At 47.3% G+C, this 118,486-nt stretch overlaps 2 protein-coding genes and 1 long non-coding RNA gene across 15 annotated transcripts; 2 read left to right on the top strand and 1 right to left on the bottom strand.

The window, feature by feature from the left end:
* Positions 1-13,959: 13,959 nt before the first annotated feature.
* LOC128405136 (uncharacterized) lies at positions 13,960-19,379 on the bottom strand. Of its 4 annotated transcripts, none has more exons than XR_008328235.1 (3): positions 19,283-19,379; positions 18,981-19,081; positions 13,960-15,821 (listed from the first exon to the last, which is right to left on the bottom strand). It is a non-coding gene; the product is annotated as an uncharacterized LOC128405136 (long non-coding RNA). The 4 variants fall into 4 exon arrangements; XR_008328233.1 differs by lacking the exon at positions 19,283-19,379 and having other exon boundaries at positions 13,960-14,314; positions 14,460-15,821; positions 18,981-19,275; XR_008328234.1 differs by lacking the exon at positions 19,283-19,379 and having other exon boundaries at positions 18,981-19,275.
* Positions 19,380-19,440: 61 nt separating this feature from the next.
* On the top strand, positions 19,441-78,729 carry CDK16 (cyclin dependent kinase 16). Of its 9 annotated transcripts, none has more exons than XM_053371379.1 (18): positions 19,442-19,595; positions 56,850-56,992; positions 60,246-60,386; positions 62,012-62,145; positions 63,635-63,760; positions 64,800-64,856; positions 65,842-65,956; positions 67,582-67,676; positions 68,469-68,531; positions 68,906-69,029; positions 69,126-69,246; positions 71,420-71,517; positions 72,513-72,618; positions 73,354-73,396; positions 73,878-73,968; positions 77,122-77,199; positions 77,732-77,781; positions 78,377-78,448. In XM_053371379.1, the coding sequence occupies exons 2-17, from the start codon at positions 56,872-56,874 to the stop codon at positions 77,767-77,769; spliced, it is 1,551 nt and encodes a 516-aa protein (XP_053227354.1). In that variant the 5' UTR covers positions 19,442-19,595; positions 56,850-56,871; the 3' UTR covers positions 77,770-77,781; positions 78,377-78,448. The 9 variants fall into 9 exon arrangements, with proteins under 9 accessions (XP_053227358.1, XP_053227359.1, XP_053227354.1 ...); XM_053371380.1 differs by having other exon boundaries at positions 77,732-77,776; positions 78,377-78,447; XM_053371378.1 differs by lacking the exon at positions 77,732-77,781 and having other exon boundaries at positions 19,443-19,595; positions 78,377-78,729.
* A 10,155-nt stretch (positions 78,730-88,884) lies between these two features.
* Positions 88,885-118,205, top strand: USP11 (ubiquitin specific peptidase 11). Of its 2 annotated transcripts, none has more exons than XM_053371373.1 (21): positions 88,885-89,282; positions 94,497-94,606; positions 95,016-95,146; positions 97,039-97,156; positions 97,694-97,839; positions 98,878-98,939; positions 100,159-100,258; positions 101,147-101,320; positions 101,410-101,568; positions 102,574-102,798; positions 103,273-103,356; positions 103,533-103,627; positions 104,735-104,941; positions 109,381-109,478; positions 109,577-109,906; positions 110,808-110,878; positions 111,102-111,214; positions 112,016-112,165; positions 113,507-113,622; positions 115,766-115,854; positions 116,716-118,205. In XM_053371373.1, exons 1-21 carry the CDS (start codon positions 88,900-88,902, stop codon positions 116,893-116,895), a joined length of 3,141 nt encoding a protein of 1,046 aa, XP_053227348.1. In that variant the 5' UTR covers positions 88,885-88,899; the 3' UTR covers positions 116,896-118,205. The 2 variants fall into 2 exon arrangements, with proteins under 2 accessions (XP_053227348.1, XP_053227346.1); XM_053371371.1 differs by having other exon boundaries at positions 94,968-95,146.
* The last annotated feature ends 281 nt before the right edge of the window (positions 118,206-118,486 follow it).

The following is a 118,486-nucleotide window of genomic DNA, read 5'->3' as shown; positions in this document are numbered from 1 at the left end:
CCTCTCACTTTCAATTCCTTTTATCGCCTATTGACAGAACTGTTGCTTTTCAAAGCTTTCACTTTTGGCTGCAAACAGACAGATAATTTTGCCTAGAAGGCATTTTAGTTTAAACATTTTAGTTTTTAAACATTTTAGTTTAAAGTCTGGCATGATGCGCTATGCAAGTCTCATCAGCTGCTTTTTATTTCCTACGCCCATGCTTTTGGTGAGCAGAATTTCAACAGATGCATTTCACTTTTATTTAACCAACAAATTTATATACTGCTTGATTGTACTAATATTTCTACAAGAAATATTAAAATTACCAATGAAGAAACATGGCATAAAGAGGTTCACCTGTAGTGGGTAAAGGCCAAGGGTCTCTGTCGGTACAGAGAGTGGTAATCTCCTCCTCCTTGTTTCTTATGAACATTGCCAGAAGGAAGGATAATTTCTAGTGCTTGGAGGTGGGGGTCTGCTCAAACCCACACTGAAGGTCGGTTGTGATTTGCTCAGGGCCAGTCAAGTCTGCAAAAGTCTCTTCCTGTTACCTGCCTTCTTAAGACTGAAAATACACAGCAGCCAAGGGCTTTAGCTCAGAAACATTTTTTGTGCAAGCTTATATGCCGTTTGTAGATACTGATTTGTCCCAGTGAAGGTATCATTGTACTGACCTTGTGGGTTACATTTGAGAGTTACAGGACTCACAGTATAGCCATCTCATAACTTGCTGAAGATGTTCAGTCATTACTTCTGAGAAAGAGCGGGAGGGACTGAATGCTGCCTCCACCCAGACTATTTGGTTCAAGAGGCTGACTTTATTTTCCTGCCTCCTGGTGGCTGATTGAGGCTCTACTCACAACTGCCTTTGGGGAGAGAGAGGTCTGTGTGCCAACAAAGACAGGAAGAAATTCACTGGTGACTACCACAAGTTGTGATCAAAGGCTTGGATGGCATGTTGGCCTTGTTGTTTTCACCTCCTGTTAAATATTCTGTGGGCTAAATAAGTCAAAGCCAGCCAAGCTGGGCAGCAAGCACACAGCGGAAGCATTCTGCCAGCAGTTAATTGGGGTTAAAAAACTAGCTTTTGCTACACATTCATTTTTATTTTTTTTAATATAGATATTTATTGAAGTTTTCAAAAAATAGAGAAAAAACAAAAAAAAAACAATTAAAAACACATAAAATTTACATTCCTTACTTTCAATAACATATTTCCTTGACTTCCCCACACCTCCCCTTCTTGTATTCCAGTTCCAATTTTTAGCTCAGCAAGTTCTTGTCCTCAAATTTTACCTTATTATATTTAATTCATTTTAGTTAACCAATTTTAACTTATAAACCTCAGTCTTTATACATCAGTACTTATTCTTAAAAATCTTTTTCTAAGGTCGACCCCAATTCCCTTCCACGAATTCCCCATTTTTATATTAGTAGCAAAACAGAATAAAAAGAAACAGAGTATAATTGTACACCCTTTGGATTCCCAAAGCCCCACCCCCCCTTTCCCGGTTCCGAACCCCAACAAATGTCCATCAGTCTATCTGCTGTCAGCCTGGCGACCTCACGTCCGAGGCTCTTAATTCTCTCTCAATTCCTCTCTGCCGGTTTTTTTGATAGTCCTTTGTATTAGACACCAAATCTCGAAGAAGCTCTGTCCCAATAAGGTCCATGTTTCTTCCAGCCAGACCTCCATATTTAAAAGTGGAGCCGAAATTTTGTTTCTTGCTTCTCTTAAGTCCAAATGTCCCAAAAGCTCCAGTTTCCACTTTAGCCAGGTTTGTAATCCATAGGTCTTCAGATCTCCACATGAGGAGATCTCTCCATTCTCCATTCTTCAATTCAAACCAAATTTTCATCATCCTGTTCTTATTTTCCTTTGTATCCATCTTAACAGGCCTCTGGCTCTCCTTAATCATCTGTGACATTATAGCTCCTCCTTCCTTTTCCTTCAAATCATCATATATCTCTTTCCTCACATTCTCAAATTTCTCAGATTTCTTTTCTTGTTCAGCTGCAGAGATTTTTAATTCAGCTGCAAAAACTTTTTGTTCAGCTGCAAAGACTTGAGTCAAGTCCCTTCCAGGCTCAGTAGTTTTATTTACTGTTTCATTCAATATTGTAACATTTGTAGCCAAAACATCACTTTGTTCTTGTAACTTTCCCAAGAGAAAAAAAGTCCTCTCCAGTTCAGCCAGTATTTTTCCACTTACAGCCATTCTTGTAATGTCCCTGAACCCCCTCTAGAGGAGTTCTGGTTTCTTAGTATGTTCCAGTTCCAACCCAAAAGTCAAATTAGCCTTTTCTTCTTTATTTTTAACAATTTATTACCAAATTGTAACAAATATAACCAGCAAAGACAACAGAAACAAAGTTCTCCTTTTTTCCCAACTTTGACAGCTAGTTTGACAGCTGTCAAAGTCTTCTATATCTCTTCAGCAGGCTCTCTCACCGATCGCTCCCGGGTCCTGGGGGAGGGGTGACAATTCCGCTCTCAATATTAGCTCTTATCCTCCAGCAAAATCACTTATATTGCCAAAACGTGGAGTTACTTGCTTTTATCCACTAAAGAGAAAGGTGTTCTCTCAACCTTAGTTATCAAATCCTTGCTTTAAGATGTTTACAAGGCGGGTAGACGGACTTCCTCTTTGCGCCTTCCCCAGTCGTACCTAATTCCCAAGAAAAATTTTCCCTTTTTAAGTCCAATTTCCGTATTACTCACGGGTTGTTACTTTTAGTCCAAATGTTCAGAGAAAGAAGTCAGCGCTCTCCGTCCATGGCATGCGGCTTCACTCAGTAGGGGAAGCAGTCGACTCTCAGCACCGCACCGCTCTCCGTCCCCCGTTCCGGAGCCTTTAAAAAGGCTCCTTCGCGGGTCGGGGGGCGCAAATGGTGCCTGCCGAGTCACCAGGTCCACAGGCTTCAGCGCCTGTGGTTTCTGAGGGTCCCCGCGTCGCCGCCGCGGCAGGACCCGACCCCTACTAAGCCGATTCCCTCCGGAGCTCGGAGGGAATCCGCCATTAGACGATGGCGCTAACCCGGAAGTCTCGCTTTTGCTACACATTCAAAGGGACAAAAGGCAAAGGAAGCATTTCTGCTGCACCATTCAGACCACTGTCTTCACAGCATCTTTATGTTGAGATGCAGATAACACTGGGTGTCTGTGGAGTCACCGCAGTGCTCATGGCATGTTGGGTTAGGCTTCTCATTTAGAGATCAACCACTAAGTCCAGCTTGCAAAATGAGACCCATCTTCAGCCTACTTTCTATTTCAGAGGTTGCCAACTAACCAAGAAAAACATTTTTCTTGCTCCTGTGCTAAAGGCAGCTTGGGCTACAGAAAATGGCAGAATTCATGGCACTTTCCATGCATGCGGATAAACATGGTCACTTGCTAATATCTTTGGGTCAAACTGACACAGTAGCAGTGTCAAATAAAGATGTGGCAACCCTGCTATCTCTGTTTGCATGTTTTCTAGCTATATTTTTTCCTGCCTCATGTCAGCAAATGCCTGTCTCAAGGGACAAGGGAAGAGTGCACCTTCACAGGTGTAGTCAAACCGCTGAAGGGTTACTGCTGTGACTGTAGAAACAGTTTAAGGGAAACGACTGTCTTGAGGCAAGGCGCAACCCCATTAAGGGTCCTCATTACCCCCCATTTGGAAGCATTAGTACAGGTGGAGATGGAGAGCCATGGTTCCAAGGCTGCAATCTTTGTACACACTTGCTTACTTCTTATTGTATTTGCTGGTCACTTTTCTCACAGACGAACCAAAAAGTGACAACCAGCTAAGAACATTCATCCAATAAAAATCTAAAAACATAGCAGAACAGATAAAACACATGAGGACTTACTGATCCCACAGAAAGAGGCCTCAATGCTACCCTTCAAATTAAAGTATAAACTGGGTAAAGATACAAGTCTTTGCCCGGTGCCTAAAAACAGGTAAAGGCTTGCCTCCCTCCCTGGGAAAGCATTCCGCAAGTGGGGAGCCACCACTCAAAAGGCCAGATCTTGGGAATATAGATGCCTAGGTTTGGACTGCAAGAGGTCTATGTTTGCTTGGGAACATCCCATTTAATGGGACTTATTTTTGAGTAAACTCAGACTTCATGTTTCTGCTCTACTGTTGCCAGCTTTTATTATTTTTGATGTCCTTTGCCTTTAACAACAACTAGCAACAAATGTTAGCAGGTGTAATCTAAGGCTTATTTCCATACTATGAAAAGCACCACCTGTGGATGTCTACACCACATGCTGCTGTTAAAGACACAAGCCAGTTATTTTTCTGGTGAGTTGGCAACTCCACTTTGCTCCCATCGGTCTGTGAGCCACTCCTTGCCCGCCCCTGACAGCACACACCTCTCCTCCCAGGTCCCAGGAAGCTGGCGGTTTCTTTGTGCACAAGTTTTATTCCAGCTCTAATGCTTGTTTGGCTGTGTGCAGAACCCGAACAACCCCACACTTGAATTAAACTAACAAAATCTGACAAGGCAATGTCTGGCCTGACAGCAGGAGAGGAAGACACTTTCCTGTGCTTCAGGCAGGAAATCCACCAAGACAGTCAGATGGATGTTTAGTTGGAATGAAGAGGGGAGGATGCATGTGCATGCAAGGTCTTTTTCCTCTTAACAGTCTTTCTAGCCAGGAACAGTCTGATGTGGGAGTATAGACTGAAATGGGATTTACAGCCTTTTTGGCTTCAGAAATCAGCAAGTAAGATAGAAGTGCTTAAGTAACCTGAAGGAGGTGGTGTCTAAGAACACTGAGATACATGATCCTCCAATTCATCTGCCCAGCTGCCTGTCCTCCTTCACCTGCTTAACCATCTCGGGAAACTCAGGTAACTGGTCATCAAGGGCTTCTTCTGTTTTGTTCTGCATGGCCAACACTGCCCCAAATCTCTGCTTCACAGACTTCAGGATATTCATTCTTCTTTTCTTTAAAATGTGCCATGCATTCAATTTGCTGGAGATAAAACACACAACAAACCTCATCTGAGCACCTAACTACAGATGTGTGTAAGAGAGTCCTAAAGCCATTTTTTTTAAAGAGAAGCTCCTCTGGAGAGGGAAATTTAGACTAGACGGTTTGCAAGGGGGAGTGAATACTTAGCCATTTACTTACCTTTCCCAGCAGACTTCTAAGCACAGTGGAAACATATAACTGGAATCCTGTGAAGAGGGAGATTTTGCAGTACAGACAGGGCAACATCCTCCCCGCCTTCTTGTGAAGCAGTTTGCATTTTTGGGAGGGTATCAAAATACTTTTACATGCATTTGGATGTAGCATGTAATTAGGCTCTGGGACTCACCACAGGAAGTTCAGTACATGTTGGACCAAGACTCCTCAAATAATTTAAGGCAATTATATTAATAAATCTTGAGTGGAGTCATTGTACAAGAACTAGAGACTTGCCTTCTTTTCTTTTTTAATGAAGCATGGAGTCCAAGTGGGGGGCAACAATTGCAAGGGGAAAAAACACTTTTAGAATTAACCAGGAAGTCCCCTCTACAAAAATGGATACATGTGTGACTTTAGATTTTTCTCTATAGCACAGAAGACTGTCATAAAAATCAATTATATTTGTGACCTCAGTCATTGGTTAAAACACTAAAAGGCAGTAGTGGGATCCTTTTTCACAAAGCCATTGGTTGGAATGGCACCTGCATATTTCCCTGTGTATCTCTTGTTCTGCAAGAGACTTTTGCTTGCTTACTTTTTTTTTAAAAAAAGGAAGCAGTAGGGGGGTGACCCTGAAGCTGGGGGCACTTGCTTCAAGATCAATACAGCAGATTCACTTACACCTCCTCCTGGGGAGGGTCTGAGTGGTGCACACATTTCTGTTGTGTGTGTGTGTGTGCTGCTAGACTGTCTCCACTTTGGTTGCATGGGAAAGGGGCAAATGGCAGGTGCTGAAATTGCCTCTGCTGCCCAACTCTTAAGGGTGCAGCAGCCCTGTCCTTTCTCTTCCATTCTTCTCTTCCCCCTAAACCCTAGAAATTAATAAATGGTAGAATTTTGATTATCTGAAGGATTGAAGGGAAGATTGGAGACCAATGGAAAAGTGCTGGCAAAGCTTACTTTCCAAGTTAGGGTCTCACCCAGGATAGATGCATTAACATGACTGAAATATACTCAGAGTCGCGAAGTGATTTCATGCTCTTTATTCAGCTCATAGTGGTGAGGAGGAATGAATGAAAGTCCCCTCAAAGTATCTGCTTTATATACATTATTTACACAATGGGCTGCACATGATTGGCTAATTCCGGAATTCTACTGTAAGCCAATCAGGTTGTGGATTCACTTCTATCTGGAGCATGATTGGGTAGTTCCTGCCAACCAATCATGCTGCTGCATTGTTCTAGGACCAATCAGACTGCTGCATTCTGAATCCTATTGTTCTAGGACCAATCAGACTGCTGCCTTTTGGATCCTATTGTTCTAGGACCAATCAGACTGCTGCAGTTTGGATCCTATTCAACTCAGTACATAACACCCCTCCCCTCTAAGTTCCAGTCCTGCCCGGGAGGTCGCATTCATAGTCCTCGAGGTACGCTGGCGGCCTACGTGTGCGTTGCGGCCTGGGGTGTTCCCTGGTCCGGGGTCCAGGTTCTGGCTCGTGTTCCAAGGATGCTGGCTGTGATGGGGCTATTTGGTCTGGCGCAACCGGCTCGCTCAGTCGTGGTTCTGGTTCCGGTGTCCTTTCGGCCTCGCAGGTCCTCTCTGTATTTACTGATTCTGCCTCTCCTGCTGGCCCCTCGTGCTCTATGGGCCTCACTGCCCCTCTGTTCCCTTGGGACTCCTCTGACCTTTCCTCCTCCTGGTTTTCTCCCGGGAATCGTCGCCGTATCTGGTCGCAGTGGCGGCGCCAGCATTGCCCCCCATCTGTTAGCACCTCATACGACACGGGGCCAGTGACCCTGGTGACTGTGGCGGGTACCCATGCTGGGCCTGCCCCAAAATTCTTTGCGTACACTGGGTCCTGGGCCTCGAAGGTCCGGGGGTTCCTGCCTTCCCCCACCACTACCTCATCCTGAGCTCTATCGGGGTGAATGCGGTCCAATCTGATTGCAAGGCGCCGACCCATTAGTAGTTCAGCGGGGCTCCGGCCAGTCGTTGAGCTGGGGGTGCTGTGCTGTGCTAGAAGGAATGTGGCAAGGCGGTACTCCCAATCCCCTTGCGTCATGCGGCGAAGGGTGTCCTTGGTGGTCCGCACCATGCGTTCTGCTTGGCCATTGGTGGCAGGATGGAATGGCGCCGAACGGATGTGGCGGATGGCGTTCTGCGCTGTGAAGGTTTGGAATTCTCCTGACGTAAATGCAGTCCCGTTGTCTGAGACGAGAGTGTCAGGGAGCCCGTGGGTTGCAAACAGCCTGCGTAGTACCCGGATGGCTGCGGACGTAGAAGTGGACGGTACCAGTGCGACTTCCAGCCATTTGGTGTAGGAGTCCACCACTATGAAGAATGTTTTCCCCTGAAAGGGGCCAGCGAAGTCCACATGCAGGCGTGACCATGGTGCTCGGGCGGACTCCCAGGACTGGACTGGGGCCCTTGGGGGATCTGGGCGGGATTCTTGGCAGGCCTGGCAGTGTTTGACCCAGGCCTCTATCTCTCCGTCGATCCCCGGCCACCACACATAACTCCTGGCAAGGGCCTTCATTCTTACTACCCCTGGGTGTGTCTCGTGTAGGGCTGTGAGGACCCTTTTGCGGAGGGGCTGGGGAACAATGACCCTGCTTCCCCATAACAGGCACCCCTTGTGGGCCGACAGTTCATGTTTGCGGGTTGTGTAGCCGGCGAATTCTGGCCCGGGGCTGCTGCTGGGCCATCCCCTCCACACCCAGTCCAGGACCCGGGAGATGACCCTATCTTTCTTGGAATGGTGTGCAACTTCTTGTGCCTGAATGGGGCGGTCGGGAAGCAGCTCCAGGCTCATAACCTCTTGTGCAGGTGCTGGGTCGGGGCCTGTTTCCGGTAGTGGTAGCCTGCTGAGGGCATCCGCATGGCCCATCGCCTTCCCCGGACGGTGAATCAGTGCATACTGGTAGCTGGCAAGGAAAATTGACCACCTGAGGACGCGAGGAGACAGCACTTGGGGGGTCTGCTTTTCAGGGGCAAATAAGCCAAGCAACGGCTTGTGGTCAGTCACCACGGTGAAGGGCCGCCCGTACAAGAAATCATGGAATTTTTTTACTCCCTTCACGATTGCCAGACCCTCCTTGTCGATTTGCGAGTAGTTCCGCTCGGTTGCGTTGAGTGTCTGGGAAAAGTATGCCACCGGTACCTCTCTTCCATCTGGGAGTTGGTGTCCCAGGACAGCGCCAATTCCATAGGGCGAGGCATCGCATGCTAGCACCACCGGCAGCCTCTCGTCGAAGTGTGCCAAGACCGAGTTTGAGACAAGCAAGTCCTTGACTGCCTGGAATGCGGCCTCCTGGCGCTGGCCCCACACCCAAGGGGCCCGCTTGTCCAGGAGTCTGTGTAGGGGCTCTGCTACCGCCGCCTTGTGGGGAAGGAAGGAATGGTAAAAGTTCAATAGTCCCAAGAAGGCCTGAAGTTCAGTCTTGTTCTTGGGCGCTGGGGCATCACAAATGGCCCGTACCTTGTCCCCAGTCGGGTGGACCCCTTCTGCGTCCACCATAAATCCCAGAAAGTCCACCTGAGGCACTCCTAGTAGACATTTTTCCCGCTTCACCTTGAGACCCGCCGTCTGGAAACGGTGCAGAACGGTGCGGAGGCGGTCCTCAAACTCCTCTGGTGTGGGCCCGGCAATCAACACATCATCGAAGAAGGGGGTGACGCCAGGAATCCCTTTAAGTAGAGAGTCCATTAGATTCTGGAATATGCCTGGTGCCACGCTGACACCGAATTGCAGCCGCTTTACCCTGAATGCTCCTCTGTGCGTCACAATCGTCTGTGCCTCTGCTGTGGCCTCATCTACTGGCAGCTGTTGATATGCTTGGGCCAAGTCCAGCTTGCCAAAAATTTTCGACCCAGCCAGGGTGGCAAGAACATGGCTGACCACTGGCACTGGGTATGCATGGGCCGTGAGGGCCTTGTTTATGGTACATTTGTAGTCTGCGCAGATGCGGACTGAACCATTAGGCTTGACGGGCGTGACGATTGGGGTTTCCCAGGGGGCATTAGGCACCGGCTCCAGCACTCCTTGCTCCACGAGCCGGTCCAATTCCTCGTCTATACGGGGTTTCAGGGCGAACGGGACCCGGCGGGCCTTGAGCCTGACCGGTCGTACTGCGGGGTCAAGCTGTAGAGCAATGGGGGGGCCCGTATACTGTCCCAATTTCCCATCGAAAACCCCCGGAAATTCCTTGCATACTGCGTCCACGTCCACTTGTAAGCTAGTGTGGTTCACCCCGGTGACGGCTAGCCCCAGTGGTCCAAACCATGCCAATCCCAGTAAGCTAATGTAGGGGCCCTTGACCACAAGCAAGTCCAGTTGCCGCGTCCGCCCTCGGTATTGCACCCTGAAGGTCCCCACCCCCATTGTGGGGACCTTACGTTTTTGGAAGTCCCGGAGGGTGAATGGGGCCGGCCTGAGTTTGGGACCCCCAGTAGGACACAGTTTCCTTAAGGTCCTTGCCGAGATTATGGATAGAGTTGAACCCGTGTCAAGCTCCATGCGGCATGGGGCCCCCTCTATCTGTACGTCAACATAAATTTTCTCTACGTTGGGGTGGGGCAACTGGTATACCTGGAATTCCGTGAGCTCTGTCGAGTTGCCTTGGTGCGTTGGGCCCCGGGACCTGGGGCTCTTGGATTGGTCATCTGATGCCTGGCGTCGGGTGGGCCGAGCCCGACACACCCGGGCGATGTGTCCCAATTTTCTGCACTGCCTGCACTCTGCGTTGCGGAAACGGCAGGTCCTCCTCTCGTGACTTTCTCCACAGCTTGCGCAGCTCCCTCCTTCTCGTCGAGGCAGCTGTGGTATGTGGGCTGCTTGAGTGCGCTGCTGTACTCGGTGCACCTCCTCCCTGTCGGATCCTGAGTCGTCGGTGAGGTCTTCGTGGTGGACCCTCGGTTGGGACAGCTGGCTCGGCCGTGCCTCTTGCGTCGACCTCTCGGCAGCTTCCGTTGCCAGGGCCTCCTCCAGAGCGACCTGGAACGTTAGGTCCTTCTTAGCGTAGAGGCGTCGTTGCAGCTTCTCATCCTTCAGGCCACCGACGAGGCGGTCACGAAGCATGTTCTCCAGCTCTGAGAAGTTGCAGAACCGGGCGGCTTGGCGGAGAGACGTCACAAACCCAGTTATGGTTTCCCCAGGGGCTTGCCGCTTTGCGTAGAAGGCATTTCGACGAGCCACCACTGAGGGCTGCGGCGAAAAGTGCCCCTTCAGCTGTTCCATTATTGTTTTGTATGGAACAGTAGCGACGTCTTCAGGCGCAAGGAGGGCCCGGGCGATTTCAAACGTCTCCTCTCCGCAGACGCTGAAGAATATTGCCCTCTTCTTGGCGTCTTCTTCATCGGTGACCCCTTTGGCTTCTAGGAGGAAGGTGAAACGGGAGGCGTACGCTTCCCAGTCTCCAGATGCTGGGTTGAATGGCGAGAAGCTGTTGTCGGTTGCCATTCTGAGTTCCTTGTGTCCCGGAGCTGAAGCCTGGATACACGGTGCGAGGCAGCGGTGCGGCAGGTGGCGGTGCTGCGGTGCTGTGTGTGGCAGTCAGCTCAGCGGGATCCCACCTTCGTCGCCAGTGAAATATACTCAGAGTCGCGAAGTGATTTCATGCTCTTTATTCAGCTCATAGTGGTGAGGAGGAATGAATGAAAGTCCCCTCAAAGTATCTGCTTTATATACATTATTTACACAATGGGCTGCACATGATTGGCTAATTCCGGAATTCTACTGTAAGCCAATCAGGTTGTGGATTCACTTCTATCTGGAGCATGATTGGGTAGTTCCTGCCAACCAATCATGCTGCTGCATTGTTCTAGGACCAATCAGACTGCTGCATTCTGAATCCTATTCAACTCAGTACATAACAATGACAAAAGCTGTTGATGGCCCATCTAAGAGGAATCTTGGGCCTGGGCAAACTGAGGTTGCCATGGGATTGGTGTGTGTGTTTGAGGTGACACAAAAAGAGAGTCTTTTGAGCAAGGTGTGCTGGGAAGAAGGGAGAGGTCAGAGACTGAGATCCATCTTGGGCAGGCTGGCTGAGTTGCCTTGGACTCCAGAGCTGCACTGCTGTGGGGGACAAGCACCTCTCAAAATGACCAAGCTGTAAGATCTGGACTCTCTATAGGCAGACTGAATGTATAAAGAGGTGAATAAACCATAGTTCTTAAAGCTACAACAGTCTCCAATGTGTCTCAATTCCCCAAAGGATCACAGACCCTGGGTGAGCACCTGGAACCCCCTGGAATCTTGCTACCAACCAGCAGAGAGAATGGGTGGCACCCAACTTTTGTAACATTATTGTTTTTACCTAGTCACCTTAGTGGTATGGAGAACTAGACACCCTCAGAAGGCATAAATTCATAAACTTGTGGTGCCTGCCATATATTGTTGAACTCCAACTCCCATTGTCTCCAGCCAGCCCAGCCAACCATCAGGGACAATGGGAGTTGTGGTCAGCAACATCTGAAGGCCATCACGTTGGCTACCTTGCTTTAGGGCTTTATAATCCCAAACCATCAACTTTAATTATTCCTGGAAGGCAACAGAAGATGGGCTGTCTCACTCTATTGAATCATTGCTAGTGACGGCCACACAAAGACTGTGTTGTAGTAGTTTAGCCAAAAGGTTACAAAAGCATGAATGGCATGAAGAGGGACTCAATTAAACAAACAAACAGGTTAAAATAATTATAACAGGTACAATGAAGCTCAGTGGCCCGCATTCCAGCCACCATCATATTTTTGGACCTTATTGCAGGAACTCCTGAAGGCTGTGAGCCAGATTGACCAAGGGAAGTCGTCTATGCTGGGTAATGTCCACAGAATGTAAGATGGCAGGATCCCAAAGGATGTGCTTTTTGGGGCGCTGGCTTCAGGCACCAGGCCTACTGGCAGACCAACTCTGTGTTATAAAGATGTCTGCAAATGTGACATGAAGGCTGGAAACATTAAACCTGCCATATGGGAATTCTTTGCAGATGACCAGAGTGTCTGGAAACAGTCAGGTTGTGCATCCACAGCAGTGACCAGAGGAAAAATGACCACTGGGGGTGAGAGCTGAGAGATGAAATGCCATGGTGCATCTGTAACAGCGAAACCAGGCACCTTCATCTGCCCCAGCTGCAACAAAACATGTCGCTCCCGTATCGGTCTCTGCAGTCACAGCAGGTGCTGTAACTATCCAATAGTTTGAATTTATCTCTGATGACACACTCTTCTATTGTCTCTCTAGACAGACAAATGCCAACAACATGGTCAACAGAGTACTTACCTGTTATCAGTGTGTTACCAATGCTTCCTGTGGCCATTTTGGGGTTTGTTTAATTCTGTTATTATGGTACTTACAACCTATTTATATATGATGCAAGTACCATATGTACATATATACAGTGGTACCTCAGGTTAAGTACTTAATTCGTTCCGGAGGTCCGTTCTTAACCTGGAGCTGTTCTTAACCTGAAGCACCACTTTAGCTAATGGGGCCTCCTGCTGCTGCACTGCCAGAGCACAATTTCTGTTCTTATCCTGAAGCAAAGTTCTTAACCTGGGGTACTATTTCTGGGTTAGTGGAGTCTGTAACCTGAAGCATATGTAACCTGAAGCGCATGTAACCCGAGGTACCACTGTATATGGGTGTGAGTGTGTTTTAAATATGTTGTAAGTCATCTGGAGACCTTTGGGTAACAAAGGATTAAGAATAATAGTACCTTCTACTCTTCTGGCTTGCCCCCTGCTTTAGTAAGTGGCCCTTTTACATAAGCATGACCCCAGCCTGACTCTGATACAGAAAGAGATGGAGAAAAGCAGAGATGTTTGTTTGTATAAAAGTATTTAATTAAACCTACATTATTATTATTTATCACATTCAGATAGAAGTTCATGGTCAGCCTGGCTCCCTTGCCCCTAAACCTCACCCCCACCCATAGCATGCGCAAAGACTTGAGACTGTTGGAACAGGGAACTTATTTACTAGTTTTGGCTTATAAATCGCCACTCACCTACGACCTGTGGCAAGTAAGAACTGGCAACCTTGCTCAGAACTCAATACTGCATGAATGGAGACTGCCCTCCCCGGGACTCTGATGTCATTCAGATAACATCAAGCTAATGGTTTCCTTTGAAATATGTAATCTGGTATAATTTCTTCAGTGCACAGTCTATAGAAAATAACAGGACCATTTAAATTTGGTTTGTGATGTGTAACTGAGTGTTTGCCTTGATTAATTTTTTCTTGGGTGAAGTCTAGAGTGATTTTGGGTGACTCATTGCATGCGTGGCTTTGCAAGAGCCTTTGTCCCTTGATACAATTGCTGTGTAGTTTGAGGCTGGATGGCTGGATGAAAATACAGTCCCAGGGCCTGTCAGAATCTAATACTAAGCCATTTCCCTTGTGTTTGGCTATAAAAAGCGAGAGAAAGAGAGAGATTATTCACTATGCCCTCTGGCCTGACCTCCAAAGTGAGAACCCACAGGACTTTATGAACGTGTGTGTTAGTCACAGAGCGGACTCATGATGCCACCAGAAGCCTTTTTATAATTCACTATCACTGAACTATTTACAGCTTACAATCTTGGCAGAGGAGTCGTAACAGCAAGCTTGCTACTAGGAAGTAAAAAACCCCACATCAAATATAAAACAAAATACTTTCTCCATCTGTTCCCTGTTCGCCTCTCATTTAATTTGCTTGTTGTTGCAAAGATCCTGAGTGTATTAGGACAATTTCACAAGGGCTTACTGAGAAGGCAGACATATTTTGACAGGTCAAAATAAGAACATCCCCATTCAGCTTATGGGTTAAAATTCTAAAGGTTTCATTCCCTAGCAGAAAAATAAAGAACAGTAAGGATTCTGCTATTTATTTATTTATGTACTGTATTTAAAACATTTATACCCCACCTTTCCTCAATGAGCCCATGGCAGCTAACAAGGTACGTTGAAATAATAAGCACAATTTTTAAAAAGAATTTTCCAACAATAAATACAATAGTTGGCCACAGTAGATACCTAAATATCCAAGTTCAGCGAAATCCCCATGCTACAAATCTGCATTTGCAAGGGAAGTGTTATTCCCACCCAATACTGGTTGAACCTCTGTTCCAAGGTTAGCTCTACTAACATTTGTCTTGTCTGAATTAATATTCAGTTTGTTTACCCGCATCCAGTCCATTACTGTCTTCAGGACTTCTATAGCCTCACTGCAATGAGATGGAAAAGAGAAAAGTGGGTATAATTCAATATCTCTATTAAATTGTGACTATAAGTTATTTGCTGACATATTGGCAGAAAGACTCAAACATATATTGAAAGATATAATTCATGAAAATCAGGCCAGCTACTTACCAGGAAAACAAATACAGAATAACATCAGGAACATTATTAACATATTAGAATATCTTGAATTTAGAATTGTTAAATAGCGGCTCTGATGTTCGTAGACGCAGAAAAAGCTTTTGATAATGCATCCTGGTATTTCCTAAAGAAACAGATTAATTTAATGGGTATGGGAGAAAAAATTGAAAAATGTATTGAAGCAATATATCATAAACAAAGGGCTAGACTGATAATAAATGGTATGATCTCAGGAAATATTGAAATTTCAAAAGGAACAAGATAGGGATGCCCTCTGTCCCCATTATTATTTATTTTGGCATTGGAAATTTTAATGAATAAGATCAGAAAAGAGGAAATAATAAAAGGGATTGTAGTGGGGGAAATTATAAAGTAAGAGCTTTTGCAGTTCATGTCTCCGCTCTTCCACCTGCAGCTGCTGGGTAACCTTGGGCCAGTCACACTTCTCTGAAGTCTCTCAGCCCCACTCACCTCACAGAGTGTTTGTTGTGGGGGAGGAAGGGAAAGGAGAATGTCAGCTGCTTTGAGACTCCTTCAGGTAGTGATAAAGCGGGATATCAAATCCAAACTTTCTTTCTTCTTCTTGCAGGTGATTTACTAATAACAGAAAACCCTAAGGATTGTATCCCAAAAGCAATAGAATCTATTAACGAATTTGGACAATTAGCTGGCTTTAAAATCAATTATAAGGAAACAAACTTGTTAGTCAAGAACATGGGAATAGATGAACAAAACGAATTACAGGAAACTAGGGGATTGGAAATAAAGAAAAAAGTGAAATACCTAGGCATCTGATTAACATCAAAACACATTAATCTGTTTCAGGACAATTATGTCAAAATGTGGAATGACGTGAAAATAAATTTAGAAATCTGGAGCAAGCTTCATCTCTCCTTCTGGGGCAAAATATTGGTAGTAAAAATGAACATCTTACCTAGAATGATTTTTCTATTCCAAATGATACCTATTCTGGGAGGTATGGATTGTTTTAAAAATTGGAGGAAAGACATAGCAAAATTCATATGGAAAGGGAAAAAGCCCAGAATAAAGCATAAAATTATTATAGACAGAAATGAAGGGGGGGCTTGGCTTTGCCTGATTTGGAGTTGTATCATGCAGCGGCAGCTGTAACTTGGATCAGAGAATGGATGATCTTAAAAGATAAAGATCTGTTGGATCTAGAAGGTGTATGTACGTGTTTTGGTTGGCATGCCTATCTGGTATATGATGAGGTAAAGGTGCACAGGGGATTCTTAGACCATATAATTCCAAATTTTTGTACAAAATATGGCTTAAATATAGACTTGTTAGAACCAAAAACTCCCTGGTGGACCTCACTGGTAGAAGGCATGACTGTGAAGAAAAAAGAAAAATGTTTGGGCAACATACAAAAGGGGAAGATGATAAATTAAAATTGAAAAAAATTGAAGACATCTGAATGCACTTAAATGATTGGCTCCAATATTTTCAAATTACTGAACGATTGGGTAAGGATAGACAAAAAGGATTCTCCAAAGAAATATCAAAATTGGAAGAGAAGTTAATACTAGCAAAAGGAAAAATTATATCCAGCATGTACGACCTCCTTCTTGATTGGGAAGCAAAAGAACCCGTGCATGTGGGCGCCTGGAGAGATAAACTGCATTTAAGATATCCTCTCCTACCTATTAAGACCCATCCCACAGCATTGCCTCTTTTCAACAGGGTGGCACTCCCTTATAGAATCATAGAGTTGGAAGAGACCACAAGGGCCATCGAGTCCAACCCCCTGCCAAGCAGGAAACACCATCAGAGCACTCCTGACATATGGTTGTCAAGCCTCTGCTTAAAGACCTCCAAAGAAGAAGACTCCACCACACTCCTTGGCAGCAAATTCCACTGTCGAACAGCTCTTACTGTCAGGAAGTTCTTCCTAATGTTTAGGTGGAATCTTCTTTCTTGTAGTTTGGATCCATTGCTCCGTGTCCGCTTCTCTGGAGCAGCAGAAAACAACCTTTCTCCCTCCTCTATGTGACATCCTTTTATATATTTGAACATGGCTATCATATCACCCCTTAGCCTCCTCTTCTCCAGGCTAAACATGCCCAGCTCCCTTAGCCGTTCCTCATAAGGCATCGTTTCCAGGCCTTTGACCATTTTGGTTGCCCTCCTCTGGACACGTTCCAGTTTGTCAGTGTCCTTCTTGAACTGTGGTGCCCAGAACTGGACACAGTACTCCAGGTGAGGTCTGACCAGAGCAGAATACAGTGGCACTATTACTTCCCTTGATCTAGATGCTATACTCCTATTGATGCAGCCCAGAATTGCATTGGCTTTTTTAGCTGCCGTGTCACACTGTTGGCTCATGTCAAGTTTGTGGTCAACCAAGACTCCTAGATCCTTTTCACATGTACTGCTCTCAAGCCAGGTGTCACCCATCTTGTATTTGTGCCTCTCATTTTTTTTGCCCAAGTGCAATACTTTACATTTCTCCCTGTTAAAATTCATCGTTTGTTTTGGCCCAGTTCTCTAATCTGTCAAGGTCGTTTTGAAGTGTGATCCAGTTCTCTAATCTGTCAAGGTCGTTTTGAAGTGTAATCCTGTCCTCTGGGGTGTTACCCACCCCTCCCAGTTTGGTGTCATCTGCAAATTTGATCAGGATGCCCTTGAGTCCATCATCCAAGTCCTTGGAAGGAGGTCTGCAGCTTCTGGGTACTCCCAAATACATCTCTGTCACTAGATGCCTAAGTGTCCTCTGTGGCAGAGTCTGTCTGGTTCACCTGCTACACTGTTCCTGGACAGGAATACAGTCCATGCACTGAGACCGGATTACTGCAATTCATTCTCCTTGAAGCTAGTCTAGAAGCTCTAGTTGACGTAGAATGTGGTGGCTAGACTGCTGATGGGAACACATAGCTAAACTGTTGCTAAAACATCTGCACTGGCTGTCTATCGCCTATACAGCCAGCTGCAAAGACCTTGTTCTTAATTTACAAAGCCCTTCGGGAGCACCTGAACCCTTATGTCCCAGCTCAATCCCTGAGATCATCTTCAGAAAAGTTATTGGTCTTCCCTCAAGTTGGCGACAAGAAACTGAGCCTTAGTGCCCTCATCCCAGTCCTGTGGGAACGCCCATCGCTCGGCCAGCAGAGATTGGGCAGGTGCCTCCTGTTTATACCTGTGAATGTCTGCTGAAAACCTGTCTGTGCCACCAAGCTTATGCAAGCAGTTCAAAAATCATCTTTCTGTAATAACCGGTGTTCTCTGATTTTAAAGTTTAGTGTAGTGTTTTAGTACATATTGATATTGTTGTAAAGCATTATGATTTTTAATATGGTGGTATATAAATATTTTTAAATAAATAAGTAGAAGCCATCATTTGCCTCTTGCCTTTTAAAGGGTCCCCTTTGGGCAGAACACTTCCAAGGGACCAGGATATTATCCTCATTTGCCTGCGTCCTATTGTTCTTTAGTCTGCTTTTGTGTTGCTTTCCTTTTTTAAAAAAATCACATCGTTTTGTTTGCATTTCTCCCTTCTCTTGTCAGATCCTGCTCTAGCTTTTTCTTCTTTTTTATATAGAAAAAGTAGCATTTCTCTCTAAAAGCTATTATAAACCGTATCACCTCCAAAACGTGGATGAAAAACATCTCAGACTTTCATGTTGTAAAATTCTAATTCGATAAAACAAAAGCAAAGCCCACCGCCACTTGGCTCCAGCTTGGAGCTGGAATAAGAAATAGCGGGCAAGGACAAGTTTACCTGAGCCAGGTATCATCGCCACCTATCAGGTACCTATTGCTGAAGAGGCCAAGGCCGCAGTCTGAGCCTCCCCCTATTTTGAGAGGTAGTAGTAGCCAACGGCCCCAGGACTGTCAAAGCTATACCATTGTCAACCAAAAGGGAGGGGGGTAATATCTTAGAGCGTCTCGTTCTTCCTCCCCTCCCCCGTTCACTGACAAGATTTTAGGGAGGATTTGGTATTTAAACATGATTTGTGCGCGTTATAAATTATTTGTTCGCGGAGTCCTTTTTCCAACAATCTCCCCAGCACGTGCTCTGTGGTTCGTGCCCAACGGCTCGTGGCTTGAAGGCAGAGCAAACCATTTGAATCGCTGGAGGGGGGGCAGAAATGAAGGCTTTCTTCTCGCCCGCCATCGAAATCAAGCTTTTATTTGCTTTAACTGGATTTATTGTATTCCAAACACTCTTAGTGCTGCTACTAAAATGGTACCGGCCCACCATTCTGCAGTGCTAAAGCGGCTTGGGCGAGCTTATTATTTAGGGAAGGAGGAGTGAGCCGAGATTCAGCTGGATCAGCTGCGGGCCCAGAAAAGCCACAGTCTCATATCCAAGGACTCTAGAGAGGCGCGTTGACGGGGATTTTCTTTCTCCGTTGACTAACAGGCTGCTGGAACGAGATAAACCAAATCGCTGATCTATCCGTCTCCCCCCTCGAAAAGTAAAAAAAATATCGCCTCGTCAGGGACGGGGGGGGGGCGAGCAGCTGAGCGAAAAGGCGGCGCGGACTGTACCTTTGCAAGCGGCGAGGAGCCTGGATTACTACAACTTTAAATTCGCCCCTGAGCGCCTCTTCAGGTCTGAAGAGATTCCAGTTAACTCCAGTCTCGTGTGCCTAGGAATAATCAGAACTCGGTGAAATGTGGGGGAGACAGAGCGAGTTATTGTCGGGGCAGAGTTCCCCCCTCACACATGTCAGAAATGGTCAGGCTGGGATTCTACCACATCAAATACAGAGGGGGGACGCTCTTAACGGCTCTCTCCCAGACCAATAAACCTCCGTTTTTCCCGGGGACGGGTGTATTCTTTCTCCCACCTTCTTTGGTCGTGAATTATGGGGAGGCGCTGGCGAGGACGCAGCTGCTCGCCGCCCTCGGCCGGGAAATGGTACGCCCCGAGGGGCGGCGCGAGCGAAGCCCTGCCCGGGGTTGGCGCGGGCCAGTCGCAGGGCGGGAGGCGGCCGGGCCGGGGGTGGTTCTGCGCAGCTGGGAGGGCGGAGCCGCGCGATCCCGGGCTCGGGGAGGGGGGCGGCCATGGGCGGCTGAGGGGTGCCCAGTCCAGAAGCGGCCCGGGCCGGCGGCCATGGCCGAGGACTACTGGGACTCGCCACCGCAGTAGCCGCCGCCAAGGTAAGAAACGCGGGTCGGACGGGGGGGGGGGCACCAGCGTGACCTTTGACCCCTTGTTAGGAATCTGTCTCCCGAGGGACCAGCTCTGCTGCCTTGGGATAGGAGCGCTCGCTTTCAAGCAATTCGGCCCTTTCTGGTCACGCAGGAGATCTGCTCTGACCTCTCGTGTAATTTTCCTCTGGCATTAGTTCCGCCCCGCACCCCCAATAGATCTGTTCGGCTTCTTTAATCCCTGATGCCGATCTCTGCCATCAGACTTCACATTGATCTCCTTGAATTCTCTCCTTACACCCCCCAGCGAGTACTGCGCCCAGTATTTCTTAGCCCCTCCTCAGTAGGGTTGGAGCAGATCCTTTCCCCGTCGGACTTCAGGGAGATGCATGAATTAGGGGCGCCTTCTTAATCTTCCCCCAGAGATCCATACTCTTCAGCTGGGAGGTTCGCCCCTTCTGCCACTGGGCTAAACTCCTTGCTGCTTAAATCAGGGAGTGGAGGGGGATTGTTCTGAAGTTCTGAGCATCTGCACCTTCCTTCCCCGTTGGTGTTGCAGTCTTTTCCTCTACTGAATCCTACCACTCCTCGTGCCCTGGAGGCTCCCCACCCCGGTCTGGTCTTCCTTCTGGCCCAAGGCTTCTGCCTGGCTCTGACCTCGCAAGGACCTTTGGAGGGACTCTGAGGAGGCGCTTCTCGTTTGCCTCATGGCTCATTATTCAGGGACGAGTGGTTTCTTTCTGTTTGGACTTGCTGGGTGATCTTTGCTTTCACGTTGACTCTTGTCACTAGATTCCCTTGGCTTGCAATTGCTTCCCTCACTCTGACTGTGGACCTGGAAATGTAAGGAGGCGTATCTCTTGTAGGATTTGTTGCTTCTCTGCTACTTGGCTTGAGCCATTTCTTTGTGCAAGTGACCAAGTTTTCCTCTTCTCCTTCCCACACCCCCTCACGTCCAAATTGGAGGGCAGGTGGTGTTCCCCTCCTGGCCTTTAAGAGGTGGATGGGGGATGCTCCCGGATTCAGCATGTTCTCAGGGCACCACGGCTAGGAAATGGGGTGCAGAAGAGAGACTGCAGGAGGAGAAACCACAGGGAGTCTCCGTAGGGGATTCTTAGCTCTCTGTTCAGGAATTCCAGCTGCTCCTGGTGGGAGGAAGTTCCTTTGCTCACCTTCTTCTTGAAGACCGACCTCTTCGTGAGCCTGATGATGTCATGGGGGGCGCTTCCATCTCCTCCCCACTTCACGCTACGCTGCGTCTGTGTGCGACTAATGATGCACTGGTAGGCAAATGGGTCCTGTGATGAAGCTGTGAGGTTGGCAGGGATCAGGCTTATCTGGAAGGGATTGGCTTTGGGGGCAGCTGCTGGCAGTATTAGCCCTGGAGATGTTTGGTGCAGAGGCCCCTGGGAGGGGGGCTGGTTTTCTCGTTTCCCCCCCTTTCCGTTTGCCTCCATGCTTGTAACCAGGAGTTCCCCAGAAGGCTGCCATTCCCTTCCTGACCCTCTGCTGTGCTCGGCTGGAGCTGACAGCTTAGCAGCTACTGTGCTTGGTGGCTTGTGCGGATTTGCTTGCCAACCTTTTGCCTGCTCTCTTCTGAGGAAGGTGTGTGTCAGGCATACTTATTGGGAACACCCACCTTCCCCCAAACACATGGGTGCTTGCATCCATGCTAAGGTGCTCCTTTCTACTGCTCCTTTTTTATTTCCCTGCCAACTTGGGCCTGGTGACCAGCTTTTGGCACTCCGTGGAGTTGGCACTGGTGCCAGGTCTCGCGCAGGGTTCTGCAGTGAGAGCTGCAATGACAACATCTTAGCTGCTGAGCTGGTTTGGAGAAGGAAGAAAAGCAGAGTGGCTGCAACTGGTGAAAGGATGCTAGTTTTTTTCTCCCTCCCTCTGAGTTTTTACATTTTTTGGATGTCTTCTTAGATCCTAACCCACTGGAAAAAAGATTCTCCATTCTTTAGATGGCTCTTATCTGGTCTTTCAGGTATAGTTGCTGTTTAGCTTGGTTTGCCTCACTGCTGAACCCACTGAAAATAGAATCAGCCATTTAGTCCCTCCCCTTGCCCCCAGTCAGGACAAACCTACTTCCAACCCCAACTGAACCCATACAAGACAGATCACAATACAGCACAGGCAGAGATCAGGTGAAGTGCCCAAAATGTGCCCCCAAAAGCAGAGAGGCAAGGCAACTTGTATATTTCAGAGGAAGAGACAAACAAGAAAGCCACAGAGAAAAGAAATTGTTACTTCTGTAGCTCTGTGCACCAGAGTATTTTATTATTCTCTTCTGATTTGTTCATAAGATGAGTCTTCTCCAATGTGAATATTTGTTGCCCTCCAGATATTTTGGATTTCAACTCCCATCTGCCTTTGCCAGCAAGGACAATGGTCTGGGCTCTGCTGAATGCAAGGCAACTTGGTGAACTTCACAGTTGAGTGTGGGTTTTGTCCTGGCTCTTGCATTCCCATATCCAATATTTAATATCCTGGCTCATCATGTTATGCTATTTCTGTAGCTCTAAAATTATTATTATTATTATTATTATTATTATTAGAATTATATACTGCCCTACACCCGGGGGGTCTCAGTGTGTGATGATGTTTCTCATTCACCTCTGCAGTGATCTTTTGAGAATTTCCCCACTGTGTGGATGGTGAATAAATAAGTCTCTTTCCCAAGGCTACCTAGTGAGTGGATTTTGAACTTTTAAACTTGTATTGCCTATCAGATTGTACTCTGTGTTAACAAACCTGGAGTAATCTTTCCACCCCCTGGCCTGGTAGCACGCCCTCAGTTGCTAACCTAGATTAGAACCCCTGCCGTTCATAAGAATTAGAACCCCCTTGCTATTCTTCGACTGCATTGTGAGTGTCATGTGGTGGTCACGGTCACTAAACTGCAGTCCTATACACATTTACTTGGGAGCATGTCCTACTGAAGTTAATGTTGCTTACATCTGAGTAGATGTGTATAGGATTGCACTGTAAGGCTGCAGTCCTTGTATGCACATACTTGACAGTAAGCAGTATTAAACTAATTGGGACTTACATCTGAGTAAACTTGGTTAGGATTGTGCTGTAGTCTGTACAGTTGTGAAGCACATTCTGGGCTGTTTTGGCTCTTGATCTTCCTGGCTTCCCTTTCTGTGTCCAGGAAGGGGCCCTGGGTATCCCACAAGCTCACACAAACACTAAGCTTAGGATCCTGGTAGTTTCAGCTTTCATTAGTCTGCCCCCATTTTGGGTCCCACTGTCTGAAAAAAAAAGGCTTGAACAATGTAATAATAAATAAAATCTCCAAATAGGGAAGATGGGCCTGGGAAGGAGGAGTTTCAGTGTCCTTATGTAGCTTCTTGACCCACCCCCTGGCTAGGAGAATAAATTATGTTAAATTATAAACTATAGGCAAAGTGGCTTAATTTCCATACCACATGCTGGTTTTTCTTGGCACAGAATTGTGATGAATAATCTTACCTTTCTTTTGAGCCCAAACAGTCCTGATTTTAAGAAAATCTTTGTTGCATATACTGACTTTTGTTTCCCCATGACTGCTCTTTGCTCTTCAAAGCCACATGATCCTTTTGCCATTGCAGTGTTTATTTTGGAGTAATAGGGGATTTGGGGCCCTACATGGCACAAAATGAATATGGCCCCAGCTTGGAAGCCATCTGATGCATTATTGAGAGCAGGGGCTCCCTATATTCTCTGGACATAGGTCGTCAGATGCTGCAGTATGCTTGACATCACTTCCCAGACACAGGGGTGACATTATTAGTTTCTTTTTATTTATTTGGTTTCTGACCCACCCTTCACTATTTGATCCCAGGGTGGGTTGCAGTAACTTAAAAATAATATTCAAAAGAGTTTAAAACAAATAATAATCATAGGAGGGTGAGTCCTGAAAATCTATATCACACACGTCCAAGGAGAGGGTAAAGAGGCGCTTCTTCAGCATAGGATGCAAACTATACAGTGAAGGCACCCAGTGGACCTCTGTGGGGAGGGAATGCCATACCTTAGGGGCTGCCACAGAGAAAGGGTGGTAGAACTGCCAGCTCTGCTGAGCTTGACACCCAGGAAGGTTTGTCAGGAAGGAGGGAGCCTTTCAGGTATGTCCTTGATTTTTGACTGGGGATGGAGGAAGAGAAACTGTGGAATGAATATGCATCTTGCATGATCCCTTCAAGAAACTTATCCTGTCCTCTGTTGCCATCCCAGAATGAGCATGAGCTGGCAATGTAATAGTGAAATAAATATAATACAGGTGGGGACTCTTTCTTGCTTTTTGTTAGAAGTGGAGCGGTTAACAGACTTAAAAAGCAAGACCAAGGATTAAAATTGGGTCTCTGGAGACCAGATCTGGCTTGTGTGCATGAGTAGTTTGCGTTCTCTGATCTGTCCTTTGACCAGAAAGCAGATAGGAGGAGAAGACTCAATAAATTTTATCTTGGTGCAGCTTCCACCTTACTTTGTCCATGTGCTCGGGGTGCATTAAAACTGTTAAATCACACATGCTTGATATGAGCAATGCCCTGTTGTTTTTAAAGATGCCATCGCTTTATGCCGACTACTAAACATCTGCTATGAGAAGAGCTCTGCACTTCTTGCAGAAACTAGACAGGCTTGGGCTTCAGTCACATCGAAAGGCAGGTATCCAGTTGAAGAGCCATCACCAAGATCACTTGTCTGTATGCCACTGCTGGTCACACAGTACAGAGTTCAGCCCAAAAGGCTCTCTTTCCTGACTCGCTGTCTTTGCTGCTGTGGCTCTTGGGAAAATGAAGGGGAGAAACCAAGGCAGCTGGTGAGCGGACCTCCAGTCCAAGGGCAGGGATATCCAGATCCACTGGTTCTTCAGGGTTACTGGTAAGGTGCAGATCTGCTGGTAGTTCCTGTTCCTCTTGCTCTCCTCTGAGGGGATCTCAGGTTGGAAGTCTGAGCAGGGTTGAATGCCTCTTAACAGCTTAACAACAACAACAACAACAACAACAACAACAACATAACCCCACTGCAAAAAAGGGCACATAGACATTCCATTGTGGCGACCATAACCCATGTTCAAGGTGCCTTTTGGAAATTAGCTTATATTTCTGTGTTTCTAACACAGCTCCTTGGAGACATAAAATGAATGACATCTTACAACAGGGGTCAGCAAAGCTTTTCAGCAGGGGGCCGGTCCACTGTCCCTCAGACCTTGTGGGGGGCCGGATTATTTTTTTGGGGGGAGGGGGAATGGATGAATTCCTGTGCCCCACAAATAACCCGGAGATGCATTTTAAATAAAAGCACACATTCTACTCATTTAAAAACATGCTGATACCCGGACCGTCTGCGGGCCAGATTTAGAAGGCGACTGGGCCGCATCCGGCCCCCGGGCCTTAGTGTTCCTACCCATGTCCTACAGGCATGGGGACCTGGTGGCCTTCCAGGTATTGCTGGAGTGGACTGTAACTCCCATCATTGCCCATTGCCCACTCTGCTTGGGGCTGATGGGAATCCATCAACATTTGAAAGGCCACATGTCCTGTCCCCCCCGCCCCCGTCTTAATTGATAATACATCAGTGAAAATGCTGGCCATTGTCTTGCATAGGATCTAGGAATACAGACTCAAGATACAGTGATAGAGCGGTCTATTTTTTGTCAGAGTGAAATAGAGTCCTTGGGGCAAGTGATTGCTCCATCCATACTGAACATGAGCAGACATCTTCATGTCCCTGAGAGGGTCTAGTTACCAAAGGCACCAGGGCTACCTAAAAACCAAAGTTTATCTTCTGAGACTCTTCCAGTGCCATGCTGCAAGTTCTGACAGTGATGTTACTACTTAGATTGTTATTTACCCTGGCTGAGTTATTCAGAAGCTTTCTAGATTTAGAGATGGGTGACCAATTGCTCAAACTACCAGATATTTCAACAGTGCTGATTCATTTCATGGTTGTTTCTTTAAACAAAAGTCTTGACAACTGGAAGGCGTGCTTAGAGCCATCTGAGTCTTGACAAGGATAGACCAATAGCCCCACATTGCCAAAGCAGCCAAGAGAACCAAAATAAAAAAGGAGAGCTATTTCACAGGCCAATTCTTTGTGCCATGTCTCTTCATGGGCTTGGGATGCAGATGTATTGAAGCTTAACTAAGACCTGTGCAGCCCAGGCAGCTGACCCCAAGGATGAGTGGCCCATCCATGGTGGAGCCTTTCTAATTCAAGTCCTCATTGAGTCATCTGCTGAGCCTTGATAGGAGAATATCCTAACAGATGCCTTCCTCCTGGCTTCAGCTGCGTAAAAGCCTCCATCCCCATGAAGTTCTATCCTGTCCCTCTGTTAGGGCTGAGGGACCCTGAGATGCCTTCATATGCTGTCTTGCCTCCATCTTGCCCAGATATGAGAAGACCCTTCCCCAGAGTTGACTGGGGATCTGGTGCTGAGCTGTAGGCACACATGCTCCAACACAGGCTCCACAGGATGAGACGTGCATTCAGCAATGAGGGCTAAGAGGGTTGGGGTGTCTTTAAAGTTTGGCACTGTTGAAGAGGCAAGCTCCTGCTCTAAAACGGAATATGAAAAGTGGATTGCTTCTTCAGCACCCGAGGGCAACATCAAAGAAACCTCTGACTCTTAATCCTTTCCCTCTCTCTGTGGGCTGGAGGACAGGAAGGGGTGGGAGTGATCCAGAGATCACTGCCAATCTCCAGAGCACAAGCTGGTCTCTGGAGCCCAATCTCACTACCAGTATTTAGAGGTGCTTATCTCAAGCTGAGACAGCAGCTGCTGCCTGCAAGAGCCAAGCATTCCAGGATGTACATGGGGTGCTTTGTACATGGCTCTTCCGTAAGCAAATCAGTCACAAGTGCTGGGTTCTGGCTGTCATCTTGCTATTTGGGTACAGCAGAGGCTAATGGATACTTTAGTTTTCTTTCTGCAGCTTCCCTTTTGGGGCCTGGGAAAGGGACCATTTGGAGTGCCCCCCCTCCAGTTTACCTTCCTTGTGTCACTTGCAAGTTGCTCTCTTTCTTTCTGTGGTCATGGAAAGCAACGTGGCTCCTCTCTTGCTAACTCTGAGGCAGAAAGGCTGGGAGTGGGGAAGAAGGAGTGCTGGGTGGGGATTAGACCTGCTATTCCACTTCAGGGGGATTTGGGGGGTCCTGACCTTCAGCCTTAGTCTCTCCTTGGAAAGTGTCCCTGAAGCTGAGTGGCAGAACATCTGCTTGGCATGCAGAAGATCCTGGGTTCAGTCTCTGGCATCTCCAGGTGGGCTGGAAGAGACCTCTGCCTGAAATCCTGGAGAGGAGCTGCCAGTCTGTGTAGAAACAACGGAGCTGGATAGACCAGCAGTCTGGCTCAGTAGAAGCTGAGTTCTTCCTACGCTTGTAAGTGGAACAACGTCTTCCCTCTATGGCATCGTGAGCCCTACCTTCCAGAGAGAATCTAGCAATTGTGCATATGATCCCTTAATCCAGGGTGAGGCGAATGAGGATTCCTCATGCCGGCAAGGGGTGGCAATCTTTGACTCACTCCCTGAATCACCATCTGGTCAGTAACATGGGTTCACCCAGTGCAGGCATATGGGGAAGCAGAAATAAAGGGGAGGAGAGGAAGCCTCAGCTGGTGACAAGGGGCCACCACTGCTAGAAAAATACTGGTTGGGAGTGAAAATCCCCACCAACTTTTCACTTCCCCCACCCCATAAAAATACTGGATATTCCTTTTATGTGCCCTGGGGAATGCTAGGATACGTCAGGGGCTGCCTGCTCCATCACTGAGGCCGTACGGTTAGTGGCCCCCATGGCTTGGATGAATGACTCAGATCCACAAGGAGCCATGCATGCAGTATTCTGCACCCAGTTTTGCGGGGCTCCCTCCACTGGAGGTCACACAAGCCCCCTCCCTGTTGAACGAATACTTTTTTTTATTGCAGTAGGCTTTTTCATTGAATTCTGATTTTGTAGCTTTACCTCCTTTTCCATCTTACTGTATTGCATTTCCTGTACGCTGCTTAGAGGCAATTGGGATTAAGTGGCACACAGATTGTAGGAATTAATAAACAAGAAACCCAAGTTCAAATCTAGGCTCCTCCATTTACAGTTTGGATGCTGCCTCTCGGTCTGGCTTCTACTTTTTAAAAATATTTTTATTATTTTCTAAATAAACATGAAAGGCAAAACATGCAGTTTGGAGAGTAGCTGGTTACATAAAAGCTCACCCTCACTACTTCAACAAAATATATGGCCACAGGTTTGAAGGAGACATATGAATTCTGGGTGACCCCTGGTAGTCTTCGTCCTACTTTTTTTTGTAGATTGGGAAATATAATGCAAAACCTTGCTGGTTTTTTTGTGTGAGGATGAAATAAATACCATGCTTTTCACACTAAAGAATACTATAGAAGTTGTCAGTAACCCACAATCTTGAATTAATTGGTATTCTATCTGGTGAATGAAAAGCTCTCTTTGTGTGTGAGTGTGTGTGTGTGTGTGTGTGTGTGAGAGAGAGAGAGAGAGAGAGAGAGAGAGAGAGAGAGGGAGAGAGAGAGAGAGAAAGAGGTGTGTGTACGCATATTATTATAGATGGAGACAGCCAGACAGCCAGGTTTATTTTCCCCCCACGAATACAACTTTAGCTTTAAGTCAACGCTCCCCTCATAGGAGAAAAACCAGCCCTGTTTTGTGTGTGTGTGCTGGTGAATATGCCTTGAGGAGGGGCACTTCTCACCCCTGTGTTCAGTGGTGGAGCTTCATGCTCTGGCAGGGGGCGGGGAGCAGGCAGGGCTGGCGTCCCGGGGTTGTGGCACACCGCCTATGGGGGCATGGTGCCCAGTGCGGGTGGGGGCACAGCCGTGATGGCACGCCACTGGGATTGCGCTGCCGGGGGGCGGTGTGCTCCCCCCCGCACTCCTCTTCCTCCGCCAGTGCCTGTGAGATCTCTGTATCTGCACACCCCCCCCCAATGTTAAGTCTCCAAGTGCTGTCCTTTCATTTTTCTTATACAAGGAAGTGGAAGTCTTTCACTTAAGTGGAGGGGGGTTGTATGTTCTCTTGGGGGTGGAGGCTAAACTGTCCCCTGGTGCCCTTGGTATCTGGAGTGAGAAGAATGCTTGCTTTATCCCATAGAAAAGGAAGCTGTGAAGTGAGCCCCAATTTGTGCAACTTTTCCATGGGTTCTGGTTTTTTTTGCTCAAGATAGATTGCAAAAGAGTATTTGGGAGAAGAGGATGGGTCATCAGGAGCTGGTTTTGAATAATAAATATTGAATATAAAAAGTGCCGCTAGATGACTTTGTTTCCTTCTTTTGCATATTTTAAGACGTAAAAGAGAAATTCCTAGGCATCCGTATCTCATTTCCAGGATGTTCCTGGATTATTAGGTGCCTGAAATTTTTCCAGTTCTACCAGAATGTTGAGCCATTTCTCTTAGGCTGTGCAGATCACCAGAAGGGCTGTTTCTGTGGGTTGGCATCTTCTGCCATCTGTCAAGCCCTGAACACAGCTGCACCTCCGTTTGCTGCCCCCTCTGGCTGGAAGAGGCTGCACTCTTAGTGCCCACAGCCAGGGGCAGTCAGGGACTGCTCCACAAGCCAGGATGTCCCTCGTATCCCTTTGCTTGGATGCTAACTGAACCATTTTGGAAACCCAACTTGGCTGAAAGGTGGAATAGACATGTCTTAAAATAATAATCATTGTAGGGGGGCTGCGGAAAGCTCAGTGTTGTATCACATGTTTCACATTCAGAAGGTTCTCTGTTCCGTCCTAAAAGAGCACCTTCCCCAGTCTTGGTCTTCTTGGACCCCACAACTGGCAAGTGAGGCCTTGTTGCTGGTGCTACCACTAGCAGCTGCCGGGTCAGTGATGACCTGTGACAGGGCCTTCCTGGTGGTGACTCCATTTGTGGAATGCCCTCTCTGGTGAGGTGTCTGTCTCTTTCATTACTGACCTTCAAGAGAATTTTTTTTTAACATTCCTGTTTACCTAGGTTTTTGATGCCTGAAAGAGGCTGTTCCTGGCAATCCTGAGATAACTATTTTAGAGTTTTAAAAATGATTTTATTATTGATATGTTTGCTTCCCTGGGCTCCTTCAGGAGGAAGGATGGGACGTGAATGGAATAAATAATAATAAACCCTGGTATCTCATGGCAGGATTGGGAGAAAAAACCCCGGCTGAAACCCTGGAGAGCTGCAGCCAATCAGAATAGATAATACTGCACCATATGGACCAATAGTCTGATGCAGCAGTGCTATTTTTCTAGAAAAAGAGGTTCTGGAGCCCACCATGAGCTCCTCCCTCGTTCTCCTAGAACGGCCATGGTGCCCACCTGACAGGTGCTAGGCCTGAGCTTCGGTAAGCTCCAGCTGAAAAAAAGCCCTTTGCATAGTATTGGGCAGCTGCATATGTGTATCTGCCCCAATGTTTTCAGTTCTGTGGTCCATCCAAAAAGCACATTTCCCAAGCAGATTAAAATCAGTGTTGCCTAGAAACCTGAACTCTTTTTTGCTGAGCCTGTACATGGTCCCAGGATAAATCTCAAAGGGTCCTTGGTGCTCCCTAAAATGAGAGGGAAGCCATGCCTAGTGATGTGAGGTGAGAAAATTCTCCGGAGAATATTCTCCACAAACTGTAAATTCTAATGTAAGAACCAGTTTTATAACCCACATTAAAAAAATCTAGTAAATAATAAGTCAAACTGTGATATTGCCAGTGTAAGTAATGAATCATGATTTTTTTTGATCCAGTTACATTACTGGACATTGTGTCATTCACCATTGGCAGTTCTGAAATGTGAGCTACAGAAAACACTTTTTTTTTAGTTTTAAAAATGCTATTCATTTACTTTGATGAACATATGAATTTGTATGTATTTCAATTATATGTAATAGCCTTTTGTTTCTATTTTGGTGTGCCCTTATTCTTACCAATTCTGTACCCTTTGGCCATACAGTGTGATTTCCCCCCCAGAAAGTAGTTTTAATGCTTTATACGCTTAAAGTACCTATTATGCGAAAGAGCATTTGAGGCGCCCTTGATTTAAACAGTTGACATTTCCATATTTTTATTTACTGCCAGTAACTGGTTTTTGCAGTGCCATTCAATGGTACAAGGTGCCATTTACCAGAGATTGACATTCTGAAATATATTATCATATAATGATAATATATTTAATGTTAATGGCTTCTTTTTTATATGTATGCATATGGTTTTGTTTATCAAGCTGTGTTTTAGTCACCAAAACAGTTATTAATTGTTAGAGCTATTAGAAGCACAAGATAGCGTATTACTGAATTTACTTGTATCAAACCTTAACATGCCAATTGTATTTTTTGACTTGTCCTATAACATGTACATGTTCTGTTGGAAGAATAAAATATGATTTAACTTTAGAGTTTCCTTTTACCAAACCTTAACATGATAATTACTGGTGCCATCACCTTAGAATGGTTTAACTTTAACTATAACATTTATTATCGGGCAAATGATAGATTTTGCAAGCTTGACTGGTGTCATGTACCACCTGTATATCATTTTCATAATATTCTCTCTTAGGGCATTACATGCCGTGAATTTCATACATGGAATACAAAAAAGGGAGGTGTGAGGAGGTCAGGGAAACAAGTAAATGAAAGGCAAGACATTGAAAGATGGATCTATTTTTAATTGTTTCCTTTTTTCTATTCTGTATTTTGTATTTTTTGTTTTCTTTTTTCTATTTTCTTATCACCTTTGTAACTTCTTTTGAAACTTTAATAAAATATCATTTAAAAATAATAATAGAGAATTTAACATCACTAGCCGTGCCCTAACAGAACCACAGGGCCTTTAAATGGGTGGAGAGGCTAGGGCTCCTCGCCTTCTCTTCCGCACACAGCCGTTCACCCCAGTGTCCAGCCAATGTTGGGCTGTGTGCCCGGGACTCTGCAGGGCTGCATCTCTGCCTCTTAGTTGGCCAAGTTATTCCCACGCATATTCATAGAAGGATGAGTACCGTCCTTTGCGTGCCGCATGGAACCTCTCATTGCAGCAGGATTCTTTTCCTCCTTGCGACTGCTCCTTTAAGGCAAGGGTGGGGGCTGGAGGGGGGCCCTTTACTGGCAGCCAGGGAATTCCTGGGGATTCACCCTTGCTTGTCCATCAGCCCTGCCAGTAAGTGCATTTACTACCTCTGCCCTCTCAGCCGTCCTAGCTTTTAGTTAGAAGGCTATGAGAAGACCTGGCTTGCTGCTTGGGGTGCTGTGGTTTCTGTGCTTCAGCTGAGGGGTTTTGCCTGAGCTGGAGGTCCCTGGGCTGGGAGGTGACAGCAGTGACAAATCCATGTATGCCTGAATATGAAAGGATGGAACCTTGACTAATGGGAACCTGGGTCCTATACATAAAAAGTACAGAAAAGGCGTTTGTGGCTCCAGCAACCAAGTGAATTTGGTTCTTGGCTGGCTCGACTTTCTTTCGTGGTTCAAAGGAATGGGTGTGAAGGAAGCAAATGCCTCTCAGCGCTTGCATTGCGCACTGGGGTTGGGGGAAAGGACTCTGGCTCAGACCTGCTTGCAGAGCCATCATGGTTCAATCCCCATACACCATTTGAAGTAATAAATAGAGTGTCAAACCAAGCGTGTGCAGAGTGCCACAGCAACATAGCCATGCTCCCAAGTCCGAGGGCATCATCTTCAGGCTGCTTTGAGGCCCAGCACCTCTTTTCAGTAGCTAACCTTTGGGGTGGCTGTGGGAAGTTCTGAGAGTTCTTCCTCCTCCTATGTCCAGGCTTCACACTCTGAGTCTTTGTCCAGGCTTGGTCTGTAGCAGCTTTATCAAAACCAGGGTGAAATTGCTGTACCCACAGCAGTGCAGCAAAATCACATGATGCAACAGCAACACATTTGCATCAGTCTGAAGACTCCAATATTTTAAGAAAAATGTTACTGTGATTTTACAATATGATTTTTAAGTCTTGGTTTTTGTAGTGGGATATATGCTTTTTTTGATCAAAATAAACTCAAAAGGGGCTTGAGAATTGTGTGCCCTAATAAGCCAGATCATGACTGCATGGTTCTCATGATTAAAGGCTTGCATTCAGATCAGAATGTGGCAAGAAGGCCTATGGGAGAATAGTAGCTGTTGATGAGTTTTTGCTTCTGATGAGGACTAGTCAATTATTTGGCTATGTATTTCAAATCAATATTTGAACTCTGGTCCTGTGCATGTCTGCATAGCCTGGCTGGGGGCACAGCTCTTCTCTGCCCTCCCTTTCCTACTTTTCCTTTTCTAGGCCTTACTGCCTGATCTACCTCTCTCTAGGATTTGAGAAACTCAGAAGATGGCAGCCAGAGACACTTGGAAATGTCAGCCCAGTCTGCAGCAGCTGTGAAAAAGGCAAATTCCATGCTAGAGATGATTAGTAAAGGGGCAGAAAATAAAACTCCCACTTCGGTAATGTCCCCATGCAAATCCATGTTGCAGCCACTCTTGGAATCCTGTATACAGTTCTGTTTCCCAGCTTGTAGCATTCTAAAGGATATTGCACACCTGGAAGAGATGCAGAAAACAAAATGAGTGTGCTAAACCATTTGGGGCTTTTTAGATAAGAAAAAGGGTGAGTAAGGAAGTACTTGTGGAGGTTTATAACATTGTGTATTGTATGGAAAAAGACATTTTCTCCATCTCTCCAAATACTAGCACTTGGGGTCCTCCAGTGAAATTGGGCAAGAGATTCAAGAGAGACAAAGTAAAATCTGTTTTTACTCAGTACAATACATAATTAAGATGTGGAATTTGCTGCCACATGATGTAGTGATGGCTTTAAAAGGGGATTAGGTGAATTCAAGGGGACGCCTTATCCTACCCCCAGGTTCTGGGGCAGAATAGCACAACGCCAGTTCCGAAGGAACAGCCGTGGTATTTTGACTTCATGCTGTCTTGCAGGCTTCCCGGAGGAGTTGGGTTGGCCACTGGGGTAAATCAGATGCTGCCGACCTTTGGTCTGATACGGCAGGGGCGCCTATTTGTCTGAGATATTAGGGCACCTCAGCCAATCGCCGTAAGCGTCCTTTATCCTTGTCACAAAATTCCTTATCATGTTGGAATTACAATAATTCCAAGAATACAGAATTACAAGCCTGGTAGATGAAGGGAACACAGTGGATGTAGCCTACCTTGATTTCAGCAAGGCATTTGACAAGGTGCCCCATGATATTCTTGTAAAGAAGCTGGTAAAATGCGGTCTTGACTTTGCTACCACTCAGTGGATTTGTAACTGGCTGACTGACCGAACCCAAAGGGTGCTCATCAATGGTTCCTCTTCATCCTGGAGAAGAGTGACTAGTGGGGTGCCACAGGGTTCTGTCTTGGGCCCGGTCTTATTCAACATCTTATTCAACTTGGATGATGGACTCAAGGGCATCCTGATCAAATTTGCAGATGACACCAAACTGGGAGGGGTGGCTAACACCCCAGAGGACAGGATCACACTTCAAAACGACATTGACAGATTGGAGAACTGGGCCAAAACAAACAAGATGAATTTTAACAGGGAAAAATGTAAAGTATTGCACTTGGGCAAAAAAATTGAGAGGCACAAATACAAGATGGGTGACACTTGGCTTGAGAGCAGTACATGTGAAAAGGATCTAGGAGTCTTGGTTGACCACAAACTTGACATGAGCCAACAGTGTGACGCGGCAGCTAAAAAAGCCAATGCAATTCTGGGCTGCATCAATAGGAGTATAGCATCTAGATCAAGGGAAGTAATAGTGCCACTGTATTCTGCTCTGGTCAGACCTCACCTGGAGTACTGTGTCCAGTTCTGGGCACCACAGTTCAAGAAGGACAAACTGGAACGTGTCCAGAGGAGGGCAACCAAAATGGTCAAAGGCCTGGAAACGATGCCTTATGAGGAACGGCTAAGGGAGCTGGGCATGTTTAGCCTGGAGAAAAGGAGGTTAAGGGGTGGTATGATAGCCATGTTCAAATATATAAAAGGACGTCACATAGAGGAGGGAGAAAGGTTGTTTTCTGCTGCTCCAGAGAAGCGGACACGGAGCAATGGATCCAAACTGCAGGAAAGAAGATTCCACCTAAACATTAGGAAGAACTTCCTGACAGTAAGAGCTGTTCGACAGTGGAATTTGCTGCCAAGGAGTGTGGTGGAGTCTCCTTCTTTGGAGGTCTTTAAGCAGAGGCTTGACAACCATATGTCAGGAGTGCTCTGATGGTGTTTCCTGCTTGGCAGGGGGTTGGACTCGATGGCCCTTGTGGTCTCTTCCAACTCTATGATTCTATGATTCTATACTGTTTCCATTTGCAACAACTGAGCTTTTTCTGGGGAGGAAGTTTTCTTATTCCACACACTACCTCGGTCTTATGGACCCCTTGCTTCCAGGCTGGACTGATTCAATGAAGTCACCCAATACAGGTATCTGCTAGGTTACCAACACCACCTTTGCTCCTACTGACTCAGGATCTGGCAATTCATCATGAATGCCGAGATCCAGGAAATGTCACCCACGGTAAATAAACACAGTGCATGACTTACTGTGTCACTAAAAATGCTTAGGCTCAGATGTTTTTCCTCATGCTTTATTATTTTTTACTTTCATATAATTATAGAGCTGGAAGGGACCCTGAAAGTCATCGAGTCCAACCGCCTGCAATGCAGGAATCTCAGCTAAAGCCTCCATGACAGATGGCCATCCCACCTCTGCTTAAGAACCTCCAGGGAAGGAGAGTCCACCACCTCTCATGGGAATCCACTGTCAAACGACTCTTACTCTTCTTCCTAATGTTTAGTCTGAACCGCCTTATAACTTGAAGCCATTGGCTCAAGTCCTACCCGCCAGAACAGGAGAAAAGAAGCATGCCCTTGAGATATTGGAATATGGCTGTCTTCAGTCTCCTCTTTTCTGGGCTAAACATACCCAGCTCCTTCAAGCACTCCTCATAAGGCTTAGTTTTTAGATCCTTGAACATCTTGGTCGCCCTCCTCTGCACATGTTCCAGCCTGTCCTTCTTAAACTGTGGTGCCCAGAACTGGACACTTGGCTCCATATGTGATCTGACCAATGCAGAAGGAATTACTTCCCTTGATCTGTACACTAGACTTATGTTGATGCAGCTAAGAATAGCATTACCTTTTTTTGTTGCTGTATCACACAGCTGACTCGTGTTAAGCTTGTGGTCCGCCAAGACCCCTAGATCCTTTTCACATGTATGCTAGTAAGCCAGATGTCCCCTATCCTATATTTGTGCATCTGGTTCTTCCTGCCTAAGTGCAGAACCTGACATTGGTCCCTTTTGACATTCATTGTGTTAGTTTGAGCCCAGTGGCATTAGCTACCCCTCTCCATGTATCGTGGGAACACAGTGTCTTTGATGGATGATTACAATCCAGCTGTAAAAAACTGTAGGTGTAGACTTTAACATGTTTGTGTTCAGATTTCATTTTAAAACCAGGCTATTTTTAAAAAGTAATGCATACCACAGCTTTTTTTAAATGGAAGAATTGGCGACGAATGGCGGATTCCCTCTGAGCTCCGGAGGGAATCGGCTCCACAGGACAGGGTCTTGCCGCTCCGGCAAAGCGGGGACCCGAAGAAATCGCAGGCAGTGAAGCCTGGGAACTTGGAGGCTCGGTGGGCTCCATTTGCGGCCCCCCCCCCACTGCGAAGGAGCCTTTTTAAAGGCTGCGGAGCGGAACAGGGGTGAGCGGCGTGGAGCTGAGAGCCGTCTACCGCTTCCGTGGAGTGAAGCCGCATGGCCATCGTCGGAGAGCGCTGATTTCTTCCTGGCAATTGGACTCTAAAGCAACTACTCGTGAGTAGGATTAAGTCAATTAATTCAAGGAAAAACTTTTTTAAAAAATTTGGCACCGAAACGGGAAAGGTAAAAACAGGAAGTCTACCTTTCCGGCTTGTAAGCAGATCAAAGCAAAGAGACTCTAAAGCTGTAACTTTGAAAGACATCTTTTTAAAGGTCTAAAATCCAACACCAAAAAAGCGATCCCCCCCTGCCTGCAGGAGCAGAGGGGAGAAATTTGAGAGGTATTTACCTGCAAGGAAGGAGGGAAGTAAAGTTACATCTGCTGCCTCTGAAATCTGTGAACGGAGTGCCTATGATAGGGAAAGCCTAATTGGGAAGAATTGCCAGCACGTTAAAGGTAAAGATTTTTGATACAACTCTGTGAAAGATACAGTGTTTCTGGAACTGCTTTTGACTAAAAAGTAACTTTTAAGGACACTGAATTTGTGGCTTTTAAGGGTACTGGGGACCTATAAGGACCATATTTGTTTTAAAAGTTGCAAAGTGAAGTTGGAAGTGTGTCCCCCTAGAGGAGACTATGTTGCAACAACAACTAAGCCACTAAGTAACAAGCTTGGAAAATTCCTCTTCAAAACAAATCTACCAGGCGTGAGACTGACCTTGGTTTTTGCATGAGAGTGTTATGGCAAATGAGAAAGGGAAGATAGAGCTGGCACAGGAAAAAACTACCAGGTCCGGTAGACAATACAAGACTGATATTACACATCAGAGAAGGGCTTCAACATCCGGAGCAGCAGGCACAGTAGGAACTGCTGCTTCGCAAGCAAAACCAAAAGCTATGTCATCTGAAGATTTATTGGCTCAGGCACTCGGCAAAATTAATGCATCTTTGGAAAACTTAGCCAAACAGGTTGCAGAGACAAATAAACAAGTAGCTGAGGCCTCAGCAAAAATTGACTTGAACACTACAAGTATTAATGAACTGGGAAAGAAGGTGAATTCTAACACACAGTCCATTGAAAAACTATTGGAGGAATCGGCCTCGACTCGAAAGATAGCAGAGGAAGCTAAGGAAATTGCAACCGCTGCTCAAGAGAAGATGCCACCGGTATATAAGAAACTAGAGGATCATGACCTAACACTGTCTATGATTGAATTACAAGGAAAGGAGAGAAATTTAAGAATCAGAGCAGTACCTGAAAGCGAGAAAGACAACCTGGCGGACTTCCTTACAAAGGAATTTACAGATTTTTGGCAACAGGACCTGGGGAAGGAAGAATTCAAGATAGTGAGTGCATTTAGGCTTGGTAAAAGACAAAGAAAGAACAAAGCAAGAGACTGTTTGATTACCTTAAGAACAAAAGAAGAAAGAGACAAAATCTTGAATCTGCACTATCAAAGAACTCTGGAAATTGAAGATTCATTCATGGAGATCTTTAAGGATATACCCAAATATATTTTGGATGTAAGGGCCTACTACAGAGATCTTGTTGTTCTATTGAGAAGAAACAGAATACTCTTCAGGTGGGAATCCCCCCAAGGTCTATCCTTCAAATACAAAGGAAGAAAAATAAGAATAAGGACAGTGAATGATAAAGACAAGTTCTTGAAAGACCACGAGGAGGATCTACAGAAGGAAGTGGAATCTGGTGAGGAGCCAATCGCATCAGGAAAAGGAATTTTAGACATAGCAAACTTATCATTTGGACTCCTTGGCCCAGGGAAAGACACACCACCGACAGAAGAAGAACAACAACTCGGTGCAGTTGGAGGGAAAACTAAGTAACTCACCATGGCTCTGCAACTTCTAAGTTGGAATTGTAATGGACTTAACTCCCCTCGAAAGAGAAAAGGTGTTTTTCATATATTAAGAAAAGAACAATTGGACTTGATTTGTTTACAGGAAACACATGTAATGAGGCTACACAGGAAAATACTTATTAATAAGAGATTGGGACAAGAATTTATTTCGTCTGATAAGGTCAAAAAGAGAGAAATGGTGATATATGCAAAGGAGAAATTTTCACCGAAATTAATTTTTAAAGATGAACAAGGAAGATATTTGGCAATCGAAATTCAATTTCAAGGAGAGAAATTTTTGATTGTAGGGGTGTATGCACCGAACGAGGGGAAATCTGAATTTTTTAAGAAGTTGCATGAGACTCTTTTGGACTATATGGACTATAATATAATATTGATGGGGGATATGAATGGAGTTGTATCTACAAACATGGACAAGGCACAAAAACAGGTAGTCATCAAAGATGGTAGACTACCAAAAACTTTCTTTGAATTGACTGACAATATGGACTTGATTGACATTTGGAGAACTAAGAACCCCCTGGGGAGAGAGGAAACTTTCTTCTCTGAAGCTAAGATGACATGGACTAGAATTGACCAAATTTGGATTACTAGAGGAATGGCACCAAAGATAAAGAAAGTGGAAATCTGCCCTAAAACTTGCTCAGACCATAACGCTGTAAAGATGGAGATGAAGCAAACAACACCCGGCTCCTTTAGATGGAGGATGAATGACACCATATTTAGAGATGAAGAAGTATACAAAAAGGCCCAAAAAATTTTGAGAGACTATTTTGAAATAAATATGACTACTAATGTTGAAAAAAGAGTAATCTGGGATGCAAGTAAAGCTGTGATGAGAGGGTTCTTGATACAACAGAACGCAATAAAAAAGAGAAGTCGAAATGAGAAAAAAGATAAAATTTTGGAGAAAATAAAAGAAGGGGAGAAAAAACTGAGAGTAAAGCCAAAGTCGCAGGAGATTTTGAGAGAAATAAAATTATATCAAGTACAATATATGGAATTGATGAATCAGGAAATAGAATGGAAAATTAAACAAATGAGACAGAAGACATTTGAATCAGCGAATAAATGTGGGAAACTACTGGCTTGGCAATTGAAAAAAAGACAAAAACTAAATACCATCACAAATTTGGAAGTAGAAGGAAAAGATATACACAATCCAACTGAGATTAGAAATTGCTTCCAGAAATACTTCAAACAATTATATGCACAAGGGCCACAGAATGAAATGGACATTGAACGCTTTTTGAAAACAAATGGATTACAAAAAATTTCACAAGAAAGCAAACTAATGTTGAATTGCAAAATATCTGACCAGGAGATAGAAGGTGCCATTCAAAATATGCAATTAGGCAAGTCTCCAGGACCGGATGGGCTGACTTCCAGATATTACAGATCTTTGAAAGAGTGGTTATTACAACCTTTGAAGGAAGTCTGTAAAGAAATTTTGGAAGGGAAAAGAGCACCAAAATCGTGGAAAGAGGCGTATATTACACTTATACCGAAAACGGAAACTGAAAAGACACAACTTAAGAACTACCGTCCCATATCCTTATTAAATGTGGATTACAAAATTTTTGCTGATATTTTGGCTAAGAGACTGAAAAAAGTATTGATTGAGGAGATTCATAAGGACCAAGCAGGCTTTCTACCGGGAAGACATCTATCTGATAATTTGAGGAACATAATTGACATTTTGGAAAAGCTAGAAGTGAATATAAACACTAAAGCAGTTCTGATATTTGTGGATGCGGAGAAAGCTTTTGACAATATCTCTTGGAGTTTTATGAAAAAGAACTTACAGGGTATGGGGGTAGGCCAAGGCTTTGAGAATGGTATAGGTGCAATATACTCTGAACAAAATGCTAAATTAATTGTAAATAATGTGGTTACGGAACAATTTAAGATAGAAAAAGGGACACGACAAGGGTGCCCAATTTCCCCATTGCTTTTTATATCGGTCCTGGAGGTCCTGCTGAACATGTTTAGAAGGGACCGGTTGGTTAAAGGTATACAGGTCGGAGCTAAACAGTATAAACTGAGAGCATTTGCAGATGACCTAGTTTTGACGTTACAAGAGCCAGAATCTAGTACTAAAAGAGTTTTAGAACTAATTCAAGAATTTGGTCAGGTGGCAGGATTCAAATTGAACAAGTCAAAAACTAAGGTTTTTGAGAAAAACTTAACATTGACTGAAAGAGAGAAGTTTCAGAGTGAAACAGGTTTAACTGTGGTTAAGAAAGTGAAATACCTGGGGATTAACATGACAGCTAAAAATGGGAATTTGTTTAAAGAGAACTATGAAAAATGTTGGATGGAAGTTGAGATGGGATGATGAGCTGCTTGTGCATAAAGTCCTAGTCCCTCAGAGTTTGGCTAAGTCCACAAACCTCTGTCTGTGACGGAGCTCCTTAAGCATGGCTCCGTCAGTCGCTTGTAGAATCAGACAGTGGCCGTTTACGGAACTTCTTCCAGCATAAAAGTTCCTTAACGGAAATGCGTCTTCTGGACTCTCGGCGTGACAGTTTCCGGCGAGGAGTGGGTGTCCCTATGGGAGGTCCTGAAACCTCCCCACTATTTTCGCTGGAAGTGTCTCTGAGCCCTCCCTCCGACTCACTTTCCCTTGGAGCTCCTCCTCTCCCCCTGCTGGTTCCCTCCTCAGCTGATAAGTCTCTCTCAGCCTCTGTGAGCCCTTTCACCTCCTGTTTCTCCGATGGCAGTTCCCTGACAGAAGTGAAAAAAGATTTAGAAATTTGGTCAAATTTGAAGCTTTCCTTGTTGGGTCGAATTGCAGCTATAAAGATGAATGTATTGCCTAGAATGTTGTTTTTGTTTCAAACATTGCAAATTGTGGACAAGATGGACTGTTTCAAGAAGTGGCAGAAAGACATTTCTAAATTTGTCTGGCAGGGCAAGAAGCCCAGAATAAAATTTAAGATATTAACTGATGCAAAGGAAAGGGGTGGATTTGCCCTGCCAGACTTTAAACTTTACTATGAATCAGCAGCGTTCTGCTGGTTGAAAGACTGGCTGCTTCTTGAGAACACAGACATTTTGGATTTAGAAGGTTTCAACAATGTTTTTGGGTGGCATGCATATTTGTGGTATGACAAGGTTAAAGCACATAAAGCATTTAAAAACCATATTGTTAGGAAAGCATTGTTTAATGTTTGGATTAGATATAAAGATTTATTGGAAAATAAAACCCCAAGGTGGTTGTCACCAATGGAAGCGAAAGCTCAGAAAAAGCTCAATATGGAGGCCAGATGGCCAAAGTATTGGGAAATTTTGGAACAAGAAGGAGATAGACTGAAACTGCAGAGTTTTGAGAAACTAAAAAACAAAGTGCAAGACTGGCTTCATTATTATCAGATAATGGAGGCTTACAATTTGGATAAGAAAGTTGGCTTCCAGGTGGAAAAATCTAAATTGGAAACAGAACTGTTAGAACCCAAAACTAAGATTTTGTCAAAAATGTATAACTTGCTGCTGAAATGGAACACTCAGGATAAGACTGTCAAATCAGCTATGATTAAATGGGCACAAGATGTTGGACATAACATTATGTTTGCTGACTGGGAACAGTTGTGGACCACTGGGATGAAATTTACGGCATGTAATGCCTTAAGAGAAAATATTATGAAAATGATATATAGGTAGTACATGACCCCAGTCAAGCTTGCAAAAATTTACCATTTGCCCGATAATAAATGTTGGAAATGTAAAGAAAATGAAGGTACATTTTTTCACCTTTGGTGTACGTGCCCTAAGATTAAGGCTTTCTGGGAAATGATCTATAACGAATTGAAAAAGGTATTTAAATATACCTTCTTGAAGAAACCAGAGGCCTTTCTCTTGGGCATGGTCGGCCAGTTGGTGTCAAAAAAGGATAGAACTTTCTTTATGTATGCTACAACAGCAGCAAGAATACTTATTGCAAAGTACTGGAAGATGCAAGATTTACCCACTCTGGAAGAATGGCAGATGAAGATGATTGACTGCATGGGATTGGCAGAAATGACTGGCAGAATCCGTGACCAGGGAGAAGAGTCGGCGGAAGAAGATTGGAAGAAATTCAAGGACTATTTACAGAAATATTGTAAAATTAATGAATGTTGAATGATGTCGGATAGAAATTAAGGGTTTTTTTTTAGCTGTAATGCTTTGAGATAAGGATTTGCTGAATAAATAATTTGAATTGGACTACAAGAAGGGGAGGTATGAGGAGGTCAGGGAAATATGTCATTGAAAACTAAGTATTGTGAACTATATGTGTTTTTAAACTTTTTTGCTTTATGTTTGTATAAAAATTGGAAATTTTAATAAATATCTTAAAAAAAAAAAAGAATTGGTTTTAATTTACCCTGCTCACTCCCACACTCCAAAGGTCCGCTTCACGCATTGCAGAAGAAGTGGGTGCTCTGGTAAAAGGCTTTCCATGTGCCAGTAGGTCCCCTGAGGTGATTTTCACTGCATCTGAATCACAGAAGTGTGCGGCAGGGAGCTGGGACTAATGGAACTTCCCCCCTGTGCACATAGCGGGAGGAAAAAGTGGCGTAGCCATTGGCGGTGTCTGCTGTAAGGTGCAATGCAGCTCCTGTTGCCTATCGATATCTTTTACCTTTATTTCACCTCTAGGTTTCTGAGCCTTTAAATATTATTATTATTATTCCAAGAATGAAATGGTTTCTGTAGTGATAAATTACTGAAATATAGTACTATGCTAAGACTGTGCTGATCCTGCTTAATTTGTCCCAATCACAGTGTTCTATCTGATGGAAAAAATGGGGAAGTAGGTAGGGAGTGCATAATTCAAATTCTACATCAGACTGTTCTCCCCATGGCCCCACCAAGCTGCCAAAGACTGGTTTGGGGTTTCTGAAACTGATGATTGCAGTCAGGGCACCCAGAGACAAGCATTTCCTCTGCCAAACAATGCCTAAGGCTGCCAGTTGGTGCTCATTTTCCCTGCTGGTGGAAGATGGACCTTGATGTCCAACTGTGCCTCTGAAGCCTTGTTTCAGGCTCCTGGGGAAAAGAGAAATCAACCTGCTTTCTCTTGTCAGGTTGTTCTCTGTTTAAAGCAACCCTGGCAGAAGCTTGTCCAACCTTCTCCTGAATAACTCCAAGCGGGGCAGTTCTAGAACCTTCCTTGGCAGCTCTGTCCACTAAGGAGCTCCCCCAGTTTTCAGTCTAGGGATGCAGCCTTGCAGTTTGTGAAGTGTAAACTCTTTTTTCTGTCCTTTTGTCAGCGACAGGACAGGAATGACCTGTCCTCCTTTTTGACACCAGAAGTGCCATTTAGGGAGGGGTGGCAGAGGACAGTTCCCTCCACCTTGTGTTTCAAACCTTGTGTGATGGTTCATCAGGAGTATTTAAGTCTGTGACCGTATCACTCATTCTACACACTGAGTGGTGGTGCTCTAAAGAATTAAATAGGTGTGTGCATGGCATTCTATATTCTATATTTACTCATGCAAAAGATACAAATCCCATTCATAAGGAAACTTAGGACTGACCTCTTTTGAAAACACTGTTGAAGTTATGCTGTGTAAAAAGACCACGCTCATACAATGCACTGCTGGAGCTTCTTTTTCTGTTTAATCTTGAATATATCTAAGCATGAGCCTTTCTGCCTTGCTCTGAATCTCATACTTCACCCCCAGAAAAACAAAACAAAACTTACCTTTTAAATACATAAGAAATGCCACCGTGTTTTCCCCCACTGGGCATTTGAGCTGAACATCCCCAGTTCCTTTGCCTGGCCGTAGAATTTGCCTTCTGCCCCCTCTCTGTACAGCACTTATTTATACATTTCTGTGCCACTCTTCCCCATCCAGCTGCAGGGCAGTGTCCAACAGGTGTAGCCAATATATGGCGGCCTCCGTGTGTGGTGTCCTACTGCCCTGTCATCCCTGATTCTTGGTGCTGATGGGAGTTGCCAACCAGCAGCAACAGCGAAAGAGCACCAAGTTGGGGGAGGCTAACTTGCACTCTGCAAACTCTTTCAGGGCAGCATCTCTCAGCTCTTCTGGAACTTATTGAAAGCAGAGCAAGCTGCAAAAGGGAGATAGAACCAGTGGCCGCCTGTTGCAGCTGATTCACTCTTGGGTTTTTGATTTTCTCCTTGCCTGCCCCTCTGCTCTACTGTGTATCATATGGAGGTCATATGTACAAAGTAGTCAGCGTCAGGTGAGACAAATGTGCTCAAAGGTAAGTTAGGAACTTGCTGTTCAGGACAATAAGTTGGCTCTCCTAGTAACTTGACGTCTACAACAGGAAAGTGAGCTTGGGTGGAATTCAACGTCCTGCTCTTCCTACCATTCTGTCTGTTTAGGCATTTCTGCTTGCCCTTGTGCCCTGTTCTGAGCGGTCTCCCAGCCCCAGGAACCCCATGTTGAAGGGGGGAGGAGGGAGGCCGGCTGCGCAAGTGGAAGTCCTGCCCTTGATGAGGAACTAACTTTCCATTAACAAAACCTGGAAGGGGATTTCTAATTAGGGAGACCATATGGGGATTGTGTGTGTGGACCATATGTAGAGCAAGCATGAGCCTTCTTACCCTTGATGATAACATGAGGATGTAGAGCCTCAAGCTCAAGGCAGCCTTCTCTTCTGTTTGCCTCCTTAATGAGTCAGTCCTTTTGACTGATGGTGCTGCCCAGATTTGCGTCAACAACCTTCTTCTGTGTGCTTTATTTGGAAGCTGCTATTTTAGAAAGATTTTGAGGAACATTTGGTAAGCAGCGGTTCTCTGACAGGCAGGGAGAAATGCATGGGAAGTCCTGTGTAGATGTTGCAGTTTCTCAGAGAGCAGAGAAGGTCATGCACAGTAAAGGCAGAAGGTTTGGCTCCCTGCAAATGTCAGCTTTCATTTTTTTAAAAAACCCTCAGGTTTCTAGCCGCAGTCCTGCTCCAAAATGTGTGGTCAGTTCCTGCTGAAATCTCAGAAGCCAGAAAGGAAGCCAAACAATATTTTCAGGGGTTTGGAACTTCAGTGACCTGGATTGTTGCTTGTTGCTCGTGGCAAGTGAAAAAAACAAAATGAATTTTACAGAGTGGAGCAGGACTTTCTACTAGCTACTCAGTGCTGGTAGTCAAAAACCTTCTACATGTCTAATCCGAGGCAGCAGACCTGCTCAAAACACAATGGGGACAAACTAGCAATTTAAAAAAATCTCTGCCATTGCTCATCCCCCACCATTCAGCAGCACAGAATTGGTTCCGTGGGATATAAACATAAGGAGAAAATGAAATGAATATATCTCTCAGCAGAAAGAAACTGAGCAGTCTTTTCCATGCACCCCCCTTAATGGTCTTCCACAGGCCCAGCAATGCTGAGCAAAGCCCCCCCCCCAAGGATTTCACAGATACTGTACTGCAAACTTTTAACACTTGCTTGCATGCAGCTTCCTCCTGAGAAGCAGCCCAGGGTGGCATCAGGACTAAACTGCAAGACCGTGAAGTGATGACTTAAAAAAAATATTAGGCCCTTATCTGCCTGACAGGATGAAATTGTTGGCAGTAGAACTAAAGCGCCATTTCTCCATGTAGGGGAGTATTCAAAAATGGATTTCCGTACTGGCTGTCTAACTATGTTGTGCTGCATATCTAAATTCAGTCACAGATGGCTTTAAAAAATAGATTAGTCAAATTCATAGCAAAGGATCAGCTGTGATAGTGAAATTGAACCTCTGTAGAAGGCAGTATATTGCTGAGCAGCAGATATTGAGACGTAGTCGAGGGGGCAGTCATAACCTTTGTGCCTCATCTTGCATCTGGATGATCTTGTTCAGGACAGATTGCTGAATTAGACAGACCTTGCTTTGATTCAGCAAGGCATTAATTAGATTTGTATATCTGCAAAATCTGTTGAAATGAAGGATTTTTTTTTTACCAGTTTTGGTTCTTTCATTGTGTGGAATTTAATTTTACCACCATGGGGTGCCAACCCTAACCTTTTGGATACTGCTATTTCACTCTCCAAACTAGAAGCAGAACTTCAGATTCCTGGAGGATGCAAACACAGCTGAGTGCACACTCTGGCAGACAAGTCCTGTCCCTGTTTAACTCCTTTAGACTAAAGTCTCTCCATCAGAGGGTCAAGGCTCAGAAGACGGGCAGGAGACCAGACCTGTTAGTTGGATAACAGAGGGAAGGGATTCTCTGATCTGGGGAGAGGACTTCCCATACTTTTCTCTTAATGAGCGTCAGTGCCTGGAGTGTGGACGGTGGAAGGAAGCACTGCAACCCCAAGGATATATTTGGCCTCATGTGTAGCTACCGGTTGCTGATTTCTCGGGCCCAGCTTAGAGAAGATTAGGTATAAATAGGAAGTTTACTGGGCCAGGACTGGGAGCGTCTGCTCAAGTGGGGTGGGGTGGTGGAACCAGCATGACCCATGCCTGCACTGCAGATGCAGAACATCTTGGAATGTTTTTGTGTGCATTTTGAAGTTTTCCTTTTTATCCGTGTTGAATTAGGGTGTCAGGGAAGCAAAAACATTTCTAGGTACCAGCCTAAAGTTGTTGCATGACAGAGCAATTGGAGAATCCCAAGTGTTTGGGGAAGCTAAATATTGGAAACATTTGTCCTTAGTTGCACTGCCCATGTGCTCTTCTGATTTGGTCAGGCTGTATGGAGTGATGTATCAATGCTAGATGTGGACTGACCCCAGTGGGAATCAGCCAGAAGCAGGTCTCAAGTTCAGATGCCCTCCAGTGTCCTCCAGATGCTGTAATCCAGCAGCACTCAGAGACCATCTGGTTGGTTACCTGGGCCCCACAGCAAAGACTGGAGCTGGAGCAAGAGTGAGAGCCGCCTGGCTCACCTGTGGCTCCCAAGATGCCTTTTCCACAGGCTCCAGAGCTGCACTCTTTTCCGCTGTTCTGCCATGATGCAGCCTTCTTTGCCCACAAGGAGTAGTCATGCTGAATCATGTTTGGGATTCATGTCCATGTGTGATTTGAGGAGTAGAGTCGTTTGCAACAAGGTTATTTGCCCTTCTTTAAACTGTCTTGGTTCATAAGTAGAGTCAGACAATTATTTCATTACTAAATAATTGCCCTGTTTATAAACTGAGCCAGTTCATAGTATAATTTATTCATTACATTTGTATCCCAGCCTGGGTTTCTAGCACTTGCAAGCACATAGAATCATAGAATCATAGAATCATAGAGTTGGAAGAGACCACAAGGGCCATCGAGTCCAACCCACTGCCAAGCAGGAAACACCATCAGAGCACTCCTGACATATGGTTGTCAAGCCTTTGCTTAAAGACCTCCAAAGAAGGAGACTCCACCACACTCCTTGGCAGCAAATTCCACTGTCGAACAGCTCTTACTGTCAGGAAGTTCTTCCTAATGTTTAGGTGGAATCTTCTTTCTTGTAGTTTGGATCCATTGCTCCGTGTCCGCTTCTCTGGAGCAGCAGAAAACAACCTTTCTCCCTCCTCTATGTGACATCCTTTTATATATTTGAACATGGCCTTAACCTCCTCTTCTCCAGGCTAAACATGCCCAGCTCCCTTAGCTGTTCCTCATAAGGCATCGTTTCCAGGCCTTTGACCATTTTGGTTGCCCTCCTCTGGACACGTTCCAGTTTGTCAGTGTCCTTCTTGAACTGTGGTGCCCAGAACTGGACACAGTACTCCAGGTGAGGTCTGACCAGAGCAGAATACAGTGGCACTATTACTTCCCTTGATCTAGATGCTATACTCCTATTGATGCAGCCCAGAATTGCATTGGCTTTTTTAGCTGCCGCGTCACACTGTTGGCTCATGTCTAGTTTGTGGTCAACCAAGACTCCTAGATCCTTTTCACATGTACTGCTCTCAAGCCAGGTGTCACCCATCTTGTATTTGTGCCTCTCATTTTTTTTGCCCAAGTGCAATACTTTACATTTCTCCCTGTTAAAATTCATCTTGTTTGTTTTGGCCCAGTTCTCTAATCTGTCAAGGTCGTTTTGAAGTGTGATCCTGTCCTCTGGGGTGTTAGCCACCCCTCCCAGTTTGGTGTCATCTGCAAATTTGATCAGGATGCCCTTGAGTCCATCATCCAAGTCGTTGATAAAGATGTTGAATAAGACCGGGCCCAAGACAGAACCCTGTGGCACCCCACTAGTCACTCTTCTCCAGGATGAAGAGGAACCATTGATGAGCACCCTTTGGGTTCGGTCAGTCAGCCAGTTACAAATCCACTGAGTGGTAGCATAGTCAAGACCACATTTTACCAGCTTCTTTACAAGAATATCATGGGGCACCTTGTCAAATGCCTTGCTGAAATCAAGGTAGGCTACATCCACTGCGTTCCCTTCATCTACCAGGCTTGTAATTCTGTCAAAAAATGAGATCAGGTTAGTCTGACATGACTTATTTTTCATATTATTCATGGGGATATTATTGGGTTGTTGTTTTTATTTTGATTATATATATTGCGATTTTTATGTTGATCTTTTCTGTGAACCACCTTGAGACCTTCGGGTATAGGACGGTATATAAATTCACTAAATAATAATAAATAATAAAATAATACTGTCTTCACAAGAAAAACCCCAAGAGTTCTGTGGCTGAACAGGAATTTGAACCCAGGTTGTCCGAGGCCAGATCCAGCCTTGTCCTGTTCTGAAATGCTTTGTTCACAGGACTCTGAAAATTTTGCCTAAAAGTTCTCTGGTTTTGTGTGTGCAAGAGGGCTAGAAGCTTGCTTTTAATGAAAAGAAAGCTGAAATTATGGAAATGCCGTTTTCTATAGGCTTCCCAGGCTTGGAGCTGTAGGTGCATTTTTACCCTTTGTGCTGCTGTGAGGGTGCTAGCACAGTAGCTTCATATTCCATGTGGGTGGAAGGTTGATCAGTGTCAGGATGATATGTGGGTGCTTGCCGAGATAACAGCCCGCGATTCCAGCCAGTCTTTACAAGATTTATTAAGTCCCAAACTATGCACAGTACGGAGCTCTTAAAAGCATGTCTGCCTCAGTCGCTTTCAGTTGCCGGAAGTGGCTCGCGCCTGTTCCCCTTCCAGCAGAGAAACTCCCTGAGCCCCCCCCCTTTCCTCCTCTCCTTATGTGAAAACCTAAGCATCAGAGGCTGTTCCTTTCTCTGCTATACCAGCCTTTGGATCTCATTTTCTGTGTTTCCTGACAGCCCCTCCTCCTCTCCCTCAAGTGCAGGTGCTCTCTGTACATTCCGGTCTCTCCTCCCTTCTCTGCCAACCGATCCCTGACAATCAGGGTCTCCTGGTGGATCTTTGGGCAATTTGTCTAACTCTAGTAATATCAACATCCTCCCTGCTGCAAAAGGCTGCTGAAAATAATAAAAGTTCAGGGGAAACCAGGAGCAGATTTTTCTGTTTCTGATCGTGAAAACAAATTACTGGGCCAAGGTGGCTTCAGAATCGCTCTCTTCCTGAGTTCTAAGTGTATGTCTGCCCTAAGCCATTGTTTGGCATTTGGCCTCCTCTTGGTGGAACTTTGAGTCTTTGGGGTGTAGAAGCAGATCCCACCAGCTTGAACTCTGCCGACCCCTAGATGAAGGACAGCCTTGCTGCAAGTGAGTGCTGAAGGAGATCTGTTTCTTTTTCAAAAAACCAAAAGACTGCAGCAAGGGAGATCTTATGAGAGACAGGGAGACTAGGAGGAAACATTTTAAGAGAGTGGAAGAGTTTGTGTGGCTTGATGGCAGTACAACTGGAAGAGCAGATACCCCAGATAGCACTACAACGGGGCATAAAGCCAGAAGAAATAATATAGGGTAAGGTAAAATAATTTAGATGATCCGGATGCAAATGTCTGTGCCAGATGCCTGCTCCTAGAAGCCCCCTTGCAGGGCATCTTATAGATCAGGGGTAGGCATCCCAGCACAGGAATGTATGGGTTAGGACTGGTGAAGAAGTGGGGAGATGGGGGTGGGGCCTTATTGATCGCTGTCTGATGTGGGGCAGAAGGGGACCCTAACGTAGCCAGGCTCATTTGTCTGACAGCACAGTCCTCACCAAGGCTACTCAGAAGTAAGTCCTATTGATTTCAGCAGGGCCTAGGATTGCAGCCACTGTTGGGGAAGGGCCAGAGCTCAGTGGCAGAGAAGCCGCTTTGAATCTACAAAGTCCCGTCAATCCCATGCATTTCCTGGTAGGGGCTGTGAAAGGCCCCCGCCTGTGACCCAGGAGAGCCACTGCCAGACACTGCAGACCAGGGGTGGCAAAGCTGTGACCTTTGGATGTTGGTTGGACTCCGACTCCCACCCCCCTTGACCATTGTCCCTCCTGGCTGGGGCTGATGGGAGTTGGAGTCCAATTGTTCTGCGACGCTCTGAGACGCATTGCTCTCCGCTTCCTATGATTGCCACTGGGGGCCACGGGGGCTCCCCCCACCCCCTGTCCCAGTCCTCTTTAACGCAGAGTGACAGACCAGCCTGCATCCACCGCTTGCTGCCTCCTTCATGGCCCTGGGCGCCCAGCTTGTCACATCGCGCTGGCTCGGCCGTGCCGGCCTGGCAGAGAGGGAGCCCAGGGCGGCTTAGTGGGGGGGGGGGTTAAGACGCAGCAGATACCACCAGCTCTTCATACCCTCGACCTCTGGTGGAAGGTGTGTTGCCGGTAGAGGGAGGGAATGAGCGCTGATCCTGGTTTCAAGGTTCCATCGTGTTCTGCCAGCCTCACCACCATCGTTTTAAACGTCAAGGATACGCAATAATAATAATAATAATAATAATAATAATAATAATAATAAAAATAAATTTTTATTTATATCCCGCCCTCCCCAGCCAAAGCCGGGCTCAGGGCGGCTAACAACAATAAAGGTTAGAGGTTGGAAAAATGTAATCGACCACAGTACACACATAATGTTTGTGCCATTTGTCTTGAAGGCTGGACAATATCCATAGCTTCTGTCCTTGAAATTCAATCAATCCATTCAAATTATACTCAGAGGAGGGCAGTACATTGCTAAGGTTTCAGAACAAAAAAGCCATGCTTTTGTCTTGATCAGCATCAAAAACACAGCCGTGGAAGGATGCACACATTGCATTGCATTTCTTTTCATTTCTTTTAGTGTCTATTTTGTTAAGCTGCCTTGTGAGACCTTTGTCCTAAAAGGCAGAACATAAGTATTTAAAATAAATAAGATGTTTATATTGTTAGCAGTGTGTGTGTGTGTGTGTGTGTGTGTGTGTGTGTCTACGTCTACGTCTACTCAGCAGAAAGGCAGAAGGATTTATTTATCAAAAGTATTTATATACAGCTTATTCATTAAGAAAACTAGAGCAGTTTACAACAATTGTACATAAAAGAATCAGAAATCAGTGTTGTGGAAAGGTCTGTTCTTAGTTTCCTGCATAAGCCTGATGGAATGGAAAAGTTTTAGTAGTCAGAAATATGCTAAATACCACTATGAATAGCCATTTGACAGAAAGCCAAAGAGGAACAGAGAGGGAACCATGGATATTCCAAGACCAACTTGTTTCTCACTTCCCTTGTATTCCAACTTGAGTTTTTCTCTCTTTTGTACTTAAACTTGTTGACTTTTGCCTGCATAGCATTGTATTCTTCCGATTCTTGCTTTATTGTACATTGCTTTTTAGACTGCATTTTTAATGCTTGTGAATGGCCTAACAGTTATTGGTGGTATATATGAGAGACACTTGGGGCTAACTCTATGGAAAAGCAAAAGTGTCAGGATATTTCTGCACAAAATAGAAATGCTAAATTTGGTGCTCACATAAGAAGACAATCTTCTTATTTGTAGGGGGAAACATCCTGGAAGTGGGCCATTTTTTTCTGCTTTGCCAGTGGAGCATACACCATAGCCATGGAGGCTCAGTCTGGAAGTAGACAATGCAAAAAACAGGGTAAAGCTGTCAGGTATATATCCCTGGAAATTGTGCCATTGGCCACCAGTCGCGAACTCTGCTTGTGACCACATGTTGACCCCACACCAAGGTGGCAAATGAACTTCCAGTGCTGGGAACATCCCCCTAGTGCACACCCTTGCATCAGCGTGCGCGCGTACACACACACACACACACACACACACACACACACACACACACGATGTGATTCCCAAGGCCCTCTGCTCCATCAGCCCCAGCGGCACAACCAGCACTGGGACCTTCAGAGGTCCTGTGCCAGAGAATGTCAGACGTTGCCTCTGATGTCCTAAGTTAGTCTTTGCAACCATTTGGAGCTATGTCTTTCACAACAGGCTGGAATAGGTGCTGATGTTTATCTCCTTGCTGTCAAAAGTTTCACCTGCTGATGTCTGCTCATCAGACTGCAGTTTAAGGAGTAAAAGCAGGCCTCTCTTTTACAGTCAGTAAACAACATGGGCTGGAGTGCAGTTAATAAACCATGGGCACTATTCAACTACCATTTTTCTCTGGCAGAAGAGGATTCTCTCCCTCCATCTGTGCATGCCCTGTACCATACCCAAACCTGCTCTGGAAGTTTGAGGGGACCTCCAGGGGAAGGAGAGAGGGAGAATATTATGTTTCTCACCATCTTCTTAGCACTATATTGAATGCAGCCCCTCTCATTTTTTTGTGGCGCTGTGGGTTAAACCACAGAGCCTAGGGCTTGCCAAGCAGAAGGTTGGCGGTTCGACTCCCGCGACGGGGTGAGCTCTCGTTGCTCGGTCCCTGCTCCTGCCCACCTAGCAGTTCAAAAGCACGTCAGCAGGAAGGTAAACGGCATTTCCGTTCGCTGCTCCGGTTCACCAGAAGTGGCTTAGTCATGCTGGGCACATGACCCGGAAGCTGTACGCCGGCTCCCTCGGCCAATAAAGCGAGATGAGCGCCAGAACCCCAGAGCCGTCCGTGACTGGACCTAACAGTCAGGGGTCCCTTTACCTTTAACAACTACAAGGCTGTTGAATTCCTCACTAACTGCAATACAGTCATACCTTGGGTTGAAGTAGCTTCGGGTTAAGCATTTTTGGGTTGTGCCCCGCGGCGACCCGGAAGTAACGGAGCGCGTTACTTCCGGGTTTTGCTGCTTGCGCATGCGCAGACGCTCAAAATGACATCACGCGCATGTGCAGAAGTGGCGAAACACGACCTGTGCAGATGCGCAGTCGTGTCCTACATTCTACTCAGGATGCGAACAGGGCTCCGGAACAGTTCCCGTTCGCATCCAGAGGTACCACTGTAGATGAATAATGGGCTGTTTTGGACTGGGGGAGGCTCACAGCCAGGTTGTCAACATCTGCTGTTGCAAGGACAGTAAGTGCATGTGGTTTCTTTTATTGATATTGACAGTAGCAATTTGAGTCCCTAGTGAATGAACCATGTCCATAATGACGGCCATTGTCCAGTGTTAGAAACTGAGATATGGAAGCTTGGAGCTAAATGGCACTGTTATAAGAAAAAACTGCTCCCAAGAGCCCGTAGAGAGTCCTTATGTAGGTTCTCTATCGGTAGGAGAAAAAAACAAAGGCCAGCCAGAGAATATTGAGAAGCAAAGCGACAAGTAAGCCTGATCTTTATTAAACTGTTGCAATAGGGTGCTCAGACCCCCAAGCAGGAGGGAGGAGAAACCCAGAACATTGGTGTGCAAGCCCTTATATAGATTTTGAAATTGCTCACCATGTAGCCCAAGACCACCCCCCAAAACATCATACATACATCACAGAAGGAGGCGGTCAGCAGCAGAGGAGGTGGTCTACAACAGAAATCCTGTTTGCCAGGGTACCTGATAATGGTCACTGAAACTCCAGCGGGTGCAGAATGCCGCGGCGAGACTCCTTATGGGGTCTTTGCTGCGAGATCACATTCATCCGGTACTATACCAGCTGCACTGGCTCCCGGTGGAGTACAGGATCAGGTTTAAGGTGCTGGTTTTAACCTTTAAAGCCCTATGCGGCCTAGGACCCTCATACCTACGGGACTGCCTCTCCTGGTATGTCCCACAGAGAAATTTACGGTCTGCAAATAAAAACACCCTGAAGATCCCAGGCTACAGAGAGGTTAGGCTGGCCTCAACTAGAGCCAGGGCTTTCTCGGCCGCGGCTCCAATCTGGTGGAACGCTCTGTCATAAGAGACTAGGGCCCTGCAGGACCTGACATCTTTCCGCAGGGCCTGCAAGACAGAGCTGTTCCACCAGGCCTTTGGTCAGGGCGCAGCCTGACCCCCTCCTCTGGCAATCTGCACAGAATTTTGCTTAATGGTTGCCATCAATTTGATTTTAATTTGATTTTAATTAATTTTATAATGAATGTTTTTAGAATGTTGGATTATTTTGATTGTTGTTAGCCGCCCTGAGCCCAGCTTCGGCTGGGGAGGGCGGGATATAAATAAAATTTATTATTATTATTATTATTATTATTATTATTATTATTATTATTATTATCTTAGACCTTATAATTCTCATAACAGCACCTTAAATTGATATTATGGGCGCAACAACAGAATGTCTAGGCACACTTTTTAGAACAAGAATACAAAGCTGAAAATGAATGAACTGCAGCTAAAATCTTATGTTCATTTTTCACATGGTCTGGTCCTTCCCCTGCCCACCCCCCTGATATTCTTAAGAGGGTCTCTTCTCCAGTCTTCAGAGAGTGGCCAGAAGTGGGAAGGCAGAAAAAGGTCCTCCTTTCCTTCCACTCTGCAGTTTTAATCTGAAATGTTAGGCACAGTACTGTGTCCAGAGCTCAGAAACCGCTCACGCTAATGAAATTCCTAGTAGCAAAATGTGCCCAGACCAAGGGGAGTTTCACACACTGCTGGCGTCTCATAATAGTTCTGGTCATTCAGAATAACTGCCGTCTGGATCCAAGACTTCCCAGTGCTGCAGGCTTGGTTGAAATTGTCACAGCTGCTGGTGAGCCTCTGACTTGCACCTATCTCAGTTGTGTCCGTGTGTCTTGCAGTTGAAGAACCTGACCCCAAGCAGACCATCACCTGTGTTTTTCTTAAGCTGCCTTTGGATTCCATCTGTCAACTGAATACCCAGACTGGGCGGTTTCCTCGCACACTCTCCGGCTCCTGGGGCTATATTTAACCCCACCATTCATTACGGAAAGGCTCAAGAGGCAGATGAAAGCAAGAATACCCAAAAATACAGCTTGTGACCAAACGAGGCTGGTTCAAGCCTCCAATGAAATCATTTTCCTTCTCTTCTTTGTTATGGCTGGCTCTTTGTGTGTATGATGAGCATGGACACACACCCTCCAAATTATGCGCTTGGAATGAATTATGCTTAATGGTGTCGCTAGCCAATTGGCCCTGGGGCAAAATTTCTTCCCAGCTCCAAATATGGTGATAAGCGTAAAATAAAACCCATCCTTCTACAAAAGGAAGGGTTTGGGTCACCCCTCTCCCCCCCGTGTCTCATTTCCCCCCAAATCTAGAGTAAGCTCCTCAAATGTGAATATGTGCAGCCTTGGGAATTTTCGATGCCTCAGAGCAGTGGATTTCACATTTTCTCTTTTTTGGGGGGGAACACTTTCCTTTTCCTTTTGTCAGCCTGGGACCCCAAATCTGCTATGGAGCCCCTGTATGTTGCAGAGGATTCTGGGGAGTGTTTGCGGCTGCACATTCCGTTCTCTTAGGCCTCCTCAAGCTCTACATGAACAGAGAGCATGTAGTATTTGTATCCCCACTGCTTCTGTGAAAGGGCCATAGCTCAACCCCCAGCCTCTCCAAATGGGGCTGGAAATGTCCCCCGCCTGAAAGTGTTGGGAATCCTGAGCTTGAGCGCAAGTGGCCGGACTCGGACTTAGCAGCTGGAGCTGTGTGGTGCTGGGCAAGCTGTCCTTCAAGCAGTTACTAATCTTCTTGAGGAACCTCTTATCAGCTTTCTTTGCAACCTTGTTTGAAAGAAAAGCTTGGGAGAAATTGAGTGACAGACTGGGTTTTCAGCTACGCAACTGAAACGGCAAATTAAAGGGCAAAAGCTGCCTTTCATAAACATATCCATTTCCAGGTGCTTCTTTGCTCCCAGATTATGCTGCAATCCTAACCTATTTTACCTGGCAGTAAACCCCATTGAATTCAATAGAGCTTATTTCTTTGTAGAGGCAGTTAGGATTGTGCTGTTAAGGGTCCTGCAGTTGGGCATTCTCAGGGGGGGGGGTCCACAGCTGTGGAAACTTCCCCCTCCTTACCTGCATTCCAGAAACATGTGCGGACCTTTTCTTTATTTTTCCAGGCATCTGATCGATAGTTTTCTTAACTTTGTAAAATTCCTTCCCCACATACTTCCAGAGACTTTTTACTTTTAGTTCTTTCACTGTAGTCACCATAGTACACAACTCGAGACATAAATATTTTACATGCCTAAAAATACAGTTTAAGAAGCAGATGCATTTTGAATATGAGTAGCACGTGAGATGGCTCTTCAAAGGACCCAGGAGTCCCCTCCCCTTGTGCACTCTTGTGTCCCTGGATTAGCCCCCCGCCCACGTGTGTTATTGACTGCATATATGCAGACTTTTAAGTGGGTGTTGTTTTTTAGCATTGAAATATTTTATGGGTCACCTTGTAGGCAAAGAAGCAGAATTAAAATGATAAATACAGGGTGATTCATAATGAAGTATACTGTATATGCGTACATTTTGCTACATCTGGCTTATCCTACATTGAGAGTGGATTGGGGTTAGGATTTGTATCTCGCCCTGTGGACTGGCATTTCCCCGTCCCCATTCCCTGTCAAGTGGAAGTTGCTCACATGCTCACCTTGTGGGTTAACCCCCTGTTTCCTTGTTGCCACGTGCAGTGACTTCAGCCGTTTCCCCACCATGGATCGGATGAAGAAGATCAAGCGGCAGCTGTCCATGACGCTGCGTGGGAGCCGGACAGCAGAGAAAAACCTCAATGAGCCCATCAACCTAGAGGAGAACAACAGCAGCAGCGATAATGGTGAGTGCTCTCGATTGCCAGCAGCGGAGAACCGTGCATGTGGCGGGGGAGCTCCCCCGATGCTCTCACATGCCCAGGAACGCACTAAGGAGGGCCACCTCTTGCTCAGAGTCTGCTGCCTACTATGGAACCCTCCAACTTGAAGTATTGCTAAAAGAGCAAGCTTCTAGCCCTTAATGTTTCAGAGAGTAGGGGCGGGGGGGGGGCGGACACAGGGAAGATTGTTTGCAGTTTGTTCAGGCTGAGGATTTCAGTGGTCAGGTGCTGGGACCTTTTTGCTTAATACTTTTATTTATTTGGAAAAGTTTATAAACTGCTTAATAAAGAAAAACCGTAAGTGTACTTAATTCAGTGCATACATCATACAGGCACTGGTGTCTCCTGGTGGTTCCTCCGTCCCTGTCTTTTTGCCTTCATAGGTTCATTGTACTTTTCAGTGAATTTCTGGTTCAAAGTTCTAACTTCTTAAAAAACACCCTTGTTGTAAGAAGATGCAAGTAGCTTAATGTGTGCAAATATTACATAACTGTTTTCAGTCTTGCTGGCATTGGGTAAACTTTTCCTGTCAGAAATTGTAATTAGCTCACCATGTTACAAACTCAGTCAAAAGTTATAGCTAGCTCTACTCAGAGTAGACCCATTGAAATGTATGAACCTGAGTTAGTCCTGTCCATTAATTTCAGGGAGTGCTCTGCTCAGGACTGGCATTGGATGCAGCCTTACCTCTTAATTCAAGATCTCAATTAATGTGCCAATTCTTGAGAAAGTAGCGGGCATAAAATGGTGGTTTCCCCCAGGCTTGCTCGTCTCAGGGTCATGCATCTGCTTTCTTGCATGCTCTGTTTACTAACCTGGAGAGGAAGCATGAACCTGCCCGGGCCACCCAGCACTCGAGTCTAAAGGTTTACTGATCAACAAGCAACAAGGAGCTGCTTTTCAGTGTGAAATGCAAGAGAGATTTTGACCACAAATCAAACAGCTGGATCAGAAATGAACACCATATGAAAAGGAAATGTTGAATCTGCCAGGTAGATACTAGTCAAACATGATAGGTCGCTGCTTCGTTTCAGATCCAACCTTTTAAAATGTTTGGTTTAGGGCAGTCAAAAGACTAACATAAAACGGGACATTCACATTTCTCTCAAAAAAACAAGGGGGGGTAGCAACCAACACCAGAGCATGTGAAAAACAGTGATGTTTGGAAGCTTAGTCATGCAGACCATTTAGGCATAGAGAATATAAACTAACCCCTAATCCATTTGGTTTTGAATTACAGAAATATTAAAGTTTGTTGACTTAAAACGCAGGCTTGTTACTGATTTGGGAATTAGACATTTAATAGATTCCACCTACTTACCAACCAATTTCAAGTTTCCATGAGTGTTATCCATCATATTTCACAAATGATTTATCCAGTGCTTTCTCGGGGGGGGGGGATGCAGGAGTATTCATACACCTGAACATTATTTCAATATGAGTAGGAAAATGAGAGTACCCCTAAACATTTTTTAAAGAAAAAAAGCACTGGATTATCCTAAGAACAAAGATGGGGACCCTCAGCCCTAGATGTTGCTGAATTCGCAGCTCCCATCAACCCCAGCCAGCAGGGCCAGTGATCAAGGATGATGGGAATTGGAGTCCAACAGCAGCTTCCGTTTCCCTGCTTCAGAAAGTACTTGGCAAGAGCTTCCTGTCCAGTATTCTTTGCAGGGATCTTGGCAACCAGAACTAGGTGGCCACTGCAAATTGGCGAGGGGTCTTCTCTTCTGCCCAGGTGAGGCCACTTCCTATAAGACTGTACCGCCTTTGCTAGGGTGAGGTGTTGCCTTGACTGCAGAGGGTGGCAATGAAGGGGGAGTGGGAATAGGACTCATCAGCTGCCTTCCACAAATCTCCTTGGCAGCGTGACAGGGGAGGTTGAGCAGCACACGAATCCCCTCCTCCTGGTTTTATGACTTGCAGAGAATGCGGATGAGATTGCTTACGCTGGATGGATGCAGCAGACACATGGGGGCAGGGAGTGTTTCTCTCTGTCTATGCTGAGCTTTGGTGTCAGCAGAAGCAGCACAAGAGGCTTTTTGCTGCTTTTTGCTGCACTGAAGCCCAGTAAGAGGCCTTTGCTCCCATCTTGCAAATCCTCTGGCAGTCAGAGGGAGGGAAAGACCACAGAGAATGGCTGGCTACTGATCCAGTCACTGAGCATTGAAAACCAGGAGGAAGGGATGGGGAAGAGGGATAGCTCCCCTTGAGGAAAGAAGAAGGAACTGTGAAGGGGGCTAATCCTTATCACCAGAAGTCTCTCATAGGTGTATTCAGATTATAGTTGTCTTTGCCATTTTTAGGTTATCTCTGTCACACTGCAGACTAGAAACTTGTTGGCTTTCTTTTTTAAAGTGAAACCTGGGGATTCCAAGGTATCTGCTAGGTGCTCCAGAGACCACACTGGAAAACATTCTTGATTTTAAGCCATATAGAAACCTGTCCCTGCCAGGTAGAGTAAAGGCCTTGATGTGGCTCTGGCATCAGATGCTGGAAAGTTTGGTCCTCGGCTGTGATGGAAGCAGATCAGGTGGTCATTGGGGTTCATTATAACTGTCCTCCCCACTCCTCAAATATTGAAGTGGGGGTGTCTCAGGTTACCAGAGCTGTGGGGAGAAGGCTGTGCCTCTCAGGTAAGTCCTGCCTTTCCATTACACCCCTTTCATTCCACTTTAAGTTTGATTCCCGTTCTGCTTTGATTTTTCTTTTGTTTTTCCTTCCTTCATATTTCTCTCTCTCTTTTTCTTCCCTCTGTTTGTTTCTTTTTGTGTATCTGCTTTATTTCTGCCTTCCTTTCATTCTGGTGGTGTGACTCCCTTCCCCTCCCTGCCTCTTTATGCATATTGCTTTCTCTTCCTGTGAGCTTTTGCCATCTGTGCTTCTCTTCCACTGTGTCCAAACTTTTTCCCTCCTTTTGGAGTGTTTGCGATTCCTATTTGCCTCCTATTCACCCTCCTCCCTGTTTATATCACACTTTCTTTTCTCAATCCCTTAAACTCTCCTTTGTGGTTGGGTGGCGCGATGGACATTTGGGTGGGCTCTTTCCCCAATGCCAACGCTGCCTCTGCTGCTAACTGCTGTGTCCTCCGCCCCCCATCCCGCTCCATCCCGCTGCCCGCTTGACTCTCTGGTGCCTCTCATAACTCTTGTATCACCTGCCCCATCTGGCTGTCCATGTGTGGGCTTCCCTCCCTCCCCGCTTCCCTCCCCCCAGGCCCCACAGGGAAGAGCGTGCGCCCCAGCACCTCCCGCAGCGTCCACGCCCTCCTGCACCGCTACGCAGGCTCCTTCCGCAGGCCCCGACTGGCCGTCAGCCGCAGCCTGAGCGCCCACCTCAACCGCTCCGCCCGACTAGGTGACTATTGCACCTCCCCCTTGTGTGGGCAGGGGCTTGGCCAGTGCTGGCCGGTCCAAAGGAGAGCCTTTCTGGAGTCCCACCTGAAATCCTTTCAACCTGGGCCTCTCGTCAGTAAGCTGGGCTGCATCAGAGCTGGGAATCCCTGGAGCAAGAAGTCTGGGGACCCTGAGCCTTTCATTTCTGTTTCTTGCTTCAGAAGGCCTTTGGGAAGGGTGCTGGGAACCAAGGCTTAGGGGCCTTATTCCCAGGGATCTTGGTTTCAGGGGCTAGCTCCTTATCAACACAGATCTTAAGATTTGTGGCTCAATGTTGCGTCAGTTGCCATTTTTGACCAGAAAGAAGCGTTTCGGTTTCATCTCAGTTTCACAAAGGCTCCTAGGGACAGGGCTGTGGCTCCATGAGGGAGTCCCTGGCATCTCCAGAAGGACTGGAAGGTCTCCTGTCTGAAAACTGCTGCTTACCTAGATGGACCAGCAGAATGACTTGGTCTGAAGCGGCTTCCTGTCCTTCTAGATCCCCAGGAGTGAAAGCTCCCCAATCTCCACCTTTACAAGAGTCAACCAAAATGTAAAAAAAAGTGTGGCAGGCGCTTGCAATCTCCTCAGCTCTTTATCAGGTAAGATGTCACACAGAACAGGGTGGTGTGATGTGAAATGGAAGTGAAACTGACATGAAACCAACATCTATCTGTTTATTTTTTTTAATTGAAACAGTTTATTAGACACAGGTTATAAGGTCCCTGTTGGTATTTAAAACATATTCAGTGCCTAGAGCAGGGATGGGGAACCTCTGGCCCTCCAGATGTTGTTGGACTACAACTCCCATCATCCCTTACCATTGGCCAGGCTGACTGGGGCGGATGGGAGTTTGGAGTGCTGCAATACCTGGAAAGCCACACATTTCCCATCCTTGCTCTGTTGCCTTGGGTGTGGACTTTCTTGGCCATGAACTCATTACATGACATTGTGCAAGTTTCTGTTGTATCAACCATAACAATCTATTTAAAAAATGAAAACCACCGGCTACTTTAATACCATACTGGGCTATAGTGGACTTTTCTTAATAAAATATGGTACTTTATAACACACATGGTCAAATTGGATTGGGGCGAGAAAGGGGAAATTTGTGCATGTGGGGCATGTTATTCAAAGCAGCTAGGTCTTGGTCTTGGTCTACGTAAGCAGCAGACGGAGGGGGCTGGAGGGAGTGGCTTTTGAATGGTCTAACACTGAAAAATTAACTGAAAAGAGAAAACAGGTACATCAGGAAGAAAATTTCTAGCCCAGACTTTTGCCTCCTGCACTGATTTTCTGTTTGCGAGGAGCTTTCAATGTAGATAGGGGAGCATTTCAAAATGTGACAGCCCAATTCAGAAGTCTGCTCCATTAAAGACCAGACCCATTTGTTTTTTGCTTGTGGGAGGCCAATTGTAGTGACAGGCTGTCCCACAGAATGGAATTTTTTTTGCAAAGGTGGGGGGCAGTGGGTAGGTGGCCATGAAGGGAAGGTACAATGACATATTGAGAACCACGGGAGATCCTTGAGGGGTATTAGAGGGAGTTGCTTGAGAAGAAGGTTTTTAATTTCCCTGCCTGTGCTGTCTCCATCTCTCTGTGATGCAGAAATTGTCCACGAAGACCTCAAGATGGGTTCAGATGGTGAGAGCGACCAGGCGTCAGGGACATCATCTGATGAGGTGCAATCTCCAGTCCGAGTGCGCATGAGGAACAACCCAGCGCGCAAGATCTCCACCGAGGTGCGAGCATTAAAGATAGGCGTGCAAAGTTCAGAGCAGTTGTCACTGAGGGGCTCTCTTCATCTCCCTTTCGCACAAGTCACTTTTTAGAGAGGACCATGGAAGGAATGTATAGAGATGGCTCTACAGTGGTACCTCGGGTTACAAACACTTTGGGTTACAGACTCCGCTAACCCGGAAGTAGTACCTCGGGTTAGGAACTTTTCCCCAGGAGGAGAACAGAAATCTTGCGGCTGTGGCAGCGGGAGACCCCATTAGCTAAAGTGGTACCTCAGTTTAAGAGCGGTTTCAGGTTAAGAACAGACCTCCAGAATGAATTAAATTCGTAACCAGAAGTACCACTGTCTATATGACCCACACTCATTCTCTCCCCCCCCCCAAAAGCCAGGAAATAACGAAGTCTGCGCCAAGAAACCTTAAATAAAATAGTGTGAATTGTTCAGTTACCTAGCAATATACTTACTTTTCACAGACTCCTTCAGCTGGCACGCCCCCCCCGCCAATAATTTTATTTTATTTTCCAAAGGTACACAATATTCAATTAGCAATAACAATACAAAATAATAACCAAACAAAAACAGAAACAAAGACAAAAACAAAAATAAAGCATACACCCATGTGGCTTCCCTCCCCCATTACTCATCATCATCTTTAGATTCTTATTAACATTGCATCTTTTGGTCATCCTTAATATCCTTAATATATTACTTTTTTCTAGTTCTACTTTACAAACTTAGTCTATCCATATCACCATATTATCCTTAGAACAGGTAATTTTTTCATGTAATCCTCAAAGCATTGCCTTTCCGACCTTAAATTCTGATTAGTCTGATGCATTATGGTTGCTGTTAACTTCACCAACTCTATAAATTTGCTTAATTTACATATCCAATCTTCCTTTGTGGGGATAATATTTCCATTCCAGTTCCTTGCAAGTAGTAGTCTAGCTGCAGCTGTGGCATATAAGAATAATTTTTTCTTATCTTGTGGGATATCCTTTCCCAATACGCTTCTGGTTTTTTTCTCTATAGAAATTTTTAACATCTTTTTTAACTCATTGTGGATACATTCCCAGAATCTTTTAACTTTTTTGCAGCCCCACCATACATGGATCATAGTCCCTCAGCCGGCACTTTTAACCTTCTGTGAAATCAGGCAGGTAAAAGTCACACCGATGCAGCTGAATCATCTCCTAATGCTCTGAGGAATGCCTGTGTGAAAGCCTGATTCATAGAATTGTAGGATTGGAAGGGGCCACGAGGGTCATCTAGTCCAACCCCTGCAATGCAGGAATCTTGAAGCCCCAACCCTGAGGTTAAGAGTCTCAGGCTCTGCCAGCTGAGACATCCTGAGGCGTGCCCTTCAGAAGGGAATCCTGCAGGGGGCCCAACGACAGAGAAAGCCCTCAGAAGACACCAGTCTTCATTGAGGGTTTACAAGCTCTAGTTCTGCCCCCAGAATTTGGACCCCATTTTCCTCCCCTCTCCAGGACATTAACAAGCGCCTGTCACTTCCCGCTGATATCCGCCTGCCGGAAGGTTACCTCGAGAAGCTCACTCTAAACAGCCCCCTGTTTGACAAGCCCTTGAGCAGACGGTTACGGAGAGTCTCTTTGGTAAGTCAGATTTAAATGCAATTTGTTCACTTGGGTTTTCTTTATAGTGCCCCTCTCCCATGACATAGTTCTCTGGGTGATTGGCCAAATAAAACGATAAAACACAATATTAACAGTATCATGAAAACAATGACTGTGTATACATTTTCAGCAGAGGTGGGAATGCTGAAATAAAATTCACAGTAGAACTAAAAATACAAAATATGCAATCACTGGGATCAAAATTCAGGTTGGAATTTGCCATTGTGCTTTGTGGGTCTGCATGTGTCGAAGGAAGTCTGTGTGCAAAACAGGACTTTTCACCCTCTTCCCTGCCCTGCCCCATTCTGGGGATTCCCCCAACCCTCTACAGCAGATTTAGGGGGTGTGGGGCAGCAGGAGGCGGAGAGTCTCATTGAGCAAGGGGGCCTCATTTTGCACAAACAGCACCTCCGCTAATCCAGCTTTCAGATCTTTAAAGATCACAGATTATAAAGGCATGGGAGAATAAAGAAAGGCATTCACCTGGCACCAGAAAGCTTAAAGAGCACCACCACTGAAAAGGCCCTTCTCCTAATAGCCATTTCCTTATCTCACTTGCTGGGGGTCTCTAAAGAGGTTTGGGCAGGTGTGTATGGGAGAAGGCAACCTTTTGGTCACCTGGCCCCATGCCATTCAGGGCTTTAAAGGCTAAGACAAGTACTTATAGCCTCCCCCCAACTGCCTACTCTGTCCTTTCACTGCAGTAGGAACAGTGACCAGGAGCCCCTCCCGACTTGGGGGGGGGCATGCTGTAGGTGGATTCTGCAATGGGTCATTGATGCTGGAATGGTGCTTTAGTGGTAGAGTCACATTTATTCTTTCCCAGAGCTCCCACCTGCTTGCCACCTTCTCTGCAGCACAAAAAAGGTGGGATAAAGTCTCTATCACCTATAACCGTCCTCCTGCTATGACGAGCACAAATAATCACGAAGTCGTTGGAGGGGTGCTAGTGCAGTAGGGCCCCCCGGCTGTAGAAGGCAGCCCCTCCCACCCTGTCTCTTTGTGCTTTCTTGTGCAGTCGGAGATTGGCTTTGGGAAGCTGGAGACGTATGTGAAGCTGGACAAGCTGGGAGAAGTGAGTGCCCTGACCGTCCTCCGGAAGGCGGAGCTGAGAACTAATTCCAGTCTAGAACACACTTGGGATGACCACTCAGCTCGGCTTGCTTCATCTCAGGGCACCTGGGATAGGGTCATTCTCACGCTGATTTTAATATATTTCTCTCTCTCTTTTTAATGTATTGATTTCTACTTTGCTCTTCCTCCAAGTCCAAGGAGTGCAGGATGGTGTACCTCATATCCTCACAACAACCCTGTGAGGTAGAATAGGCTACGAAAGGGTGGCTTGCCATAGGTCAGGGAGCAGGGATTTGAACCTGGATCTCCCCAGCACTCAACCCAGGACACCACCCTCGCTTAGCCTTAGAGCAGTGAGCTTGGCCAGTCCAGGGTATTTGTTCCAGCTCATCCCACCTTAGTATCACTTCTCACGGTGGATTTGATCCATTCAGACTGGGAGGGTTCCTTTAGTTCAGTGGATTTAAGAGGTCCTGGTTCAAATTCCAGAATGGCCTTGGGGAGTTCCATTCAGTCACCCATCCTTTCCAGCACATGCATTCAGAACACGTTAAAGCACACAGAATCTCGTTTTTTCCAGGATTGCCACTAACACCCTTATCCAGAACTCCTTGTTGACCCATATCTCTTGTCAGCCTCAACTCTTTCTTCTGTAAAATGGGCCAATTAATGAATCCATCATAGGGCTCTTGAGAGGATAAATGAGAGAAGGGAATTGCATTAACTGCACCCAAGATTACGAATTCAAAAGTAAATCATGCCTCTCTAGGGCAGAGAACTTTCTTCCCCTGATCAGACCAGTATGGTGTTGAGAACATCTTTCTGCAATTACATGGTTTTTTGGTGAAATTTATTCTTTGCTGGTGTGGGGGCATAACTAAATTGCAGGGCAACTTGGGACTTGGAGGAGAGTTGGGGTGAGAGGCCAGTTGACTAGAGGTTGGGCATTGGGATGCTAGCCTGAGCTCTGTTTTTGCTGCATTAAGGGGACGTACGCCACAGTCTACAAGGGGAAGAGCAAACTCACCGATAACCTGGTGGCCTTGAAGGAGATCCGTCTTGAGCACGAAGAAGGAGCACCTTGCACAGCCATTCGGGAAGGTACATCAACACTCCCTGAAATCAGAAGGGTCAGCCCGTTTCAGTGGGTTCTGGTCCATTAGGGCACTCTGCTGTCACCAGACCGCTTCCTTCCTTGTGCCCAGTCCAAGGGATGGCCCTGGCCGACAGCGTCCCGTACCAGTCTCAGGTTTGCCCTTGTAGAACTCAAGGCAGAGGAAGATGGGGGGAAACTCTGCCTCTCTTTAGCTCTTGCTCCATCTGCGGAGACCCCGCCACCGCCTGCCTGTCTCAGAGAGCAGCTGCAAGAATTCCATAGCCAATGGAAAGTGGAAATGGCTGCAGACGTTTGGATGAGCCAAACAGCTGCATCCATGAATGGAGGGGGTCCCAGACTGAAAATGCAGGTGAACACAAAGACTCGTCATAAGATATTTGCATTGACCAGAAAAATTACTGTAGCAGCCTGAAGTCCAGAGGAATTCATGTTAGGGCAGTAGAGACTCTTAACCCAGAGTCTCAGATGTTGCCGACAAGAGGAATATCACCTGCAGTGTTCTTATCATTTCCTTTGCTAGTGAAGTTCAGGGGTGCATGTGCAGCCATAAGGACATGTGCACACACACCTTTCCCATGCTCAGGAGGGAGGAGGTATCAGTGGGCTTGGGGGAACTGAGGTTAGCAGAACTTGATCCATCATCATCATCATCAGTCAGTCAGTCAGTCAGTCAAAGAAGCATAAAAACAAGGCAACGAATCAAAAGAACCAGTGAGGGTGTGTTGTTAGAACTAGGATACTATTAATCTCCAGTCAAAGTACTGAAAATCCCCTCTTTAACACACACAGGTATTCCATAGAAATTGCAATTGTCAATAAACTTACTCCACTTTAGAAAAAAAATATTTTCCTATTAACTGTTTTTATGTTCTTTCTCTAAGTCTAATAAAAACAGGTTAGTTTTTGCCATTGTTACACAATCCCACACCTTATTATGCCATGATTTAATTATTGGACCTGAAGTTTTCCTCACCCCTCTCCTAGTTCACACGTCCACTACATGTCGGTAAAACCATTTTTTAAAAAACTTAGGGAGCAAAAGAAGAGAGGTCTAGACAGAAAGAGAAGGATGTCTGTGCCCGTGTGTGGTTCACATGAAGAGGGGAAGGAAGACGGGAGCAAATGTACACACAGCCGAGAGAGGTCATTTTCTGATCTGTGACCAGATCTCTTTGCCCCTCCCAGCTCAGCCAGTTCCCTCTCACAGCTTTACCTGCCTCAGTAGGACCCAGTAGGTATCTAGAGGGCAGACCCAAAGGGCCCCCCCAAGTCTGCAGGGAGCAGGAGGAAGATGGACTCTGCTGCCCTTGGCGAGGCTGAGAGAGAAGAACAGGAGAGGCAGGGGAGCGGCATACTGGCGCACACTGGCGCAAAATTACCCACCCCAAGCAGCAGCAAGTCCAGAGCAGTGGATCATGCAGGGACACAGTAGATAACCTCCTCCCTGGTGGGTGCTTTAGGCTCCCTGGAGCTTTCTAGCTTTCTCTTTCATGTCGTGTGCTTGCTGTTCTTCTCTCAAAGCCCAGAGTTTAGGAATGGCTCCATTAAACTCTTTAGAGGTGCTTCTGCTGCGCGTCCCACAACGTGCCTCTCTTTCTCTGTTTTCCAGTTTCACTTCTGAAAGATCTGAAACATGCCAACATTGTGACCCTGCATGATATCATCCATACAGAGAAATCCCTCACGCTTGTCTTCGAGTATTTAGTGAGTAAACAGGGGCGGGCATGGTAACTGTAACTTATACTTCTTTATGAATGAAAACATCTCAAATTATTTACGACTGAAAGCTGAACATTCAGAAAACCCGTATTTTGAACAGCCTGGCTGGTTTGAAGGAAGATGTTGCACATAGAGAGGGTGTTAAAACTGTCATGGCTTCCTCCCAAGGACTCCTGGGAATTACAGTTTTATGATAGGTTTAAGAATGCTCAAGGTAGCTTTCAATGCCCTCCTGAAGCAGCCACTTCAGTAGGAAATTATTGTAGCATAAGTGGGGGCGAGTGTTTCAAGGATAGTCTCCCGAAACCTAGGAAGTACAGTAAGTGTCAGTTCCCTGCCCCTGAGACCACTACCAATGCTGGGCCAATATGGAGGTGAGGGCTTGGACGTGACTCCCACATCCCCATCCAGCCCTCTTGCTCAGCCTGGTGCAAACCATGTAGGCACAGGGGAAAGAATGGGGATGTGGGATGTATGAACCTTCTGTTCACTTTATTGGTCCAGGGCCCATTCCTGGGTGGGGGAATTCTGCTGAGTCCTATGGCAAGTCCACTGCATGGGAATGCCATGCCCACTCTAGGTTGAAGGATTCCCATATAGTCTTAAGGATAAGGGGTGCCATCCTGCCCATGTTTACTCAGAAGTAAGATTCCCTTGAATTCAATGGGACTAACTTCCAGGTAGGTGCTCATAGGATTGCAGACTTATTTGCACAAATCAGTCATTTTAAATTAATGAAGAGGAAAGTTGTCAATCCTGTGTCTTCTTTTACCCCAGGATAAAGATCTGAAACAGTATCTTGACGACTGCGGCAATGTAATAAATATGCACAATGTGAAGGTAAGTTGCTGACTCCCATCTGAGTCTGTTTCAGTGGATTCTTTTACTGCGTAGCAAGCAACTTTACAGATGTTGCTGGCAAAAGCTCACTTCAGCATGAGATTGCGCTGGGGGATTTGATACTTGCTTTGCATGTTCTCCTTCAATGCTCTGGTTATTGGTGGCGACCCCATCAAACGAACGTGGAACTGTCCTGAGAAAATAAAGGCATGTTTCTAAAGAAAATCCCACTGTTTGAAGAAGTTATATGAATTGGAAACATTTTCCTAAATGCACTCGTTTTGCATCCATGGCTGCTTAGAAGTACTGTATATGGCAGATCTAGCAATAAACTAGAGGGAAAGGCATTGAGATGGCTCTGTTCCCTCCTCCAGCTGTTCCTCTTCCAGCTGCTGCGTGGCCTCGCCTACTGCCACCGTCAGAAGGTGCTGCATCGAGACCTCAAGCCCCAGAACTTGCTCATTAATGAGAGAGGGGAGCTCAAACTAGCAGATTTTGGTGAGTACTAATTATCTCTCTGCCCTTGCTCTGCAACATTTACTAACAAATGTAATGAAATGTAAAATGTAATGCAATGCAACTTAACATTCCCAGGTCTGGCCCGGGCAAAATCCATTCCCACCAAGACCTACTCCAATGAAGTTGTGACACTTTGGTACCGACCCCCAGATATACTATTGGGCTCGACAGAATACTCCACCCAGATTGACATGTGGTAAGGATTCAGCAGCCTGTGGCCAGCTCTCCCTCCCTGTGGTTGAAATCCGTGAATTTTGATAGTACTTTCCATTTGCCCATCAGTTGTCATCTCCCACAGGGATGGGGGACCTGTGACCCTCCAGATGTTGTTGGACTTTCTCTTTAGCCCAGCTAGCTTGGCCTATGGTTAGGAGAGATGGGAGTTGTAGTCCTGCAACATCTAAAAGGCCACAGGTTCCCCATCTAGGGGTGCAGCCTGTTTTCTGCATGGTTCTTGTCTTTTTAAAAGGTGATTTAAGTAAAGAGGGACGCAGATGGCGCTGTGGGTTAAACCACAGAGCCTAGGACTTGCCGATCAAAAGGTTGGCGGTTTGAATCCCCGCGATGGGGTGAGCTCCCGTTGCTCGGTCCCTGCTCCTGCCAACCTAGCAGTTCAAAAGCACGTCAAAGTGCAAGTAGATAAATAGGTACCTCTCCGGCAGGAAGGTAAACGGCGTTTCCATGCGTTGCTCTGGTTCGCCAGAAGCGGCTTAGTCATGCTGGCCACATGACCTGGAAACTGTATGCCGGCTCCCTCGGCCAGTAAAGCGAGATGAGCGCCGCAACCCCAGAGTTGGTCACAACTGGACCTAATGGTCAGGGGTCCCTTTACCTTTACCGTAAGTAAACAGAGGCCATGTAAAGGAAACAGCAGTGAATGCCTAGAGCTGAGCCGCTTGGATCTCAGGAAACCTCAGAGCTAAAAAAGGAGACTGAAGCTAGGGGCAAACAAATGCATGGAGCCAGTAGCTGAGTCACAGTAACCCACTAAGGAACACAAACTGTGGTGGAGTTCCTTAGAAGTTTGTCCCCAATCCCTCCATGTAGAGACCAGGGGTGGCAGACAAGCCATTCTGAAGGACAACTTGCCCAGTGCCATTGGCTGTCCCTGCCCTGGAATGCCTTCTCTTCTATGCTTCAAAACAAGGATTCTAAGTGTCAGGTGGCCTCCCAAGGGGACGTTTGCCAGGGAAGAGGATAAGATGCTAACAGTTAACGAGGCTCTCCAACAGCAGCTCCAAAATGGTACCCTCTTCAAACAAAAGGGAGATACCAGAAAGCTTGGGGCACGGTGAGGGGAATCCAAAGGTTTGCAGAAAGAAGTACATGGTACCTTGGTTTTCAAGCGTCTTGGAAGCCAAACATTTCGGAACCGGAATGCCAAAAACCTGGAAGTAATTGCTTCCGTTTTCGAACGCGCCTTGGAAGTCAAACAGCTTCCGCTGCGTTTCCCCCCTTTTTTTCTCCATTGACTTTGCCGACCGCTCTTTGCGCCTCGGTTGTTGAACGTTTTGGAAGTCGAACAGTCTTCCAGAATGGATTACATTTGACAACTGAGGTACCACTGTACATTGGGGAGGGGTCAGGAGTGGAACAGAAGGAGAGAAACCCCTCCCCACTCGCCTCATGAAGTCTTGAGAATGCTCACTGGCCATAGATGCTGACTAAGCATTGCCATGGTGCTAGTGAGGACTCTTCGCTGTAACATTTAGTTGCAGGCCCTACTTGTTTCTGAGATATTTCTGGCCCTTCTCAATGCATGCCAGGATCCTCTGCAATATGCAGGCTAAGGTCCATGGCAGAGATGCAGGGAAGGTCTTTGGCCGACTAGTTATAAAAAGTATACTCTAAAGGTGGCAAGGTTGAAAATCCCTAACATATATGATAATGAAAACAAACCATGGAAGAGAAGTCGGTGTTAAATGTTTGGTTTGTATTTTGGTAAATGTAAATGTGCAAATTTTGTATGATTAAAAACGATAATTAAGATTTAAAAAGAAAAAGAAAAGTTTAATTCTGTACCCTCTTGAAATTATGTGAATTTTGCATATTTTCTTATATCTTTCTAATTCTGCTTCTGATTTTCATGGGTGGGACAAAGATCTGTGCAGAATCCAGAAGCTGCTCCACCCACTGACTGTGGAAAACCTCTGTTGCTTCTTCTTCACCAGAAAATGGTGCTGCAAAATGAAGAAATAGATACATATTTGGTTAAGTCGCATAGCACATTCAAGTGGCAGAATTTGGATTTTCTTGGAACATAATGTTTTGATCCAGTGGAGAGAATCAGGGTTTTGATTTAAAGCCTAGAGTGCATGGTCCTTGCTTTGAACTTCCTCCCAGCGATGTCCTTGTCTTTCTCTTCACAGGGGTGTGGGCTGCATCTTCTATGAGATGTCCACAGGACGGCCGCTCTTCCCAGGCTCCACAGTTGAGGAGCAGCTGCACTTCATCTTTCGGATATTGGGTATGGTCCTGGGGTGACCTTGCTGGGACTGCTGTGTTGCCGAGAGATCAGTGGGAGAGGCAGGAGGGCTTTACAGAAGACTAGACTGCTGATTCACAGGAGTCTTCTGAGCTGCTTTGAGGAATCTAGACAAGGAGGGGGATACAGCTCAGTTGATCAATAATCAATTACCATAATAAATCCATAACGATAACCAGTCTATTATATATTTTAGCAAGTTGCTTGTCTACTTGCTATGAATTTGGATAGCTTTTAGGGTATTGTAACCAAATTTTAGGGACGCGGGTGGCGCTGTAGGGACGCGGGTGGCGCTGTGGGTAATACCTCAGCGCCTAGGACTTGCCGATTGTCAGGTTGGCGGTTCAAATCCCCGCAGCGGGGTGCGCTCCTGTCGTTCGGTCCCAGCGCCTGCCAACCTAGCAGTTCGAAAGCACCCCCGGGTGCAAGTAGATAAATAGGGACCGCTTACTAGCGGGAAGGTAAACGGCGTTTCCGTGTGCTGCGCTGGCTCGCCAGATGCAGCTTGTCACGCTGGCCACGTGACCCGGAAGTGTCTTCGGACAGCGCTGGCCCCTGGCCTCTTAAGTGAGATGGGCGCACAACCCCAGAGTCGGACACGACTGGCCCGTACGGGCAGGGGTACCTTTACCTTTACCTTTAACCAAATTTTGCATGGTGATTTCTGAGATCAAAGAAGATCAAAGATTCAGCTGGATGCCATTTTGGATCAAGATGGCAGGCTGAGCCTTTCAAGACTTCACTGATTTTAACCACTGATTTCTTTGTTTCTTAGAATTCCCAAACAACTCTGCTAGTCAATCAATAAAGGACAACATATACATAAGTAAACATGGCAGAAGTGCTGGTGTGGGTGCTCCTTAAAAGTCCTGTTTCAGGATCAGCGCCGCTCTCCTGCTCAGGGCAGCAGGGCAACCTGCCTGTGTCCTGAGCTGACTCTTTTCTGGTCTCTCCTTCTCTCTCCTCTGCATCACCAGGGACTCCCAACGAAGAGACATGGCCTGGAATCCAGTCTAATGAAGAATTCCGAGCCTATAATTACCCTAAATACCGTCCCGAGGCCCTCATCAACCATGCCCCAAGGTGAGTGTCAACCTGCCATTCAGGGAATGTTAGGGTGGGTTGAACTTTTCAACTTTCCAATTCCCCAAATGAAGGGTGCTAAAAAGTTGTAACATGACTTGGGAATTCAAAAGATACTTTTGTTAATTAATGTAATTTAGTTTAGCTTAGTAAGTAAAATGTGTGTAAAATTGCATAGAAATCATTAGAAATGATTGTCAAGTACTTACAGGTGGTTCTTCTTCTTCTTCTTCTTCTTCTTCTTCCTCTTCTTCTTCTTCTTCTTCTTCTTCTTCTTCTTCTTCTTCTTCTTGCTGTTTTTCTACTTGGCCCTTGATCCCAGAGACACCCGGCCCCCCTTTTATGCACTGGCTTCCATTGCTTTCTCCTGAGCAGAGGTGCAGATCAAAGGCTTTTTATCCCTCTCCTTTCCAGAACATGGATTCTGTCAGAGATGGCGACTGGTGCCCCTCCTCTGCTGACTGATGCATGAGCCAAAACTGACTCTGGGGGCTTTACAAGGCCTTTGCCTGTGTCTTGGCTCTGAAGGGTCTGGGGACATTGCTGGCCCTTGAGTCCTGCTCCAGACCTGCCCCTTTTTCAAACCAGTTGCCAACCCGTAGTTGGGATGTACTTTGCTCATTTACAAGCCCCTATTAATGCTGTTAGCAGAGCAGCTGAGCACCTCCACCTGGGAAGCAGGGCCTCCGTTTCCCTTCCAGAGCCTGATCTTCCTTTTCTCCTGGGTCTCCACAGGCTGGATAGCGAAGGGGCTGACCTCCTGGGGAAGCTGCTGCAGGTGAGAAGTTGTGGCTCCTCTTTGTCTCTCCCTCCGGCCGGATGCGGACCTTTATTGTCTTTGCAGCTTCAGGTGACAGGAAGGCCTTCTCTGCTGGGGCTGGATGGCCTGGCCTTGCCCTCCTCAGGGAATCGCAGAATGGATTGAGGACTGTGAGCCTTATGTGGCATTGCATTTGTCCATCTTCAGGGGCTTGTTGTTTGTGCCAAGAAAAACGTAACATCTGTCCTTTGGGAACAAAATGGAAACCAGGCTGGGGAAAGCCGGTGTGGGGGTTAGAACATGTGGTGAAGGAGTCCTCTCTATCCAGCCAGGTGACTGCTGGGCATAGCTTACTCCTGGGTAAATGGCTATACATTCCCACTTCTGCTCAGAATGGCATTCCTGGTGGAAGCAGAAGGGCAGGCACCTCTCTTTGCAGCACAGCAGTTGATCTCTCTCGTCTTCTCTTCTTCCCCCTCCCTGTTCTCTCCCGACGCAGTTTGAGGGCAGGAAGCGGATCTCTGCAGACGAGGCCATGCGGCACCTGTTCTTCCACAGTCTGGGCGAACGAGTCCTCAAACTCCCAGACAGTAGGTGCAGGCTGGGGAGGGAGAGAGGGAAGGAGGCCGGCACTATGGGATATGGGGATGGGCACATTGATGTACGGAAGGGCAGGTGGTGTTGACCTCTGAGTGCAGACCAGCAGGGTGAGGGTCTATGGTATTGATAATGCTCTGTGATCTGTTGTCCCTGGAGTGGGAGTGCAGGATCCCCCCCCCATTTCTCAGGTTCCTCTGTTATTTTGTAGGGCTGCCAGATTTGATTTGTTTAAATGGCAGATGAGCTTTGCTTGATTAATTGGTGAAGGCAAGTTTTGATCTGTGAGGCTAAAAGTTAAGGGAACAATAGCTTATTTTGAAGCTGCTTTGCTTCTGATTGGTTGGAAGCCTGAAGGGAAAGAATTGGCTGGTCAGCGCAAGAGGTGGAATTCTGCCCCCACCCGCCAGCTGCTTTCTTCTCACTGCTCCCTTACGATTGTTTCCAGAGCAGCAGTGATAGTAGAAGCAACCAGTTTCTGTGCCACCCTTAAGTGGGCAGGAGCTCTGTCAGGGTCCAGGTGTTGCAACCTGGTGTACCCTTTGGTGCCCTAGGCTCAGCCCTGGAAGCCTTTTCACCCACCTGCCCTCTTACGTGCATGTATCTCAGCTTATGCTGCCGCTCTCCTTCAGCCTTCTCCTTGTCTCGCCTGCTTTTCCCTCACCACAGGCAGCTTTCTGGTCCTTAGCCTTCTCCTCCTACGGAGACTTTCATCCCAGACAAGCTGCAAAGTATCTGGTTTCACAGAAATTGGACTGTAGACCTTTTTTGCTGCTGAGAGGTTTAATCCCTATGAAGCTGGAATGTTTATAGGCAATCCATAACATCAACCCAGTTGAGCCAATTAGAGTTAGAGGCAAATAATAATAATAATAATAATAATAATAATAATAATAATAATAATTTATTTGTACCCCAGCCACTCTGGGAGGCTTCCAACAAAAATTAAAAATACATTAAAATGTCACACATTAAAAACTTCCCTAAACAGGGCTGCCTTCAGATGTCTTCTAAATGTCAGGTAGTTGTTGTTCTCTTTGACATCTTTGGGAGGGTGTTCCACAGGGCGGATACCACTACTGAGAAGGCCCTCTGCCTGGTTCCCTGTAACTTCACTTCTCGCAGTGAGGGAACCGCCAGAAGGCCCTTGGCGCTGGACCTCAGTGTCCGGGTAGAACGATGGGAGTGGAGATGCTCCTTCAGGTATACCAGGCCGAGGCCATTTAGGGCTTTCAAGGTCAGCACCAACACTTTGAATTGTGCTCGGAAACGTACTGGGAGCCAATGTAGGTCTTTCAGGACCGGTGTTATGTGGTCTCGGTGGCTGCTCCTAATCACCAGTCTAACTGCCGCATTCTGGATTAGTTGTAGTTTCCGGGTCACCTTCAAAGGTAGCCCCATGTAGAGCGCATTGCAGTAGTCCAAGCGGGAGATAACCAGAGCATGCACCACTCTGGCGAGACAGTAGGGGGCAGGGAGGGTCTCAGCCTGTGTACTAGATGGAGCTGGTAGACAGCTGCCCTGGATACAGAATTGACCTGCGCCTCCATGGACAGCTGTGAGTCCAAAATGACTCCCAGGCCGTGCACCTGGTCCTTCAGGGGCACAGTTACGCCATTCAAGACCGGGGAGTCCTCCACACCAGCCCGCCCCCTGTCCCCCTAAAACAGTACTTCTGTCTTGTCAGGATTCAACCTGAATCTGTTAGCCACCATCCATCCTCCAACCACCTCCAGGCACTCACACAGGACCTTCACCGCCTTCACTGGTTCTGATTTAAAGGAGAGGTAGAGCTGGGTATCATCTGCATATTGATGAATACCCAGCCCAAACCCCCTGATGATCTCTCCCAGCGGCTGCATGTAGATGTTAAAAAGCATAGGGGAGAGGACAGAACCCTGAGGCACCCCACAAGTGAGAACCCAGGGGTCTGAACACTCATCCCCTAACACCACTTTCTGAACGCAGCCCAGGAGTTAGGAGCAGAACCACTGTATAACAGTGCCCCCAGCTCCCAGCCCATTTAGACGGTCCAGAATGATGTTATGGTCGATGGTATCAAAAGCCGCTGAGAGATCTAGCAGAACTAGGAAACAGCTTTCACCTTTGTCCCTAGCCTGCCTCCGGAGATCATAGGCAGTTTCAGTCCTATGATGAGGCCTGAATCCTGACTGGAAGGGATCCAAATGGTCCATATCCTTCAGGCGTGCCTGGAGTTGTTCAGCAACCACTTGCTCAATCACTTTGCCCAGGAATGGAAGATTTGAGACTGGGCAATAGTTGGCCATACTGGCCGGGTCTAAAGATTTTTTTTAAGAAGCGGTTTAATGACTGCCTCTTTCAGCGGGTCTGGGAAGGCTCCCTCACAGAGGGAAGCATTCACCACCCCACAGAACCCATTGCCCAACCCTTCCTGGCTTGCTTTTATTAGCTAGGATGGGCAAGGATCAAGGAGACAGGTGGTTGGTTTCACGCGTCCAAGCAACCTGCCTACATCCTCGGGGGTAATGGATTGAAATTGATTCCAGGCAACTTGACCAGACAGGACTCTAGCACTCTCCCACCCCGGCCCTGCTCCCACAGTGGAGTCTACCTCCTTCCGAATATGAGTGACTTTATCTGCAAACAACTTTGCAAAATCATTGCAGGAGATTAGGTGGTATTTCCTACTAATAATTGGGAAAGGTTATTTAAATTTAATCAGTTAATCATTTAACTTATGTAAGCAGTTAATTAAAAAAATCATTTGATCACCGTATTATTTTTTTCCTCTTAACGCTGAAGGTTGATGAAGAATGTATAGTTTGAGCCTAAGCTGCAATAAGATTTAACACACTTTCAAAATTGATCTGAATTTTTAATATATTAAGTGTCATTGTTGAGGGGCAACCTGCCCCGTCCCTAATTGAAGAATGTGTTTAAAAAATGTGGATCTAGAGATCTAATTATTTATTTATTAAATTTATATCCCACCTCCCCAAAGGAGCCCAGTAGGGAAAACCCACAATTTTTAGAAGAGTTCCCACACAAATGGATTTTAGCTGCAGTTCAGATGCTTTCTCCCATTATTTTTGCAGACTAGCAGCTCCTGTGAAAGGCTCTCACCTGCTCTTGTGTTTCTTCCTTTCCATCTCCTCCTCTTGCAGCAACGTCAATATTTGCACTAAAGGAGATTCAGTTACAGAAAGAGACGGGCCTGAGATCGGCTTCCCTGCCCGAATCAGGTGAGAGGCTACTGCCTAAGCAATGAGAGCCCCGCCCACTGGGAATCAAGCCCCACCCACTTTTACTCCAGCGCTTTCCCCAAACGTTCCTCCCCATCCTTTCCTACTCAGAAGTCACCCAAGCCAGAGTCAGTCCTTGGATGAGGCCAAGGCGAGGCAGCTGCAGTTGCCAGAGCAGGAAGCAGAGAGACCCCACCACAGACTTGTGCAGGAGAACCTCCCCGCAGATTATGCCCCTGGGTGTTAATGCATGAGAGGGGAATGGGTGCTGCTTAGATTCTCTGCCTTGGCTCCGGATGGAAGCTCTCTCCATCCTCCCTCTTGTGAACAGGTAGTCCTGCCACTCAGCATTGTAAGGGGCAAGCTGGTCCTTGACAGCCTCTTCCTTGCCTCTTGTCCCTTCTCCTCCCCCCAAGGCCATCTACTGGTGGGGGAGAGCTCTGGTCTCACCTTCCAGGTTAGAGATGCAGCTGTACAGTCCCTGTAGCAATTGTCTACAACTGTGCGGTGAACGGTCTCTCCTCTCCCACAGGCAGCGCCGCGTTCCGGGTAGTGGACACTGAATTTTAGCCGCCAGGTCAGGTATATGTGCCGCCTCTCTTCCATCAGACCCCCTCCTGTTCTCAGCATGACAAGGTGGCTCCCCCCTCTCTCATCAGCATATGGTTGTGGTCCTTTCTGCACCCCTGATCCCACACCAGCTCGTGGGCGCTGTATCACTTGGGATCAGAGGCAGGGAGCAGAGAGGTCAGGCGCTGGAGGTGCGGGGAGGGAGCCAGGGTGCAGAGAGCCTAGAGGCTGAGCTGTGAGCCAGGACGGCCCTCCACCGCATACTCAGTACCAAGAGGGCCTCAGGCATGCCGCCCTGAGTCTCAGCCTCTCATCTGCATTGTGAGAACATGGTGCTCATCCACCTTGTAGGGTGATAGCAAGGATGGCCGAGATAACGTGTGGGAAACGCGCATTTACAGAGAGCTGCTCCCTACGTAGTGGTAAGAATCACTGGGAAACACTTCAGGGAGGTCAAAGCCTTCTAGAAAGCTTGGAGCTGGAATAGATCCAGAAATGTCATCTAGTCCAGCCCCCTGCCAATGCAGGAAATCTGCCCAACCTTTTCTTAGATGCTTAGATTTCTTAGGTTGTTAGATGCCCATAACCCTTTGCTGTTTTCCTGCAGTGAATGGGCAGAACGGACGACCAAGCCTGCTGCTTTGAAACCTGTGGATTGGGGTTGGTGGGGGCAGGAGCTAAGATAGCTCCCCCACCCCGCGGACACTCCCACTGCCGGCTTCTCCATATCAGACGGTGGAGCAAGGACTTGTGCTGGGATTTCGTAGGGGTGAGGGCTGGGGGCAACGATGCCAAGCAGAAGTGCAGCCTGCCCCAGCACCCGACAGCCAGGCACGGATGCCCTCTGCTGCTGTGGAATGGACTGCCCCCCCCCACGTGGTGTTTCATTTTATTTTTTAAGTTTTATTTTTTCAATGCAATACTATAAATATTATATTTGCAAATATCTATAGAGAGACACCCCTCGCCTCTCCATTTCTGGGGAGTGTACAGTATTAACTGCAAGGGAGCCCACCTCCCTCCCCACTTGGTTGGACCGGGGGAGAGAAGCATGGAGGAGGAGGGAGGAGAAGCATGGGGCCCACTGTGCCTGGGTCCTGATCCGCTGTATATCTTGGAGCTGTGAACAACGCCAGTGATTTGGAAGAAGGGGAGCTCTTTTTTCATGTGAATTTTCTTTCTCCCCCACCTTTCTGTGGACTTGGGGCAAGATCTTTTCCCATTGCGGATACTTGTTTAGGAGTCCAAGTGTTGAACAGGCAAGCAGGTATCCTCAAGGAACAGAACACAATCCCATCTTTTCCTAGCCAACTCGATCCCTATCAAGATTATTCATCTGTCTGGCTTTTCTGCTACAGCAAGCCGCCCCCCCCCCCCTGCTTCCAATTAGATCTGCCACTTACTTGCTCCTCCCGATTTTCTCCTCACACCAAAGCCAAGTCCCATGTTTTCTTCTCTTGCTTGTGTCTTCCTTTGGTCTTGATTTGTGCCTCGCTCGGGCTCTCCCCACACCCTCAGCCAACGCTGTCAGTCTCGGCTGAGTTACTCCTGTCGACCGGTCACGCCTCTTGCATTACTTGCTTATACTCAGGGTTTGATCTTCTTCCTTTGCCTTTGCTGGCTCTGTCCACCAGGAACTTAAACACAGGTGCCATTTATTTCAACCAGGCATGTGTAGGAGAAGTCCCTGGTGGGTTGGGCCTCATCCATCCCCCACCCTCCGTTTCATACTTACTTGTCCTGCAGTGCTTAGATGATCACTCTTCGTTGCTTGTTCCATGTTTCCTGAATCCAAACAGCTCTGTTTTTAATGGTACCACCCAAACTGCTGATATAATGACACTGAGGTGCCCTCCAGATGTTACTGAACCCCAGCTCCCATCAGCCCTGGCTAGAATGGCCAGTGGTCAGGGACAATGGGAGTTGTAGTCCAGCAGCATCTGCAGAGCACCATGTTGGACACTCCTTAGACGGTCTTCGTGAAGAGAACCCTTGTCTTGGACCCTATTCCACTGTATTTTCTTTCACAGAAGTCTGTGTCGGTCTCTGCAAGCTTAACACCTTCCCCCTTCTGTGTCACCTTTACTTAGTTGCTTCTCAGACTGTAATCCAATGACCAGGTCCTACTCTGTCCCACATGAAAAGTAAACCAGTAGCTCTTCTGAGGCTCACAGACTTCCACTCCTTCACTCACAGGCAAGCCACTCAAGGGTTAATGGGCCCTTGGCTCAGCTCTTTATGCAGTGATCTCAGAAGTCACTCAGTTCCTGCCCAAGGGCTAAGCCCAGCTTGTATCATCAGACACTGCTTGGCCTCATGCTAAGTCTTGACTCCAAAGACTTACTCATCTCAGCTTCTCCTCTTGTTTTTTGCAACACAGAAGCAAGTGGTGCAGAACTGGTGGCCCTCTGGAAGCTGCTGGACTCCAGCTCTCATCAGTCCCAGCCAGTGTGGCAAATGATGAGGGATGATGGGAGTTGTAGTCCAGGAAGATCTAGAGGGCCACAGGTTCTCAATCCCTGAAGCAAGCTATCAGTTCCTCAAAGGCCAGTCAATCCCATATCTCTCCTTACACTAAATCTTCCTTTAAGCAAAGGAAACATTGGAGATTCCTGCCTGCCTGAGGGATCTCCAAAGATTTCGGCTCACTATGCTTCCTACTCTGAGGTGCCTCAAGGGAAGAGGGAAATGTCAACCACATTTGTCCCCAGCTTACAAACCCCAACTGTATTGCAGCTTCCCAGGTGGCTAGGACTGTTCTATCCAGCTCAGGACAGAGGCCTGGGTGTGAAGAACTAAAGGGAGCAGATCCAAAGGCTGCCCATTTGCTCTCTGCATGTTTCTGGACAAAGTGGCACCCGGCCTTCTCCCTTTGATCACAGCATAGAGTGAGTGAGTGAGTGTGTTTGTGTGTGTTTATATGTACATATGTAACCATTTTTATATACAGCATGAAGCACTTGTAAGTTTCACAAATCTCCACCCTCCCACAATGAGAGCCATATTATTATTATTATTATTATTCTGATGATGATGATGATTTCAACTATTATAACCCTCAGGCAACATAAAAAATATCTGGGAAGGAGTCTCCTCCATAGAGGATATGCCTTGGGCTGGAATTCAAGGACTCCACAGCACAGGGAAAATTCTGCTTGGCACCTGCCTGGGAGGGCAGACAGATCTGAGAGCCCCCAGCACGCAAGGCATGGTCACCTGATGCCAAAGGACAGCTGCTGTGAATAGGCCAAGGCCAAGGGTGTCTTTACAAAGGGGACCCAATAAACAGGAAATGCCAGCCCTTCGGATCAGAGAACAGCAACGAAGGGTCTTTGTTTAGCCCAATAACCTGCCTGCATGACACCCCCCCCCCCGTTCCTTGCTTGTTCCAGTTTAGACTCCCATTTCCATTTAGTCTCTTCCATCGGGTGCACCATAATTGTGCTAGGTGGGCCTGTTTCTGAAGCCCATCTAATCACAGTTGCCCTCTTCTTACCTGTTTCTTCCTTAAGAGCTTTTTCGACCTCTGAATTCTTCATCCATCTCTGGGGTATCAATCCCATTTCCCATGGGAACTTCCATTCAAGGTGCATGTGTTCTGTTGCACCTTTACTATTACACAGTGAAGGCAGAATGCTTTCCTGTGGTTTAGCCCTGGCCGTGGTTTGCTGCCTTAATGCTGATTAAGGTTCCAGGTATCCAGTGAAGCCTCTGTTGAATTTGCCAAGCTAAATCCTTCTCCCACAGGGTGCATCTCAGTAATATGGAAAGAAAGGGGCAGGGAAACTGCCTTGAGTGTTCACTCAATTCAGATGTAATGGTTAGCTACTAATAGCATAAACTGTTTTATGAGCCCCACTACAAACCATGGTTTCAGATCTTGGTTTGCAGCCTATCCCTAGCCATGGTTTAGGTACTGAGACTAAACACTTAATTGTGGCTGAGGACAATGGACCATGGTTAATTAAGTGTTGGGCCTGCATTGGGCCTGTGGGAGCTCCTTTTTCAGTGCAGCCTGGGTAGAATAGTGGGGAGACGCTGGCCAAAATACATGGTGCCACTTTTTTGAGTGGGGTCCAAAATCCAATCTGATTTGGTTCATGGAACTGCTTTCCATTTTGTCTGCTGTTGGCAGATAAGGAGTGGGATTCTAGAGTTCAGGGAACTGTAGCAAAAGGGGGACATAGCTGTGCTGCACCCATCCACTGCCCCCCCCCCACTCAAATAAGTGCCAGGGTTCTGATTGGGCTAAAATGTAAAGCCCCTCCCCCACCCCCGGATTGAGAATTCTCAGAGGTGAACAGGGGGGACAAATGCCACAAGAATTCAACCAGCATGGATTTCCTCTTGGGGCACATCTGGGTAAGAACATCTGGATTGGATCTCTGCGTGTGAGAGGGAAACCCAAAACGATGTATTGGACAATGAATGTACAGAGGATCTGGACTTTGCTTTTTTGTGTGTAGCAGGGGTAGGGGAGTTCCCCAGAATTTGTTTCTGGGCTGGAGGTGATAAACCAACCCTTCCTTGCAGCAAACTGAAACCCTGGAGCAGATAATCATTCACATTTGGAGCGGACTTCTCTTCATGTGCTTCCCTGCCCCATTTGACAGAGTAGATATGGAGATCAGTTGTCCTGGTACGGAAAAGGGAATTCTTGTTCTTGTACATAACTTGAATTGAGGGAGCACCCTTCTATTTATCAAATAAGAAATTTATCATTGCAGAAGAAAACTCCCTGCGGAAGGACATGGGCAGACTTCTCTTTCCCAGGTGCTCCCTCTGCCCCTGTTCAGGGTGAACAAATGCGCCATATTCAAATGTATGGAACTGAATAAAAAGTCTCCAACAATTCTGGGTGTTTGATGCTTCTCACTGGGACCCACGTGGCAGGAGCACTCTCTGGCTTGGTTGGGTTATGGAGTGGGTCTTGGTGAAAAGGAAAGCATTCTGCTTCAGCCTTGGTGGTACACTTGGACCAGGCTGTCCTTTACAAGGAGCAAGAGGGGGGAAATCCCCCTCCCTAGCCTTTCCCCATGGAATATTCTGCTGGTAGTGCTGTTTCTTCCAGGTGTTTTGCCCCTGCTGCAAAAGTTACAAAAGCTTCACAGCTGGGCTTTTACTGAAATCAGATGTAACATTTAGCCTTCAGAAGTATAACCTGTGGTTTATGAGCACCAATTCAAACAGTGGTTTCAGATCTTGGGTTCTGGCCAATACTTCAGGGCTGCACTTTCTGCATTCAAACCTCACACTCACCATTGCCTGAAGAGCTCATTGACATCTCTTTCTTAGTATTACACAACTTCTCAGAGGCAGTTTATGTTCTCGGTAGAGTTCTTGCTTTGCATGCAAAAGATCTCAAGCTCAATATCCCTGCATCGCCTGGTTGCTCATTTGGTGAGAGCATGGTGCTGATAATACTGTTTTACTGTGCTCTGCTGTCTAATGGTTAGAGCAAGCAGGGATTTCTCTTGGATCCCAGCAGATGGAAGACTGGTGGACTGATAAAGGAGGAAGTGGTTTATTGATTGGCAAATACTAACAGTATTAATAGGCATGAGCTCAACTGCACATCCTGCCCACCACTAAGAGACTGCTCTGACACTTCAGGCTGGTGGGCAGGTCACACACCTGGGTGGTAAAAGAGGTCGGTCCCTGCACTGCTGATTCTTCTGTTCCTTTTAGTTTCTCAGCTCTTTGGTGCTTCTTCAGAGAATGAACTCATCTCCTCAGGCCGGTGTTTTTATAGGCAAAGAAAGGACTCCATGCCAGGTTGTACAGGTGCTCGCATGATATCATCTTTCCTCCCCTCTGTTTTCAGCAGCAAGCCAAAGTTCATGTCTAAGTGCCAGTTCAGTGGCTGGGTCAAGGTAGCCCTGTCCGCTAGTTGACTCCTCTGCTTATCAGGCCAGCTGGCTAGACCTGCGCTTGACGCCAACTAACTCCTCATTGTACAGGTAGATTTATAGCAAAGCTGCATTGGAAGCAGATGCACCATCTAACGACAGATTTCTGCCACGGCAACTACATTAGAGAGATAGATAAAGATTTACTGCTGCAATTACCTTGAGATCAAGAAACGCCACTTTCGGGCATTGCTTGAGCAATACAAATGCCAAGGTTGCAGGTCTGATCCCCATATGCAGGGGTGAGGAAACTTGTTTTAGGAGGGGGCTTGTTCACTGCCCCTCAGACCTTGTGGCGGGCTGGACTGCGCGCGCACACACACACACACAGGTGGTGGAGGGGGGCTTCTTTCTCTCCCCCAGCCCCTCCCCCCTCTTTCCTACCTCCTCTGCCACTCTGCCTGTGGTTGGGAGCCAGCGGTGGTGGTGGCACCTCTCCTTTCTAGGCCAGCTTTCCCGGGCGCCAGGCATGGGGCCAACAGGCGTGCCAAGCTCCAGCCGAAGCCCCGCGACGCGCCCATCATGATGCCCACAGCATGGCCATGGACGGAGAGGCCGGTGGGCGGGTGGCGAGTCTGGGCTGCACCTCAGCACACGGGTGGCGAGGCTTCGGATTGGCTGGCACCAATCAAAGCCCAGCTCCCTTCCTCTGCAGGGTGGGGAGAAGCCAGGAGGGAGGAGGCACCGCAATGGTGTGTGTGTGTGGGGGGGGGTAAATGGCGCCTAAAAAAATTTGCAAAAAAATTTAAAATGGTGCCGCCCAAATGATCACGTCGATCCAAGCAGCAATTCCTTTTTTAAAAAATTATTTTAAAATAATTTTTATTGATTTTCCAACACAAATATACAATCGTATTGAAATTTCCACAAATTTAGTTCTTATTGGACTTCCTTCGGCTTCTCTGACAATCATCCATATTTACCTCTCAATTATGCATTTCATCCTCAGGATCCCTTCCAACTCTATGATTCTATGATCTCCAGGTGGAGCTAAGGGAGACTCCTGCCCAAATACCATTTCAACACAACATCTTATGCAGAATATGGTGTTTTATGTGTACAGATGCAGATGCATAACATTAAGATTTCAGACAAACCAGATTTGCAAAATGCAAGCATTTGTGGGGTTGTGAGGCTTGTAATTCAATCCAGCTTCCCCTGTGTCACAAAGTCACACCAACAAAACCTGAAAAGGGCTCTGCTAGTGAAAGAAAATAGGCAGGAAAATTGCCCAGAAGAGGTACATTGTGAGATTAAACCAATTATACAAAATGTTCCCCCTTTTAAAATGGTGATGGTGATGATGATGATAATTTATTATTTATATCCCGCCCATCTGGCTGGGTTTCCCCAGCCACTCTGGGCGGCTTCCAACAATGATTAAAAATACATGAGGCTGTGTTTTTGCACAAGGAAGTCAGGAAGCGCAGCACCAAAGAGTTTGCCAGGTGTGTCCTGGACTTTGGGCATTTTACAGCAACTTGTGTAAAAACTGCTGATCTAGGCACAGTCTTGATGACGGAGGGACATCTGGTATACTAAAGAAACTTGCAGGTAACCCCCCCAATCCTATAATTAAGCACCACAGGATGTCTTTAAAAGGGGCCTAGTCCAGCATAAAGTTCTCCCTCTGCCGTTCGCAGGGGGATTTGCTTGAAATTGTAGTGATGTATTCATGGGGGGGGGGGAGGACCTCAGTCCCACGGCTCAATATAGCCCCTCAGGCCTCTGTCTCTCTGGCCCTCATAACTCTCCAAGGGCCAAACCCTTCCCTGACATTGGTTCCCACCCCAAGAGTTTTTGCCTGCCTGGGATGTGCCCTTCAGCACCGATGCGGCTTTCTTCTTATCTGGATGGATGGAAAGGGGCGAGTGTGAGGCACAAATCAGCCTCCTGTACAAAGGTAAAATACATTTGTTGCTCCACCCACATTCCCCTCTGGCTCCGCCCACGAAAGGCGCCTGGCCCACAGAGGGCTCCACACTAGTGGGGGGCTCAGATTTGGGCCAGTCCTACTCCTGGAGAGATTATTATTATTAATACCAGCCTTCATCAGAAGACACTGAACACACTTCTCTCTCTCTCTCTCTCATTCTCTCTCTCTCTCAACTTATCCTGCGCACTCCAGTTCTCCGATTGCCACAGAAATAGAAAGAAGGAAATCTGCATTTTATGCAGGGTTTTCTTCGATATCTCCATACTTACCCAAAAGTACTTGCTCCGCAATCCTTTTCAAAAGAGCAAGAAATTGGTGAGGGTTCCCCCCCCCCTTAAAAATGGTTTTATTTGCATAGCAAATGCAAAGAGCCAGCCTCCTCCATCTCTGTTTAAGCTCTGCCTTTCTCCGCCCAGGGTCACCATTTGCCATTGGACTGCAACTTCCGTCATCCTGAGATAGCAGGACCCGTCGTCAGGGATGATGGGAGTTGTAGTCCAGCTTGGAGTTCAAAAATGAAGCAGGGCAAAGGCTAATAGAGTTCTGTCAAGAGAACAAGCTGGTCATCACAAACACTCTTTTCCAACAATACAACACATGGACATCACCAGATGGGCAGCATCAAAATCAGATTGATTATATTCTCTGCAGCTAAAGATGGAGAAGCTCTATACAGTCAGCAAAAACAAGACCTGGAGCTGACTGTGGCTCAGATCATCAGCTTCTTATAGCAAAATTCAAGCTTAAACTGAAGAAAGTAGGGCAAACCACTGGGCCAGTAAGATACAATCTAAATCAAATCCCTTATGAATACACAGTGGAAGTGAGGAGCAGTTTTAAGGATTTAGATTTAGACAGAGTACCTGAAGAAGAAGAAGAAGAGTTTGGATTTGATATCCCGCCTTTCACTCCCCTTCAGGAGTCTCAAAGCGGCTAACAATCTCCTTTCCCTTCCTCCCCCACAACAAACACTCTGTGAGGTAAGTGGGGCTGAGAGACTTCAAAGAAGTGTGACTGGCCCAAGGTCACCCAGCAGCTGCATGTGGAGGAGCGGAGACGTGAACCCGGTTCCCCAGATTATGTGACTACCGCTCTTAACCACTACACCACACTGGCTCTCACAAGAACTATAGATGGAGGCTTGTAACATTATACAGGAGGCAGCAACTAAAACCATCCCAATGAAAAGGAAATGCAAGAAAGCAAAGTGGCTGTCCAACGAGGCCTTACAAATAGCGGGGGAGAGAAGGCAAGCAAAATGTGAGGGAGATACAGGAAATTGAATGCAGATTTCCAAAGAATAGCAAGGAGAGACAAGAAGGCCTTCTTAAACGAGCAATGCAAAGAAATAGAGGAAAACAACAGAATGGGAAGAACCAGAGATCTGTTCAAGAAAATCGGAAATATGAAAGGAACATTTCGTACAACGAATACCATAATAAAGGACAAAAGTGGTAAGGACCTAACGGAAGCAGAAGACATCAAGAAGAGGTGGCAAGAATACACAGAGGAATTATACCAGAAAGATGTGGATGTCTCGTACACCCCAGGTAGTGTGGTTGCTGACCTTGAGCCAGACATCCTGGAGAGTGAAGTCAAATGGGCCTTAGAAAGCACTGCTAATAACAAGGCCAGTGGAAGTGATGATATACCAGCTGAACTATTTAAAATTTTAAAAGATGATGCTGTGAAGGTGCTACACTCAATATGCCAGCAAGTTTGGAAAACTCAGCAGTGGCCAGAGGATTGGAGAAGATCAGTCTACATCCCAATCCCAAAGAAGGGTAGTGCCAAAGTATGCTCCAACTACTGCACAATTGCACTCATTTCACACGCTAGCAAGGTTATGCTTAAAATTCTAAAAGGCTGGCTTAAGCAGTATGTGGACCGAGAACTTCCAGAAGTGCAAGCTGGATTTAGAAGAGGCAGAGGAACCAGAGACCAAATTGCAAACATGCGCTGGATTATGGAAAAAGCCAGAGAGTTCCAGAAAGACATCTACTTCTGCTTCATTGACTATGCAAAAGCCTTTGACTGTGTCGACCGCAGCAAACAATGGCAAGTTCTTAAAGAAATGGGAGTGCCTGATCACCTCATCTGTCTCCTCACCCTATCTCTTTGTGGGATAAGAAGCTACAGTTAGAACTGGATATGGAACAACTGATTGGTTCAAAATTGGGAAAGGAGTACGGCAAGGCTGTATATTGTCTCCCCGATTATTTAACTTACATGCAGAATTCATCATGCGAAAGGCTGGGCTGGATGAATCCCTAGCCGGAATTAAGATTACCGGAAGAAATATCAACAACCTCGGATATGCAGATGACACAACCTTGATGGCAGAAAGTGAGGAGGAATTAAAGAACCTTTTAATGAGGGTGAAAGAGGAGAGCGCAAAATATGGTCTGAAGCTCAACATCAAAAAAACGAAGATCATGGCCACTGGTCCCATCACCTCCTGGCAAATAGAAGGGGAAGAAATGGAGGCAGTGAGAGATTTTACTTTCTTGGGCTCCATGATCACTGCAGATGGCGACAGCAGCCACGAAATTAAAAGGCGCCTGCTTCTTGGGAGAAAAGCAATGACAAACCTAGACAGCATCTTAAAAAGCAGAGACATCACCTTACCAACAAAGGTCCGCATAGTTAAAGCCATGGTTTTCCCAGTAGTGATGTATGGAAGTGAGAGCTGGACCATAAAGAAGGCTGATTGCCGAAGAATTGATGCTTTTGAATTCTGGTGCTGGAGGAGACTCTTGAGAGTCCCATGGACTGCAAGAAGATCAAACCGATCCATTCTTAAGGAAATCAGCCCTGAGTGCTCACTGGAAGGACAGATCGTGAAGCTGAGGCTCCAAGACTTTGGCCACCTCATGAGAAGAGAAGACTCCCTGGAAAAGACCCTGATGTTGGGAAAGAAGAAGAGCAGAAGGAGAAGGGGACGACAGAGGTCAAGATGGCTGGACAGTGTTCTCGAAGCTACAAACATGAGTTTGACTAAACTGCGGGAGGCAGTGGAAGACAGGAGTGCCTGGCATGCTCTGGTCCAGGGGGTCACGAAGAGTCGGACAAGACTAAACGACTAAACAGATGAGGACCTAAGGTTTGGAAAGGGGGGGAAAAATCACACATGCCACTCTCAAGATGGCGTCTCTGTCCGCCCCGCACATTTACCAGCACCAAAGATGGTTGACTTCAGACGGGCTAGCGCAGGGAACATGCCCTCAACAAACATGGCAGCAAAAGCTTCCGCCCTGAGACACGGGCCTGGTTTTGCGGAAGAGAATGCATCGCGTCCCCTTTACTTTTCTCTCTGACGGCACCCGGCACACGGAGAAAAAGAGGCCGCGTCCATTTTCGGCTAGAGCCGGGCAGCCAGGAGGCCGGGCCCGAGTCCCCGCCCCGCTCGTCACGGTCGCCGCCCTCAAGATGGCGCCGGCCCGCCTCCCCTTCCCCGCCACACCTCTCGGGCCGGCGGAAGCGGGGGGGCGTGTCGGCGGGAGCCGGGCGCCTCCTCGACGGGCTTCCGGGCGGGAGGCGGCGATGGCTGCGGAGCGGGGGCTGCCGGCGGCGGCGCTGCCGGGGCTGGAGGCCCAGAGGCGGCAGGTGGAGGGCGAGGGGCCCGAGCAGCCCGGGAGGGAGCGCCCGCTGCGCGCCGGAGAGAAGTGGTGAGCGGGGCGGGGCGGAGGCTCCTCGCGAGGAGACCCCTCCGGGAACCGGCGCTGAGTCCCCTCCCTCGGACGGGGGCGACTGAGCTCCTTCCTCGGAAGAGCCCCGCCGGGCTCCCGGGAGGCCTCCCTCCTCCGGGCGGGACGGGGCTGCCCGGCCGGCGGGCGTCGCGGAGCATTTCCTCTCCCTGGAAGCTCGCGGGATGTGCTCCCTTCAGACGCGCTGCTTCGGCTCCCTTAGTCTCCGATGGAAGCAAAAGCCTCAAGTTCTTCTGGAGCACATTTCTCATACTGCTGACATGCTCACTTCCGGAATGAAAATGCTATTCCCCTTTTTCCTTTTGGGAGGCAATGGCTGCTCTGAATCAACTTGGCATCTTGGCGTTTGGTTGTTTAATTCATTTTCTTCTGTTCCTTCCTGTGTCTTGGGTAGACACTCCAACTACATCAGTGGATTTCGTGAATGCGACCCACTCTTCCTACATGGTTTTTTTCCCCTAAAAAAAAAAAAGAATTCGTGGTTCTAAACTCTTTGCCAAAATTTGTGTGCTTTGCTGTAGCATTCAAATATTTCTAAACAACTATGTGATTGAAAACCAGTCACCTCCCTCCCCCCATTTGTTTTTTCTTGTGTAGCAGGATTATTGAGGTGACCTTGGTGATCCCCACCCCAAGAAAAGACTTCTGTGTCTGTGTCAGAAAGAATTTCAATAGGTACTTAGCATGGAGTTACTGTTGGAGAGAGCTGCTCCTGCCGCCCCCCCCCCCAAGGAGCACTGAGTTGTTGTTTTTAAGGGCTACCTTAGTTTTGGAGGTGGGTGATCCCCCATAGACATGCTGTGGGCTTGGTTCCAAAGCTTTCTTACCCCCCCTCTGCCCTCTTAGTGGCTTCATCCAAGTGCAGTGAAGTTTCGGTTTCTCAGCTGCCCCACCTACAAGGCCAGCCTCATTTGGTAGCAGCCCCTGTCTCTCTTGCATGAGCGCCTGGCGGTCTTCTGTATCCTTGTGTGGCTTTATCTTCTGTGGAATGAGTTTTAGTTTCACTCTCGATAAACTGGCAAACTTCCTGTTTTTGTCACTGAATCTAGACTCCCTGTGTCAGCTGCACCTACTTTTCTCCTAGATGGGGTTTAGAGAAATCTTACCTCTCCAACCTGTTTTGTGCCAACTAACATGCAGTTGTGTCTTGGGGAAGACAGTTGGGGAACCACAGCCCCAATAGTGAAACAAACCACCTCCGTTGTCACAGAGCAGAAAGGCAGAGCTTCCTCTTTCATTGCAGGGGGTTGTAGAGGATCTTCGGGTCCCTTCAAACTTTACAGTTCCATGAGGTGCGTAGTCCAATCTCACGCTCCTTTGCTTGGAAGCCACTCATTCCACTGAGTTCAAAAGAGCTTGTTTCCTAGTAAATGTGTGCATAGGATTGCAGCGTAAATGAGATAAGTGTGGGACAAGTAAGTCGGTTCACATTGCATACCAGCTTCAAGCTTCTGGTCCATTGGTTTATGACCAGTGTGCTGTGGCACCCTGGGGTGACATGAGGAACATTCAGGGGAGCCCGGGGGGGGGGGGGTGGCATCCTTTCATTAACTTGCAGCCCATATCTTCCTGCATTATTTTTCTCTCTGAGGAACATTCGGGGGAGTCGACACCTTTAACTTGCAGCCCATTATCTTCCTGAAATAAAACAATGGCAAAAAAAGTGGGGAAACATTTTTGCCTGACTGTTGATCTTCTTAAAATCTCCCCCTCCCTACACACAAACAAGAAACCTCCTCAACTTCAGTTCCTTAGTTTTACATGTTTGCTTGGGTTCTCATTGACACTTGTATTCCCACATGCACGTGTCCAAAAGTGGCTCCAAAAAGGGGCACGGCAGAACGGGGGAAGTCCCCACTTAATGCACGTTCTGTACTGGAACCCCAGGGTAAGTGGCTTCCACAGGGGAGCTGCAGAAAGAATGTGGTTGGTCGAGGGAGCTGTGGACCCCACAGGGTTGAAAACCACTGATCTAGTCCTTGTTTTTTAAAGCTCTCTACGCCTCTCCTGTGCCCTTCATTCTGCACAGGCTCCCCTGCTGTTTCTCCCCTCTGCTCCTGCTCACACAGTGGGCTGAGACAAGAAAGCTGCTGCAGTTACTGCTTGCACAGATCCAGTTTGGTCCCCCATTTAATTTCCTCCCCATGACTCACTAGTGGGAGGAGCCAGCCTTGCATGGCAGTGAATGAGTGTCATGATCAATATGTAGCTGCCTGGGAAGCTGGTGCAGACTCTCACCCAGGAGGGGGGGGGTTGAACTGCTTTCAACAAGCTGTTCTGCCCTTTCCTTCCTAAGATTTGTCCCACTGTGGTAGGCCTGAGGGTTTCCCCAGCCTGAGAAGAACTTAGAACTTTTTCCTAGCATTAAAAATGTTTCCCAGCCAATTAATGGTCTTCATTGATCTTGAGTTAGAACTAGTCTGGGCCTGAAATCATGAGCAAAGGAAAGAGAGACCATATATTAGACTTGGCAGGCTTTTTAGCTACATAGAACTCTTTGCTGGGCTGATGTCTGTCTTAACTAAAAGGCATGCTTTCATTTCATGTGTTGCTTCTCCTTGCGGGCCAAAGCCTTGAGGAATTTCAAGGATGCTGGCTTTATCAGATGGTGTCGCTCCCAGATTCTCAGTGGGACTGTGCCATTGGATGCTGAGCTAGCGTAACACCTGCAAGCTGTGGTCTTGCCTTTGGGTTCCCCCTCCTCAGCCCTTCCCATTCCTCCTGGCCCCATAGAGCTTGCCTGGATGGAGGAAGCACCCAGGGCTGAGCTCAGTCAGTGAGAGTGTGCCATTGGATGTAGGGAAGAGCAGAGGGGGGTCTTCCCCTTACCCCACCTGCTTTCCTTAATGTCCAGAGACCCCTGCACGGTCACAAAAGGATGGAAGCTGAGCATTCTGCACTTGAACTTACATTAATGTCCAAGGCAATATTATGAGGAAGGGGTCCAAACCTTGATGCTGCTGTTAGAACAAAGTTTCCTCCGTGAAAAGGGTGGAAACTTTGAGGTGGTCTGCTTACAACGCACCAAATATGTATTTACGATTGTGCCGACCCCTTTTATGGCCCTGTGGTTTGTGTTGAGCCGCCAGAGATGTGACTGGAAGATGCTGGTCAGGGTGATGGCAGCTGATGTCTGGAGGGACTGCCATTGCCCTGCCCCTGGTGTGAGGAATGGTCATTTCTATCCAGTAGTTGCAAATTGTAGGATTGGGGCTGAGACAAACTGGAACGTGTCCAGAGGAGGGCAACCAAAATGGTCAAAGGCCTGGAAACGATGCCTTATGAGGAACGGCTAAGGGAGCTGGCCATGTTTAGCCTGGAGAAGAGGAGGTTAAGGGGTGATATGATAGCCATGTTCAAATATATAAAAGGATGTCACATAGAGGAGGGAGAAAGGTTTTTTTTCTGCTGCTCCAGAGAAGCGGACACGGAGCAATGGATCCAAACTACAAGAAAGAAGATTCCACCTAAACATTAGGAAGAACTTCCTGACAGTGAGAGCTGTTCGACAGTGGAATTTGCTGCCAAGGAGTGTGGTGGAGTCTCCTTCTTTGGAGGTCTTTAAGCAGAGGCTTGACAACCATATGTCAGGAGTGCTCTGATGGTGTTTCCTGCTTGGCAGGGGGTTGGACTCGATGGCCCTTGTGGTCTCTTCCAACTCTATGATTCTATGAGGCGGAGGCTCCGCTGCTGTCAGATTGCTCCTTGCCATCGTGCGGCTGGTGTTAAGGTGACAGCCTGTTCCCTTCTGTGGACTTATTAATATAGTGCCCCAGGGCAATAGGAGAGGGAACTGTTTTTCAGGATGGGACACATATTTCATGGTCTGAGCTGACCCTATGGTGGTATAAAGGGGTAATATAAAATCAACCACCTTGGGGTGGAATGCAGGTTTTTCTGCCAAGGTTTACTGCCAAGCAGAAAATTAAAACTGACTTTTGTAGACAATCCACATCTGCAAGTTGAATGCAAGAATAAATTATGCAAATAATTGAGGCTACGTGATTTAATCCATTTAATAGAAAGACTCTTATTTCGAACGTCCCAAGTATTTCTTATACATTGCACAATACTCTGCATGTCTAAGGAGGAAGTCCTGCTGAGTTCAGTGGGGCTTATTCCCAGGTAGGTGAGTGTTGGATTGCAGTCTAATTCTTACACAGTGACCCTGCAAAATGGGATGAGGAAATGTGTGCCCTCCGGGTCTTGGCTGGGCTAAAATTCCAGTTTTTGCAGGGCATTGGCCATGCTGGTCAGGGTGATGGCAGCTGATGTCTGGAGGGACCGCCGTTGCCCTGCCCCTGGTGTGAGGAATGGTCATTTCTATCCAGTAGTTGCAAATTGTAGGATTGGGGTTGAGACTGAATGGCAGGGGATTGCCTGGTAAATTCTTGGCTAACTTGATATTTGAACCAGGAGCAACTGGAAGGGGTTCTTTTATTCTGGGGGGCTGCAAGTGAGGGCCTTTCCTTCTAATGATGTGGCAATTCACAATTTAATAAGCAAAAGTTACCTTGTGTATTCTTTCGCATTGCAACAAAGCACATAGATTGAAGTGTGGGTAATATGTACATATATATTTAAGTTAAGCCATAGTTTGGTTCAAGGTGTTTACTTAACTAAATATTTTTAGATGATGGGCCTAGAAATAACTTACGATTTCTTAGGCACACCTGTTTGCTTTCAGTCGAAGCTGTAGTCACACGCAACAGTAAAGATGTTGCCCATCTTTACTTCCATAGTCTAGGGAAGTGGAGAAAAGGAGGACTTTGGATATTAGCAGACCTGGGCGAGCTGGTACTGGGTCTGTGACAGGAAGCTGCAAAGAGCGGTTGCAGCTGAAGGGAGCCATGACCTGCCTCCTCCTTATCTGAGCCTTTGGATGGTGTGATCGTTACCTTTTTAAAGCTTATCTCTGTGGTCAAGAGGACTAGAAATTTGCTATTTCAATCAAAATAGTGGGAATTCTCAGTTGTCTGGACTGATAAGCTGCAAGCAGATGTATGCAGTATTTGGCACAGTTGCAAGGCCTTGGATCGAGACCTTAGCTTTCCTTGTGGAGGAGGCATTCTTCCTGACCCTGTTTGGGCTGGAGGATGGAGGGAGACTTGCCTGCTTATGTTTATGCACACTGGTGTGGTTCTGTATTTGAACTTGATGTTTCTTTGCCCACAGGTATTTGCTGGAGAATCATTGGTACAAACAGTGGAGAGCATACGTGGAATCTGGAGATCAAAACTCCATCTCTTTCCCTGGACGGATCAACAATGCTGAGCTCTTTGAAGGTACAGCTTCCTCTGTCCTATTATTTTATTTTGAGATTCTTTCCTTCTTCCCTTGACATACATTCCCAGGGCAGCACGGCTAGATGAAAACCAGCACTATGTCATTTTTACCCCCATCCTCCAAGGAGCCCAGAATGTCATTCATTTTATCCAGACAACAACCCTGTGGGGTAGAGTGGGCTAAGATGTAGCAACAGATCCAAAGATGCCCAGTCAGCTGTTCATCTGGCTTTCCATCCTTGATGCAGTTGCTGTATCATGGAAGGGGAAATGTGTTGGAAGTTGAGAAATAGCTTTCCCATCTTACAGCAGGGAGTTCTGCTGATGAAGGTCCTGTGCCAGCCTTTCTCCTTCTCCACAGAGAGACGGCCCTGTTGGATTTCAAGCCCTTTTCCTTCCATCCTCCCAGATACAGAGTCATACCGGTTGAAGGATAGACTGGTGGAGCATGAGGAATACATTCTGGTGCCAGAGGAGGTCTGGAACAAGCTGGTGACCTGGTATGGCCTTGAGCATGACCAGCCAGCCATTGAACGCAAGGTGAGAAGTTTGTAGCTTAGAGAGCATGGACTGTTGAGGAATCTGTGCTCCTGATATTGGGATTCCCAGCTGCCATCACATCCCTGAGCAATTGGTTGTGTGTTGGATTCCTACAACGTCTGGCTGGCCACAGGTTGTTCCCAGTTTCCTCCATACAGTCACACTCTATAGGTGTGCCCCCTGGCTGGGACTTCCCTTGGTTCTCAGTGGAGAGAGGGCTGCCCAAGAGCCTTGGTGGTTCAGCAACTGGCAGAGTCCCCACGCCAAAGGTATCCCTGAGGTCAGCCTTTATTTTCACCTGTGCACCCAAGTGCTTTCCATTCACTCTTATGCAGAAAAGTCCCTGGAGACCCTCTTTGAGGTTAATGGACCCTCAGCCCTTGGAAACTGATGTCTGGCCGCCTCTGTCTGGCATCTCCACCCTTAGCTCAGGTTGCTCCCAACGCAGAAGCTCTCATTCTTTGCCTGCTTTCCAGCCATTGTAATGGCCAGCACTTGCCAGGATGTAAGAACAGGCCATTTAGCTTAAGTTATAGACAGTGCTCTTTTTCTGGGGGGACGCAGGAGTATGCGTACCCCTAAACATTTTGTGAATCCAAGTTTGGCCTCATTGAGGGCAGTATTTCAATATGAGTAGGAAAATGAGAAAACCCCTGAACATTTATTTAGAGGGGGGAGCACTGGTTATAGAGTACAGTGGTACCTCGGGTTAAGAACTGAATTCGTTCTGGAGGTCCGTTCTTAACCTGAGGTTCCACTTTAGCTAATGGGGCCTCCCGCTGTGCGATTTCTGTTCTCATCCTGAAGCAAAGTTCTTAACCCGAGATAATATTTCTGGATTAGTGGAGTCTGTAACCTGAAGCGTCTGTAACCTGAGGCGTCTGTAACCCGAGGTACCACTGTACCAAGAGTGTGACAGGAATGTGAGGAGAGGCTGCAGGACTTTCTGTGTGACAGCAGCTGTCTTGTGTGGAATAAGAAGAATTTTAACTGGAAGTGTGCTTTATCACTGATCCCCAGTGCTGCCTGCAGGTGCACATGGGCCTGCAGAGGCTTGCCCCGGCACCCAGAGAGTCCCATGCCCTCCCCTTGCTGGAACTAGACCCAGAGGGAGCCTTTGGCCAGCTGGTGGCTTTTTGCAAGCCTAACTCTGGCCCAGGGGCAAGGGCGTTTCCCGCACGCGGTGCTCATGTCACTTCTGGTGCTTTGCAGGTGCCCCAATGGGTGCCAAAAGGTTGGCAACCCCTGGGCAGCATAGGTTCCTTTGGCGTCCTTCATAAACGTTCTCTCAGAAATTTTTACCACGTCCCTTCAATCTAGGCCAGTGGCCCTGTTTTGCAGGGGGCGCTGAAAAGATTGGCGGGCCTGTTGAGGTCATGGCTGGAGAGAGACTAACTGGACACAGCCCCCTCTGGAGCCATTCCTGCTCTCTGGTGGAGCCCAGTATCCTAGCAAGTGCTCTGCTTGTTCCCTTTTGGTGCACAGTGGGCTCTCTCTCTCTCTCTCTCTTTCTCCGGACCTTAGCTCCGCTTGCTTTAAAGGCTGCAGTCCTGTGCTTACCTCAGCTCAGATTGTGGGGCAGTATCACCTCTGAGCAAAAAGGCACATGGAGTTAGGCTGTGAAGTTTTACTGAGCTTTTAGCAGAAACTCCCTGCACAGTTTCAGTCTTTTGCCCCACAGCCATGAGAGCTAGAAACTCACTGTGGAGACACGTGCTTTCCTGTCGTAGAGTCCAACAGAACAACGCATTCCACGTTGCTCAGAAATACTGATGTTCCTCAAGGATCCCTTGGTGTTGGCAGAGAAGAAATGCATTGCTTCAGGTCCCCCCCCCCCTTTAATGGTACACGGTCTCTTACTGACGGATGCAGTTCTGATTCTTCCTTCTCAGGTGGTGGATCTTTCCAGCATGCAGAAAGTGGAGGTTTACCTGGTGGAACTTTACCTTTGCCAGCACAGTGACATGGACAACCCTGTCACTGCCCAGTTTAGCCGAATGGATGTTATCGGTAAGGACCCAGATGGTGGAGACAAGACGGGCTGTGAGGAGAAGGAATAAGGCCAGGATTCTCACAGAGGGACCATTTCTCCTTTGGTCACGTACAGTGCTTTTCCCCCTAAAAAAATGTTTAGGGGTACACTCATTTTCACTCAAGAAAATCCATTTTGTGGTTCAAATTGGGAAAAATGAATACATTAAATTAGACAAAAGTACAAAGAACATGCATTACCTCATATTACACAGCTGACAGCTCACAGTAACTTCCACATTGCCATGAGGTGCTAGATTCCAACTCCTGCTTCACACATTAAACGCTCGCTTCCCTCTGAGACTCAGGAAACACCATGACAGGAAATGAGGCTGCCGGGGGGGGGGCAACAGAACTGATGATTCACTGTGCTAGAGAAGAAACTAAAAAAATTAATTTTTAGTTTCTTCTGTTAGATTCACAAAATGTTTAGGGGTATGTACCTCCAGAAAAAAGCACTGGTCACATATCTATTTTAAACATAAATAAATAAAACAACCTCTTTCCCTCACCTAGAAACGGTGCTGAAGGAAGCACGACGCCAGTTTTCCGTTCCAGCAGAGGCTGAGACAAGGTTGTGGGTGAAAAACTCAGACGGCTCATGTGAGCGGCTACGGAACTTGCAGATGACGGTGTTGGATGCCTGCCTCAGTTCAGGGCAGGTAACGCTCCTATCGCCAGGGTCTGGGGCTGCTTTGCGGGCAGAAGATCTCAGGATCCATCCCTGGCGTGTCCATGCAAAGCAGGTGTGAGGAACCTCTGCCCAGATGTTGCTGAACCAGAACTGCCACCAACCACTGCCAGGAGGGCCAAGAGGGATGGGCATTGCAGTTCAGCAAGATTTTCCACACCTGAGTCCAAGGGTTTGAGTTGGCCTTGGAGAGCTACGGCCAGTTGGCCTGGTCTGCTCTGAGCTCACTGGTCAGCTTGGGCTAGAGGGAAAAGCAGCCTGGTGGGAGAGGAAGGAGGGGTTCCTATCCTCTTGGGGTCCCCAGTGTGGAGCTTCTGTGTGAGGCTTTGACACCATAATGAGGAGCATTTGTGTTTAAGCTCAGCCTTCCAGAATCTCTAGCCAGTTCCCCTCCTGCTTGGCAGGGGGTTGGACTCGATGGCCCTTGTGGTCTCTTCCAACTCTATGATTCTATGATTCCTGCACAAGCCACAGGCTAGCCTGACTTGGACTTGGATCCTGGGTTGTCTTCCCCTCTGCTGCACTGGATGCTAATAAAGAACAGAGAAGAGTCCATCGCATATGCTTGATTTAAAACCAGCCCATACCCTCCTGCTGTTCCTGCCATTAAAAACTAACAACACAAAACTGGGAGGAGTGATGGAGGGAGATGAGGCTGAGGGGGGAAAAAAAGAAGAATCAGTTGCCTTCAGACAGACACCTGCGCTAGCACCTCTCCCTCACTGCCCCATTTCCCTTTTTTTAAAACAAAGTGTGCTGGAGTTAGTTAAACAGTTTTAAAGTGTATACGAGTGCGTTGAGATGCTTTGCCACCAGTTGGCTTTTTCCGGGCCCATCTGTTTTGGACTGAAGGAATGGCAGCTTCTATTATGAGCCCCTCGGAGACGCTTGTCCAGATACATGGCAGTTAATCCAGCCCTTCCTTCCTTCCTTCCTTCCTTCCTTCCTTCCTTCCTTCCTTCCTTCGTCCCTTCTCCCCTCCCCCTGCTGGCACCTGCACTCCTGCCAGGTGGTGGTAATGGAGACCAGGAGTAAGGACGGCACTTGGCCCAGCTCTAGACCACATATCATGTGAGTACCTGCATGTGGTGTTTGCACAGCTCCAAAGTGGGGCACCTGGCTTTCCTCAACGCTTTCAGAGTCTGCCTCCCTGCCTGAGAGGCTGCTGCATCTCAGGAGCAGATTGAGCCTGAACTGTGGGAGGCTGCAGGTGCTGCTGTTCTCTGGCTGTTCCAGCAGATAGTCGGGTGTCATGGATGTTGAGGAATGGTGGGAGGAACCAGCTGGAGAGCCCCCAAGGGAAGAAGGCATGAGCCTAGAGATTTGTGGTGGGACGACAATGCGTGGTCAGAGGAAGGAGACTGGGAAGAGGAGGTGGTGGAAGCTGAAGGGGTATAACAGGTCTTAGTGAACAGGGAGAGTCTGTGGCAGAGAGCAGTCCAGACTCGGAGGCAGAGCAGAGTCCAGCTGGTGAAGAATCCAGGGGGTCTCAAAATTTCTTTGTGTACACAGCTACAGCAGCACCCTTGGTGTCTGCACAGAAATGGAAAGAGGGCACGACACCAACAAAGGAAGAATGGCAGATGAAATTGGCAGAATATATAGAAATAAGAGATCAGGATGAAAGAATTTTTAAGGAAGATTGGAAAAGATATTTGAAAAAAAATATAAACATATTAAAATGTTAACAGCATTAGAATAAATTCAGCAGTAAGAAATATATTGATATAAAATTGGAAAAATGAGAATGGGGTGGGGTGGCGGCGGAATAGAATATGTAGTAGAAAAGAAAATGAACCACGGATGGGGGTGGGAGGGAAATCAACGATAAATGTATGTTTTGTATTTGGACTTAAAGCTATCTGTTTAAAGTTGTAAAAAAATGAAAATGATAAAAAAGTAATAAAAAGGAACCTGGGGGGGGGTCTCCTCCTCCTGGTGCAGCCCCTCCCCCTGGTGTCCCAGAACCAGAAGAGGCATGAAGAGGGTGGAGGAGAGGTTGGCTTCACGCCGGCACAGTTTCCAATTGCTTGGGGGAAACCCTGGAGAGGAGGGGGCTTAGGCAGCTGAGAGAGGTGGGGACCTTCTGTCTCAGTGTTGGCTTCATGCAGGCAAAACCTACTGGAGATGCGCTGCTGTGCTCATTAGGCCTGACACTCCTGTGCCAAATGTGTTTTTGCAATTAAAGAGTTAACTGCAACTTGTGCTGTGGGATTCACTGCGGTCTGGCTCCTGACCCTGGGCCTCATCCTCCCGCTGCCCTTCTTCACAGTCTCCCTCCCCCCCCCAGGAAGAACTCCCTCGAGGACGAGGAACTCTATCAGGGCCAGCCTGGCGTCTGTGGTCTCACCAACTTGGGCAACACCTGCTTCATGAACTCTGCTTTGCAGGTATGAGGCGCAGGCTGTGGCAGGTGCAGAGCTGAAAGCCAGGACAGCGTAGCTGGTTAAGTGGGTGGACTAGGGCCAGGGAGACCCGGGTTCAAATTCCCCACTCGACCGTGGCGCTCGCCAGGTGGTCTTGGACCAGTCATTGTCTCTTTAACGCCTAACCCACCTCACTCCGGTTGCTGTGGGAATAAAAATGGAGGCTGGTGGGGAGAAGAGCAGCAGACTCTGCCTTGAGCTCCTTGTAGGACATGAGCACAGTAAATAAAAATGGAGGCTTGGGGGGGGGCTGTTGCTTGGAGGCTGAGCCCCTCGGCCAAAAGGAGGGTTTTGCTTGATCTCTTTCTCTAGCAGGGTGCACTGTTGCAGTTCTCTGTCTGCCCACTAGTGGGGAGTAAAATAGCAAAACTTGCTGTCTGCTGGAAAGACTTGAAGCAGTTCTCCAGTTATTATTGCTATTACCATTTATTAAATTTGTCTACTGCCCTACACCGGGAGATCTCGGGTTAGGTGTTGGTGGGTTAATGGGTGGGAACTAGATCCTCCTAAGGCAGAGAAGCCAAGTGGTCATCTTCTTTCTGCAGCTCCCCCCCCCCCCCGGACTGGTGAGCTGCTTAATATTGTGTCCTTACCGCATGCTCTCTGAGCTGCTTGAGGAGCCGCCAGGAAGCAAAGGGGCAAAGAACTGCCAGGATAAATATCCTGGCTTGGGGGAATGAGTCTTCTGTGCAGGTCTCAGTGCATACTTGGAAGTTTATTTTCACTCTTGTACCTAAAGACTTTCTTGGAATACACAAGCAGCTGAGGTTCTTAGGATATGCAAGACCTGTTCCATTCTGGAATTGCTGAGCTCCTCCTTCTATGGACTATGGTCCTCTTTCTCTCTCTCAGTGTCTCAGCAATGTGCCCCCTCTTACTGAGTATTTCCTCAACAACCGCTACCTGGACGAGCTGAACTTCAACAACCCCCTGGGCATGAAGGGTGAGATTGCAGAGGCCTACGCTGACCTCATCAAGCAGCAGTGGTCCGGCCACCACCGCTCCATCGTGCCTCGCATGTTCAAGGTGAGTTTCCTTTTCCTCGCCATTGCGCTTTCTCTTGCCATCTTCCTTGGGGCTCAAGGCCACCCTCTTGGGGTTCCTCTTCCCTGCAGACCAAAGTGGGCCATTTTGCCTCCCAGTTCCTTGGCTACCAGCAGCACGACTCCCAGGAGCTGCTCTCCTTTCTGCTTGACGGGCTGCATGAGGACCTCAACCGGGTCAAGAAGAAAGAGTACATCGAGCTGAAGGATGCAGCAGGGAGGCCAGACGAGGTGAGCAGGGTGTACAGGGCCGGGCAGCGTTGGGGATTTCAACTCTGGGGCCCAGCCACTTTTGCGCTGTTTTTTTAAATGAATGCGGCACATTGGGAGTAAACCTGGGCAAACTCGCAACCTTCTCAGTTGTGATTTCCATGCTCTTTGTGTGTTGCTTCCATAGGAAGTTCAGTGATGTGCTGAGTCTTTGGTAGTCTTGATCCTCAGTGTAGCCTCATGGAGCAGGTCACTAGCTTCCTGTAACATGCGGTGGAAAACAGAGGTGCTGACTCGGCCAAAGCTTTTTCACTGGCCAATGATGGAATTTGAAGGCTGTTTGAGGCAGTGCCCTGAGCAGGGATGGGGAGCCTGTGGTCCTTGAGATTTCTGGTGGACAGCAATTCCTGAGCCATTGACCACACGGAGAGTGGCTGATGGGACTTGGGGGTCTGACAGTAACTGGAAGGCCACAGGTCCCCTACTGCTGCCATAGAAGGTGGGATGCAGGAAATACTCTGTCATTGTATGTTCAATTCAGTTCATAATCTTGATGAATTTCTGGAGCCTTCTACCACTGTACAATATCTCAGGTGACGGCACATCCCACCTTCGCCTCCACAGCCGGCAAAGAGGAGCTTAGCTTTGCTCTTGGGCTTCCAAGCCTACCGAGAAGAGTGAGGCAAGAGGGAAGCTGGAGGAGAGCTCTGTCCTTGAGGGGGTTTGCAGGAGGTTTCTGTGCTTTGCAGGCAGCTCAGTGCAGTTTCTAAGGCAGCCTTCCTCCCTCTGGATGCTTGGCCTGCAATCCCCTCCACCCTGACCAGCACAGAGCTGTAGCCCCAAACCCCTGGAGGGCAGCAGTAGGACAAAGGTCTTGACTGCCAGCCTTGCGTCCTAGAAACTGATTTATCAGCTAGGCTTGTGCCTGGGTTTTGGGTGTATGTATTTTGGAACCCCTTGGCAGTGATGTGCCCCTTGCTAGAGGGAAGCCCTGTCCTTCCTTCAGCTCTTCCTTCTCCCTCCCAGGAAGTAGCGGAGGAAGCGTGGCGGAACCACAAGCGCCGCAACCACTCCATCATTGTCGACATCTTCCACGGGCTCTTCAAGTCGACGCTGGTGTGTCCCGAATGTGGCAAGGTTTCGGTGACCTTTGATCCCTTCTGCTACCTCAGTGCTCCCCTGCCCATCAGCAAGGACCGGGTGATGGAGGTTTTCTTCGTGTCCATGGACCCCAGCAAGAAACCCGAACAGGTAAGCAACTAGTCAGGGAAGGTGCCTGGCAAGACGAGCAGGGCTTCTGCATGAGTCGCTGGGATTTGCAGTAAGGACCAGAAAGCCAGTGCCTTGCTTGCCTGCCTGGAGTCTGGTTCAATCCCCAGCACCTTCAGGTGGGGCTTCAAATGTCTCCTGTTTGCAACCCTGGAGAGCTGCTGGCAGTGCTGAGCTAGAGGGAACCAATGGTGTGATTTGGTACCCAGCAGTTTCCTGTATATACTCTTCCTGCCTGGGGACAGTGAACAAGGGTGCACCACAGAGGCGGGGGCAGGACTTGCTCGTATCTGGCCGTGAGCTGAAGGGAGCCTTGGGAGAGCCATGGGAGGTGGTCCCCAAGGAGATAGCGTGTCACCTCACGGCAACTTGTCTTGGGTTTGGGCTTCTGGCTTTGTTCCAGGCAGACTCTCAACACTAAGTTGAACTTCCTTTTTTCCTTTCTTTTCTTTACAGCACAGACTGATTGTCCCAAAGGCCGGGAAGGTGCTAGATCTCTGCCACAGCCTCTCCAAGCATACAGAGGTGCCTGCTGAGCGGGTGAGTTTGGGGGCAGAGAGAAAAACATCTGATTTTTTAAATCAGTAATTTTAGTGCATATGTTAAGTAAACTGCTTAGAGATTTTGATTGAATCTGGTTAAATATATAATCAGTAAAAGAGTTCCCTTAGTTCCTTCTTCCCTCTGTGGTGACCCGGTGTGTCTCTCTTTCTCAGATGATGGTGGCTGACGTGTTCAGTCACCGCTTCTACAAGATCTACCAGATGGAAGAATCCCTCAGCTGCATCCTGGACCGGGACGACATCTTCATGTGAGTGTGCGAGCAGGGGGGCTGCAGCGGAGGAGGGTTGGAGTAGATCCATTGGAGAAGGAAGATGCCTAGGTCTGCAAGAAGGTGTATCTAAAGAAGTGTGCATGCACACAAAAGCTTATGCCCAGAACAAACTTAGTTGGTCTCTGAGGTGCTACTGGACAATTTATATTTTTTATTTTTTTTATTTTGACTGTGTCAGACCAACACGGCTACCTACCTGAATCTGCAAGAATGGGTTTGTCTTGGCTGCACCTGAAGACCAGTAGGGAGGAGCTCTCTTTGAGGAGGGGGGCATCTTTGCAGTACCTCTGTGGAACCTGATGTTGGCCGGAGTTGGAGAAATGGGCTCATGTGTACAAAGAGCGCCTTATGGAAGGCATCTAGGAGTTAGTGAGATAATTGAAACTGGCCCTAGAAATAGCATATCTGGGCAGGGACAGAAGTGGCTCTTTGTAGCATACAGCCAGCTACAGAATGCTGCATTGCCCTTGGGGTCCTTTGCAACGCTGCAATTCTGTTATTCTTTCTGCCTGCTGCTGAAATGTATCTGGAGGCCTGGCGGGGCCTGCCCTCTGGATATTTATTAGATTTCTTACCCACCCTTTACTGTAATGCCCCAAGGTGTGTTAGAACAATGAAATATACCACTGTAAAATGAAACAAAGAACAGTTACGAACATAAAACAAGAAAAGTGTAGAAAGAAAAATGGTTCCGTATATATATACAATGGCAAAACAATTCTGTTTATAAAACTGGTTAAAAATAGCTCCAATGCAGACTCAGCCTGGGAGAAAGATCTCCACTTCAATAACAATAACACCACACCCATTTACACCACACGCATCTGGCTGGGTCTCCCCAGCCACTTTGGGCAGGTTACAGCATATCTAAAACACTTGTTGAAAGAGGGAGGTCTTGTGGGTGCCAAAAAGACAACGGAGGCGGCACCTGTCTAATATGTCAAGGGAGGGGGCAGGCGCCACCACACTCAAAGCCTTGCTCCAACTTCCTGGTAATATGCATGTCTCATCTTTCGGGGGAGGGCAAGGGGGGCATTGCTTGTTTCCCGCCCCCTCTGGATCTTTGTCTCCTTCTCCCTCCAGATACGAGGTGTCTGTGTCCACACTGGAGGATCCGGCCACGGCAGATGCAGTGGTGCTCCCCGTGTACCTCCGCGAGCGCACCCAGGGCCGCGACTACAGCAACACCTACTATGGGGTGGTTCTCTTTGGTCACCCGCTCCTGGTGTCTGTGCCCCGGGACCAGCTCTCCTGGGACTCGCTCTATCAGCTCTTGCTGCACCGGCTCTCGTGAGTTCCTGGCAGCAGCCCTGGCCCTCCAGTTCCTCCCAGACCGAGTGCCCTTCCTGCTTTTGCCTGCCTTGCTTTGAAGAGGGTGGGAGCGGAGGGGACAGAAGTGCCTTGCCTAGGGCCTGCCTTGTAGGATGTGCCTGCCATCCAAAGGCAGTGGGGAGACTTAGAGTTTTGCCCTGGGTTATTTTTGCCTTTGTTTTCCTTTTTGCATCAGGTAGGCCAGTAGTCTTCAACTTTTGTCTAGACCTGAGACCCACCCTTAGCCCAAACATAGGTATTTGGGGAGCTTGGGAATTGTTTGTGTTGCGTTTTGTATGGTGCTGGTGCGGCTCACCTGTGGTCAGGCTGCTGTCCACTCCTGGATCCCAACTTTCTTTTTTTTTTTTTTAAATAATATTTATTAGAATTTCAAAGAATTACAAAAGTAAAAGAAAATAAAACAAAAATGCAAAATACAAAAAAATACAGAAAAGTAAAACAATTAAAAACAAGACAATTTTTCCACATCTTATCTTTCATTTGCTTGTTTCCTTGACCTCCTCACACCTCCCTTTTTTGTATTCTAGTTCAATTAGTTAATTCAGCAAATCCTTTCCATCTTTGTTTTTATCTTAATAAATTATCTTAGTATATTGTGACTTTACATTCTCACCTGTTAACAATCCATATTTACATACTCCTTTATAACATTACTGCTAAAACCACATAACTTCATTCCGGCATCCTTCTAACATTCCTTAATTTTACAATGTTTCAGTAGATAGTCTTTAAATTTCTTCCAACCTTCTTCTACCGACTCTTCTCCCTGGTCTCGGATTCTGCCAGTCATTTCCGCCAGTTCCATGTAGTCCATCACCTTCATCTGCCATTCTTCCTGGGTGGGTAGATCTTGTGTCTTCCAATACTTTGCGATAAGTATTCTTGCTGCTGCTGTAGCATACCTTAAAAAAATTCTATCCTTCTTTAACACCGATTGGCCGACCATGCCCAGGAGAAAGGCCTCTGGTTTCTTCAGAAAGGTATATTTAAATACCTTTTTCATTTCATTGTAGATCATCTCCCAGAAAGTCTTAATCCTTGGGCATGTCCACCAAAGGTGAAAGAATGTACCTTCGGTCTCTTTACATTTCCAACATTTATTATCGGGCAAATGATAGATTTTTGCAAGCTTGATTGGTGTCATGTACCACCTGTATATCATTTTCATTATATTCTCTCTTAAGGCATTACATGCCGTAAACTTCATACCTGTGGTCCATAACTGTTCCCAGTCAGCCAACATAATGTTGTGTCCAACATCTTGTGCCCATTTAATCATAGCAGATTTCACCGTTTCATCCTGAGTATTCCATTTCAGCAGCAGATTATACATCCTTGACAGAGTCTTAGTTTTGGGATCTAACAGTTGTGTTTCCAATTTTGATTTTTCCACCTGGAAGCCAATTTTCTTGTCCAAATTGTATGCCTCCATTATTTGATAATAATGAAGCCAATCTCGCACTTTATTTTTTAGTTTTTCAAAGCTCTGCAGTTTTAATTTATCTCCCTCTTGTTCCAAAATTTCCCAATATTTCGGCCATTTGGCCTCCATATTGAGCTTTTTATGATCCTTCACTTCCATCGGTGACAACCACCTTGGGGTTTTATTTTCAAGTAGGTCCTTATATCTTGTCCAGACATTAAACAATGCTTTCCTGACAATATGGTTTTTAAACGCTTTATGTTCTTTGACTTTATCATACCACAAATATGCATGCCACCCAAATACATTATTGAAACCTTCTAAATCCAAAATGTCAGTGTTTTCAAAAAGCAGCCATTCTTTCAGCCAGCAAAATGCAGCTGATTCATAGTAAAGTTTAAGTTCTGGCAGGGCAAATATTTTAAATTTTATTCTGGGCTTCTTGCCCTGCCAGACAAATCTAGAAATATCTCTCTGCCACTTCTTGAAACAGTCCATTTTATCCACAATTTGCAGTGTTTGAAACAGAAACAACATTCTTGGCAATACATTCATTTGTATCACAGCAATACGGCCTAGCAATGAAAGCTTCAAATTTGACCATATTTCTAAATCCTTTTTCACTTCCATCCAACATTTTTCATAATTATCCTTAAACAGATTCACATTCTTGGCAGTCATATTAACCCCCAGGTATTTCACTTTCTTAACCAATGTTAATCCTGTCTCCTTCTGAAACCTCTCCCTCTCGATCACTGTTAGATTTTTCTCTAAAACCTTAGTTTTTAACTTGTTCAACTTAAATCCCGCAACCTGACCAAATTCTTGAATCAATTCCAATACTCTTTTAGTACTAGATTCTGGCTCCTGTAATGTCAATACTAAATCATCAGCAAATGCTTTCAATTTGTACTGTTTGGCTCCGACTTGTATACCTTTAACCAATTGGTCCCTTCTAATCATATTTAAAAGAACCTCCAGGACCGATATAAAAAGCAATGGGGAAATTGGGCAACCTTGTCGTGTTCCTTTCTCTATCTTGATTTCCTCCGTCACTACATTATTGACAATTAATTTGGCCTTTTGTTCTGAGTAAATTGCACCTATACCGTTTTCAAAACCTTGACCAACCCCCATCCCCTGTAAATTCTTCTTCATAAAGCTCCAAGAAATATTATCAAAAGCTTTCTCCGCGTCCACAAATATCAAAACTGCTTTGGTATTAATATTCACTTGTAGTTTTTCTAAAATGTTAATTATATTTCTCGTATTATCAGACAAATGTCTGCCCGGGAGAAAGCCTGCTTGATCTTTATGTATCTCTTCTGCTAATACCTTTTTTAATCTTTTAGCCAAAATGTCTGCAAAAATTTTATAATCCACATTAAGCAACTTTCAAGTTGAAGGCCAGAAGGTGAGATCCAGGTGGTTCAGTGTCCATCTCTTGATTTTACTCCATATAGGAGGGCCAGCAGCTTGTGTGTCTGAACAGTCTCTTGTTTTATAAACCTTGGAGGGGACATGGAACCCTTGGTTCTGGTGGCCTCATTCATGCTTGACGGTAGGCCTCAAAATGATGTTTCTGCGCATGGGTCAACCAGCCCTGGGTGACTTTCACAGACAAGATCACACAGTGAGCATTCAAGGCTGAGGATGCCTTTGAACCTCAATCCCCCATTGTCCCCTGCAAGTAAATGGCTCCTTCTATCCCACAGGTTTGTGGGATGGGAATCTCCTTTCCTTACTCCAAGGTGCTTTCCCCTTGGGGCTGTACTGTTTCCTAGGAATTCCTTGCTGGGGTCTGCTCCCTTTCTGGTACTTTTCCATATCTGAAGCATATCTGCCTTCCCCTATGCTGTGCTTCCTCCTACCCCACTCCTTTTTTTCTTTACGTCCCTCAAGATCCACATCTTTGGCAGGGCACTTCCTGAACGGCTTCGGCCTCACTTTGTGGTTTGCAGCACAGAATTCAGTAGAAACAAAGGAACATGGGGAACGGCCTTACCCTCAGCTGGACCACTGGTCTGTCTTGCTTGGTATTGTCAGCACTGGCTGGCAGCAGCTCTCCAGGGGTTCAGGCAGGGCTCTTTTCCCAGCCCTCCCTGGAGATGCCAGGGGTTGGATCTGGGGACGCTCCTGCATGCCCCAAAAAACTGCTTTGGGTTCAGCAATCCAGGTTCTCTTCTTGTGTGCGAGAAGATATAAAAGTCTAGCTGGGTTGTTGGTTCCAGTTTGAGTTTGAACTCCCCATTCAGGCCCTTCCAAAACAGAGGAGGCTCTAGGTCTTCTGCTTGCAGGGAGAGAAATCTTCACAGGGAGCTGTGTTTGCAGTTATGGCAGATGGAAGAACTGCCCTGGGGCCGGCAGGTGTGTTGTATTGGACTTGCCTGCCATCTCCCTGCAGCAGCCTTGGGCTTGCTGCTGCACTTGGCAGTGCAGGGCACCATAGTTGCACCCCCTTGGTCTCCAGATGCTCAGAGGGATATTCCTATTACCAAAAAGTGAGAAGCGTTCAGTGCATGATCTGGGGCACTTTGCTCCCGAGGGGGAGGGGGGAGATGTGGCCCATTCATGCTCAAACGCTCTGCTCTCTATTAAACCTGGTAAACCTTGGTTCATGCCTGAAGCAAAAACTTTACGGAATCTTCTTTTAACATTATTTTTCTGCAAAGTAGATAGGGAGGAGCCCGAAGATGGCGGCTGTAACAACTTCTCCTTCATTAACCCTCCGGAATACAAACCTTTTATAGCCTTTTATAGCTTTTTACAGCTTTGCCCCTGCTCTCCCTCCAGCCCTGTGCCTCTCCCAGTTGACAAGCATGTCTCTTGCTTTCTTCACTCGAATCTTCATCCAGCAGCGCCCTTCATTGCGCAGTGCTGCCACAGGGGGAGCTGTGGAGCTTGCCCATGACAGTGGTTCCCCCTAGTGGCCAAGGGTGTGACTTGCTTCCTCCCCCCCCCCCCATTTTGGCAGCCGCTACGTGACACGACCAGACTCTGAGGAAGAGGAGGATCCGAGTGAGGAGGATGAGGAAGACCTCTACAACAAGAGGCCCAATGGGCTGAGCGAAGGTGAGGGGTTGGTGCGAGGGCAGAGTGTTGATGGGGTGGGGCTGGCTAGGTTTTTAATTTGGCCGCTGCCTGTCCTTTCCTCCCCAAATGCACAACAGGGGAGGACGAGGAGGAGGAAGAGACGACTGCAGAAGGCTCCACGAGCCAGGAGCCCAGCTCGGAGGCGGAGGAAAACCCGTCGGACGCCTCTGTGGGGGAGGAAGGGGCTGGCGTGGAGGGGAGGCCCAGCCCCAGCCCAGCTCCTCAGCAGCCCCCTCAGTCCCCCCAGACACCCTCTTCCAGCCCCAGCCCCCCGATGGCCAACCAGGCCAAACGCAAATGCTGCCAGAAGCGCCGCAAGCTGCTCTTCACCCTCCAGGCCGTCAATTCCAATGGGACCAGCGACCGGACGGCTGCCCAGGACGAGGGCAGCACCGTCTCCTTCAACTGTGAGTCTTCCCTCTGGCTCCTGGTCCATGCAAGCTCCCAATATGGGGGGGGGGGCGGGAGAGTCTCTGGGATTCCCTTGCGGTTGTTGCAGCGACAGGTGGGGGTGGGGAGGCCCTCTTTGGAGCCTTTCTCCCAGCCTGGCTGCACACGTCTCCGTGGGCTATTCCAGCCCCCTTCTGTGAAATTCTCAGGTTCACCTTTTTTGTTTAACGGTCTCCAGCTCAGATATGCAAACACTCATCTACTGGAATGTTGATTAAGGCTTGTGTCCCGGGTCAGTCCTAACCAGAGTGGACCCGTTGACACGAACGAACACGACTCGCTTAGGTCCACTAATTTTGGTGGTCCTATCAGTTGCTGAAATTTGCAGGAGGGGAGAGTGCTGCTGCCCTCAGGTCCTGCCTGGGGTCTCCCCCTGTGAGAACAGGATGCCAGACCAGGTGGGGCCTTGGCCTGATCTCTCAGGGCTCTTGTGCTCTTAAGGATACAGCCCTAAGAAGTGAGCGTGTTCTCGCCTTTCCCCCTTCTGGTCAGTGAGTGTCAAGGCTCCGTGTAAGGTCTTAATGGCTGCATTGCTGGAGTAATTGCAGCCACCAGTGACATGTGCCCTACAAAAGATTACCTGGAAGGGAAGATGGCCCTTTGGCTAGAAACCCTTTTCTGCTCCAGTGGCAAAATTCCTCATTGTTTCGCCCCTTTCCTTCTGACGCACTGCCCTCTGGATACTTCTGTAGGGGGTGGGACTGTAGTGGGTGTGGCAGTGGTGACTGGAGAGCAGCAGGATTAGTCCTGTTCAGGGTCCTTCTAGCCTGGGGTTTCATGAATGACTTCCCCCTGCACTGCCTTGAGAGATGCTCGGGGTTCCTGCCACTTTAACCACAGTTTCTCCCCTTGGCACAGCCCAACCGTACATTGCCATGGACTGGGACTCCAACATGAGGAAACGCTACTACAATGAGGCGGAGGCGGAGGTGAGGGCTAGGCATTTTCCTGCCCCCAGTCGTCCTCCTTTCTCTTTCCCTTGCCCTCCTCCAGCTCAGCCACAGGGACCTGGCAGACCTCCTGAGGGTTCTGGACTCCCAGTTCCTGCCTGCCTGGCTCTCAGGGACAACAAGCAAAAAACTGGAGGGTGATGGGCGCCCTCTCCCCACTTCTGCTCACCTCTCCCCCCCCCCACTGTGTGTGCACTGCCAGGGCTACATCAAGCACGACTGCATGGACTTCACGCCAAGGAAGAATCCAGTGAGGCTGCAGGAGTGCCTCGAACTCTTCACCACCGTGGAGACCCTGGAGGAGGAGAATCCCTGGTGAGAGCCCTGGTGGGTCGGGTGGGGCTCTTGCTTCCAGAGGCAGAAAGGAAGGGAAGGAGCTACCGGTGGAGCAGAGTCGAATCCTGGAGGCAGCTGGCTCTGACCTTCCAGTCATGGGTTGGCAAAGCTGCAGCGCCTCAGATTCTCTTATGGCTCAAACTGTTCAGGCCTGGTATTGCTTGCTGTGCAGATGGCCCCATTCGACTCTGGCCTGGTAGTGGCAGCCAAGGGGCCTTACAGCTGGAACCCTCTTGCCTAGCCTGACTGGAGAGCCTTCGGGGGATCTTGAGAAGGAGGGAGTCCCCCCCCCATGCAATGTGACCCTGTGCACTTTTGTTATGTAAGAGGGGAAGACAACCCCCACCCCTCCGCACACACAGGATGTGCATAGGTTTCATCATGGGCAACATGCCTTCATGTGCAGCGGGCATCAATGGCAGAGTCTTCTGGTCCATCACAGCTGATGACACCAGACTTCCAGACTTCTCACTTCAAAGAGATGATGAACCATGGGGTTGGTGGGTAAATATGCCAGTCTCTTTGCAGATCCTCCTGATGACCCTCTTTTTCACCTAGTGTTTGGCTAGGCATTTTTCAGTTTTCAGAACTGGTGTGTGTTGCAGGATTTTGGGTGCCCTGACCAAATCATTTTCACGTTCTCCTACCCCCAACCCAGATACCCATCTCAGGATTCCTCCTTTGTGTCCTAAGATGGGTTGCCTGCTAGTCCTCCTGCAAACACCTGTGGCTTTTCTGCTGTTCTGAGTGCTGTGCTCACCCCCAGCTCCTCTCGTGCAGGTACTGCCCCACCTGCAAGAAGCACCAGTTGGCCACCAAGAAGCTGGACTTGTGGTCGCTGCCAGAGATCCTGATCATCCACCTCAAGCGCTTTTCCTACACCAAGTTCTCCAGGGAGAAGCTTGACACCCTGGTGGAGTTCCCTGTCCAGTAAGCCACTTGGTCCAAATCATTAGACAATTTGTAGGGGTGAGAAGAGACATGGGGGCAGCTTATTTGGGGTGGCTCATGCCTCTGAAATCATTCCACTGGGGAGAAATCTTTCAGAGGAAACAGGCATGCTTGTTAAATTTTCAGGATTCCATGGGCCAAAGAGTTATCTCCTCCTTTTGAACCCAGTATCAATAAAGGTTTTTCAGAAGGCATGTTGACTTCCCACTGGAGCTGGCTTATGCAGCTTGCAGGGAGCACTTCCCCAGTTCTGAAGATACCTGATAAAATGGAGCACATTTGCTTTTTTAAAAAATGACTTTAATGCAGGATGGGGAACTTGTGGCTCTCCGGGCACTGTGGGCTCTCAACACCCATCAGCCCAAGTCAGGGTGGCCCAAAGGTGGAGATGATGAGAGTCAAGAGTCCAGCATGGGTTCCCCCCATGTCAGACTTCAGGGCACCCAGAGGGCACTCTAGAATTGTGTGGTGCTTGAGAGCCTGAGCCAGCCTGGCATTTGTTTGTTCGTGGCATTTATAGATCACTTGATCACTAGCATGTCTAAGCATTCCTCCTACACCAACCCAACTGGTAGAAGACATTTGTTTTTACTAGCGTGCTCGGAGGTTAGTCGTCTGCATTTTCCTGCTTTACGGAAAGCAAAGGGTTTCTCTCCCGCCACAACCTGCTGGGAAACAGAGGTTAGAAGTCACTTGTTGGCATCCGTCTGTCTCAAGAGACAATGGAGTGGGCAGTCAAACCACTGTGTTAGCACCACCAAACCGAGGCGCAAGCCTGGGCAGCCAGTGTGGAAGTTCTGGGTTGCCCAGAGACAAGACCTGCCCCCTTTTGGCCTCCAAAGGAAGCAGAACAATATATTTGTCCCTAGCTTGCCTGCAGGAGTTGCCGGAAGAAGGCGTTCAAGGTGCCATTTGGCCATATGCAGGACTCCACTCAAAAATTTTGTGGGGTTTACTCCTTAGCCTTTTCTTCTCCCCCTTAGCAGTCTAGTAAAAACAACTGAAAGCTAGCAACTTTCTATGGGCTGATTCACAAGACTCTCTTCAGCTGTCGGCAGGAAGTAACGGGCCTTACCGGGGGGGGGGGGGGAGAATTTCTGAGCGGGTGTTTGTGTTTCAAGGTGTTCTTGAAAACACTTCAGGAAAGTGCAGCCTTAAACCCCAGAAGTTAGCATGATGCTTAGGAGTATGCTTAGGAATAGGGTGGCTGTGACTTTTGATGCCAGTGCTGGTTCTGCCCCAAAACTGTGTGGAGGGTGTTGCTGAGGGGATCCCCCTCTGGCCCTAGGAAACAGCAGCATTATCGTCTCTGTCCTGTAGGGATCTCGATTTCTCAGAGTTCGTCATCAAGCCACAGAAAGACACTGACCCCACACTGTACAAATATGACCTCATCGCCGTGTCGAACCACTACGGGGGCCTCCGAGATGGGCACTGTATGTATTCTTTTGGGGCTGTGTGTATTCTTTTTGTGTTGAAGGGAATGGATGCAGGGTGGGGAAGAGGCACGTGGAGTTGAAATGAAATGGTTAACAGCAAAATTAGAGCCAGCTTTTTGTTGGGCAGACTTTGGTTCATTTATCCTTCCTACAAAGTGAAAATTCACAATAGGTAAATCTGAGATCTAATGGGTGGCTTTCCAGTAATTCTGTCTGCGCAAGCATTTCAGCTTGCCAGATGGAATGATCCCTCCCCTCCTCCCCGTGTGCTGATCTGGCGAGTTCTCTCAATTTCCACATGCCCCCAGAGCCAATTTCAGGGGGAGCTCAGAGAGGGGAGAGGGAAGGAAAGCCCCATTGTGGAAGTCCCTGGGCAGGGCTTCTCCTGACCAGGGCTTATTAGGTGAATCCCACCCCATGTAGTACCATACTTTTGCATGTATAAGACGACCCCTATTTTTTTTTAACCTCAAACTAAGAAATTAAGAATTTGCTCAGCTTTTGGGGGGCAATTGCCCTCAAAGCTGTTGAGATAATTTTGACCGCAACCCCCATTCTCCTGGCGGTGGCACTGAAGGGACATTGTGCTTTACTGCTGGAGAGCCTGAAGTCTCCCCAGGCAGCCGTTGGCACTTGGGGCACTCTGTTTCTTTCTCCAGGGCACACACGCCAAGCAAAGGAGGGGAGCGGGCCCCAGATGCACTTGCCTTTCAGTGCTCCGGTTGCTGCCCGTAACTTTGCGTGGTTTGCAGCGCAGCCCATGACCCGGCACATATGTGTGTGCATGTGAGAAAGAGCGGCATGTGTGGAAGCATTCTCTGGCAGCTGCAGGAAGATCAAGGAAATACCATATTTTCCCATGTATAAGATGACCCCCAATTTTTGACTAACAAAATTTAGCAAAAAACATCATCTTAAACACAGAAAAAAGGGGTAAACTGAATTTAAATCTGTATTGTTATTATCACCATCTTGTAATACTTATATGATACCCTCTAGTTACAAAGAACCCCTCCCGGGGGTGGGGGGTTCACATCAAACAGTAGAATAATAAAACTCAGCTTTAAAAACTGTACAAACCAACAGAGCAGAGAACATTTGCGGAGTCAGTAGAAGCAAGTAAATGAAACCAGCATTGGTGACATGCTGTACAGATACAACAGAGCAGATGCTTTAATTAAATGAGACATGGGGTGAAACTCCTTGAGGAAGGGCGTAACCTCAGCTTGTTGTGACATCCACAGTTTATGTCAGTTCAATTAGTCTTAGCCATGGTTAGTGAAAACCAGCCAACTTCAAACCATGGTTTATGAAGCCAGTTTGTTTTCTGTAACCATAGTTATGATTAAGTTCAGTTTAGGACATCACATTGAACTCTGGCTAATTAGGACAGAAACTGAAGTGTCTTGCAGCTCCCCTGCCAAAAACACAAGCCCACGGCCTGCTGTGGCCTATCAGGATGCTAAACCATTCTTTAGCACTGCAGGTGAATGTGGCCTGTGTGTCTGTGCGAGAGCTATTTCTTTTTGGGGGAACAAAACAGTAAGGAACAGAAATGACCATGAGAACAGTCTAGAAATGAACAATTCATTGTTGCAGAATTTCACATGGGGAGTAAACAGCTGCTATTAGAAAAGGCTAAGTTGGCTATTGGTAGATGAAAGAGGGGCGGGTAGGAAGTGGTGTCCCTGAGGGGAGGGGGAAAGCTCAGTGCGGAATGAAAATCCCTTCTCCAACTGTTAAGACCTCACCAGCCCTTTTGTAGTTTCAGAGATCTTAGTGGACACTAGTTCAGCTTAGAACTTGCTCGGTTCCGCTTTAAATGTAAACTGAGGCCCTGCTGATGGATGTCTCAGCTAGCGGCAGGATTCATGCAGCAGAGGAGCAGTGCAGGTAGCCCACCCCGCAGATTCCCGCCCCAGAGGACTGGGTGCGCCACGCAAAATGCTGTTTGTGCAGAAGCTCCAGCTGGCCCGATTCTTTTCTCTTCAAATGGGAGGAAGGTTCCACAAATGGAGGACCCAAGTGCTTAGGTAGTGGCTGACAGGTGATGTGATTGTGAAGCACCTGAAGGGGCACAATGGGTGTCAGAGGGCAAAGCAGCACTTTGGTGAGTCTGACTGGTCTTTGTGCCCTCTAGACACGACTTTTGCCCGGAACAAAGACAGCGGAACGTGGTTCTACTTTGATGACAGCAGTGTCTCTGCAGTTTCCAAAGTCCAGATTGAGGTGAGTCAGGCAGGGCAGCCCTGGATGGGCTCAGCTTCTTGGCACTTGCTGGCAGGTGTCTTGGATGCCAATGCCACCCCACCCTCTTGGCTGGCAGCCTGGCTGGCAAAATCTCCCTCTCGATGGCCTGTGCATCTCTTTACAAAAACACCTCCATCGCATCTCAGCAAGGCATGTCTCTAAGCAGACTGGGCTTTTCATTTGCAAGGAAGAAGCAGAACTTGGTTGTCCTCCAGTCTCTTTTCTCAAGCAGACTGATACTTATCCCTTTTTCCTGCTTTAGAAGCTCCCTGGTGTTATCCTGAACAAGTTGAGGGGTGCAGTGGGGGCAGGAAGGAGGTCTTGGCACTGCAGTCTGTCCGCTTCATTGGTCTTTCCATGGACTAAGAATGGAGGGTCAGGAACTTGAATCTCTCACGTTGGCACTCTGCCCTTCCTCCAGTGAGCTCAGGGTAGCAGTTATGCAGCCCTCAAGCAATGGATCTCGAGATCTGACTGCTCTCCTTCCCCCTCCAACCCAACAATATCCTCACACCTCTGAGAATGACTTGTTCTATCAGCTTCATGGCCTGGAGATGTGGGGCAAGGAGAACTCAAACACAAACCCCCCTTCTTGGTTATGTGATCTACTCTACCCCATTGATTCTTTGTGAACTGAGTTTCCTGTAGTGCAAGTTGCTTTGATCCTCTTTGAAAAAGCGGCACAGGACATTTTAACTCAACGGTGTGGAGCTTTGCATGTCTCCCGACTCTCCCTCGCCCCATCCTGTGACCCCCCTTCCCCTGATCTGCATCTTAGGCTCCCAAGCATCCCTTTTGCCCTCACCTGCTGCCTCTTATGCTTCTTTTCTCCCCCAACAGTCCAAAGCTGCCTATGTGCTCTTCTACCAGCGCCAGGACAAAATCCGGCACCCTGTCCTCCTTGCTGCGCCCACGAGTGCCGCAGGTTCCAGAGACCAGGACGGCGGTGGTGGCGGCGGGGCCTGCTGCGAGCCCCACCCCAGAGAGCAAGCCAGTAGGGACTTTATGGATGTGGACTGACCTTGATCCCCACCCTCCCTCCTCCATCTGCAGCCGGGGAGGGCGGCTGCATGCCCTGCCTCTTCCCTTCCTCAGACTGAAGCCAGCAGTGGATTCTCCAAGGGCAGCAGCTCTTTACTCAGGCTATGGAATAGGGGGGAGGGGGAATGGATCCCCTCTGCTGTGCCCCAAACCGCAGGGCCCTTTGCTTTGCACATAGTTCCCCTGCTCTGAAGGGGGTGTTTTGGTGTGTGTGTGTGTCCTGCCCCCTTGACAGGGCCACTGTCTTGCACCAGCATTTTTATAAGATGCGAAGGGGGAGGGGGTGAAGTGTCCCTCTTCTCCATCTCACATGGGGGAGGGGATGTGTGCATCGTTCGTGTGATCCCTTGTGGGTGCTGCCCCCTCCCCTTTTACTCTCTAGCATCAGGGGGAGTTGCCCTTTTTCTGCTGCTCCTGGTTTTAGGGCCTCTGCTCTAGACAGCCCTGCAGGACTTTGCAAAGGTATTCAAACCCCGCTGTGGTTCTGCAGCCGGTTGGGACACTTCCCCCACCCCAAAAAACCCCTCCCATTGGTCACTGGCTGGATAAACAGACCCTTGTTTTCTCCCCCCTCACCTCCCAAGTGCCTCCTCTTCCCCTCAACAAGAGCAATAATTCCAGCCATTGCCCCACCGCCGTCTTCCTCTCTCAGCCAACGGCTCCCCTTGACCTGCATTTCATGGACCTCCTTCTCTGACAGCTGGCTGCTTCCAAAGCCCCTCTCTAGCTACAGGGGTGGTGGTCGAGCTGCTGGGCTGAGGTGCCGCTTCAGAGTCTAGCAGCAAAGCCTGTGGCAAGGCCACGGAGGGGTTTGGGGCCTGCACCGGGTCACAGCTGCTGCTGCTGCCGCCACCACACACCCCCCCCCCGGCAGAGGAGGAGTGTCTCCAACACCCGCCGCCACCAGCACTGAATGCCCCCTTCCTTCTCTGCCCTGGCACCTGGTGCCTGGGGTGGTGCGCCTGCCCTGGGCCCACAGAAGTGCATGGAAGTTCTCTCTGCTGAGTGTGTCTGGTGCCACTGCTGCTGCTTCCAGGCTCAGGGATTGCACTGGCTTGTAAATAGGTTTCTGTGTGCAATGTTTGGGGAGAGCAGGGACAGGACACCCGCGGAGGCAGGGTTGGCCTGCAGAAGCACATCGGGTGTTTTCTTAAGGAGTTTGGGAAGAATATTCCTTCACTTGACTCTGGGGGCTTCTTTCTTTTCTTTTGAAGGTGTTTTTTTTTCCCAGAAGAAAATATTTTTGGCACGTGGCAAAACTTGTACATAAAGTAACTTCTTTCAAATGGCATGTGGCCTCCTTTTGCCCCCATTTCCCTCCTGAGCGCTTCATTCCTCTCTTTGGATCCAGGACTCTTCCACAAACAGGGCAAGCCAACTGGATGCCCCCCAACACCCCCATGGCCTTATAGGACTTTGTAATCCCAGCAACATCTGGAGGGCACCGTGTTGGCGACTTCTACGCTGCTTCAGATTGTGATGCAGTCGTGGTAGTGCTTTGACTCACTTCCAGCCTCCTCAGGCACTGGCATCTCCAGTCTCAAGCTGCCACTGCATGTCCCATCATAGT

The sequence above is a fragment of the Podarcis raffonei genome, chromosome 17, assembly GCF_027172205.1.
Source record: "Podarcis raffonei isolate rPodRaf1 chromosome 17, rPodRaf1.pri, whole genome shotgun sequence".
Lineage (NCBI taxonomy): Eukaryota > Metazoa > Chordata > Lepidosauria > Squamata > Lacertidae > Podarcis > Podarcis raffonei.
This window is presented reverse-complemented; position numbering and strand designations above follow the sequence as displayed.

What these genes read in the sequence shown, in the direction of transcription:
- CDK16 (XM_053371378.1), top strand. Translation starts at nt 56,872, where the DNA reads ATGGATCGGATGAAGAAGATCAAGCGGCAGCTGTCCATGACGCTGCGT. An exon ending in GGTTACGGAGAGTCTCTTTG is followed by an intron (nt 63,761 to 64,799) that starts GTAAGTCAGATT and finishes TTTCTTGTGCAG; the next exon opens with TCGGAGATTGGCTTTGGGAA. An exon ending in CTTCATCTTTCGGATATTGG is followed by an intron (nt 71,518 to 72,512) that starts GTATGGTCCTGG and finishes CTGCATCACCAG; the next exon opens with GGACTCCCAACGAAGAGACA.
- USP11 (XM_053371371.1), top strand. Translation starts at nt 88,900, where the DNA reads ATGCATCGCGTCCCCTTTACTTTTCTCTCTGACGGCACCCGGCACACG. An exon ending in AGCCAGCCATTGAACGCAAG is followed by an intron (nt 95,147 to 97,038) that starts GTGAGAAGTTTG and finishes CTTCCTTCTCAG; the next exon opens with GTGGTGGATCTTTCCAGCAT. An exon ending in TCATGAACTCTGCTTTGCAG is followed by an intron (nt 100,259 to 101,146) that starts GTATGAGGCGCA and finishes TCTCTCTCTCAG; the next exon opens with TGTCTCAGCAATGTGCCCCC.